The 101,213-nt window shown below is 39.8% G+C and overlaps 4 protein-coding genes and 1 long non-coding RNA gene across 12 annotated transcripts; 1 reads left to right on the forward strand and 4 right to left on the reverse strand.

Moving 5' to 3' along the window:
* Positions 1-1,602: 1,602 nt before the first annotated feature.
* On the forward strand, positions 1,603-22,088 carry LOC133972835 (tropomyosin alpha-3 chain-like). The gene is made up of 10 exons (XM_062410420.1): positions 1,603-1,841; positions 3,030-3,155; positions 5,062-5,195; positions 15,610-15,727; positions 16,046-16,116; positions 16,973-17,048; positions 18,021-18,083; positions 20,448-20,517; positions 21,227-21,305; positions 21,837-22,088. The coding sequence occupies exons 1-10, from the start codon at positions 1,728-1,730 to the stop codon at positions 21,838-21,840; spliced, it is 855 nt and encodes a 284-aa protein (XP_062266404.1). The 5' UTR covers positions 1,603-1,727; the 3' UTR covers positions 21,841-22,088.
* Positions 22,089-22,145: 57 nt separating this feature from the next.
* si:dkey-240h12.4 (death-associated protein kinase 2) lies at positions 22,146-72,664 on the reverse strand. Of its 6 annotated transcripts, XR_009924482.1 has the most exons (14): positions 72,532-72,664; positions 47,248-47,404; positions 40,941-41,072; positions 39,940-40,161; positions 39,209-39,347; positions 38,949-39,078; positions 36,108-36,156; positions 35,716-35,742; positions 31,442-31,594; positions 30,787-30,832; positions 30,577-30,666; positions 29,129-29,215; positions 24,406-24,694; positions 22,146-23,226 (listed from the first exon to the last, which is right to left on the reverse strand). XR_009924482.1 is itself a non-coding variant. In XM_062410417.1 (13 exons), the coding sequence occupies exons 2-13, from the start codon at positions 47,307-47,309 to the stop codon at positions 24,653-24,655; spliced, it is 1,179 nt and encodes a 392-aa protein (XP_062266401.1). In that variant the 5' UTR covers positions 47,310-47,404; positions 72,532-72,664; the 3' UTR covers positions 22,146-24,652. The 6 variants fall into 6 exon arrangements, 5 of the variants coding, with proteins under 5 accessions (XP_062266401.1, XP_062266402.1, XP_062266399.1 ...); XM_062410417.1 differs by having other exon boundaries at positions 22,146-24,694; XM_062410418.1 differs by lacking the exons at positions 22,146-23,226; positions 24,406-24,694; positions 40,941-41,072 and adding exons at positions 25,822-28,102; positions 40,247-40,277.
* On the reverse strand, positions 64,986-66,705 carry LOC133972740 (uncharacterized). Its single transcript, XR_009924475.1, has 3 exons — positions 66,271-66,705; positions 65,938-66,057; positions 64,986-65,220 (listed from the first exon to the last, which is right to left on the reverse strand). It is a non-coding gene; the product is annotated as an uncharacterized LOC133972740 (long non-coding RNA).
* Positions 72,665-76,035: 3,371 nt separating the features above from the next.
* On the reverse strand, positions 76,036-82,623 carry ssr2 (signal sequence receptor, beta). The gene is made up of 6 exons (XM_062409753.1): positions 82,507-82,623; positions 81,879-82,039; positions 81,256-81,354; positions 80,147-80,255; positions 79,983-80,060; positions 76,036-76,559 (listed from the first exon to the last, which is right to left on the reverse strand). The coding sequence occupies exons 2-6, from the start codon at positions 82,028-82,030 to the stop codon at positions 76,449-76,451; spliced, it is 549 nt and encodes a 182-aa protein (XP_062265737.1). The 5' UTR covers positions 82,031-82,039; positions 82,507-82,623; the 3' UTR covers positions 76,036-76,448.
* An 8,913-nt stretch (positions 82,624-91,536) lies between these two features.
* On the reverse strand, positions 91,537-95,926 carry agr2 (anterior gradient 2). 3 transcript variants are annotated; one of them, XM_062410632.1, is made up of 9 exons: positions 95,828-95,924; positions 95,509-95,603; positions 93,789-93,908; positions 93,607-93,670; positions 93,456-93,508; positions 93,190-93,263; positions 92,859-92,922; positions 91,941-92,024; positions 91,537-91,816 (listed from the first exon to the last, which is right to left on the reverse strand). In XM_062410632.1, exons 3-9 carry the CDS (start codon positions 93,895-93,897, stop codon positions 91,767-91,769), a joined length of 498 nt encoding a protein of 165 aa, XP_062266616.1. In that variant the 5' UTR covers positions 93,898-93,908; positions 95,509-95,603; positions 95,828-95,924; the 3' UTR covers positions 91,537-91,766. The 3 variants fall into 3 exon arrangements, with proteins under 3 accessions (XP_062266616.1, XP_062266617.1, XP_062266618.1); XM_062410633.1 differs by having other exon boundaries at positions 95,509-95,600; positions 95,828-95,851; XM_062410634.1 differs by lacking the exon at positions 95,509-95,603 and having other exon boundaries at positions 95,828-95,926.
* Positions 95,927-101,213: the final 5,287 nt, after the last annotated feature.

Raw genomic sequence — 101,213 nt, forward strand, 5'->3', positions numbered from 1 at the left:
CAGCCAAATGATGTTTATTAATAACCCAACTGAAGCATATGGAGCGAAATAACTGACATCATCACCCTGCTGGCACTGTATCATTTCCAACCCCAGGAGAAATCCAATTATAGGCATTGGAGGCCAGGTGATGGAATAGGGTTACAGCACATGGATTCCTTGCCAGTGTCACTTTGTTTTGTGTCTGTTCTATCACACAACTTCTCAGCCCATCACCAAAACAGTTCATAGAAAATCTATTATTAAAATACGATGGAAAAACAGAGCAAGAGCATCATGACAGATATTTCTTACATTATTCACAAAATTTGGTTTGAGTAATATATTCCAGCAAATTTCCTAAATTTTACCCATTTGCCTTCCAAGGCAATAAAATAAGTAAAGTGGACTTTAATTTACTGTCAATAGTAGAAAAGATTGACTTGTACTGTATAAAATAAGCAGCTTACGTCAGTCTGTGGTTTTGAACTAGCTTTAAAATCTATTTTTATATGAACTCTGGATCAAATGACCATGAATAATATGACAATTCCATACATACATGCAGTTTCTTCACTTTAAGGACCTGGAAATTATGATAAGGTGATAAAAGGTTACTGTTAATACCACAAACCAAATTCCACCAAACACAGCAAAAAATACTGATAAAGATATTTTTATGAAGAAAACAAAGCTTAAAGGCACAGGGTTGAAAAACAATCTTGCACACTGGAACAGACAACAGGAGTCTAAATTGAAGATACACAATGGAGCATTATTGGCAACAACAGCCGATGATCTGATGAAATCTTGGGCAAAGGGCTGGAAATAAGATGTGCAACTCTCGTTGGGATTGAGGAGCATGGGCAAGGCAGACAGTTTCATGGAAACAGAGAGAAAAGGAGATTAGCAGAAGGAGGCAGGGAAAAGTAGAAGAAAGACTAGATTTGTTTATTAAATAGATGAATCCATTATATGAACACATACTGAGATCAAAATTGTAATTGAAAAACCTTGCCTCTATTAACAGGGATCAACAGCAATAGTGCTTTAATGTATGTTACTCTTAATTTAAATAGTTATGAGTCACTGAATGGCAGCAAACTTTATAAGTTATTCATGAGTTCATAATAAAATTAATAAATATAGAAAGATGTTATAGTATATTACAAGTATATTAGATTACAAGGATTACTGAATTTCTGTGAGATATTTATAGGAATCAAATGCTTCTGGAAGATGAAGACAGAACATCAACTGAAATCTGATAATTACACTTAAGGTATGACCAACAACCTATGTATGATTTGTTATTTGAGCAGTTTCTATCTGTTAGAAAAAGACAAAATACTTTATTTTCATAAAAGATAAACCATGTTGATCCATGCAGGGAAATGCAAGTTATCAGTCTTCTTTACATTGTCATTATTCACTTTAAACCAAAATCAGAAGGAAAAATCTTAGACTGTTACAGTAGATCTGCGGTAACATCCCTAAGAATAGAACCACACAAAGAAACATATTTTTTGTAGCATGCAGGCTCATTTGTGTGTGTGGGGGGGGGGCTAGGGGCTCCAAAGTGGGAGTGTCCACTCCTCTGTCATATAAATGGTCTTCCTCTATCTTTTACAGAGTTTGGCATCTCTACCAGCTTGCTAGCCTATACGGCCATTTGTCCTGCTCCTATTTGCCTCCCCCTCTCTTCTAATTGTGTGAGTCTGCAGAAACCCCTCTAAACAACAGCCAAAATGGAGGCCATCAAAAAGAAGATGCTTATGCTAAAGTTGGACAAGGAGAATGCACTGGACCAGGCTGAACAAGCTGAGGCAGACAAGAAAGCAGCTGAAGAGAGAAGCAAACAGGTTGGTTATGAACACAAGTGCAAATCACATGTCAATGAACCTAGAAGAGCATCTTTTATCAACAGGCTTATCAAACTGGGGTAATTCGGTATATGAGTTTTGGAAGCTGCAGACAGTGATGTTATTTTTTGCCATTCATACTAATGATGACTTCAAGTGAGGCTTTTTCTTTAATTTTCAAATTAAAACTCCTGCACTGTATAGATTACACAGTTTGTCAGATAATTTATTTAGGCATTAATTTTTGGAGAACTATCTAAAAATAGCGTAGATTAATGTTCCTATATAATCTGGAAAGTATCTTCAAACTATTTTACATTATCGCTTTGGATGATGACATCAGATGATTCGGAAAAAAACATTTTCCACAGTTCACATCTGAGACCTGAACCGAGTCTGTGTTTGTGTCTCTATGACCGATCTTTTCTGAATCCAACCGGTACCTCTGTATTTGAGATAGATTGTTTTATACTGAATATATACAATCAAAACATGCACAAGGTTCAGCTTTAACTGTGTGAGCATTTGTTGTTGCAAAGTGGCAGGAAGTGGTTTCATGCACTTTCTTTTAAATCATTTATATAAAATATTTGGTGATATTTTTACAGCTGGCTTTACAGCTTTTGCGCAACACAAAAGTGTAAAAGCTACTTTTCAAAAAGTGTGTTCTCAGAGTTAAATTATGGTATTATTTTATTAATTTTGCTTGGAATTTATTTAATGTTTACAAATATTTGCAAGGTGGTCATGACGCTTGATTTATATTATTTCACTAGTTTATACCTATTGAACTTTACTTGCTCTAGAAAGTGTTCCATTCAGATAACAATAAGTTGCATGTTATTATAGGCAGAGGAAAACCAAAGCAGGTACCAAGAAGCAGTCATTTCGGTACTAAATTCATTGTTCAAACAGAACAAGGACTGTGGAGTGTGTCCCCTGGCTGTGTGACGGGCAGCATGTCAGTAGAGAATAGTGTATAATGGTCAATATGAAAACAATCAATAATTTCAGCAATCATAAACTGCCTAATTGGCTATGGTATTGAGTTGAATAACTTCTTACCATGTCTTTACCTTGCACACATCTACATTATTATAATAGAACACTACAATCACTGCATTAGGTATTTAAAAATCTTCGTATTGCAGGTGTGCAAATTTTGTTTTTGATCTTCCCCACAATCAGCATGAAGATGAAATTCTGCAAATGCAAAAGAAGCTGAAGGGGACGGAGGACGAGCTTGACAAATATTCTGAGGCCCTGAAGGATGCCCAGGAGAAGCTTGAGGTTGCCGATAAGAAGGCTGCTGACGTAAGTGACAATTCTAAAAGTGCAATATGCAGTAACTTAGGTTAATTTAGAGACTTTGACTTCATATTGTCAATTCTTGATCAGTAATAAAGGAGAATAAAGCATACTTTGCATACAACAGGCCCAAATATACTGTAAAAGGTACATGACAGAGGGGATACAGTAGTTGGTACCTTTATTTTTTCTTACTATGATTTTAAGATAAATTATTATAACTGCAGCACATGGTAAACCTCTAAATATCCCAGACTCAGTGTCTTCTTATACTAGCATACAGTATGAGGCTTGGACTGAGGCTCTGTTCAAAGCTGTGATAATGCCAGTGTAAACCAATCCTGGCTGATTCATCACATCTCCATTGCATTCCATTCATGCCCTGCATGGACCTCTCAGCTGTCGTGGGGATTCAGAGCCCTATTTTGGCCATGATGTTTGCCATTCAACCTTGACTGTGAGCTTAACAATGGTCCAAGTCCATTTTAGGTATCATCCATTCCTCATAGGTCAACTTACCCCCTTTTGTTGAGTGACTCAATTAATAAATAATTTCCATTTGTTTGTTTTTATTCTTAAACACTGAGTAAATTCTTGGTCATCTTTCCTTGCTGAAAAATGTACGTTAGGATTTACACTCTTCTATCATGTACGGCAGTAGGCATATAGGTCACAGTTCTGCCCCCTCGAGAATATGTATACTTCCATACAAATAAAGCACAGGAATATGTCCAGGGCAAACAAGCTTACAACTAGTAAATGAAAGACTCACCCACATACTAACTTATTACGATAGCACAACTAGAACTTAAGATTTTCTTAAAATCATGTACCAAGAAGAAAAAGAAACAGGAAATCAACAGAGCCAAACAGTACCCCTACTGTTTGGCTCTGTTTGGGATCACCCCTGCTGGAGGACTAGGTACTAAACTCTAACATAAAAAAGATCCTTACTGATCATGTATTGTTTTTGGTTGGATGCTAATTTGAATGAAGAATGATTACCCTAATAATAACGCTCTGTAAAGCATGCAGGTTTTATTACAGGAACATACGTAGATATGTGACCCTATCATTTTATTCCCTGATATTACCATGGATGTTTCTAAAAGCTTATCTTATTTATTGTCCTACTATAGCCTAGATATTTTTAACTAATACACTTAAAGAAATAATTGCACTGAATACCTTAACTGCTTTTGGCTCCATCCAAGTCAAACAGCTGACTGTATTTACTGTGGAGCTACAAAGACTCACTTTCTTAAAGTTGCATTGTGTAGAATTCAGTCACATAAAGTGGTGAAGTTGCATGTTGCAGCTGAATACACCTCACCTCATCCTCCCCTTCCAAACATGAAATAGAACCTGTGGTAACCTTCAGTATTCATAAAAAGGGTTTTAGTTTATCCAATCTGGGCTACTACAAGAAACATAGAGAGCCCCCCCCACCCCATTATAGGGTAGATAAAACAACAAGTTGTATTATAAAGATCAAACACACTCATGAAAATATCACTAGGATTATTTTATATAAAATTTCTGTCAATAGATCCCTTTCACCTAAATCGTGGACCTTTAACGTTCTCAGTTTTGCTGTTGTATTTTTTATGTGGAGTTTTTATGATGTCTATATGTCTGTGTAAGTATTGCACAGACCTGGTATCCCAGGCGTATAACCACAGTCCACAGACATCTACAAAGGGGTTGGTTTAAATGGAAAATCGAAATTGACGATCAAAGTGTGAATGTGAGCATGACTGATTGTATACTTCTCTGTTGATCTGTCCAGGGTGTACCCTGCCTTTTGCCCAATATCAGATTGGCAGCTGAAATTCTACCTATACGTTACTTATATTTTCTTACCTATACTTTACTTAATCAGTCAGACAGCACCATGTTTATCTGTGTTCAGGCTGAAGCAGAAGTAGCTTCCTTAAACAGACGTATCCAACTTGTGGAGGAAGAGTTGGACCGAGCTCAGGAGAGACTGGCAACGGCCCTGCAGAAGCTTGAGGAGGCTGAGAAGGCTGCTGATGAGAGCGAGAGGTGATATTTGCTTTAATATAGAAAATATTACAATTTTTAACACATCAGCATAGTAAGACAAGAGGTTAATGTACCCTAAGGAACAATCACATGGTATGTATATTCCATTAATCTGAAATTTTTGCTCGAGTAGTTTTTATTTATTTTATTTTTATTTTACTTATTTCTGTCTCTTGCACATCTCAGTATCTGAATGTACATCATCTATCTAGATCAGGGGTGCCCACACTTTATAGGCTTGTGAGCTACTTTTGAAATGACCAGCTCAACATGATCAGGGCCACCCCGCCATGGGCGACACATCGCTGGTGAGGCGCACTGACAGCAGTCCGCCCCGGTCGACGGTCGCAACACAGTCAAGGGTGGTGGGACGTGGCGGAGTTGAAAAGAAAAAAAGAGGGGGTACGTAGCTGGAGATTGAATGTCTGCACGGGTAAGGGACTATAGTCGGCAAGTGTGGTTTTAAGGGCGGGTACGTCAATGAGCGAGTCCACGTGACTGCCTCTTGTCCAATCGTGCATGCATGATGCGATCTACCCATAAAATCTTTGCGATCGACCGGTAGATCGCGATCAACATATTGGCACTCCTGTTTTAAATAAAGAACGCCTGAAAATACTGTTTCGGAGTTTACTGGAAACAGAGAACTGAAAGAAAAGCCACTGGATTCATCCAAAGTCCATTGAATGTATGTCCGAATAGTGTTCGTACATACTAAAGAAAATTGGTTAAAGGACCCATCGTATGCCCATTTTACCACAGTTGATATGGTTCCTTGGGGTCTATATGAAATGTCTGTAACATATTTTGGTCATAACATATCATTTAAAACAGCAACCTTTTCACCCTGCCTAAAACAGGCCTCCTCAGATTGACCTGTTTTGAGTGCCCCGCCCCCCTCCCCCCCCCTCTCACCCCCTCACCCCTCCTCCCTCCTTCACGAGATACAAGCACCCAGATTTTTAGCCATCCATTGCTTCTGTAGAAATATGGCTACTGGAGACGAAGATACAATCTTGCAACCATATCGATTTGAACCAGAGTCAGGTAGGCCGAAGCCTGGCTACGAGAGACCCGGCACCCCAGCTCCCCAGCGCAGCCCCGCAGTGGAAGAAGTGGGAGCTGGAGCTGGCGAAGCAGCACCATCCTTCCACACTGTTGAGTCAACGTTTAGAGGTGTCCCAGGGTCTCCGTCTCCACGATCGGCCACTGAGATGTCTGATGGGTAGCAGCAGCGAGCTTACGCTAACCCAAGCTAATGCCTACACCGTCTCCCCGGGGAGAGGGTGGAGCGCATTAGCTCGTGAGCTAACGCTAGCCGGGGAGCCGGGCCGACGGGACGATGGTGGGGGGTGGTCCAAGGCCCTGTAGCGAAACTCCCTACATTCACATGGTTTGAAAATGACGTAGTTTTCGGTCGTAATCCCATTCGACGCACCCTAGCGTACCGTTTCTGACATAGAGGAACCACAAGAAAATCGCGGAAGTTGTTTTTTTCCAGAGTTTACGGATGGTAGACATGCCAGAAACCCAAATTAATGTGTAGAAGCACTACAAAAGTGGAATTTTCATAATATGTCCCCTTTACAACTAGGGCTGTTAAACAATTCTATTTTTTTATCAGATTAATCACAGGGTAGCTGTTATTAATCACGATTAGTCACCATTTCATAATGCCCCCAAAATAAACATTTTCTCTGCATATTGTTGTGGGAACGGAATAATAAGTGTCACAAGGCGGATATATACATTTAACATTTGTTTTTTTATTGATGACAAGTCCAAATGATACTTATTAAGATTAAAAAAAAATGTATAAAATCAAGGTAAAACATACCACACCATAATTAAATATCTCTTTGCCATGCCTCTGAGCAAACATGGGATGATGTTATTTAGACAATTAGGGCATCTTAGTCTTAGCTCTTTTTTTTGCAAATAAAGTGTGGTCTTTTTTAAATCAAACAAACTACCAAACCTTTACGCACTTATTTGAATCGATGGGTTCTGATCATGTCTGCGTGTCCTCACTGTGAGTGTCACGTCTCGTGTTGTACTGAGCACAAGATGTTGATGAATCATTTTCATGATGTTTAAATGAAGCCTCATAAACTCTGGAGCGAATCAAACAAGCACTAAGTTACTTCATGTACTGATCAGGTCATGATAACTAGTGATGAGTGATTATTAGTTCAAGTGAGAGCAGAGTGAAGGAGGACACAGAAACTCCAGCTCGGTACAAACCAACTGCAGCTTCTGCTCTGATCATCGTATATCACTGTTCTTCTACAAAGTCACTGACCGGCTGCTTCATTAGAAAGAGCTCTGATCTCACTGTATGTGTTTCTCTGAGCGAGTGAGTGGGGTATATGGAGCGGGTCATTCTGCGCATGCGCTAAAAAAATGTACACGTTAATTCCACAAATTAATCATCCCACAGGTTAGGGTTAGTTAATTTTGACACTCCTAGTTTGATACAGTGGGACTCGTGAGGGAATCTTTTCTCAGGTGTTCTCTCCTGCTCGGTTTTTGGAAATCTGAAAGGTTCTTGTGGAGACCGACATAAGGTCACACTGCTGAGACAAAGAACTGGTATAATGTTACACTGCTGGGATGGGTCTAGTAGGTTTATATTTTAGATCCTGTGGATCAATTAACTAAACTTCGAACATGTCTCAAGGACATAAAAACCTGGATGACCCGCAATTTTCTCTTATTAAACTCAGACAAAACAGAGGTTATAATACTTGGCCCCAAACACCTTAGAGATGCATTATCTAATGATATAGCTGCGCTAGACGACATTGCCCTTGCTTCCAATGAAACAGTCAGGAACTTGGGAGTGATCTTCGATCCTGATTTATCCTTTAATAGTCACTTAAAACAAATTTCTAGGACCGCTTTTTTCCACTTGCGTAATATTTCAAAAATTAGACATGTCCTTTCACAAAAAGATGCAGAAAAACTAGTCCACGCCTTTGTTACATCGAGACTGGACTATTGTAATTCATTATTATCAGGCTCCAGCAGGAAGTCGTTAAAGACTCTACAGCTTGTCCAAAATGCTGCAGCACGTGTCCTGACGAGATCAAAGAGAAGAGAGCACATTTCTCCAATATTAGCATCGCTACACTGGCTTCCAGTTAAATCTAGAATAGAATTTAAAATTCTCCTCCTCACCTTCAAGGCCCTTAATAATATAGCGCCTTTATACCTTAAAGAGCTGTTAATACCTTATAAACCCACTAGAGCACTCCGCTCCCAGAATTCAAGCCTACTTGTCGTCCCTAAATTCTCTAAAAGTAGAGTAGGAGCCAGAGCTTTTAGCCATCAAGCCCCTCGGCTGTGGAATAATCTACCACTTTCAGTTCGGGAGGCAGTCACCATCTGTTCGTTTAAAAGTAGGCTCAAAACCTTCCTTTTTGATAAAGCTTATAGTTAGAGCTAATTAGTGCGCCAGAACGTTACTTGTTCTATTTTATGACACATGACACACGGAGCTTCTCTTTCCAGCTTCTCCTTCCTCTTCTCCATCCCTATCCCCCTTCCCCGGAATCCCTTTGCTTTATCACCCGCAGATCCAGGGCCTCTGTGGCCGCACCATGGATTACGGTTTGTGGATCGCGCACCGGGGGTCGCGGTGTTGGATCCAGTGTGGCGGATTCTGAGTCATGTGGGCTGATCGTGGTGCTGGTGGCGGACCCTGTGTCGCGTTGGCATTGGGCACGGGCGGTGGACCAGGACCGCAGTGGTGGCTTGTGATGGGTCCTCCTGGTGGGCGGCGGTGGACGGTGACTGAGGACTGAAGTGGCGTCTGGTCTGGATGGTGGATCGTGGTCTAGATGGTTGCTGAGCATGGACTGTGCTTCATCAATACTGCTAGAGACTTTGATTATTGATGATGTTCTCCTGCACGTGGCATCTATTGCACTTCTGTCCGTCCTGGGAGAGGGATCCCTCACATGTGGCTCTCTCTGAGGTTTCTACATATTTTTACCCTGTTAAAAGGGTTTTTTGTAGTTTTTCCTTACTCTTGCTGAGGGTTAAGGACAGAGGATGTCACACCCTGTTAAAGCCCTATGAGATGAATTGTAATTTGTGAATATGGGCTATACAAATAAAATTTGATTGATTGATTGATTGTTTGAGAAAGCGGAGACCATTACGTGGCACCAAGAGCATAGGGCCTCTGTAGAGCACACAACTCAGATGAGTCCCAAGGCCGTGCCACCTCTGTAGATACATATTACACGCCTACGCATTGGAGACACAGAAGAGGCGCATCATCCGAAGTACATACAGTGCTGTGAAAAGTATTTGCCCCCTTCCAGATTTTTTAGTTTTTTGCATATTTGTCACACTTAAATGATTAAGATTATCAAACAAATTTTAATATTAGACAAAGACAACCTAAGTAAATACAAAACGCAGTTTTTAAATGATGATTTCATTTATTAAGGAAAAAAAGCTATCCAAACCTACCTGGTCCTTCCTGAAAAAGTAATTGCCCCCTAAACCTAATAACTGGTTTTTCTACCCTTGGCAGCTACAACTGCAATCAAGCATTTGCGATAACTGGCAATGAGTCTTTCACATCGCTGTGGAGGATTTTTTTTTTTTTGTATAAACGGCTTGTTTAAGGTCATGCCGCAGCATCTCAACTGGATTTAAATCCAGACTTTGACTTGGCCACTCCAAAACCTTCATTTTTTTTTTTTTTAGCCATTCAGAGGTGAACAGTTAGTGTGTTTCGGATCATTGTCCTGCAGAATAACCCAAGAGAGCTTGAGGTCACAAATTGATGGCCAGACATTCTCCGTTGGGATTTTCTGGTAGAGAGCAGAATTCATGGTTCCATCAATTATGGCAAGTCGTCCAGGTCCTGAATGCTGTGGCTCACGCCTTGGAACTCTCCCATAGATGCCATTTTTGCCCAGTCTCTTTCTTATTGATGAATCAAGGACACTGACCGTAACTGAGGCAAGTCAGGCCTGCAGTTCTTTAGATGTTATTCTGGGGTCTTTTATGATCTCCTGGATGAGTCGTCGATGTGCTCTTGGAGTTAGTTTGGTAGGCTGGCCACTCCTGGGAAGGTTCACCACTGTTCCAAGCCTTCTCCATATGTGGATAATTGCTCTCACCGTGGTTCACTGAAGTCCCAAAGCCTTAGAAATGGCTTCTTAACCCTTTCCAGACTGATACATGTCAATTACTTTGTGTCCCATCTGTTTTTGAATTTCTTTAGATCACGGTATTATGTGTTGCTTTTTGAGATCTTTTAGCCTACTTCCCTTTGTCAGACAGGTTCTGTTTAAGTGCTTTCTTTATTCAACAGGTCTGGAAGTAATCAGGCCTGGGTGTGGCTAGTGAAATTTAATTCAGCTTTCCAAAAAATTTTGTTAATCACAATTCATTCATGATTTACAGGAGAGCGGGGTAATGTGAGACATCTGGTAATGTGAGACATCCCCAGTATCTAGGCAACGGTAAACATTTGTGGTCATGTCACCATTATGTTTTCAAGCCCCTCCCATTCCTCCCTTGCCATGAAGGAGAAGTTGGTGCTGGTGCTGTGGTAATTATGTTTTTTCACAAAAATGTGTTTTTTGCATGTAAAAGTATTTATTTTTTTTTAATTAATCAAGTGTTGTGTCAAAACAAATTGATTCAGGTAGAAAAACTTTTACCTGAATCTTCCAACATATGAAACCATGTGATTGATGCTAGCTAAAGATTAGCCTGAATTGCTATGAGATGTTTTTTCTAAAATGTTGGCTGTGGGGTAAAGTGAGACATGAAGCTTAAGTTAAGTTTAGTCTTAAACACATTTTAGCGTAATATTATATTACATATGTTTTATTTGTAATGTCATAAACATTAGAAAAGCCAAGAAACTACACCAGGAAGACAACCTGGGGCCAAACACCCCTTGCAGAGATGGATAGTGCAGCCGCTGAGGTCATGCAAGGAAAGAAGTCCTTAAGAAAAGCTGGAAGGGATAGAAATATTGACAAGACAACCCTCAAAAGATTCATGAAGAAAAAAGAGAAAGGGGAAGTAAAATCAGTAGCGTGGGGTGTAGTAGCTGAGGCAAAGAGAAAATTCACAGAGGAGCAGCTTGCCAAACACTTGAAATAACTAGCTGACCAGTTCCATGGCCTTGCTCCAGTTAAGTGCCGTGAACTGGCATTTCAATACGCAGAGAAAAACTATATCCCTGTCCCTGCCAATTGGACAGAGAAACAATGAGATCACATGAATCATAATCATAATCATAAATGTGCTTAATTGACCAATCCCCATGATTCTGTTACTAGTCCGATATTAGTTTTGGAATGTGTGGTTGTCAATCTAGCTGTCAGGATTTTAACTATTACATTATGTGTTCTTATGGTAGTTTTAAAATGGAAAAAGTAAGTGTATCACTTTACCCCCTTGATATCTCTGGTCTGTACCCCTTAGCTGGGGTAAAGTGAGACACAAGACCACGTTTTAAAAAACAATCATATTTTCACTGCCCTTTGTCCTGAAGACATTCTGATCATTTCCATTGCTAGGAAACATCCTGAATTATTGGGAAATGTGTACATTTTACTGATATATCATTTTAGCTCACCTAGAGGGGAGCTAATGTAAAAAATGTCTCACATTAATCCGCTCTCCCCTATCATGGGGGGCAATTATTTTTCCACATAGGGCCAGGTAGATTTGGATAGCTTTTTTCCCTTAATAAATTAAATCATTTAAAAAAACAAATTTTATATTTACTCAGGTTATCTTGGTCTAATATAAAAATTTGTTTAATGATCTGAAACATTTAAGTGTGACAAATATGCAAAAACATAAGAAACCAGATAGGGGGCAAATACTTTTTCACAGCACTGTAGCTTGAGGAGCACCAGATGCTTGAGGAGGCATCTGGTCACCCCTGTGAAGTACACACCTAGGGGACGTCGATCGAACACATGCCTGTGCAGCATGTAGCACTCCTGAGGATGCCCATTATAGAGGGCCCTCACAAATGTCTTAGAGACTCCAGCAGAGCACACGCAGTCTCTGCAGTAACTTTTTAGAACCGAGAGCAGACAATAAAGTAAATGTATAGTATAATGAGGTTTTATTACACAGTGACTGATGATGTAAGTTTGTATGTAATGACATATAGTATAATGGTGTAAGTAAAGAAAATAGACCAGTAATGGCTGTGGAGGATGTGAATGAGTTATAATGCAAAAATTATCACAACAATAACTGCAGTTCAACTGGCTGCCTCAAGGATCGCTGTCTGTTATTGTTATTCAGAGACTAGTTTCGATTCATGGATTGCCAACTCTGAAACAGAAGTTTTATTCTTGGAGAAAATCTTTGCTATTTGGCAGGTTTTGTATGCCGGTCAGTTTTGGATACCAAAACAGTTTTCAAAGTGCACTAGTTCACTTCAGTACATTTGAAGCGACTTCAGTATCATCTAAAAGTATCCTTTAATAAAAGGCAAGGTTCTTAAAAAACAAACAAAGTCTAAAAAACTGAAAAAACACTGGTAACTAGAAAAGACTCAAACAAAAAGCCTAAACAGAAAAACACTGGGATTAAAAGGAACCACGAGGCACGACGAAGATGTGTGAAGGGGAACGATGACGAAAGGGTGAAAGATGAAAGGGAAGCACAGAGACTTACAGTATATACACAGGGGAGGCTGGGATTAATTGAACACAGGCGAAACACAGTCAAGCAGTAAAAACAGTTAAGAATGCTAGAGAGTAAAAACATCAAAATAAAGCAGACTCCGATTTCAAATCAAATCAAATCAAATCAAAGTTTTTGGTCACATGCACTAATGACAGCGTCATCGGAGCAGTGAAATTCTTGTGACATTGCAGGCAACATCTACGCAGTAGACAACTTTACAAATTAGAAAAATAACATACTATGTAACATAACATATAACATAACATCGTAACATATAACATAGTCAAGTGAAGCAGCACTTTACAGGGTGAAGGATGGGGGAATATTAAATTAAATAATATTTATATATGTATAACATATAACATAGTCAAATCAAAGTCAAATGAAGCAGCAGTTTACAGGGTGAAGAACTGGGGAATATTAAATAAATGAATAAATGTGAAGTAAGTGTATTTGTATGAGTGGGGGAGCAGAATGTACATGGTGACTGTTCAGAGGGTCAGTGTATATTGTTCAGAAGCCTAATGGCCTGAGAAGAAGCTGTTTGTGAGTCTGGTAGTCCGTGCTCGGATGCTCCGGTAACGTCTGCCAGACGGCAGCAGTGTGAAAAGTCCACAGCCTGGGTGGCTGTGGTCCTTGATGATCTTCAATGCTTTTCTAAGGCATCTTGTGCTGTAGATACCCTGCACGGAACGGAGATGGCAGCCAATGATGCGCTCCGCTGTCTTCACCACCCTATACAGGGCCTTGCGATCAGCAGCGGAGCAGCTACCATACCAGGCAGTGATGCAGCTTGTGAGGATGCTCTCAATGGTGCACCTGTAAAAGTTTGTTAAAGGTTTTGCAGCCATGCCAAACTTCTTGAGTCTCCTCAGGAAGTATAAGCTCTTTTGTGCAGTTTTGACCACAGAGTCCGCTTGTTTGGACCAGGTAAGGTCTTCTTTGATGAACACACCGAGGAACTTGAACTCGGAGTTACTCTCCACTAAAGCTCCATCGATGTGTAACGGACCGTGACCCCCCCTCTGCAGCTTCCTGAAGTCCACGATCATCTCCTTGTACTTGCAGACGTTGAGAGACAGGTTGTTCTCTTGGCACCATGTTTCCAAGCCTCTGACCTCATCTCTATAGGCGGTCTCGTCGTTGTTGGAGATGAGGCCCAGGATGGTGGTGTCGTCTGCAAATTTGAGGATGATGTTGGAACTGTGTGTTGCCACACAGTCCTGCGTGTACAGAGAGTACAGGAGGGGGCTGAGTACGCTACCCTGAGGGGCCCCGATACTCAGAGTCAGTGAGGAGGAGGTGTGGTTGCCCATTCTCACCACCTGGGGTCTGCTCGTCAGGAAGTCCAAGATCCAGTTACACAGGGGGGTTTTAAGACCCAGGCTCCTGAGCTTTGGGACGAGTTTGGCAGGCACAATTGTGTTGAACGCGGAGCTGTAGTCCACGAACAGGATCCTCACATATGTGTTGGCCTTTTCCAGGTGGGAGAGGGTGGTGTGTGTTGCCAGGGCGATTGCATCGTCCGTGGATCGGTGTTGGCGGTATGCAAGGGTGTTCGGAAGGGTCGAGCATATGTGGGTTTTGACCAGCCGCTCGAAGCGGTAGTCATTTAAACAGGTGATGGATGATTTCTTGGGTATGGGGTTGATGGTGGCCTGCTTGAAGAAGGTGGGGACTGAGAACTGAGAACGCAGGGAGAACCAGCTTAACACAAACCTTAACGAAAGGACACAAGTAAAAGTCCATCCACCAGACACGTCCACAAAATGTCCACGAAGAACAAAAACCCGAAACTGTTTATATTAGAGTTGTGACATTCCAATTGTGCAGATGCACAGGAAATATCTTTAAGATTGAAAGAAAAGATTTAAGTTACTATAGTTCTCCAATTTGCTCATTTTCCCTCAAGATCTTTTCCATACTCACGGAGCACTAGATCAGAAACACTTGCTTACTTCCAATCATCTAATAAGCAAATCATGTGGCAGCAGTGCCACTGTTTTTTTAGTTTATTCAGAATGGGGAAAAATACTAAAACAAAACATAAAAAACCTATAGTGAGCAGCAGTTCTGTGGAAGGAACAGAATCTCTGACAGACTCTCAGAAGGACTAACACACTCAACATTGAGGGACGATCTACAACAGCAGAGACCACAAAAGGTTCCACTGCCAAAAATATAAATCTTAGGCAACACTGGACACAGACATTGGACAGTTGAAGACTGAAAAACAAGCCTGAATGTGGATTTCTACTGAGGCTGCAGATGTTACGCTTAGGATATATGAATCGATACATTCTGCCAACCGCCTCTATCTAGGTGAACTTCTCCTGATTGAAAAATTGTTTACAGATTGTTATTCATGGCATTTTTAAAGCGATTTCAATTTAAATTAATTCATTATCTACTCACCACTATGCCGACGAAGAGTTAGGTGAAGTGTTGAGTTCACAAAACATTTTTGGAGTCGCAGGGGTAAACAGCGTTGAGGCTATATAAAGTTTTACCATTCATCATCCATTCCTACCTATCTCCAAGAACACTTCGGCACGTGGAATTGGGGATTAGCCAGCTGACCTTCTGGATAGTGGACAATCCGCTCTCTTACTGATCCTCGGACAAAATGAGCTCAAAATGACTGAAAAAATGTTTTGCCTCTCGTTTTTCCTGTTTCCTGGGATTTAAAAAAAAGTTTCAACACCTATTATGATTGTGTGTTTAGAGGCATGAAGGTGATTGAGAACAGGGCTTTGAAAGATGAGGAGAAGATGGAGCTCCAGGAGATCCAGCTGAAGGAGGCTAAACACATTGCAGAAGAGGCTGACCGCAAGTATGAGGAGGTGAGCTTATTGGCCTCTGGAATCTGCAGTATCATTCTTTCTCAAGGTGCTGAATGGGAAGCTATAACAACCCAGTCTCAGAAAGGAGCTTTTTTCTGCACATGCAGCTGTAGTGCTCCCAGTATTGACAAAATTATAGCCATATAGGCCTAACTGGTATTACAAATCTACTCCACATGCCTCAAATAATTGCCATAGCTAATTGTTAAGTAATATTGATATCTGCCCACATAAAACCTTGGTGGAGTCCAGAGTGAGTGAAGATGTTTTAATATGTTATGTATGAAATATAATAATATACATCATGCCTTTGCCCAGGTGGCTCGTAAGCTGGTGATTGTAGAAGGAGAGCTGGAGCGTACAGAGGAGAGGGCAGAGCTGGCTGAGGCGTGAGTATATCAAGCCGCTTGATAGCTATCGACAGCTGCTTTTGACACTTCAAGTCTTAAAACATGAGTATAGTAGGTCACAATAATACACAGACATTTTTTTATTTATATATTTATGTTGCTGTTTGCTTCTCAGTCACAGGTCAGGCTGTTAGTCTTCACTTGACAAAGGAAAATGCTTATTTTCTGCTCACTTGGAATATCTCATTGAAGATGCATTCAATTATTTGTTTAGTATTTTTTTTTATTTTGTAACATTTTCAACCTGGGTATCATTTCCCAGTTTAGATTGCTCACCAATCCAGTGATTTGGAAGTGTTTGTGGGTGGGCTCATGAAGGTACATACCTCTGTCCCAGCAACATGTAACTCCTAGTGCTTGATGTATGCATTTTTTCAGCAGTGGATGAATTGAGATCTAGTAAATACACTGGCAAAACATGTATTTGCATTTATCATCGTAGTAAGCATTTATTTTATTAAGCATTCAAGGTTAAGCACTTGGAGTTGACTTTGGACTTGGTAATCCTTGACTTGGGACTACTCCATCTTTACTTATTACTTGACTCAGGACTTTAATATTACCTTACTTGTTACTTGACAAACAATGACTTGTGTCCCACCTCAGTTAATAATTATGATCATTCATTGCTACAAGCTGCATAACGTGTAAATCTAGTTTTAAGGATCCAGTAGAGTACAGTATTTATTTAGATGTTGTTTTTCTGTTAAGTAACACTTTGAAAGCAGGATTCTTACACGATCACATCTGATTTTACAGTGGTCACTTAAACTCTACACTGTTTTAAATATTTTCCAAACTAATAAGATGTTCTTTCTTCTACATGCACATCAAGTAAATGTGCTGAACTGGAGGAGGAATTGAAGAATGTCACCAATAATCTGAAGTCGCTGGAGGCCCAGGCTGAGAAGGTAGGACAAGGAAACCAGCATGGTCCACAATGCTTTTATTATTCTGTGTATACTCGTGAGGAACAAATTAAACGGTAAATAAGTATATTCAATTTTAATTGAATTACCTGAATGTAATTTTAGCTGCAGTTATTTAGTACACATAACATATCATTCAGCTGATGTTTTTATCCAAAGCGACTTACATTCAACCATGAGGGTACAAACCCAGAACCCAGAACAGCAAGAAATCATGTAAATACACTAGCTTCAAAAAAGCCATATCACAAAGTGCTACATGTAAGTGCAACTTACTCTATTTCTACTTTTTTGTTCAAAATCATTAGACGTAACCCAGAGAAAATATGAATCACTATGGTTGTATATTAGCCTTACTTGGCTGGTTGGTCGCATCAAGTGTTTTTGTACCAAATTTTTATGTTGGTTAAAGAATCCAAGGAGACATGTTTAAATTATAAAAAATATACTGTACACAGATAAATGTCCTGTGACTAGCAACAAAGTATATATTAAGGATCTGCACAGTGCCAGTTTAACAATTTTATAAATTAAATACAAATAATATGTTTCTTTAAAAATAATTAACAAAGAGTTACAAGTTTATATATAAAATGAAAAGATGAATATTAACGGCGCTAAGAATCACGTTCAAATTGAATGCTGCACATGATTCGTGTCAAGTGCCAGTGTTCTATTTATCAACAGAGAGTTGGTCTCAATGTCAGTATGTAGTGAATTGACCTGAATTTGTCAGACCAGAGTTCATGTCGGATTTGCTGTTTGGAACCAGAAACCTTGATCCCTCTCTTACCTTAAACTCCTTGTCATATTTCAGGGCTTTTCAGAATCATATGACATGAATAGAGGTTACAGAGATGTAAATGTGTGTTTAATATAGAAATTGATATGGAGACTAGTGTGGAATTGGTTTGACATAGATTTGGATGTAAAAACTGTTGTGTCTCACCACAGTACTCTCAAAAGGAGGACAAATATGAGGAAGAGATCAAGATCCTGACTGACAAGCTGAAAGAGGTGAGTTGAGCCGGCACAAAATGTTGAGCCGGGCAACGAGACGAGTTCTCCCGAGTCTGTTCCTCGCCAACTCGTGGTCCGTGCTGCCAGGATTTGCTTTCTCACTTTGCATTTGGAGATGAGAGAGACTGTGGTGTGAGAAGATGTAAAATAATGCAGTCCTTGTTTTGTGTAATATCATTCTATAGTCTTTATGGTTTTGCAAACTATATAGAAGACTATAAAAGACAGTATATGGCGGTAATGCATCTTGATGTTGATTTCCACCTGCCAATATACCAAATAAGTACATTACGGCAAAAACAATCCAAAGTGAGCTGCAGTGTCACAGTGTTTTCTTGGTGTGTGTCTTGAGCCCGCTACATGTTTGTCTTTTTTTCTCTCCTTCCAAAATAACAGACAGTGGAAACACTATCGCGTCATCAAAAAATGAATCTGAAAAAAAACAGTTAGAGGAAAAATGGAGAAGAAATGCAAAGGATGCGCAGTAAAAAAAAAAGAAGGCCCCTCAGGCAGGGGCCACTGTATACTGTGCTGCCATATGTGTTAAACTTACTGATATGTTTGCTACAGCAGGAACATTTGGCTGATGGTGGTGGCGGCGTGTTAGTGAGGAGAAAAGGAAAAAGGACAAGGGATGGAGGGTAGAAGATGAGGGGGGAACTGACTTGCTGTAAGTTGTGTAACTTTCTCTTTGATGAAGGGAGCAGCAATCACAAATTATTCAAGGAGTATTATTGTCAGTAATGTAAGATAACTAAACCTTTTTCCATGGTAAAACAATATGCATTGATAGTCCCTACATTTACATTTAACCAGACTGCATCTTGTATGAAGTTTTAAATCTTGAATCTACACTGGGCTACATCAGTACATGCAGCTGCGTCTTCCAATGCACATGTAAGGCAGGAGGTATAACCACAATTAAAATGACCATAACTCAGTGAATTCTGAATGGATTTTCAAGCCGTTTGGCCACAGAGCAGACCATGACAGTTCGCAGGCAATTACTCTCATAGAGGCCATTCTTTTCTCTGATTTAAGGCTAATGTAGCAGGGATTTAGAACAATTATTTTGCATATTCAAATGTAATGTTGCGCTGTAGATAAGTAAAAACATAATTCACTGCAGGGTGGACAGCTTTCTTATTAAATTTGTTTATGCAGTAGAAGGGTATAAAAAGACAAAATTTGTGCAATATAAGAAACGAGAAAAGGGACTGTACTTTAGGTATTTTTTCAAATGCTAGTGGCAGACAAAGGGTCCATATACAGCTCGTAGAAGGAAGAAGAAGTGAGTTGTCAACATCATTAAATCATTGTTTTTCGCAATGGTTCCAGTTCATTGTTCCCAAGTGAAGAAGCTGAAGAGGAAAGGACCTGCAACCTATCATCGGTTTCTAGTAAAGTACTTTGATGAGAAATGGCTATGCACAGCTATCAGGGGAATTTGTGGTTCAGTATCTTTAATACGCAGAGTGGTCCACAACCTCCCACTTTGAACAGAACAGAGAAGACAGCGGAGTTCACTTCAGCACTGATTAAAAAACAACTTAGAAGCACTTTTTTAGAAAGTTAACCATTGTGTCATCGTAGGGTTGTTGTTGGCGGGTTTAGGCAGAAAGGTGATGTTCTGCATACTAGCACTTAAACATTAGGTGCCACCCCTCTCTCGTTCTGGCTGTATGTTAGAACTGCAAAACGTGCACTTTGCAGTTCTAACATTGCCAGAAAGCAACCAAATGTCCGCCAGTTATGCAAAGTCATCATCCGGCAGACTTTGGGCAACAGAAGAAAAGGTATATTTTGGTCCAGGCAACACAGAGGGAAATTACACACAATGCTTAATGTGATATACTTTTCGATATTGGCTAATTACAAAGTGGGTTAAAAATACATAAAAGTGATCGAAAACCAGTCTTATCTTCAGTATTTAGCAAGAAAACATTAAAAATACCTACAATTACAAACAGAGTTTGGTGTGTTTGTCATACTGACAACATGTCCGTTTTCAGAAGTCAGGGATTGTGTGAAATAAATCCACTGTTTGTCTTCAGAGTTAGTGAGTAGTCATTGTAGGAGTTGTAGTCAAATACTTAATCATTCAGTGGATTCATTCCTTGAACACTTATTAATGACTTCAGTCTAGTGATTGAGGACACTAAAAATAACTGATCCTAAACCAATTCTATTTACGCATTGGATAGTGAAAAAAAAACAATAACTTAATGGGTGTAAAGTATACAATGTAAACCCTCAATTCATATTATGTGTTCTTAATATAAATCCATCTTAAACTCCAAATTTACCCACTTGTGCATATTTTGTTTGTATGATAAATTAGCATGTCCTGTGTTATTTCAGGCTGAGACTCGAGCTGAGTTTGCTGAGAGATCTGTGGCCAAGCTGGAGAAGACTATTGATGATCTGGAAGGTACAGCATTGATTTGGATAGTTGTGTACCTGTACATGACATAATCTATAGCAACACAACTATATATCAGAATGTTAGATTTGTTGTAGATTGGTTGAGAGTGCAAGAAAGTTATGTTGATAAATTAAAAACATGCTGTTCAATGGCAGTTTAGTAAAATTCCTTTTTGCTAGTGAATGTAAATGTGTTCACCTGACTCACGTAGAAAATTATAATTATATTGATAACATAATTTGAAGCAGTGGTTAGTATGTTTTCGGTTCAAATCAAAGCTTTCTTTGTGTAGTTTGCATGTGAATTAATATAAAATAATAACTAGAATTTATATAGCACCTTTCATGTTTCATGCTTTCCTTTTTCTATTTGTTAACGGTTTTCTCCTGCTTCCTCCCAGTGTCCAAAAACATGCAGGACAGTGTTATTTTTTAGACTCTAAATTTTCTGTAGTTGTAAACGGGTATGATTTATGGTATTTTGTCTCTTTATGTTAGCACTGGGATACACTGGTGATTTGTCCAGGGTGTACCCTGCCTTTCCCAAAGTCAGCTGGGATTGATAACAGTTTCTGCTGCGACCCTGAAAATATGACTGATGATTGATTGATATAGATCATTAGATAATTGGATATAGATAGATGGATGGATGGATTAATGGATTGATGTAATTGATTATTTTTACATCTTCCCTTGGTCTCTGTGTGAACCAACAGATGAGCTTTATGCGCAGAAGCTAAAGTACAAAGCCATCAGTGAGGAACTGGACCACGCCCTCAATGACATGACCTCTATGTAAGTAGTGATTACATTAATTAAATGTCATTTGTAAGTGGGTAACAGGCCTATTGAGCCATACATCACAATACCAACAATTTATGCACATTTGAAGATGAACTTAAACAAAGGTTAAAGATCTCTCTCTGGTCATATGTTGTGTTTTATTTCCACGCTCTGACCACAGACACACCAACTGATGTCACAGAGGGTGTCAGTACACATCCTCGGAAAGAAAAGTGTCTCCAGTCAAAAAATGTCAAGTCAATCAATCAAAAAAAGTGGATTAAAGTTCATTGACTGGACTTTATTGAACTGCTATATCTAAAAACCTAGAGTAAAACAGGACCCATGCATCTGATCTGATTTGTAAAGAAGAAAAAATCAAAATTTGTAGTTTTCAACTAAATCAGTACATCCAGTGAATTAGAGGCAGAAGGGTTGATCAGAAATGTCCCTGTGCTTTTACAGTGTGATGTAAAGGTGTTATGAGTCATGATTAGTTGAGACATAATCCTCAAAGTCACCTTTTCCTTCTTGTGTTTCCAGCTAAAAGTCCTGACGCTCTACCATTCTGCCAGGTTTAGCTCAAAGACTCATCCTTTTACTGCTGAATGCCATCTCTTGGCTAATTTTGTTCTCAGTCTTTCAATGTCTGCCCACCACCCCCTACCTTTTTGTTTCATTTATGTTGTGTTATTCCTCAACATTTATATGTGCCTGTTGTAATGTTTAAAATACTTTTTCAATGTCTCTGCTGACCTTGCTCCTTCTCTGATCAAATAAATGCTGTCATTCTGAGTATTTCTCTTCCCTGTTCTGTACCAGTATTAAAAAACAGAGAAAATAAATATTTCAGTTAAGGAATCTCCATGGCTGTATTTTTTTACAATTATAACAGTAATATATGAAGGAGTATTGGGGCCATATTTAAAATTTAAAAAAAGGATATTTCGTGAATATTTTAAGTTGGCAAAAGTAAAGTTGTAATATTATAAGAATAATGTGATATAGTGGGGAAAAAATACATTATATTATATATTGTAGATAAAAGATAATTTAGTTTAGCAAATAATCACCACGCAGGCTGAAACTCCAGATTCAAATCTTGATTACAAATCTAATTGTTTTCTTTTTTAGGGCATTTTGCCTTTATTGACTCGACAGTTAGCTTGAAATGGGGAGAGACTTAAACCTCTCAAATGTATTCTTACAACATTGACTTTATTCTTAAATTTGTAATATTGGAATCATTATCAGAATTATTTTATTTGCCAAGTATATTTGCACATATAGGAAATTGCCTTGTTGCACTGTACATAAAACATAAAACAACAATTGGACATTAAAAAAGGGGCCTAGGGGGTAGAGTGGGCGTTCTCCAACAAGAAAGTTGCCGGTTCAATCCCGACTCTTCCCCATCTGCATGCCGAAGTGTCCTTGGCAAGATACTGAACCCCTAAATGGCCCCTCATAAATGTTGAGTGTACTAAAAATGTAAGTCGCTTTGGACAAAAGCGTCAGCTAAATGACATGTAATGTAACAACAATATATACAGAAAGAAACAATATGTTATGGGAACGTGCGGTGCTAAGGTTCAGTGATTGCTTCGGATAAACTATGTGCGAGGAATATTTTTCCGGATGGAAGTCTCTGAAATAGGGGGTGACCGGGTTGGGAAGGATCAGCAATGATCTTGCCTGCTCTCTTACTGGTCCTGGAGTGAAACAGGTCTAAGAGAGCTTGACCGAATGATCCGCTGCAGTCTGCCCTTGTCCTTGGCAGTGGAGGCAGCGAACCAGACGGTAACTGATGTGGTGAGGATGGCTGTGTAGAACTCAACCATCACTTTCCAAGGCCCAGCCTTTGACTTCAACGTTCTGCATTCCATGATTTTTCATTCAGTCTGGCACAGGGCTTGCACATGGATTCTGCATCCTTTCTCAAAAAGATATAGAAAAACAAGTCCACGCATTTGTTATATCTAGACTTGATTATTGTAATTCTTTATTATCAGGCTCCAGCAGTAAGGCGTTAAAGACTCTGCAGCTTGTCCAAAATGCCGCAGCACGTGTCCTGACAAGGACCATGAAAATAGACCACATTTCTCCTGTATTTGTGTACACTGGGTTCCGGTTATATCTAGTATAGAATTTAAAATTATCCTCCTCACATTCAAGGCCCTTAATAATATGGCACCATTATACCTCAAAGAGCTGATCGTACCATATCAACACACTAGAGCAGGGGTCTTCAACCTTTTTCAGGCCAAGGACCCCCAAATGGTGGAAAGATGGAGCGGGGACCCCTACTATATATATATTGTATAAAATTGTGATTTATATTAAACTGGGCCTAGTGCCATGTATAAACATAGCTACCCTGTTATTGTGCATTCAGTACTAAGCTATTCAAATATTACACGGGTTCATATGTTCATGTTTTTAATTTAAACATGTGCAAGGGTGGCCATGCCACTGCCATTTATAAACATATACATCTTGCATACAACACTGAGCTATTAAAGTAATTCACAGATTCATGTTTTTATTTTAAACATGCATGTAGAAGAGAAAATGAATCCTCAAGCCATCTTTGGATGGCACACATACTCCTACATTAGTGAGATGTCGGACCCTGATGGATAGCAAACAACTTATCTAACCTTGGACGGATGGATGTTGTCAGGCAGAGGGTCAAATCAACCTCACAATATGTTGGATGCATGTTAATGTGTATTTAAAGACATTTAAATTTGTGGGGAAAAAATTGGCTCGAAAATAAATAACAAATTATAACAAATTTAAAAAATTGTCTAATCAACCAAAGAATTTGCGACCCCCCCTGCAGTACCTCCGCGGACCCCCTAGGGGTCACGGACCCCCTGTTGAAGACCTCTGCACTAGAGCACTGTGCTCCCAGAATTCAGGCTTACTTGAGCCAAAGCTTTCAGCTATCAAGCTCCTGTCCTGTGGAATCATCTCCCACTTCAGTTCACGAGGCAGACACTCCAAAGCACCAGGTAAATATCAACCAGTTTCACTTTATCAACACAATTGATTGCTCTTTAATGGCACTGTGCGGTAATAAAATAGGTCGGGAAGGGGAGTGTTTTACTTAGGTCATGGTTGGCGACCACTGCGGGTTATTGCCCCGTTTCCTCAGTCCTTGATCTTCTGGGTCTCGTCATCGGTCAAACCGCTGGGGAGAAGGAAGCAGCCTGAGTCCCCGTCCCACACAACCACACACGCACACATTCACACGTTTCCTCTTTTACTTTACTTCACTTAGCTTTTATCAAGTGTTGAAGTCTTTCAGCCTCTGTGTCACGTCTGACTCAGTAGTCCTCGTCTGGAACCTCGTCTCAGATTTGGAAAACTTTGCCATCCCGTTTCAGGTGAAAAACCTTGCAAATATAAGTTTTTCCAGTCTTTTAATTTCTTTTTACCTCTCTCTGACAATTCTGACACAGATTTGAGACCACCCTGGTAATTTTTCCCAATACCTTTCTCTGTCTTTTCAGAGGAATTCCTTGTATTAAAGTGTATCTGATTAAATCCTTTCTCGATATATTTTGACCTCTCTGCTGTCTTTGTTGACATCCTAAAGACATTTAAAATTCATATTTAATTATGACCTGAGCAACAACTGCTGGGATTGCTCCGATTATTATTGGGGCCCGAGCAGCTGCCACTTTTACCAAAATTCAGATGTGCGAGAGATTTACATGGGAAATGTATTTTGCACCTTGGCATGCCCAATTGCCTCGATAGCATTCCCTAAAGTGCAGCCTCTGCAGGAATTTTTAACAAAATGCATTTAAATAGTTATGGATATATATCCTGACCAGATGTACAAACAAGTTGGATGGAAGCCGTCAAGACCCATATGCCAAACCCAACAGGCGGTCAGTCGTTTTGGATTAAGTGTTTACTTTTGGTGATTCATGATCATATTAGCTAGAGAATTAATTTGGTTAGTCCAATATAAACAACTTAATCATGAAAAGTTGTGCTCTTCCTGAGTTTTTGTCAGAGGGCATGTCTGTGGTATGGCTTTGAATTTCAACATGTATGATAACCGGTAGGGTTAGGTTTTACATGTACAGCCTTACAAAAAAGCCTCTTGGACCCATATCATAAACTTAAACGGAGGTTGGCCATTTTTAATGAAATCTTTTTTGCCATTTCCATGCATTGTACTTTATTGAACTCAAAGAGGATTAATCAGATAGACTTTGAGTTTGTGAGTTTATGTCAGAGGCCATGTCCTTAGCGTGGCATCATATTACAATGTTTTGCTGTGAAACAGGAAATTGTTTTCCTTTTAGTGTAAATCATCCAATACGCAACAATCTTCATTTCTGTGATAAGGTCCCGTCTTGAACTAGTCTTTATAACAATATAATAGTCACAGCTTAAAGACCTGTGACAGGAATCACCATGTTTTAAAGTTGGACATGCTGCGCTTAGCTTTTGCATTTGAGTTTGTGGTGGAAATTTGATGTGTTGAGACTTCAGAAATAAAGAGATCTGAGAATAATAATCTTTTATGTATAATTCATTCCTTGCAAGGAAGGTCAGACAATCATAAAGCATGCGAAGAGAAACCTGCAGAGGGAATTACAAAGAAACATTCCCAGGCATGTGCTTTTATGCAGATTTGGTGAAGGGGTGAGATGTATGTATATATAAATCATAACTACTACTAATACAAATCTACAGTATAATATAATATACTAAACATTTACATATATATGGGATACATGTATTGGATTTAATAAACATAAAAATCGAAAATATAATTAATAATACAATATATACAGTGCCTTGCATAAGTATTCACCCCCCTTGGACTTTTTCCCATTATATACTGTTACTAACTGGAATTAAACAAACTTTTTCCCGTTTGATCAACAAAACATGCATAGTACTTTTGAGGTGCAAAATACCTTTTATTGTGACACAAACAATAATGAGAACAAAAAAGTGGACATCTGTTGGGTGCATAAGTATTCACCCCCCTGTGTCAATACTTGGTAGAACCCCCTTTCGCTGCAATTACAGCTGCAAGTCTTTTGGGGTATGTCTCTACCAGCTTTTCACATTGAGAGAAGGTTTGTCCATTCTTCTTGGCAAAAAAGATGAAGCTCAGTCAGATTGGATGGAGACCGTCTGTGAACCGCAATCTTCAAGTCTTGCCATAGATTCTCTTTTGGATTGAGGTCTGGGCTTTGACTGGGCCATTTTAAGACATTAACATTCTTTAATCCAAACCATTCCTTTGTAGCTCTGGCTGTATGTTTAGGGTCATTGTCCTGCTGGAAGATGAACCTCCGCCCCAGTCTCAAGTCTTTTGCAGACTGCATCAGATTTTCTTCAAGGATTTCCCTGTATTTAGCTCCATCCATCTTACCCTCAGTTCTGACCAGTTTCCCTGTACCTGCTGAAGAGAAGCATCCCCACAGCATGATGCTACCACCACCATGTTTCACTGTTGGGATGGTGTGCTCAGGGTGATGGGCAGTGTTGGGTTTTCGCCACACATAGCGTTTTGCATTGAGGCCAAAAAGTTCAATTTTGGTCTCATCTGACCAGAGCACCTTCTTCCACATGTTTGCTGTGTCTCCCACATGGCTTCTGGCAAACTCCAAACAGGATTTTTTATGGATCCCTTTCAACAATGCTTTCTTCTTGCCACTCTTCCATAAAGGCCAGATTTGTGGAGTAGACGACTAATAGTTGTCCTGTGGACAGATTCTCCCACCTCAGCTGTGGATCTCTGCAACTTCTCCAGAGTAACCATGGGCCTCCTGGTTGCTCCTCTGATTAATTTTCTCCTTGTCCGACTCTTCAGTTTGGGTGGACGGCCTCCTCTTGGTAGGTTTGCGGTTGTGCCATATTCTTTCCATTTTCTTATGATGGATTTTATGGTGCTCAGAGAGATGTTCAAAGCTCTGGATATTTTTTTATAACCTAACCCTGTTTCATATTTCTCCACAACTTTATCCCTGACCTGTTTGGTGAGCTCCTTGGTCTTCATGATGCTGTTTGTTCAGAAATGATCTTCAACAAACTCTGAGTCCGTCACAGAACAGGTGTATTTATACTGAGATTAAATTGCAGACAGGTGGACCCTATTTACTAACTATGTGACTTGCAAATGTGACTTGTGAATGCAATTGGTCGCACCAGATCTTTGTTAGGGGTTTCACAGTAAAGAGGGTGAATACATATGCACTTTTCAGATTTTTATTTGTAAATAATTGTGAAATCCATGTAATATTTCCCCCCACTTCCAAATGATGCACTATTTTGTGTTGGTCCATTACATAAAGTCACGATGAAATAAATTTTAATCTGTGGTTATACCATGACAAAATGTAGAAAAGTCCAAAGGGGGTGAATACTTATGCAAGGCACTGTATATATATATAGCCATAGCTTTTTCGTGCAGAGTGTTTAATCAAAGAGTTTCCCAAAATAAGTAACAATCCAAATACACCCTTAAACAAGCATCATTAAAACCACATATTAACAGTGTTTACACCAGTCTATTTTCCTAAAGGTCTTTCACAAGGAAATATTTGCCAGAAAAGTTCTTGCTCACTTCTAGAAAAGTGTTTAATGTTAGGAAACATGCAATTGTCCATTTAACTATAACAGAGTAAGAGAAAAACGTTTTCTTCCATCCTTAACCTCTATGCTGATCTGCTGTCTCTCTTTGCTCAGCTCTATGAGCTGCTGCTGAGTCTTCGACGCAGCAAAGAGGCAGGCTTGCTCTCTGTGTCTTCCGTGTCGCTTTCACATTGTCGCTGAAAAAATGTATCATACTCATTACAGTACTCAGTCACATATGTATGTGAATGGGTTAATAGCAAAAAACTGCACTGTAAAGCGCTTTGAGGGTCATCAAGATGAGAAAAGCAGGATATAAATACAGACCATTTACAGTGGGATTTTGATCTGATGCGTGCTTACAAAGGGGATGAGGGCAATGTGTGTATTGCCACTAGTCCTCCTGCTTATGGGCTAGTAGAAGTATAACATATGTTTTACTAGTTGGGGTCTGTGCCACATTCTGTGTTGGTTCTGTTGCCATTGACAGAATAGTTTTCAATTATTTGTGAGGAAGTTTTTTCAAAGTTGTATCTTAACTTTTGAGAGGAAATAACAGAAGTAAGCCTCAAATGTAGCAGTACCCAGCAGTTGTGGCCGGGTCACAGTGCAAGTATTTGACTTGCATTTGCCCCCCAAAAAAGATGTGTGCAAAAATAATTTTGGAGCACAGTGTGTGAGTACGGATTACAACCATAAGATTATCGCCGCGGACGAGGACCTCCCCTCCCCAAAAACTTTGAGGCAGGCCGCACACCGAGCCTCCAGCGGCGTGGAGAGGAGGGCAACGGGGTGGCTGCTCCCCCAGCCGTGGCACGTGCCCAGCGGTTTAACCACAAATACCAATGAACATCGGCCAATGATATCGGTGAAAGTCAAGATTATTACGGATGCGCAGATAAACAAGGCGAATATCGGCCGCTACTGCTACCGATGTTCGGCCGATACATCGGTGCAACACTAGATATTAGATAATTTCCCAGGGCACACCTGACGATCTCTGGCACACTGGTTGAAAATCACTGCCTTAGGTACACAGTTATGTTACGAAGCCTTGAAAATATTATTGAGTGTTTAATAGTTTGAATGCACTAAGATTGTTAACCTGATGAAGATCTATTTAAAATTCAGATTACAATTTTTTGCCATGTTTTAGGAAATATAAAAAAAACATATCACATGTGGATTTTAGTTTTTATCTTAGTTGAGTGAAGTGATTTTACCTGTAGTGGATCTGGATCCGAGCTGCCCTTACACTGCAGTTTAAGCTGGTTGAGCCGGTTACACATTAGAACAATGTTATAGGACATCTAGAGTGGCGAAGGGGGGTAAGGAGAGAATGTCAATACAGCTTGTCAACTACTCGTACAACCAACCAGAATGCTTTACTGTTCAAGGAAAGTACTTGGGTGGAGCTAACAAAGATCAACTTTGTGATATATAACGTTTATTTTAACTTTTTTTCTAAATAGGACAAGAAGCTGGTTAAATATTCTGTAATGTAAAATTCATATGTACATGTGCAATGCGTGTTCTCAAGCTGTCTTTCTAAAACTGTAAAAGTGCCCTACAATAATTAAGCCATGGCAGGTAAAGAAAGGCTGCCGGGCTGACTCAGCAGACACCTGAAGTTGTGCGCTAAAGTTCACCTGTTAACTCAAATTTTTGTTAACCTCAACCCAGCACGCAGATCCCCGAACTCGAGAATCAGGTTTTTCCCTTGTCATGGACGTGCCATTGTGAACACGCAATAGTTTTGATCGACAACATAACTTATATTGATGAGGCCCAGCCAGCACTGCTATATATTGCTGTTCGCCTGTTTCTTAAAAAATGAATGTGTAGCAGCCGGTCAGTGACTTACCGGCTGCATCCTAACTGTGGAAAAAGTGAAAATACTGAGTTTCTCTGGTCACAGCTTCTCAGAGATCAGCGCCGCCACCAGTCTGACCTGCTCTCACTTATCGCGGGCCCAATATAATTGTACCACAGACCAGAAGTGGCCCCCAAGCCTTGAGTTTGACAGGTCTTGCTTAAATGTATGGTTGAATTGTGTTAAAAGCAGATGAAAAATCAATAAATAAAAGCAGAGCATGAAGCATCCTCCACTCCTCTGTGAGGTCTGTAGGCAAACTGAAGTGGGTCAAGTCACAGGTCTGAAATAGTTAAGGTTTTTGGAGTTTTTATTTTTAGTACAGGGACCACAACAGCATATTTCCAGACCATACATGGAACATGCTGTGTCTCTTCAAATTTATTAAAAACGAAATTCAAAATTTGGCTGATCCCTTTTGCACAATATTTTAAATTGTGACCGCAGATATTGTCTAGCCCATGGCTCTTGTTCAACTTTGTAGAGGTTTGTTTTTGGTGTATAATGAAATGCTGATTTTAAAGTTTAAGACTCAGTTTCATTTCTAAAATCAAATATGTCAAAACAATCATAAAAGCATTTATGAGCATTGGCAAAATAAAAGTCTCAAATTACTTCTTACTCTCCGACGATGATCCCTCCCTCAACATCCTTATCATCCCTGACCTAAGTGCTACCTTTGAAACCATCAACAACTCCATCCTCCTAATCTGCCTTGAGTCCTCCCACCACAGCACTGGCTCACCCTCTTCAAATCATACAGAATAATTTGTCAGCCATTTACATGACCACACTCACCTTCCATTTCCTTTTAGCATTGAACTTTTTGAAGTTTTTCATATTGATTGAAGATCGATTCCTATTGGCCACCTGTTTACGTGTGATGGGCTGAAACAGACAACAGTATTTGGACTCATTATAAGCAACATGCAGTGACGCTCAGCAGCATGATACCAGAGAAAAAGGGGCAGGTTTTGGGTCTGAAAATAGTACACTAATTGTAGTAACCTTGATCCATGGATGAAGCAGACACTCCTCAGCTGTCATTCTATCACTGCAACACACATCAACATATAACTAATGACAACAGGACATAAGTGTAGTATTGATCAATGCTAAATACTAATTATCATTGCTTATGTTAATACATGTGCATATATACAGTATATATAAGGATGGAAAACAGGAGCATTAAAATCACACATCAGTAAGCAACTTGTTGGAAGAAAAAACATCAGTAACTGCAGCATGATAAGGTCTACGTTTTAATCTTCAATTGAATTATCAAATAGAATTATGAATGTTAATTTACATCTATAAAACAATGTATTGGCCTGACACTTGGAATAGGAATACAAGCAGATTTTTTTTAACTTTATGGTTGCCATGTGACCATTTTGGTTGCTCTTTATCTTTTAGTCCATTTTGTGCAGGATACACAAATTAATCGATCGATCGACATGGTTCAATGGATAATATAAACAACAATAGGACAATCGAAACAAATAATTGTTCACAAGAGATAATTCTAGTGACCTATTTCATTTAGCATGTCATTATCAGTGGCATGAAGCACCAGGGGTTACTCAAACAAGTTCTCGATTCAAATGAGTTAATTCATGTTCTGTTTTATAAACCTTCGACACTGATCAATAGTACTTACTTTGGATTTTTTATCAAGAGTTTCTGGATAAAGTCTTTGGCTATGGAGCTGGTCGTGCTGAAATATTGTGAAAAGAACTCATACTTCATGGCAATGATATTCTTCAGAGTACCTTCATCAGTCTCACTTTGGAATGGTGACAAACCGCTTAATCTGAGGATAGAGTTCACAGAGAATGTATCATGCCCACATTTAAATCCATACATACATACAAAGCAGTTTTTACAGTAGTGTGACATCAGAGTAAACAAGGTAAGCAGTGCTTGACTTGTTAAGCATAAACATACATTTTAGACAATAGCAATGTGAAAGCATATCTATCCCAACAGTTTATGTGGTTTAAGTGATAGGTCAGTGTGTAATTTGTGTTGGTAGCCATGGGCGTCGCATGGCTTGGGCATCGGGGGCTGTACCCCGGATGTTTTTTCTTTAGCCCTGAACAATTTGCCACTCGCCACTTTCACTCGTACATCACTTCGCAACTGAACATCATCAACCACACTGGCTGAGTATCCAAACTGCCTGCAAGATTAGAGTGGCTCAGTCCAGGCACGGACTGGCCATCAGGACCACCGGGTAAGTTTTTCGGTGGCCTGACGTTAAATCTGGCCTACCAATTTGCACCGCGCAACCGCTGAGCTGAGCCCTGCGTTCATCACAGCAGGGCGCTGTGATGACATTTAACTCTGGATAAATCCCAGTGTTCAGAGCACTTCGGAGCAAAAAGGATTAAAAAATATAACATTCGAAGTTTTAAAAAAGCCCAATCTTAGCACATGACAAGCTAACACAATCATTTAGAGATGGAGATACAATATATTTCTAGACCCAAAATATGACCAGGAATTCGGATTTGTGCTGTATGTTGGGTCTTAGAATACCCTAAACTATAATATCAATGTTTTTTTCTGTTGTAAAAATAGGAATTGGGTAAATTTGAATAGCAGGCTAGCAGGCTCAGTATTCAGATAGATACTTGTTGGTACGTCACATTTTTTGGGGTATTTTGTAATCTGGATAAATTTCGTCCCAGATGAACATAGAGGCCAAATTCATAACTAGTCTGGTACCAGTTACATCAACATATATGTTTAGTTTTGGGATTTTAAATTTTGCTGCTCTGTGTATCTGTGTCTGTGAAGATGGCATTAGAACTGAAACTCTAAACAAATGAAAGGACGGTTGTGGCAGGAGGAGTTTGGGCCAGATACACGGCCTTCACACAAATCACTTTTAATAACCGTTGCTGCTTGGTGTTAATCATGAATCTTTTACTTGTTCTCATTTCTAACTTTTATATTAAAGCATAACTCCCTTAGCTTCATTCGACATCACACAGAGTTCAAGCAGCTGTCCCAGGTTCTGGGGGACATACAGAGTGGCGTTGTTTTGTTTAGTTAGGAGTTGGGAGTGGCTCCTGTTCACTTCCTGATTCCAATGCCAAGAGGGTGGACTTAATGTTGCACAATCAGAGCACACTCACTTTTCCGCTCCCTGTCGCGCTGCCTGCATTCATTGACTGCAAGGGGCGGGGCTGCCCAGCTTTCACATATGCAACAGGCAGCCCTCACTCACAGCAAGTGATCTCAGGGGACACATGGCCTCATGCGTAAGAGCTCTTGCTGACCATCCTCGGCTTGTTGAAAAAAAAGATGCCAGAAGTGAGATCTGGAAGTACTTCGGATACGAAACAGACTTTGAAGTAAAGCCTATCGACACACAGAGACCCGTCTGTAAACATGCTTCAAATCCATCCAGGCAAAGGGAGGCAACACGTCAAGTATGACAAAGCACCTCTCAGACAGACACCCGAACTTTTCAGAGTTCAAGGACGACAGGTAAACATGAACACCCCCAAGCTCACTGTGACGGGTTAGCCGGAAGTGAACCTGCGAAGGGTTTTATTTTGTTAATGCTGTTATTTTATTAGTTGGCTATGCCTTTTTGGAGCGATTGTACACTAAATATTATATATGTATATAATAAGTATTTTTCTAGTGGTAAAGAATTTGTTGTATAAGCTGTAAAAGCTTAGGGGATTATCTTACCTGGGCACCCCTGTGAATGTTAGAATGTTGGTTTGTTCCAATTGTTGTGGCGGGGTTAGGGCGCATTTAAGCCTGTCTGTTCATTCAGTAAGGGGGGGCTGCTGATGGAAGGACGTAAGTCTTAGAGCTCTCCTGTGAAGCATTGCCTGAGAAGTATATTGTTACTGTATTTATTTGATTGGGCCCACGTGCCTATTTATTTTCTTATTTCCAAGTGTTTGGTTAATTCTGCCTTGTCGGCCTTACATTGGGACAAATAAAATTCCCATCCTACACCTTCACCTCCAAGTCCTCCTGAGAGTTATTTTTCCACCAAGCTCAGCCACTCGTATACATCCCACCTTCAACACTCACCCATATACAGCCTAACACGAGTAGCCTTAGCCTAGTTTAGCAACAAGCGATTTTCCCCATCACAGAATTTTGAAGATGCGTTGTACAATAATCATAATGCAGTTTGGTTAAAGGAGTGATTCTCAAACTGTGTGGCGCGACCGGCGTGGAGACATAACAGGTGGTGCTTGACCGGGAGGGGGAAATGTGAGGCGGAACTAATGTTATAGCGGAACTAATGTTTTGACGTCCGCATCTCTTTAACGGCGGAACACTAAAACAAGTCGTACTTTTGCCGTAGCCAGGGGTCGGTAACCCGCGGTTACAGTGCACACACACACACAGGCCCTGGGGCCCTACCCCAACTCACTCGCTCAGGTGGCATGTTTTTTACTTCTTTTTCACCTCAAACACACATCTGTAAAATGATATATCACTCATACTTATGGAAATAATCATGTACTCATATAGTCAGATACAGACATTGGGCCTACATAGCCGTGTATAATCAATGCTATGATGTCATGATGTCGTTTTCATTAATATCTTGCTGTTGGCTAATACTAATATGAATGCCAATTGTTAAGTGTTCAAAAAGCTGGGGAGAAACAAGCTGGTGAAAAAGGGAACCTTACAGTTGCTTTATTTATTATTATCATATATAAATATACCAGTATCGTATCATATTTGTGGTATTGTATCATATTTGCGGTATTGTATCGTATTTGTGGTGTCGTATCGTAAGTATCGTGATATTTTGACAGGTATAGTATCTAAGTCATAATTTTGGTATCGTGACTGCGCACTATCGAGGAAGACTTCCCCTCGATATTTACCAATCCCGTTCTACCTACTTTTATAAAATATTACAACCAGCTTCTGTGCGACTCGTTACTCGTGACTGCCCGGTGCTGTTAGAGGGCCGGGTAGAGTGTTTGGTGTTTTTCTGACCTTTCCATTGCTTCTTAAATAAATACTTGATTGAACCAAACCGAGACCGGCTCTTCTCATATTTAGGATAAACAAACATGCAACGACATTAGCCTGTATGATAAGTGGTCGGCCTGAATTATTGTTTCAGTCCACCACTGGCTCAGTCTGTGTTGTTGTGGTTGTTAACCTGTTTGAGCAGAGTATGTCCTACCGCGTTGTTTAAAGGGGACATATTATGAAAATTCCACTTTTGTACTGCTTCTACACGTTAATTTGGGTATCTGGCATGTCTACCGTCCCCAAAACTCTAGAAAAAAACACCTCCCGCGATTTGTTCCTCTATTTCAGAAACGATATACGCTAGAGCGCATCGAATGGGATTACGACCGAAATAAACGTCATAGTCACACCATGCCCATGTAGGGAGTCTCGCTACATGGCCTTGGACGAGCGAGCTAACGCTAGCCGGGCTCCACCGGCCCGGTTAGCTTGCGAGCTAACGCTAGCCGGGGAGCTCCCTAGGGGCTCCCCCCGGTAACTTTAATCAATTAAAGGTATTATTTAATATTAACGTTTTTAAAGTTAACATTCATTATATATCTTTCTGATAACCAACTTTATTGAATGCCCAAAGCCACACCATTTAATGGTGTCACACTTAAGGGATTAATAATCAAACAATGTTCCTACATGATCTTTGAAACTCTGCTTGGAAACTTAAAAAAAATCACTGCAGACTGCTAGTTTAATGATTACAGGTAATTTCAATAGAAAGCAAATGAGACCTTCTTGTTAAAGCTGAGGGCCATGATAAACATAACGGAAAAGAGTTCAAACTAGTAGTATACACTGCTGTGGTTGATTTACCCTATGTGATCCCTTTGCTTATTAAATGAGTGCAACAGCATATCTAAGGCCTACAAGTATTTTCATATCACATAACATATATTTACAACTTACAGTATGTAGGTAATAACTCCGATGCTCCTGGAGGAGAAGAAAACAAGGCACAAATTAAGTCATGTGGTGTGATATTAAGCTTTTTACAATTGTAAGACAGATGTAAGACTTATATAGTATTTAACTGTCTGCCTATGTTGAATTATTGTTTTGATTCAAAAAGTGTCCCGATAGCTAAAGAAGTGCACTGAATGGAAAGGATGCTCCAACATGCCACTAAGTGAAAAATGTACCCTCCGTTATACAGAGAAGGAACAGTGAAGAGATAGTTGCGAAATTTCAAATTTATGTGTGCGCTATCATGAATTCTAACAGTTACTCTTTTAGATGTGTAAATGTGCAGTCCACTGCAGAATAGACTGTGTGAATAGACACTCAGTAGGGAATCTTACCACATATCTGCTGCCATGCCGAGAGGTTCATTGTTTATCACCTCAGGAGCTGAAAATGAGAAACAAGAGTATAATGAAGGAGTGGTGGTCTGTAAAGCTACTGTGAGCATGGTATATTATATTACCCTCTTTTATGTAATGTGGATATGCTCCATATCCAGCATGAAAAAATAAAGTTGATTAAAATGGCAAATGGTTTGATTAATATAGTCTTAACGACTACTCAAAGTGCTTTACACTACAATTCACTTTCGTCAATTAACACAGCTCTTCCTTATATGGCACAGCCGTCAGGGGCAGTTTGGGGTTCAGTATCTCACCCAAGGACACTTTAACATGCAGACTGAAGAAGCCAGGGATCAAACCGACAACCTTCCAATACTGTTTTGGACTGTAACAACGTTGGTTGGCTCTTAGTGGTGTCCTGTTTCCTTAGGGAAAGATTGTCTACGCCTACTCCTTATGGCTCAGTTTTGAGGGACACTACCCAGTGAGGGCCACTTCATGTCCAGTGGTAGGGCAAAGGGAGAGGAATTGCCCTACCTTTCCCATTTTATTCCTTGTCAACAGGGGTTATTTTTGGTAGTTGTGCAGGTGGATCAGAGAAGACCTCCATCTGTAGGGGAGTAATTAAGCGTTAATTATAGTGACTGCTCTGTTTGGGATACCACAGTGGCGTCCAACGTGAGGGCCAACAAAGCCAGTAAAACGTTGATAAAATGGGCTTGTGTCCAGCCGTTGCTCGCTCCTGTTCCTTCCATATGGAACCACAATATTTTTGTTGGATTATATATAAATTAATATTGTTTAATGTGCAATAAAGCTATCAGCTAACTAGCTAGCTTGCTAAGCTTCCTAATTCACATTTACTGGGAGAGTAACTAGCATTCTAACAGTGTCCTCTTCTCGGATCAGAACATTTAGAAGCACAAAGTAATTTTTGCAGAACACATATAACAAATGTGAAGATTTTAATAAATACTGACCTGTGAAGATGATAATAAAGGCACAGACATGGAGGAGCTGGGATCTCCGGTTTGTTCGTTGAGTATTTATTAACATCTTCACATGTGCTCTACATGTTCCCCAAAAGTAACTGTGTGTTTCTGTTACTGAAGAACAAGCCTTTAAACTGGTGAACCCCAAACTAATCACCAAAGCTGAAGCAACAGGGTCCTTGCACGGTGCTCAGGCCCTAATAAAGAAAAAAAACAGCAACTGATACTGACAGAATCACAGTCAATGTGAGAGAAGTGAGTGAGCATGGTTTAAGTACACAGTCTGTGTGTCAGTCAAGGAGCCACTCCTCAATAATTAACAAATTTTGAACTTTAATATCTAATTAATTACAAAAAAAAATTCACATGGACCACCAGATCTGGTATAAGACATGGAATATCTAGCAATTGAGTCCATAATCATCACAATTCTTGTGATGGAGTATTTCATGGGAAAAATGCAGCCTATGGAGACAAAGTTTTTTTGGAGCCAACTGAACCAGCCCCACCTGGATCCCTGATGACATCACACTTTAAGCACTTCGGCATTGGCATAGTTTATATTTGAAAAGCATCTTCTTGTGCAATGCTGTTTTCATATGTAGTACAGTCGCAACTAATTTCATATTCAGATATCTACATTTTAACCACATGTTTCCTTTGTTCTGAAGACAAAGGAGAGCCTCGGGAAGTCACTCTCCCAGGATGCTGCAACTTACCACCTAGAGGTTAAACCTGCCCCTGGACACAACTTACAACCACCTATTCGTCATGACCCATGATGTCACCAGACCTATAAAGCCCACTACCCCCTATTTTATTTTTCTTTCTACTTGAACCTCACACAAACACACACACATACATCTGTATGAAGTTGGTACACCTTTAGTTAGTTTTTGTGTTTGTACTTTTATAACTTTCATATATAAATATAATAAACCTTAACACAAATGTTGTCTTCATTAAAGTTAAATAAGTCTGAGTTTTGCCATCCTCTAAACTGTAAAGAACTCCATACTTTGCTAACTACATATGTGGTAATTTTGTTTATAGATATACATTTAATTATTAATCAGAGTTCCGAATTTGTAATTCATGAGACTTAGCCAATTTATTGGTTATCTTTTCCCTTCCTTTTAAGGGTGGTGCCCCAAGGTAGCTTTAATCAATTTAAGTTATTATTTAATATTAATATTTATAATATGAATATACAATATGGGGCTCCATGCAGCCAGAGACACGTACTGGCAATCGGAGAGCAAATGGTGCCTGAATGCTCTCCAGAGGAAGGCAGAGAGGAAGACGGTGATGATGGAGCATTTGTCTGGCCCAGTTGGTGCCCTGCTCCTGCCTGCCGCACCGCGTTGAAGCCGACAGCGAGCGCAGATATGATTATGCATCGTCTCGTGGCAATGCTGCTCTGACTCTCTGTACTCGGCTTTGGCCTTTTTTTTCTTCCTCACTAACGCTGGCTGCAAGCTTCTGGTATTCTTGCCATACATTGTCATCGCAATGATGAACTCTAAGGTGACTAATGCGATTAGTAGTATTAAAATTATCCCCCTTTCGGAACCTTTGCACATTTGTTGCAAATTGAAATCCAACACTCTCAGATAGTGTGAAAAACGTCCACAACGGCTACACATGTAAAACTTGATTTGATTAGACAAAATTGTTGATTTATTTGCTACTCCCTGCTGTGGATCAAAATATAAGTTATTGCTCTTTTATTTGGTAATATTAAAAATGCTATTTTGAATGTCACATGTACCGTACCTGCCTCACTTAACCCAGGTAACTTAGTACCGACAGAACAGTGTCAAATGAAAGACTTCATCCTCACCAATGTACTGTGGGGTGCCACTTGTGCTCCTGTACTCCTTGCTTTGTTGAAAACGGTGAGCCAAGCCAAAGTCTATTAGCTTGATGTTAGGGTCTGCTGATACTTTGTTTGACAGCATGATGTTTTCTGGCTAAATGGAGAGAAACATTTTATTATGGTGCAGCAACAATGTAATGTAAAAAAAGCTAAATTCCAAACTTCCTAAACATCAACAGCAAACAGAGCCATGTAAAGCCAAAAACCCATGTATGTCAATTTACCTTGAGGTCAAAGTGGGCAATTTTCTTGCTGTGCATGAATCCCAATCCCTCCAAGATCTGCTTCATGAACTCAATTGCCTCACTCTCCAACAGGTTCTCCTTCTCAGCAATGAAGTCAAACAACTCCCCTCCACTAACCCTGAAATTTCAAACAAACATCAGCTATTTATTTGGAAAGTCCAATGTTATTATAACTGAGAGTGAAGGACAAAAAAAACCACATCTTTGGAGGCTGTCACCTTAATGCATTCAAGCAAAAGACATATTCCCCGACCAAAATGTACTAGGCCCAGTATCAATGCAATAATTATTATATAATTTCTCAACCCAACCCAAATGTAGACATCTATAATCAGATGAATGAAAGATAACATGTTGACATAAATCTGTTTGGCACCTAAGGATATTATCAATTATGAATATAGACTCTTAATTTAGAGGCAATAAGAGCACATGCTGTCCTTCACTCCTCCTCATTTAATTTACATACTATATATCATTTCGCACATAAAACTAAATCACTTTGTGCATTGAAGAACGTACTGGTGGCAGTGTAAGGACATAGACTCTGAATTTGTGTTAAGATATATGTTAGTGCACCACTTGGCTCAGTGGAGCTGCTGCTCCAGAGCATGCTTGTTTGAAATGCATGATTATGTTTATATATTATGAACAATGAGACTCTTAAGTTTCTAGATCATCAGGTCTTAATTAAAAACACATCAACTCACAGCTCCAGAATGAGCACCACTTCTGCCCGGCTCTCAAAAACATCTTTGAGGATCACAATGTTTGGATGGTGAAGAGCCTGGAGGATCTCCACCTCATGCTCCACAATACTTCTGTCCACGCCCAGACGGCTGCCGGCCATCTTTCTTATCTTCAGGAACTTGCCTGCCCAACAAGTCCCAGTGGCCTGCTCACGAACTTGTCGAACCTGACCAAAGTGCCCACTGGAAGGAAAAGGACATACTTCACAGTGAACACTACACATGAGACATGTATACAAAATTTGCAAAAATGTCTTCTTTTCTTTACTTGAGATACGGCCAGCTGCTGCTCCAAGAATCTAGAGACGTGACCACATAATGAATCAGTGCATGCTCAGCGATGTTTTCTGCCTGTTTCCTCTTCAATTCTCTTTTTTTTTTCCAGATTCGATTAAATCGCTTGACCATGTGGTGGCATGCTCTCACAGCAGATTCCACACTCTAGACTTTGAGGACTTTTGAAATTGCTTGCTTTAAATTGGGGCCAAAACAAGAAAACCAAACACAAGGGACTTTTTCAAAGGCTTTCTTCATGATTTTATTTTTGTCTTTTCTAATTCCTGAGAGACATTCTGTCTTGATCTTCCAGGCGTGGAGCATGTTTTTCCACCATTTCAGCAATATTCTCTGCTGTTTAGTCATCTGGGAAAAACAGCCTCTCAATGCAGTGATATTTCACCATCACACTGGCCTCACCTCCCTGTACATCCTTGGGATTTCTTTTGTGGAAAAGTAGCTTCTTACTGGAACTTTAGTTTTGTGGTGCTAACTTTTTCATCAGATGAAGAAATCCGGGTTTTCACCCAATCTGAAATGGCATAATGCCCTAGAGATGAAACATGGGGGGGAGGGAAGTGTGTGTCTAAGCATGTCAGCCGCTCCTTAGGAACTGATCAGAAGCTGAAAGTAAACAAGGATTTCTCCTCTCTCTGTGAACTCCTAGCTAGTTTTTTATTTCTTACGTTGATTTGGGCATACAGGGATGGATGTTGATCTCGGAGATGTGGCAACAAGTTTGAAGTGTTGGAACCTTTGGCAGACACTTTTCACCGACACATTTTGCAGATTGGATATCCATTTTATTCAGTGGTGCCCTGGTAATTTTTTAGATACAAAATGCTTCGTTAAGTCACTCGCGAGATATTTCATCGTAGAAGATGCCGTAGTTTTTTACAATCTTACAATTATGAAACCATGACTTTATCAATCGCGGTTCAAATAAAAACGTTTAATCATGAAGTCCCTATTGAATACAAATGCCTCTAACATATTTTCCCCTGTTATCATTTACGCAAATTATTTTTAGTATATCACCCAAAAAAGGCCCACTAACCAAACCTGCAATCTGTTATAATGCAGGAGTCGATAGGATGAAATAGTCGGGAGATTTCTCGTTTCCTGCACCTCTCGATGCGTTTATTTACAAACTTGTCTGGTTAAAGAAAACTTCTGGGTGTCATCAAAACATCAATTTTAACCCATCCCTTGTTGCCATGGTAACCCCACAGCTCATTACAGGAGTGAGTAACAGTGCGAATCAGCTAGTGCAAATCAAATACAGTGTAAACCACATCAACAGTCTATGTTGAACTCTGTCTATCATATCTGTCCATTACACACACACAATTAAGCAGTCTTTATTTGGGATCTTAGTATATCAGGCCCTTATACAATGCAGGAAGATAATGACAATACAATTCCTGTATAGCTGATGCTGTCTTGGTGTTACAAGGCCTGGTGCTATTCTGGCAACAATAACACCTTCAGAATGCACATCTGAAGACAGAAGTCGATGCACACATACAGTGCCTTGCATAAGTATTCACCCCCCTTGGACTTTTTCCCATTATGTACTGTTACTAACTGGATTTCAAATAGACTTAAATAAACTTTTTCCCGTTTGATCAACAAAACATGCATAGTACTTTGGAGGTGCAAAATTCTGTTGGGTGCATAAGTATTCAACCCCCTGTGTCAATACTTGGTAGAACCCCCTTTCGCTGCAATTACAGCTGCAAATCTTTTGGGGTATGTCTCTACAAGCTTTGCACATCTAGAGATGGAAAGGTTTGTCCATTCTTCTTGGCAAAAAAGATGAAGCTCAGTCAGATTGGATGGAGACCGTCTCTGAACCGCAATCTTCAAGTCTTGCCATAGATTCTCTATTGGATTGAGGTCTGGGCTTTGACTGGGCCATTTTAAGACATTAACATTCTTTAATCCAAACCATTCCTTTGTAGCTCTGGCTTTATGTTTAGGGTCATTGTCCTGCTGGAAGATGAACCTCCGCCCCAGTCTCAAGTCTTTTGCAGACTGCATCAGATTTTTTTCAAGGATTTCCCTGTATTTGGCTCCATCCATCTTTCCCTCTATTCTGACCAGTTTCCCTGCACCTGCTGAAGAGAAGCATCCCCACAGCATGATGCTACCACCACCATGTTTCACTGTTGGGATGGTGTGCTCAGGGTGATGGGCAGTGTTGGGTTTTCGCCACACATAGCATTTTGCATTGAGGCCAAAAAGTTCAATTTTGGTCTCATCTGACCAGAGCACCTTCTTCCACATGTATGCTGTGTCTCCCATATGGCTTCTGGCAAACTCCAAACGGGATTTTTTATGGATCCCTTTCAACAATGGCTTTCTTCTTGCCACTCTTCCATAAAGGCCAGATTTGTGGAGTAGACGACTAATAGTTGTCCTGTGGACAGATTCTCCCACCTCAGCTGTGGATCTCTGCAACTCCTCCAGAGTAACCATGGGCCTCCTGGTTGCTTCTCTGATTAATTTTCTCCTTGTCCGACTCTTCAGTTTGGGTGGACAGCCTCCTCTTGGTAGGTTTGCGGTTGTGCCATATTCTTTCCATTTTCTTATGATGGATTTTATGGTGCTCAGAGAGATGTTCAAAGCTCTGGATATTTTTTTATAACCTAACCCTGCTTCATATTTCTCCACAACTTTATCCCTGACCTGTTTGGTGAGCTCCTTGGTCTTCATGATGCTGTTTGTTCAGTAATGATCTCCAACAAACTCTGAGTCCGTCACAGAACAGGTGTATTTATACTGAGATTAAATTGCAGACAGGTGGACCCCATTTACTAATTATGTGACTTGCAAATGTGACTTGTGAATGCAATTGGTCGCACCAGATCTAGGGGTTTCACAGTAAAGGGGGTGAATACATATGCACTAAACACTTTTCAGATTTTTATTTGCAAATAATTGTGAAATCCATGTAATATTTCCCCCCACTTCCAAATGATGCACTATTTTGTGTTGGTCCATTACATAAACTCACGATGAAATAAATTTTAATCTGTGGTTATACCATGACAAAATGTAGAAAAGTCCAAAGGGGGTGAATACTTATGCAAGGCACTGTACAAACTGGCATTTATAAAAGTCTGAATTTGTGGTGATAATGTCAATGTTAAGACTAGTGTGGTCAACATGGACCACATTGTTTTTCAACAGTGAGCGGTGGGATATGATAAGGGAGTATTTAATAAAAATAAAGTGACCAACAGGCTAAGTTTTTGTTTGATGAAAGCTTTTATCCCTCTGTTATTTACACTGAAATCATTACATTTCCCTAAGCTTCACATGTGTAAATCATTTTGAAGTACTTTAATTTGAAAGAATGTTCAGTCAGGACCAAAAATTTTAATTAATAAAGAAAACTTTTTAATTTCAATAAATCATATTTCAGCATCAAATTGACCAAAACCACGTTCATTTTCATCTTTCTGATGTTTTGTAGTATATGTAAAGATTGTCTAATATTGTCCTGTGTTTGGCATCCTCGAACAAAGCCAGTTTGGTCATTATCAATTAGATCAGGAGAAAAGGAGTCTAGTCTCCTAGACGTAATAGATTTTTAGATAAAATTGAGACTGTTCTATAAGAGTTACGTAATATTTTGTTCTTGCCTTCTTTGTAGATGACTGAAATGATTGCTTCGTTCCACAAAGGTGGAACTGACAGTTTCGCACGTGTCAAGTGCACTGCTGGGCATGCAGCGGTGCTAAAACAGACAGCGTAGGGGTATTTTCTTCGGACATTACAAGTGTTGCTACTTTTAGCGGCTATAGGGCCTTAGCCTCATCTTCAACAAAGGACAGGTCCGCTTCGGTTAAGGTCCACAGCTCCTTGGAATTCTTCAACAACTCAGTGGCGAGTAAGTAAGAAACAGTGGGCGTCTCAAGTGCACGTTGAGCGGCCAAATTCAGACTGCGGGCAAAGCATTTCAGGTGCAATAACTCCGCCAGTTTTTCTGGTGTTTCTTCCTTGTTTGTTCTGAATTGAGACGTGTGCTGTTTTTGCCTATGCTGCCACCTTTTGGCATTATCGTGCACTGCACCATTGGTGAAGTTTCGTTTTCAAGACGGCCATCAAAGCATTTGATGCCGTATTGATACAGTAAGATTAAGATACATTTATTTATCCCAAACACATGCACAGAAATGCAATTGTAGGAAAATGTAACCTCTGCTTTTAACCCATCTGGTGCAGGACACACAGAGCAGTGAGCGACCATGTACGGCGCCCGGGGAGCAGATGTTGGGGGAGTAAGGTGCCTTGCTCAGGGGCACTAGACAGGGTAGGGAGACTCCTCTTGGATTTTTGGACAGATCAATAAAGGTTCGTCTTTTTGTTTTTTCTCCGTGGAGTCGAACCAGAGACGAACCAGAGACCTTTTCTGCCCATAGTCCAAGTTTCTGCCACTAGTCCACCGCCTATTCCAAGCATCTACATCGATGCGCGCATCGGCATGACGACGTCACGATATAACGCCATATCGATTTTTTGAGCACCCCATCCCATCTCACATTTTCTGTGAGCAACTTCACACTGCTAGAGCAGCCTCTCTCTCCTCTGTCCTTATCCTTCTAGACCTTTCTGCTGTATTTTACACATTGCACCCCCAGATCCTTATTTCCTACCCTTCAGGACCTGGATGACTCAGGCTCTGTACTCTCCCTGCTCCCATCCTACCTGAACAGCCGCACTTACCGGGTAACTTGGAGAGGATCTGTGTCTGAATCTTGTCCTCTCTATACATCTTCCGAAAAACACATCTCTTCTGACCATACCTTGAATAAAAAGTTAAATAATGGGAGAGCGTGGCCTAGGGGATAGAGCGGGTGTTCTGCAACAAGAAGGTTGCCGGTTCGAATCCCACTCTTTCCCATCTGCATGCCTAGGTGTCCTTGGCAAGATACTGAACCCCTAAATGGCCCCTCATAAATGCTGAGTGTTCTAAAAATGTAAGTCACTTTGGACAAAAGCGTCAGCTAAATGACATGTAATGTAATGTAAATAAAAAAAATTGTAGCAATTAAATGGCACTTACTTACAGCACTTTGTAGTTTGGCTTTCTTGAAGAAATTGTACTTCTTGATTATTTTTGTTCTGGGTTGGTATATATTTGTGTGTATATATTTTATTTGTAAGCAAACTTGTACTAAGCCTCAAAGCATTTTTTTTAGGGTCTGCTGTCCAGGTGTCATATCAAAGAGATTGGTGAGTGATCAGAAATATCCCTGGTTCCAATATAAAAGTTCAGGATCCTGTGTCTATCATTTTGAAACATAATAAAGTAGTATATTCTCGAGTATTCAGAATGAGGAGCAGAATAAAAAGAATAACATTTGTCAAATGGGTGTACATCCCTCCAAACATCCAGCAACCCCATATCATCAAGGGTCGAGGATGTCACACCTTGTTAAATGACTGTGAGACAAATTGTGATTTGTGAATATGGTCTATGCAAATCAAATTTGATTGATTTGATTGATTGATCGTCTAGTCCCTTTTTCAACATCTTTGTCTGGAGAGATTATTTCCTTTTTTTATTTGATGTGTCCCATTTGTTGTTTAAAACTGTGTTGAAGTCTCTTTGCACAGATTAATATGCCTTGGGTTTCAGTAGAAATATGGACAAGAATCGTTTTCACAATATTTTGGTCACCTTGTCCAAATAAGTGTGGTCATCTTATTTTCTATTTTCCCTTCTACAAGAATATATCTACCATCCCTATCCCTGATCTCCTTTCCCAACTCAAAATTCACAGAGCTATGTAGCTATATTGCTGCGATGTAAAACGTATTGTGATATCCAAATTTTCAGATGTCTTGTTGTTGCTGTTGTTGCAGAGACCAGGTCAGCTTTCCCAGTGTATCCTCATCTTGGCTGGGTATGCGTTATCTGTTCCCTCAAGGATTTTCTTTATGTCTTTATACTGTCTGAGTTTGTTGTTTACTTCAGTAGGCAAGTCATGTGCAAAAGCCACCTTTCCTTAACATGTGATCTTCTTTGTCCAGGCTTTACATAGTATGTTGTCTATGGTATCTCTGGAAGTTAACCACAATGGATCTTGAGACGGTTTCATCTGGAGGTTTAGGACTAACAGATCGGTAGGCTTGTTGAATTTGTAGGTCTTCCTTGCTGTCGAGTGATAGCTCCGTCTTTAGAAAGTTGGCATGTTTGGAATGTTTACATTAAGCTTTCTTCTGCCCCTTCCTTAATGCCGTATATACGGATGTTATGACAGAGCAATCTTCCTTCTTGGTCTGTGACATTTGCTTGAAGAAGTTTCTCTTGTTTTTAGAGAATGAAGCAGAGCATCCCTCTGTGTTAGCTGTTGTTTTCTTATACTCACTGCTCCGACCACTCTTTGCAGCTTCTGATTTCTTTCCGTCTTGAAGGTACTGAAGTCCTCCTTGAAGTCCATTAAGTCTTGTTTCAGCTCCATTTTGAGGTTTTGGCTGTCTCCGCCCAATTTTTGGGTGGCTACAGCGGTGTTTTTTTCTTCATCGTACTCTTTGTACTTCCCCTAAGCTTTCTTGTTTCTAGCCCCAGTTATTCTAGATCATTTAGACTCCTGTAATGTAATATTCTCGTTTGCGTGGGTGTTCTTTTGTTTAGCTGACCAGGAGAGTTTTCCGTTTATTTTGCCATCTTGAATCGCAAGCCGGAAGTTCCTCCATGACCTTGACCTTTAATATTTGGTTACCAAAATTGAATCCAAGTTCAAGTGAATGTGTGTGCCAAATATGCAAGGATATTCTCAATGCGTTTCGGAGATATCGTATTGACAAGGCATATGTCACACCGACCTTGACCTTGGACCAGCAAATTTTATTTGTGTCATTCTTGAGTCCAAATGAATGTTTGAGCCAGATATAATAGAATTCCTTTGTTGTGTGTTATAATTTGGTACTATACAGATACAATTGAATTGATTTGAATTATAACACTCATATCCATACCTTCCCAGAACGTCCCCAATCTCATAGAAGTCCTCCACATTTTCAGGCTTGAAGACTGCCATGTTGACTGGATTTGATCCCCCTGGTCTTTTGGTAGATCACTCCTGGCTATCTAACAACCAACATTAAGTCGTTTATGATCCTCAGAACTCCGTACCTAAGTCAGAGTAACAGATGGCAGAGTGGGTATATCATAGCAAAATGTGTTTTTTTAATAAAACATAGCAACATATAACATACTTAAACAAAGGTTATTAGATAGATAAACAGATGATTGACAAATAGAGATAAAAAAAGACGAATAAAGAAGAAGATTTTGACACTCCAATCGAGAAAGCTTGATATTCAGAAGATAAAATGTACCTAAACTGTGACGCTTGCATAGTGTTTAAAAATATAGCTGCCAGACCTCCCCCTTTTTTCCCTCGTGTATTGTTTGTATATAGCTAATGTTTGGGATGGACGCTTCGTTTAAGAGAGCAGCTCCAAGTCGAATCAAGTACTCGACAACGCCAGGACATTACAGTATGAATGCATGCATCTTCTGGTCTTGCGATAACAATCAAAGCCTTGTGTAAAACAAATGAATGGATTCAGTCAACAGAAAAACTGCATTGCTTTTATTTAGAAATGGGTGCAGGGAGAATATGTTTATGTTTGTGACATATTCGACAGATACACATTGCTCGCCAAATTAAGGCCAAATCCCATTTCACCCCTTGGCCCTACCCCTTGGCTCTACCCCTTGGCCCTTCCCCTTCGTTTTGCGCTTACACGTGTAGGGGTAGGGTGTCCCAGTACCTGTTGGGACGGAGGGTTACGGCTTTATACCCCTCCAAAAGGAGGGGTACCCAGAATGCCTTGGGAATCACTGGCAAGCTGGGATAGAGAACCACAAAGGTAGTATTTCTCCATTAGTACGGATTTAAAATTATGATAATGATTCTAATATCTTGGTTTAATATGATTTAAATGTATTATGGTCACTTTTTTCATAACAACCTTAGAATAAAAGGTTGCGACTGAGATTGTCCCCTATTTTCACGTAATCTTAATTTGTATGTGCGTACAAACATTTTGGAGACTTGAAAATGACGATGCAGACGTGAAATAAGGATATAAGGAATAAGAAAAATGGTCTTGTGTGAAAATCTAATGTTTTTACCTCTTCAGCGTTTTTTTCATCAGTCCGCTTTTTGACTCAGATTTATTTCACAAAATAGGCCATTATGTGTTTGTGTGTAGTTGTTTGGTATATACTCCATTCTCATATATACAGTAGTGCTCAGTGGACACATGCCCTCAATCACTTCTTAGCTATCCGTATGTTTTCTTTGATCATTAAAATCATGAAATTAATACTTTATTATTTTTTTTTTTTTTTTAATGTTGCGGCTTCTTCGGTTGGTGATTTAGGAAGGATCATGAGGCATTCATTTCTGCACAATGGGCCACGCTTAGCTGGCCTAAGTTTTTCAAATGATAAAAACAAATTGATATTTCCCTGAAAGTTGGGATGCAAGATGTTAAAAAATGTCATGCATCAATTTGATCATAATCAAATATAAAAGTTAATAAAGCATTGTATTGGAAAATAAGTGTGGTGGAAAACTATTTTGTAATGTTTGTGACCTGAAACCTGTATGACCTTTCTAATACCTTTATGATCTTTCTATTACTTATAGTAGCGGCAGTGGACAATGACTGTGGACTATAGTGGCATCCGACCTGGATGGCGGATCATGATCTTGCTGGCTGCTGACCATAGACTTTGATTACAGCAGGACTGCTTGACATATAGTATTGAAGTTATCCTTCAAAATGTTTACCCTCATCAATGCTGCTAAAAACTTTAATCTTGATGATGTTTTCCTACACCTGACATCTTTTGCAATTCTGTCTGTCCTGGGACAGGAATCCCTCACATGTGGCTCTCTCTGAGGTTTCTACGTATTTTGACCCTGTTAAAAAGGTTTTTAGTAGTTTTTCCTTACTCTTGTTGAGGGTTAAGGACAGAGGATGTCACACCATGTTAAAGCCCTATGAGACGAATTTGATTGATTGATTGATTGATTGGTTGATTGATTGATTGATATTGACTGTCCCACGACTTAATTTTCCATCTGCTTTATCTTAGATAAATGAATGCAAATCAGTTTCCTGTGTCTTAATTCTTCTCTCATGCTGCATCTAAAGAACCAGTCTGCACTGGCTCAAAACAGCCCTTGTTCTCCTAAATAAGATCCTTCCATTAGACTGTTCCCCAACAATATTCTGAGATCCCTGAAACTCTCTGTGTTGACCTTTCTGCAGAAAGCCCCTATTATAATACACACAGACAAATTTGGTTTGATCTTTGTGTTAAAATACACAAAGACAAATTTGGTGTTCCAGCCTCAGATTTTCCGATCACAGCATTTTGTCCATTGAAATGTCAGACAAGTATATTTACACACACACATGTTGTCATATAGCTGGAGGGGACAAAAACATTTTTAAGCTGTTCTCAGTTTTTGGTGGATTTGAGGTCATTTCACGAACAAGCAGGCAGGTGAAGCAGCTAAGAAAAGGCCTCAAGGAGACCACCCTAGTTTGGCCCCTCCTGAACGAGAGAGAAGACTTACTTTTGTACCAAGGAATTCCGAGGCAGCTCTCAATTCACATGTAAACATGACATCCACACTTGTGACGTCAAAATTGGATCATCTGTCTATATCTACTCTGTCTATATCTACTCTGTTTTCTCTTAAACATATGTACATTTATGACTTGTTTTGCAGTAGGTAATACAAAGGATCATGTGGCCAGTCTTGGAGGAAGAGGATGAGGAGGATTGTGCCTTGGAGGATAAATATAGATTGGCAGGATACCTGCGGCTCTTCATTGAAAATGTTAAAGATAGTTAAGTCTTTTTCTGAAATATAAAATGCATAGTATTACTATTTTGTTCACAAATGGGCCAAAATACTTTAAACACATTTTGTCTAATATGTCAAGTTGAGTATTAAGTAGGGATGAGCGAGTACAGCATTATCTGTATCTGTATCTGTATCTGTTAACATATGAATTATCTGTATCCGTATCCGTACTCGGAGTGGACGGGGCCTAACCAGGAAGTGGGTGTGATTTAACCCGGGAGTGTGTGTGTGTGTGTGTGTGTGTGTGTGAGTGTGTGTTTGAGTGAGTAAGAGAGAGACATAGAGAGAGAGGGGGAGTGTGTGTGTGTGTGTGTAGCTTAATTTGTAATATTTTTTATACCACTACTACCTAGAATGTGTCAGACACTCAGTGCGTGAAGTAAAATAAAACTGGTTAGAGCCAACTGACGGTTTAAAAAAAAAAAAAAAACTCCAACGACTGGCAGAGAGAGGGAGAGAGAGAGAGAGAGTGAGAGAGCGTAGCCAGACGCTAGAGAGTAGTCAGACACTTAATGCGTGAAGTAAAAAAAAAAAACTGTTTAAAAAAAAAAAAAAAAAAATCTCCGACAGACAGAGACGCAACGCAAGTCGCTTTCTACCAGCACCACGTCTGAACGAACCCACGTTTAACAGAACTCTACTGGTTAATAAGTACACAGTGATGCTGTGTGAGGATTTTCATTCAGTCCGAGCACAGATAATGACTCGTATAATACTCGTGCTCGGCAAAAGTGCTTTATCCGTACCGGATACTCGTTTCAGCCGAGTATCCGGCTCATCTCTAGTATTAAGCATTAAGTGTAGTTCACAAAAAAATTCTGATTGCATGATAGGTTCATAGGTAATATGTTCTAACTACATCCTAGCCTGTGGATAACAAACCTTTATATCCTCCAAACAGTAAATTGTTTTAGTTTTTTTTTTTTTAAGTGAACTTCCAATGCGACAAAGGACCATGAGTTTAAACTGGGCCTGAAGCATACGTACGCCACATCTCATGCATATACTGGGATCTATAAAAACAAACCTGATGAAAAACTGTGTGCGTTTCCACGCAAATTCTTACCCATGCGTTCAAACAGTGGTGATACAGACGTCAAGTGGTGAACTGAAGCCAGATTATTGATCCAGTTCATCATTAAAACCAACAGCTTTAGTTGTGCTCGCGCGACATATCTGTTTGACACAAACCTTTAAATTGAAAACTAGGGCTACGTTGTAGAACTTGCGGGCCCGAGCACCCGCACGTTGAAGCCTGTAGCGGTCGGTGGAGAGAGCGATCGATGACCAAGCGCACGTCTCCGCGTTGCATGCGTTTTGCACACTGCAGAAAGATAAACACTTCACTATCTTCGTCCGTCAAGCGACGCCGATCATTGCCTGCTAATTGCTCATTACGATCCACGCTATCAATTGCACGTCACACTCTGAAAATTACATGTGAATCGAATGATAGTTGAAAAACAAAATTTACTTCCTGTTGCCAGTAGGTGGCGCGATCACTATTATTACACACAGACCTGATCTGTTCAAGTAGGCGCTCTGATGTAGCGTGAGCAATTTTGTGTCAATTGGACAATTTTACCACAACGTTATTTTCACACTGATCAGTAGGTGGCGCTATGACCCTAACCCTAATATTCAGATATGGAGCTGTTCAGGTCACGATTGTGATCAGAGGTCAGTAGTTTGGAGCCTGTTGGATAATGCAGAGTGGAATAACAAAGTACTTCCTGTTTCATTGATAATCAATAGGTGGCGCTATGACACTGAGGAAATATTGACACATAGGGCTGTTCAGGCTTGTACTCTAATCTTTTGACAGAAGTTTGGTAGTGATAGGACAATGCACAGTGGACTTATGAAAACATTGTCTCGTCTGGCGAAGGATGATCCTTCGCCAAACATCAATGTTTACATGGTTTGAGGAAATGTCACAATTCTGACCTTGATCCAATGACCTGACTAAGCTCATTTGAGCTGTATATTGTAAAGCAGCCAGGAGCAGTTCATCAAAATATAAAACATGTCACTTCCTGTTACCACCAGGGGGCGCTGTGATTTCAAGTCATAATTTCTGTGTAGATGTCATCAGGCTGGGACTCTTGTCTTACATGTCTAGTTTGGACTCGATTGGACCATGTATGTCCGCGATACAGATGCTCATGTTTTGATGGCGTTTAATCAAACTTTGACGCCACGCCACGGTAACACGGTTTGCCAAAAAATAAATCCCTTAATCAATTTTTATCTCAATCTTGTTGTGATGACACTCAACTGAATTTTAAGTTGATCTGATGAAAGCTCTACGACAAGTACATCAAAATATTAATGTGGAATATGGCTAAAATGGCCACTAAATTCAAAATGGCGGGCTTCCTGTTTGGTCTAGCATATCTATCCAAGAGACTTATTTGTTTGTTATGAAAAGACACATTCCCAAATCGATTTTTGTACATGTCGGCCAATCGTAGTGCCGGGGCTGCCCGTTAGGGGGCGCTAGTCAGTTGTTTTGCCACGCCCATTCCTTAAAACCATCTGAATAGCTTCGGGGGAGGGGGGCTGTTGATACACACATGTAGTTTGAGGGAGATGGACCCATGAACACTGAAGATAAAGCGTTTTCGTGTGTCATGGCGAGCTGATTTGACGCCCTGCCACAGTCAGACGGTGTGACGAAAAGTTGATTTTTTTTAATAACTTTAGATCTTCATTTTGTTGTGATGACAGTCGTCTAAATTTTAAGTTGATTTGATGAAAACTCTACGACAAGTGCATTCAAATAAAAAATTATTGAATATGACCAAAATGGTCACCAAATCGAAAATGGCGGGCTTCCTGTTGCGTTTTTCATAATGCAACAGGAAGTTTTTTTTTGCATCTGGTGATGATACACAGCTGTCTTCAATTTCGTGAGGATCAGTGAATGCTAAATGAGGTGCTTCTCCGTAAATGAGGGGCTCTCCGTTGGTGGCGCTGTTGAGCCATTTTGCCACGCCCATTTCCAAATACCCCAGAATACGTAAATGTTCACGACTTTCTAACTTACTGCAAACTTTTACAACTTTTTGAGCATTTAAAGCCCTCAAAAAGCGAATTCACTAGCGGAAGAAATAATAATAACTAGGGCTACGTTGTAGCACTAACGGGCCCGAGCACAGGCAATAGCAAGTCTGTTGCGGTCAGGGGAAGAGAGAATGATCGATGACCAAGCGCATGTCTCTGCCTTGCGTGCGTTTTAAGCTCTGCAGCAAGAATAAACGCTTCACTTCCTGTAGCCAGCAGGTGGCGCTATGATTTTAAGTCTTGGTGTCTTTGTAGATGTCATCAGGTTGCGACTCTTGTCTTACATTATGTCGTAATGACGGAATCCATTACGTCATTACGGTAAGCGTGCTGCGTCATTTCCTGTTTTCTTGCCACTGGTGGTGGTCGCTCTGCGAATTAGCTCCGCTGCTAAACACAACTGTTTCTCTGTAGCACTACGGCTAAAATCACCGGTCTGTAGTTAAACACTCGCACATACCAACCATTTTTCTATCGTGCTTAGTGTTTCTGTGTTCTGTCTGAGCTCACCCTCGTAGCTCTATAGCAGCAATGTCTTCTCTCTCTCCCTGTTGCTCTACTGCTCTCTCTTGCTCCGAGTGTCTAATGTTTACCTACTCCTCTGCCTCCCTTAACAGTAGTGGTACATGTAATAAATGTAGTGTGTTGATAGCGATGGAGGCTCGGCTTAATGACTTAGAAGCTCGGCTCAGCAGCTTAGAAACTCCGTTAGCTGTAGTTAGCCACCTCCCGCTAGCCGCGGAGCCACCTAGCTTAGCACGTAGCTTAGCCTTAACGAGCAGTCCCCAGACTAGTCCCGTGCAGCCGGGAGCCCAGGGCAGATGGGTGACGTTCCAGAGGGGGCATAGTGCTAGACTTAGAAAGCCCACGATTAAAGAGCCACCAGCTCACGTTTCAAATAGATTCTCTCCACTCAGCGAGGCACCCGCTGATAAACAAACTCTGATTATTGGCGACTCGGTTCTGAGAAACGTCAGGTTAGCGACACCAGCGACCATAGTTAATTGTATCCCAGGGGCCAGAGCCGGCGACATCGAATCTAAACTTAAGTTAATGGCTAAAACTAAAAAAGGTAAATACAATAAAATCGTAATTCACGTCGGCAGCAACGACCCCCGGCCTCGTATGTCGGAGGTCACTAAATTGAATGTTGAGTCGGTGTGTGCTTTTGCTAAAACGATGTCGGACACAGTAGTTTTCTCTGGCCCGCTCCCTAATACAACAGGTGACGACATGTTTAGCCGCATGTTGTCTTTTAACCGCTGGCTGTCGAGGTGGTGTCCTGTAAACGGCGTGGGCTTTATAGATAATTGGCTAACTTTTTTGAGAAAACCTGGTCTTGTTAGGAGAGACGGCTTAGGAGAGACAGCTGCTCCATCCCACTTGGGATGGAGCAGCTCTCTTATCTAGGAATATTACTAAATCTATAACATGACAACCCATAGTTGGGACCAGGAAGCAGAGCTGCAGTGCTAAACACTTCTCTGCGCTCCCTCTGGATCAGTCACAAAACCCCATAGAGATTGTGTCTGTTCACCGTCCGATTAAATTATTGAAATTAAACAATAACAGAGCGAGAACTCCACAGAAAAATGTAATACAAATTAAAACAACCTCTGAAACAATACAGGAAACCCAGACTTTTAAATGTGGTCTTTTAAACATTAGATCACTGGAAAAAAAGGCTCTTTTAGTTAATGAAATAGTCTCTGATTACAACATAGATTTATTTTCCCTCACTGAGACGTGGCTGCATCCTGATGATTATGTCAGTCTAAATGAATCTACTCCCCCCAGTCATATCAATTCACAGGTTCCTAGAGAAATTGGGCGAGGAGGTGGAGTTGCTGCTATTTTTAACTCCAGTCTATCAATTAATCCTAAACCTAAACTCAGCTACCAGTCATTTGAATGTCTGGTTCTTAGTCTTCCACGCCAATCCAGGAACCACCAACAGCCAATCATATTTGCCGTAGTTTACCGTGCTCCCAGGGCTTATACTGAATTTTTTTAAGGAATTCCCTGAGTTTTTATCAAACTTAGTCCTAAAGACCGATAAAATTATTATTGTTGGTGACTTTAATATTCATGTTGATAATAATAAAGATTGCCTTAGCGTAGCATTTATTTCAATACTAGACTCTATTGGTTTCAGTCAGTGTGTGCACAAACCTACTCATTGAGGTAACTACACACTTGACCTTGTATTATCGTACGGTGTCGCAATTGAAAATTTAACAGTACTTCCGCGCAATCCAGTTCTATCAGACCATAACTTAATAACCTTGGATTTTTCAATAACTGAATATATGCCACTAATAAAAAATTCATTTTCTAGATGTCTACCTGATAGTGCTGAAGCTAAATTTAAGGAAATAATCCCAATTACATTTAAACCCGTATTAGCAGTAGATATAAACAACAAATTCTTTAAAACCCTGAGCTCCATTGAGATCGACCACCTCGTCGATAGCTCTGCAGACTCATTACGATTAACATTAGACTCAATAGCGCCTCTAAAAAAGAAAAATGTCAAACATAGTAAATTAGCTCCGTGGTATAATTCCCAGACAAATGAGTTAAAACAATTATCAAGAAAACTAGAAAGGAAGTGGCGCTCCAGCAACAATGTTGAAAACCTCATAGAATGGAAGAATAGTGTTAAAGAATATAAAAAGGCTCTCCACAAAGCAAGAGCCGCCTACTATTCAAAACTAATAGAAGAGAATAAAAACAACCCCAGGTTTCTCTTCAGCACTGTAGCCAGGCTGACAGAGAGTCACACCTCCACAGAACCCAGTATTCCTCGATCCCTAAATAGCAATATCTTTATGACCTTTTTTAATGATAAAATTCAAACTATTAGAAATAAAATCAACCATCTCCTGCCCTCAATTGGCACTAATACCCTCCCAACAACAGAGATCTCAGAAACGGCTGAGAATCCTACCCATTACTTAGACAGCTTCTCTCTGATCACCCGTGATCAGTTTACCAAATTAATCTCAGGTGCTAAACCAACAACCTGTATCTTAGATCCCATTCCTACCAAATTACTTAAAGAAATTCTGCCCCTAATTGATAGTTCATTACTTAACATTATCAATCTGTCATTATCATCAGGTTATGTACCACAGTCTTTTAAAATAGCTGTCATCAAACCCCTACTCAAAAAACCCACCCTAGACCCAGAGGTTTTAGCCAATTACAGACCAATATCTAACCTCCCCTTCATTTCTAAAATCTTAGAAAAAGTGGTAGCCAATCAGCTGTGTGAGTTTCTCCAGGAAAATAATATATATGAAGACTTTCAATCGGGGTTTAGAGCCAATCACAGTACGGAGACAGCCTTGGCAAAAGTCACTAATGACCTTTTAATAGCCTCAGATCAGGGACTTGTGTCTGTCCTCGTTCTGTTAGATCTCAGTGCAGCATTCGACACAATTGACCATCAAATTTTATTACAAAGACTAAAACAGTTAATTAACATTAATGGAACCGCCCTTAACTGGTTTAAATCGTATTTTTCTGATCGCTCCCAATTTGTTTCAAATTAATGATGAGTCATCTGTGCGCACCAAAGTTAATCATGGTGTTCCACAGGGCTCTGTGCTCGGCCCAATTTTATTCTCATTATATATGCTTCCACTAGGAAACATTATCAGGACACACTCGGTAAATTTCCACTGCTATGCGGATGACACCCAGTTATATTTGTCAATAAAACCTGAACAAAGTAATCAATTAACTAAACTTCGAACATGTCTCAAGGACATAAAAACCTGGATGACCCGCAATTTTCTCTTATTAAACTCAGACAAAACAGAGGTTATAATACTTGGCCCCAAACACCTTAGAGATGCATTATCTAATGATATAGCTGCGCTAGACGACATTGCCCTTGCTTCCAATGAAACAGTCAGGAACTTGGGAGTGATCTTCGATCCTGATTTATCCTTTAATAGTCACTTAAAACAAATTTCTAGGACCGCTTTTTTCCACTTGCGTAATGTTTCAAAAATTAGACATGTCCTTTCACAAAAAGATGCAGAAAAACTAGTCCACGCCTTTGTTACATCGAGACTGGACTATTGTAATTCATTATTATCAGGCTCCAGCAGGAAGTCGTTAAAGACTCTACAGCTTGTCCAAAATGCCGCAGCACGTGTCCTGACGAGAACAAAGAGAAGAGAGCACATTTCTCCAATATTAGCATCGCTACACTGGCTTCCAGTTAAATCTAGAATAGACTTTACAATTCTCCTCCTCACCTTCAAGGCCCTTAATAATATAGCGCCTTTATACCTTAAAGAGCTGTTAATACCTTATAAACCCACTAGAGCACTCCGCTCCCAGAATTCAAGCCTACTTGTCGTCCCTAAATTCTCTAAAAGTAGAGTAGGAGCCAGAGCTTTTAGCCATCAAGCCCCTCGGCTGTGGAATAATCTACCAACTTCAGTTCGGGAGGCAGTCACCATCTTTTCGTTTAAAAGTAGGCTCAAAACCTTCCTTTTTGATAAAGCTTATAGTTAGAGCTAATTAGTGCGCCAGAACGTTACTTGTTCTATTTTGTGACACATGACACACAGAGCTTCTCTTTCCAGCTTCTCCTTCCTCTTCTCCATCCCTATCCCCCTTCCCCGGAATCCCTTTGCTTTATCACCCGCAGATCCAGGGCCTCTGTGGCCGCACCATGGATTACGGTTTGTGGATCGCGCACCGGGGGTCGCGGTGTTGGATCCAGTGTGGCGGATTCTGAGTCATGTGGGCTGATCGTGGTGCTGGTGGCGGACCCTGTGTCGCGTTGGCATTGAGCAATGGCGGTGGACCAGGACCGCGGTGGTGGCTTGTGATGGGTCCTCCTGGTGGGCGGCGATGGACGGTGACTGAGGACTGGAGTGGCGTCTGGTCTGGATGGTGGATCGTGGTCTAGATGGTTGCTGAGCATGGACTGTGCTTGCAGCGGGACTGCTTGGCATGTCATGTTGGGGTTGTCCTTCGGGATGTCTACCCTCATCAATGCTGCTAGAGACTTTAATTATTGATGATGTTGTCCTGCACGTGGCATCTATTGCACTTCTGTCCGTCCTGGGAGAGGGATCCCTCACATGTGGCTCTCTCTGAGGTTTCTACATATTTTTACCCTGTTAAAAGGTTTTTTTTGTAGTTTTTCCTTACTCTTGCTGAGGTTTAAGGACAGAGGATGTCACACCCTGTTAAAGCCCTATGAGATGAATTGTAATTTGTGAATATGGGCTATACAAATAAAATTTGATTGATTGATTGATTGATTGATTACATGTCTAGTTTGGAGTCGATTGGACCAAATATGTCCAAGATACAGACGCTCGTGTTTTGATGGCGTGTGATCAGACTTTGACTCCACGCCATCGTCAGACGGTGTGACGAAATGTTGATTTTTTTGATAACTTGATGTCTTCTACTAAATCATGCTCTTGTTGGCATCTGTTCCTTGTTCCAAGTGGTTGGGGGCAATCAGTTTCATTTGCAGGCAGCTAATTTTCGTATGCAATAGACAAATGACAGTAACATTTAAAGCTGAATTTGTGTGACAAGCTGTATCATGTGATTTTTTTAATCGTTCAATAAATACAGTGTTTTAAGCAGTGATGTATTACAGCAGTGTTGTTGCGCTCATATTCATCATATGGCATCGTTCGTGATGGTGAGTCCTAATGTTGTTGATAGATGTAACATAGGCTACGGAGCCGCATGCAGCTCTTCAGCCCCTCTGCAGTGGCTACCTGTACAGTGTGTGTTGCGCATATTGTTCTCGAACGGTGAACTTAACGAATCAGTTCTTTCACATGATGAATGTGAGTGATTGTAGAGTTCACGTTCATTTTTTAAATAATCATCGTATCAGGCCATCATGGAGTACCAGGAGCGGGTGAATGTGTGTGTGTGTGGGTGCGCGTGATAACTTTAGATCATCATCTTGTTTTGCAGACATATATCTAATTTTTACGTTGATGTGATGAAGGCCCTACGACTAGTGAATCAAACTGCAACACTAACAAAAACAACACATTTCCTGTTGTTACCAGGGGGCGCTGTGATTGTAAGTCACAATTTCTGCACAGATGTCTTCAGATCGCAACTCTTGTCTTACATGTCTAGTTTGGAGTCGATGGGACCAAATATGTCAGAGATATAGAAGCTTGTGTTTTGATGGTGTTTTGTCACACTTTAATGCCACGCCACGGTCAGACGGTGTGTCAGAAAGTTGTTTCTTTGATAAGTTTTTATCTCCATCTTGTTGTGATGGCACTCATCTAAATTTTTAGTTGATCTGATGAAAGCTCTCCGAGAAGTAAATAAAAATATAAAACGTACCAAAAACAAGACATTTCCTGTTGCCACCAGGGGGCGCTGTGATTGTAAGTCACAATTTCTGCACCGATGTCTTCTGGTCGCGACTCTTGTCGTATGTGTCTAGTTTGGACTCGATTGTACAATATATGTCTGAGATACAGAAGCTCGTGTTTTGATGGCGTTTTCATCACACTTTGCCGCCACGCCACAGGCACACGGTATGACGAAAAGTTGATTTTTTTGATAAATTTCAATCTTCACATTGTTATGATGACAGTCATTTACAATTTAAGCTGATCTGATGAAAGCTGTACGACAAGTACATCAAAGAAAAAATTATGGAATATGACTAAAATAAGCACTAAATCCAAAATGGCTTCCTGTTGCGTTTTTCACATAGATCCGAGCACGTTTTTTGTGCATCTGGTGATGATACACAACCGTCTTCAATTTCGTGAGGATCCGTGAATGCTAAATGAGGTGCTTCCCCGTAAATGTGGGGATGCTCCGTTGGTGGCGCTGTTGAGCCATTTTGCCACGCCCATTTCCAAATACCCCAGAATACGTAAATTTTCACGACTTTCTAACCAACTGCAAACTTTTACAACTTTTTGAGCATGATAAAGCCCTCAAAAAGCCAATTCACTGTCGGAAGAAATAATAATAATAACAATCCTTTCAATTTCAATAGGGCCTCTCACCATTCGGTGCTCGGGCCCTAATAATCATTTCAATTTCAATAGGGCTTCCCACCGATTTCGGTGCTCGGGCCCTAACTAGGGCTACGTTGTAGCACTAACGGGCCCGAGCACAGGCAATTTCAAGTCTGTTGCGGTCGGGGAAGAGAGAGCGATCGATGACCAAGCGCAAGTCTCTGCCTTGCGTGCGTTTTAAGCTCTGCAGCAAGAATAAACGCTTCACTTCCTGTAGCCAGCAGGTGGCGCTATGATTTTAAGTCTTGGTGTCTTTGTAGATGTCATCAGGTCGCGACTCTTGTCTTACATGTCTAGTTTGGAGTCGATTGGACCAAACATGTCCAAGATACAGACGCTCGTGTTTTGATGGCGTGTCATCAGACTTTGACTCCACGCCATGGTCAGAGTTTGGTGTTTTCCTATTTTGTAACAGATAAAAATAGCAGTTAAATGTCAATAGTTGTCTTTATTGTCGTTCTATTATTTAATAAATGCAACAAACTATAGTTTTTATATATATTGTATGACTATACATATATATATATATATATAACTTTATAACCTGTGTTATCAAATATGTTGTGCGGCACCAGACAGCTTTAAATTGGGGGAAGAGTGGTCGAGCACAGGCAATGTCAAGTCTCTTGCGGTCGGGGAAGAGAGAACGATCGATGACCAAGCGCATGTCTCTGCCTTGCGTGCGTTTTAAGATCTGCAGCAACAATAAACGCTTCACTTCCTGTAGCCAGCAGATGGCGCTAGGATTTTAAGTCATGGTGTCTTTGTAGATGTCATCAGGTCGCGACTCTTGTCTTACATGTCTAGTTTGGAGTTGATTGGACCAACTATGTCCAAGATACAGACGCTCGTGTTTTGATGGCGTGTGATCAGACTTTGACTCCACGCCATGGTCAGAGTTTGGTGTTTTCCTATTTTGTAACAGGTAAAAATAGCAGTTAAATGTCAACAGTTTTTTATATTGTCGTTCTATTATTTAATAAATACAACAAACTATAGTTTTTAAATATATTGTATATATATATATATATATATATATATATGTATATATATATAACTTTATAACCTGTGTTATCAAATATGTTGTGCAGCTCCAGACAGATTTAAATTGGGGGAAGAGGGGACGAAATGGCTCTTTAAGGAGTCACAATTTGAGCCTTGATCAAACTATGGTCTTACGATGCCCTCTGGTGCCTTAATAGTGGCACTGCAGGTGAAATTCAAAATTAAGTCACTAGAGAGCAGTGTACGACCATGAACTACAGACATGGTGTTTTCATTTTGTTTATCAAACTTATAACCCTCACCACGGTCACACAGATTGATGAAAAGTTTAAATTTTGATAACTTTAGATCTTCATCTGGTTTTGTACACATGCATCAAATTTTTACGTTGATTTGATGAAGGCCCTACGAGAAGTGAGTCAAACTGTAACACTAACAAAAACAACACATTTCCTATTGCCACCAGGGGGCGCTTTGATTGTAAGTCACAATTTCTGCACCGATGTCTTCAGGTCGCGACTCTTGTCGTATGTGTGTAGTTTGGACTCGATTGGACAAAATATGTCCGAGATACAGAAGCTTGTGTTTTGATGGCGTTTCATCAAACTTTAACGCCACACCACGGTCAGACGGTTTTGCTAAAACTCAATCTTTCAATAACTTTAGATCTCCATTTTGTTGTGATGACGATCGTCTAAATTGTAAATTGATTTGATGAAAGCTGTACGAGAAGTACTTAAAAGAATAAATATGGAATATGACCAAAATGGCCACTAAAGTCAAACTAGTGACTTAATATTGCGGTACAAGTAGGTCTGCCGGCAATATAAAGCCACTAGAGGTCAGTATAAGACCATGAAACACAGACATGGTTGAAATGAAAACAAGTCTTTTCATTTTGCACATCAAGCTTTTAAGCCACACCACGGTCACACAGTATGACGGAAAGTTACAATTTTGATAACTTTAGATCTTCATCTTGTTTTGAAGACACGCATCTAAATATTACGTTGATTTGATGAAGGCCCTACGACAACTGAATCAAACTGTAACACATACCAAAAAGAAGACATTTCCTGTTGCCACCAGGGGGCGCTGTGATTGTAAGTCACAATTTCTGCACAGATGTCTTCAAATCGCAACTCTTGTCTTACATGTCTAGTTTGGAGTCGATGGGACCAAATATGTCAGAGATATAGAAGCTTGTGTTTTGATGGCGTTTCGTCACACTTTAATGCCACGCCACGGTCAGACGGTGTCTCAGAAAGTTGTTTCTTTGATAACTTTTTATCTCCATCTTGTTGTGATATAACTCATCTAAATTTTAATTTGATCTGATGAAAGCTGTACGAGCACCGAAATCGGTCGGAGGGCCTATTGAAAATGAAATGATTATTAGGGCCCGAGCACCGAAATCGGTGGGAGGCCCTATTGAAATTGAAATGATTATTAGGGCCCGAGCACCGAAATGGGTGGAAGGCCCTATTGAAATTGAAATGATTATTAGGGCCCGAGCACCGAAGGGTGAGAGGCCCTATTGAAATTGAAAGGATTATTAGGGCCCGAGCATCGAAATCGGTGGGAGGCCCTATTGAAATTGAAATTTGAGGGCTTTAACATGCTCAAAAAGTTTTAAAAGTTTGCAGTAAGTTAGAAAGTCGTGAAAATTTAAGTATTCTGGGGTATTTGGAAGTGGGCGTGCCAAAATGGCTCAACAGCGCCACCAACGGAGCTACAAGATGAAGATCTAAAGTTATCAAAATTTAAACTTTTCATCATACCGTGTGACCGTGGTGTGGTCTCAAAGTTCGACTAAATGCCAATATAAGCGAGCTTCTGTAACTTAGAGACATATTTTGTCCAATCGACTCCAAACTACACATATAAGACAAGAGTCGCGACCGGAAGACATCTACCTAGAAATCATGACTTAAAAGGACAGCGCCCCCTGGGGGCATTAGGAAATTTCTTGTTTTGGTCATCTTACTCTTTGATGTATTTCTCCCAAGCCACTTTGCTAAACCATGTCAAACTGTGTGAAATGGGTCTCAAGATATTGATAATGTAGGCATAACATTACTGTGAATTTTCATCATGCGGATTATTATTGGCGTGGCATCAAAGTTCATCAGCTCACCATGACAAACGAAATCCATTTTAACAGAGTTACCATGAACGCATCATGAGACCGCTTTCGTTTTGTTACGTCTCACACTTGGATGTATTTCTCCTCATTCACTTTGCTAAACCATGTCAAACTGTGTCACATGGGTCTCAAGATATTGATAATGTAGGCATAACATTACTGTGAATTTTCATCATGCGGATTATTATTGGCGTGGCATCAAAGTTCATCAGCTCACCATGACAAACGAAATCCATTTTAACGGAGTTACCATGAACGCATCATGAGACCGCTTTCGTTTTGTTACGTCTCACACTTGGATGTATTTCTCCTCATTCACTTTGCTAAACCATGTCAAACTGTGTCAAATGGGTCTCAAGATATTGATAATGTAGGCATAACATTGCTGTGAGTTTTCATCATGCGGATTATTCATGGCTTTGCAGCAGACTTCTTCAACTCGCCATGACAAACGAAACGCAATTTAACATAGCTGCAAGTGAACGCATCATGAGAATCCTTCAGTTAATACAAGCTGAGTGGTGGTGAAAGTTTACTCATACATGGATCAGTAGCACAGTTTGATGTTCCGCTTGTTCATCTGACGGACACGTTAACGGCGATTGCGCTCCCGCTTCTGTGGTAAGTGAAGTTAACTATTTTATTTCGATGTGTTAGAAGTGATTAGCAACTTGTTAGCAAAGCTGCGCTAGCCCCGAGGCTAAACAATATCTTCGCATGGGTGCAGTAACTGTCCTTCGATTCGATTGGGGTTTTTACCGACAAACACCGACATGAAACGACATGAGCGGGTCCACCCAGCAGATATAAGCGATACTTTATGAGGATGACTCTGAGACAGGAGACTGTGTGTCGGCTTGTAAGCTAGCTTCGCTAGCGGGCTAGCTAAGCTAACTGAAACCTGAGTGTTAAGCTCTTTCTTCAGAGTAGTGTTGTAACGTGTTACAGTGAAAAATAACCGTATCTCCCACCTTCAGTATTTAAATCGTTAATCTCTTTCTTCAGAGTAGTGTTGTAACGTGTTACAGTGCAAAATAACCGTGTCTCCCACCTTCAGTATTTAAATCGTTAATCTCAGAAATACTTCACTGAATTCTTAAGTTAAATATGAGTAAATCATAGCCTTGTAACTTTACTAGAACAGACAGTGTCATACAGAGTTGTAGGCTTATATGCACTACCTATTTCCTAAGCTGAAATGATTATGATCTGATTAACTTTGAATTAATATTTTATTTTTACCATGTAAAAGTCTGTTAATTAGTTAACCTGGCCCATGTATGACTTTACATATCTGTGTATTGGTTTTATGTTCCTCTAGAAGGTCCAACTTGACACACAACTTGAATCCAACCAGACTGAACACTGACTCCAGGTACAGACCTGTTTTCATTACTTAAAAACAATCAAAGTATTGCACATAATACATAATGTATTAAATTATAACGCAATACTTTTAATGTGAAATAGCTCCATACTAAACATTCATTGTCATGGTAGTGCACGTTTTAATCCAAAAGCATATTCAAATACATAGTTGAATATCCACAGAAAATAAGAATACACACTTTGTTCATATGTAACTCTTCCTCTACAATAATGACGATCACTTTCATGTTTCCTATCATTTTATTAGGGACGGACGAGCCTGAAGGACACAGCTGTGATGACCATGTTCTGTCTCTTATGGCAAAGCAGAAATATAAAACACTGGGTTCCTATCTAAAGTGTATCAAATCAGATCTCCACCATGTTGCTGCTGAAGACATCAGGTGCTGCAGTTCTTCATCTATGAAGAGAAAAAACGCACTGTTAAAGAATGTTTTGTGTTGTGTATAAAGCACGACAGATTTCAGATAGAACCGTTGTAGTGTGGTCTTGGTTTGTATCCTCATGGTTAAATGTACATATTTTAAGTCCCTTCTGATAAAAGTACTGAAAGAAATACAACATTGTACAAATAGATAAAATGTCTTTCTACCTCATCAGTAATATTCAAGGTGATAATCTCCCACAGAGCTATTGATAACAGTCCACATCAAGTCTTTCCACTTCTCTCAGTGTCAAAACATAATTCTATAATGAATTTGAGAACTGTTTACAACACTGATGTGTGGAGATTAAAATCATACCTAAACTGTCTAATTCACTGTAAAACTCCATGTTATTCGCAGGCCATCTGTAGTTAAGGGAGCAACGCATGGAGTGATTTGTAGATTACTAGTTTGATGATGCATGAGGAGAGGCGGTGGTCGAGTGGCAGAAACTTGGACTATGGGCAGAGAAGGTCTCTGGTTCGTCTTTGGTTCGACTCCATGGAGAGACAACAAAAGTCGAACCTGGATTGATCTGTCCAAAAATCCAAGAGTCTCCCTAACCTCTCTAGTGCCCATGAGCAAGGCACCTCACTCCCCCAACATCTGCTCCCCGAGCGCCGTACATGGTCGCTCACTGCTCTGTGTGTCCTGCACCAGATGGGTAAAAAGCAGAGATTAAATTTCCCTACCTGCATGAGTGTGCCTTTGCATGTCTGTGCATGTGTTTGGGATGAATAAATGGATCTTAATCTTAATCAGTTGTCTTCCAGTTGACCAGCATGAAGCTGCAGATCTCCACCATGTTGTTGCTGGGGACATCAGGAGCAGCATTAATGAGGAGCAGAAGCGTACTGTTATGAATGTTTTGTGTTTTTTATGAAGCACCACATATTTCAGCTAGAACCGATGTACTAGGGTCTGGGTTTGTATCCTAATGGTTAAATGCACATACTTTAAATCGCTTTTGATAAAACGTGAGAAAGAAATACAACATTGTACACATAGATAAAATGTCTTTCTACCTCATCTGTAATATTCAAGGTGATGATCTCCCACAGAGCTGTTGATAACAGTCCACATCAAGTCTCTCCACTTCCCTCAGTGTGAAAACATAATTATATAATTAATTGGAGAAGTGTTTACAACACTGATGTGTGGACATTATAATCTTATCTATACTGTCTAATTCACTCTACAACTCCATGACACACTAAATAAACAATGTGAAAATAGTAATGGTGGATATACCATCCTGTATCAGAATATTGGTGAAACATAGTTACTATCACATGAAACGTACACGTGAAGCGTATTGATAGTAACTTATTAAAAAAATAAATAAAGTCACATCCAAAACAAGACTGTGGAGTCGTGATAAATAAACGGTAACTTTTATAACAATTACATATTACAAAAAACTTGAGGCATATAAGCATATGATGATAGATAAAGCAATAGGTTATGTTGTATAGTTTGAAGGTTACTTACCTCTAGTTCAGCACCAGCGGCTGGCCAGAAGAAGTGGAGCGATCATCCTTGCCGCACAGGGCAAACGCAGGCAATTTGGAGACGAGCGCTTGGTCATCGAACGTTCTCTCTTCCCCGACCACAACAGACTTGGAATTGCCTGTGCTCGGGCCCGTTAGTGCTACAATGTAGCCCTAGTTATTATTATTTTTCTCCGCTTAAACTAATTGGCTTTTTGAGTTTGCAGTAAATTTGAAGGCGGCGTAAATTTACGTATTCTGGAGTATTTTGAAAAGGGCGTGGCAAAATGGCTCAAGAGCGCCACCTACGGAAAAGCCCCTCATTTAGCATTCACCGATCCTCAAAAAAAACAAAGACTATTGTGTATCATGACTAGATGCACAAAAAAGTCCATCAGTGCATTATGAATAACGCAACAGGAAGCCCGCCAGTTTGACTTTAGTGGCCATTTTGGTCATATTCCATATTTTTTCTTTTATGTACTTGTCGTACAGCTTTCATCAGATCAACTTCAAATTTAGACGATCGTCATCACAACAAAATGGAGATCTAAAGTTATTGAAGGATTTAGTTTTTACAAAACCGTCTGATCGTGGTGTGGCGTTAAAATTTGATGAAACGCCATGAAAACACAAGCTTCCATATTTCATTGTCCAATTGAGTCCAAACTAGACACATATGACAAGAGTCGCGACCAGAAGACATCGGTGCAGAAATTGTGACTTACAATCACAGCACCCCCTGGTGGCAACAGGAAATGTCTTGTTTTTGGTACGTGTTATATTTTTATGTACTAGTCGGAGAGCTTTCATCAGATCAACTTAAAAATTAGATGAGACTCTACAAAACAAGATGAAGATCTAAAGTTATCAAAATTTAAACTTATCATCAATCCGTGTGACCGTGGTGAGGCTTAAACCTAGGTAGGCAACCTTTACTATTTCCTCCACTCTTCCCCCAATTTAAAGCTGTCTGGTGCCGCACAACATATTTGATAACACAGGTTATAAAGTTATATATATATATATATATATATATATATATATATATATAGTCATACAATACATATAAAAAATATAGTTTGTTGCATTTATTAAATAATAGAACGACAATAAAGACAACTGTTGACATTTAACTGCTATTTTTACCTGTTACAAAATAGGAAAACACCAAACTCTGACCATAGCGTGGAGTCAAAGTCTGATCACACGCCATCAAAACACGAGCGTCTGTATCTTGGACATATTTGGTCCAATCAACTTCAAACTAGACATGTAAGACAAGAGTCGCGACCTGATGACATCTACAAAGACACCATGACTTAAAATCCTAGCGCCACCTGCTGGCTACAGGAAGTGAAGCGTTTATTGTTGCTGCAGAGCTTAAAATGCACGCAAGGCAGAGACGTATTTTAGTATTCTGGAGTAATTTGACTTGGGCGGGGCAAAATGGCTCGACAGCGCCCCCTGGAACCAGCCCCTAGGTTTCCCCTTCATCGATCTTCACCAAAATCGGGACATAGGTGTATCGTGACCAGTCATAAAAAAAAAGTCTCAAGGAGCGTTATGAAAAAAGCAACAGGAAGTCCGCCATTTTGAATTTAGTGGCCATTTGAGCCAAATTCCACATTTTTACTTTGATGTACTTGTCGTAGAGCTTTCATCTGATCAACTTCAAATTCAGATGAGTGTCATCACAACAAGTTTGAGAAAAACATGATTAAGGGATTTATTTTTCGTCACACCGTGTGACCGTTGCGTGGCGTCAAAGTTTGATTAAACGCCATCAAAACACGAGTATCTGTATCGCGGACATACATGGTCCAATCGAGTCCAAACTAGACTTGTAAGACAAGAGTCCCGGCCTGATGACATCTACACAGAAATCATGACTTGAAATCACAGCGCCCCCTGGTGGCAACAGGAAATGTCTTTTTTTTTGCAGGTCTTACACTTGGATGTATTTCTCCTCATCCATTGACCTCAACCATGTCAAACTTTATCAAATGGGTCTCAAGACATTGATAATGAAGGCATAAATTAACTGTAACTTTTCATCAAACGCAATATTAATGGCGTGGCATCAAATTTCATCAACTCGCCGTGAAACACAAAATTGCTGTAACTTCAGTGTTATTGGTTCTATCTCACTCAAACTACATGTGTTTAGCAAAATCCCCCCCCCCCCTGAAGATATTCAAATGGTTTTAAGGAATGGGCGTGGCAAAATAACTGACTAGCGCCCTCTAACGGGCAGCCCGGGCACTACGAATGGCCGTCATGTACAAAAATCGATTTGGGCATGTGTCTGTTCATAACAAACAAATAAGTCTCTTGAATAGATATGCTAGACCAAACAGGAAGCCCGCCATTTTGAATTTAGTGGCCATTTTAGACATATTCCACATTTTTATTTTGATGTACTTGTCGTAGAGCTTTCATCAGATCAACTTAAATTCAGATGAGTGTCATCACAACAAGATTGAGATAAAAACTGATTAAGGGATTTATTTTTCGTCACACCGTGTGACTGTGGCGTGGCGTAAAAATTTGATTAAACACGAGCATCTGTATCGCGGACATACATGGTCCAATCGAGTCCAAACTAGACATGTAAGACAAGAGTCCCAGCCTGATGACATCTACACAGAAATTATGACTTGAAATCACAGCGCCCCCTGGTGGCTACAGGAAGTGACATGTTTTATATTTTGATGAACTGCTCCTGGCTGCTTTACAATATACAGCTCAAATGAGCTTAGTCAGGTCATTGGATCAAGGTCAGAGTTGTGACATTTCCTCAAACCATGTAAACATTGATGTTTGGCGAAGGATCATCCTTCGCCAGACGAGACGATGTTTTCATAAGTCCACTGTGCATTGTCCTATCACTACCAAACTTCTGTCAAAAGATTAGAGTACAAGCCTGAACAGCACTATGTGTCAATATTTCCTCAGTGTCATAGCGCCACCTATTGATTATCCATGAAACAGGAAGTACTTTGTTATTCCACTCTGCATTATCCAACAGGCTCCAAACTACTGACCTCTGATCACAATCGTGATCTGAACAGCTCCATATCTGAATATTAGGGCTAGGGTCATAGCGCCACCTACTGATCAGTGTGAAAATTACGTTGTGGTAAAATTGTCCAATTGACACAAAATTGCTCATGCTACATCAGAGCGCCTACTTGAACAGATCAGGTCTGTGCGTAATAATAATGATGGCGCCACCTCCTGGCAACAGGAAGTAAACTTTGTTTTTCAACTATCATTCGATTTACATAAAATTTTCAGTTTGCTGTGCAATTGATAGCGTGGACCGTAGTGAGCAATTAGCAGGCAAGGATCGACATCACATGACGGAAGCAGGAAGTGAAGTGTTTATCTTTCCGCAGTGCGCAAAACGCATGCAACGCGGAGACGTGCGCTTGGTCATCGATCGCTCTCTCCACCGACCTCTACAGGCTTCAACGTGCGGATGCTCTGGCCTGCAAGTGCTACAACGTAGCCCTAGTTAACATTAGATATCTTATGTGGTGGAGCTTATATTCCAAACACACTCATTCTCATCAACGCTTTTCCCTGCTGGCTGGACCGGATCATGTCGGATCATGTCAGGGCGATAACTTTGTACTGTTCCATTAGCATCGCCATTACTGATGGTATATTGCCTGCAGGCTAGCGGAGCTAAGGTAAAAGGTGAGGTACAGAGACACCGATACCTGCTCATCACTGCCAACACAGAAATACAATACTAATCTTGTCTTACCACAGAAACGGGAGCGCAGACGTCTCTAGCTTCTCTGACACGATAACAAACCGAAGATCAAACCATATTATTCATCCGATATGTGAGAGAGTGAAACCTCTCCACAGACTCGGGGAGTGTTCACAAGGATTAGCCTATTAGCCTGTTAGCCTGTTAGCTCAGGTGAAGCCGAGCAGGCAACAGGCTCGGAGTTGGAGTAGCGTTACGCATTGTTTGAGTCGAGTTGCTCGGCAGATTTCATGGGACACATCTGAAAGCGCCCCAGCTCCGCCCCCCCACCCAATGTTAACTTCGGCCTGTGTGGTTCACGCTCATTGGGTTTCCATGGCAACGATCTTAAGCTTGGGCAGCTGCGCCCAGAGCAGAGACGGACGGCAAGAGAGAAGCTCAGTTCACAGAGCAAGCACACAGACAGAAACACACACGAAGCAATTGACTCAAAAACAAGACTATAATGCTTGTATGTCCAGTTTATCCACACACACATTCACGCTACTGTGCATATAAAATAAAATAAAATATATTTAGCCACAAAGTACAGATGTATTGAGCTTTCTGCCCAACAGCGCCATCTGGCTCTGGTGGGGCAGTGCCCCACGTGGCCCTAATTGAGAAACGCTACTGAACTGCTTCAAGAGTATCGTTGTCTACACAGATACTGTTGAAATACCTGTCCATTAAATGCAACCATTGAGACAAATGAGATGGTTATTTTGATGTTTGTAAATATAATGTGATAATATATTAATATCCTACCACTAACTAATGTGAGAAGCAGTGTAAACAAAGTCTTCCTCTTCTCATTGCTTGATGCCGTGACTCTGTCATGAGACACCGTGGAAACCCATTGGTCAGCAGCATAATTTAATATTCATGACGTGCTTTGCATTGATCATTTATGGTTGAAAAGGGGCGTGTAAACGAGTATGAGGCAGATCCACATACTAATGTTGCCGGCTGGACTGTGATATATGAAGTGACGTTGCGTTCCGGTGTGCGTGCGCATGGTTTTATAATTCCAAATTTTCTTTTGCGTATGCCATATCTGGCTTTTGTGCGCACATACACTTTTAGTATGAATCCCACGCACCGGATGGGAACTCCTTCCAAGGGAACTCACTGTCAAAGTGACTTTGGCCTAGACTCAGGAAGAGCCAGCAGAGCCCTGTCGGAGAATATGAGGCTTTGCTCTGACTCATAGGGGATTTTTTATAATTGAGCAGCGTCTGGGGGATGAACCATGAAGTTAATTTTTGGTGATCAGTAAAATCTATTGTAAAACAGACTTGTATGAATGTTAGATTTTCCTGCTGACCAATGGGTTTCCATGGTGAATCATGGCATCAAGTGATGAAGAGAAGAAACACAGCTCTCTGATATCGACATTGAGGTGTGTGTTAGTGAGGTGGAGGTGAAGAATGACAGATTGTTTGGTGGCCACAGCAATGATTTCATCAATAAAAGAAAATGCGCTGAGATGGAGGCCAAAAAACGCTCCTCATAATTGTTTAAATTCAGAGACAAATGCAATATCCTCATCTATGAAGTTATATATAATATATATATTAAAATCATCAAAATAGCTTTAACATAGAACGATAAATATTATACAGTGTGTTCGTTCAAAGATGTTTCAATACCATTGGTCAGTCTGTGTAATACTGGCCTCAGTTCCTTTAGCCGACAACACAAAATCATTTTATGGAAAAATTCCCACAAAAATCACCCCGGGGCACCTTAGCGTACTACTGGTTTCAGTCATTAATATGATTTATCTTTTTTAATGTATTTTAGATTCGCATCATCTGTTCCACATTTGACACTACAAGTAGTCCACAGCGCTATGTCACATCCATCAGTTTAACAGAGTGACACAGTGCAGGCTGAATGCTTGGAAATTCCAGTGTTTCATAAAATATAAATACGGAAGCACCGACACATATTGTTTGCACAGAGTCCATCGAAACAAACACACACAGAGGTCGCATTAACTTGTCGCATGTGGAATGTGACGTACTCACACTTGCCCCGAAACGGACAGATGTCCGCATAACTACCGTCTTGTCAAAAGACGTGAACCGCTCCTGCTCCGGGAAAATGTCCAGATGTGTAAAGGCTGCTGGGGGAACTCACTTCGACTCTGAAATGCGGAAAACACCCACATAGACAGATTGATGTCACTTCCGATTTACCGTTAAAACGAGTAGCAACCTGTAGAGGCGTTCGTGGCACTTCCTAGAGACATTGAAACATGACTTTTTTTAAATGTTGTCCCTTTTATTCCAAATAACTCCCAGCAGGCTATCACTGTACGTGTTATTCAACACGACTTCTGAGTGCACCGATCAAGTAATTTAGGGGCGGCTGGTTTGAATACGGAAATATAAATGTTAGGATATCCATCAGTTCCAGACCGGATCAGTCGCAAGAATTAAACAGCTGACCTGTTTTTATGTATTTAAAGTAATCTCCCCAGGTGCAGCTACAATGTTGCATCACTTTAAATGTAACAATAAACTGTGAGATGGCATTTCCTCCTTTCCTTTCAACAAAAAAGCTGGTCTGGTGTTTATATGCTAAAGGGGATAAGATAGAAAACATTTAAACGCCTCATGATAATTTAGATGATTAGAAAAGCTCTTATTATTGTGAAAAATGAACTAGTTACAGTTCCTTTTACTATGAATTGAGAAAATCTTCCAACAGAATTCCTCACAGCTTCTATGCTGTACACTTAGTTTATCATTGCAGCCCAGATTAACAAACAAACAAATGCTGGCTTCTCTGTGACGCCAAGAACTATTTGCTTGTGTTTGCTTTTTAATATACCTAATTCTTGACTATTTCAATATTTCCCATCACTTGATGTCATTTGGGTATCTAAATCTGAAAAGCTCACTAATTCACATGGTTGCACCCCCTTGTGATATTTTGGCCTTCCTGCATTTGCAGGCATGCCAGAGAACCAAATAAATTGCTGCTTATAGATGGACTGTATGAATGTGGGTGATTGACAAACTGTAATGTAAAGAGCCTTGCATTTTTTATGCTGTTGTGTGCTGGGGAGGCAGTATAAAGAAGAGGGATGCAGGGCGACTGGAAAGGCTGGTGAGGAAGGCGGGAACTGTAGTTGGCTCTGAACTGGACTGCCTAAATACAGTGGCAGAGAGCAGGACCCTGAGTAGGTTGCGGTCTATCTTGGACAATGAGCACCACCCACTTCACAAAACTCTCATAGGTCAGAGGAGCGTTTTCAGTGGCAGACTCCTGTCATCGTCATGCTCATCGGAAAGGCTGAGGAGGTCCTTTGTCCCCAGAGCCATTCGGCTTCATAACGCCACACAGAGGGAGAGTGGGGGGGAGAGATCTTCCCGGCATGAGTCGACCATATTCGTGGCACCTATTGCACTTCTGTCCGTCCTGGGAGAGGGATCCCTCACATGTGGCTCTCTCTGAGGTTTCTATGTATTTTTACCCTGTTAAAGGGTTTTTTTCGTAGTTTTTCCTTACTCTTGTTGAGGGTTAAGGACAGAGGGTGTCACGCCCTGTTATAGCCCATGAGAAGAATTGTAACTTGTGAATATGAGCTATACAGGTAAAATTTGATTGATTGATTGATTGATTGATATTCTTATATATTTTTATATATATATATATATATTTCTGCTGTTTTATAATACAAATACAGTTTATATTTTGCTGTACTATCCACTCCAGCACAAAATCACTTAATACTTGACACTGACACAATCACATCATTGCATTCCATACCTGTATCTGTATATATGCTCTCCATATGTGATATATGTGATGTATGTGATTTATGTATATATGTCAGTGATGTGTTAAGTGTACAAGCTACTGGATGATCTGAATTTCCCTCGGGATTAATAAAGTATCCATCTATCCATCTATCTATCTATCTTTGAGTGTTCATCAAGACTAGAAAAGCGCTATATAAATACAAACCATTTTAACAATTTACCATTTACTGGTGTGCATGTTTCTGACCAAACAGTCTCCATCAGGGTTGCATGAGGGCCCAACGACCACTAGTGGGACCTGTACTCACAGCCCAGCACCGTGCAGCTCGATTGGCATTTGCCACAGGACACCAGAATTGGCAGGTCTGCCTTTGGCACCCCTTTCTCTTCACTGATGAAAGCCGGTTTACACTAAGCACATGTGACAAGCGTGAAAGTCTGGAGAAGGTGTGGTGAACGTTATGCTGCTTGTAACTTGTAACAACTGGTTTGTCGGTGGGTCAGTGATGGTCTGGGGAGGCATAACCTTGGAGGGTCGCAAAGACCTCCATGTCATAGCCAATGGTACCTTGACTGCTGTTAGGTTCCGGGAGGAAATCCTCAGAGATTGCTGTAGTGGGCCCCGGCGGGTTCCAGCTGGTGCAGGACAATGCAGAGCCTCATGTGACCAGAGGGTGTCAGCAGTTCCTTGATTTCGAAGGCATTTATGCCACTGAATGGCCCTCTCGTTCCCCTGACATAAATCCAATTGAGAATCTATGGGACATTATGTATTGGTGCATCTGACGCCACCAAGTACCACCACAGGTACAGGAGGTCCCTGATGCCCTGATCCAGGTTTGGGAGGAGATCCCCCAGGATGCCATCCGACAACTCATCAGGAGCATGCCCAGACGTTGTTGTTGTGCATACAGGCACGTGGGGGCCATACACAGTATTGGGTAACGTGAGTTGCTGTGATACAAGTCACACAACTTGGATCACCAATGAACAATGAGCAATGTATATTAAAATGTTTTATACATATTTACGTGTATGGTTTATATATCACTCTATATAACTTTGAATGATTTACTTAACTGCTGTTATTTTCACGTACATAACATTTTCAGACCAAAATTCACAACTTTTCTAAATATAAGAACAGCAATTCATTTCAATTCAAAGCATTGTAGCAACAAAACAATCATATGCTTTTACTTTGATGACTAATTGCCAAACAGTAAGTAAGTTTGTGTGAATCTTGGAGCAGTAATGGAAATCAGCACCTGATGCACCCTTTACTGTCTGTTTTGTCTCTAGTCTGGTGGGGTATTTGACCTGGGGCGTGACCCAGTAGCCGAATGCTACCGTAACCAAACAAAGGGCGTAGAGGAAAGTCCAACTATGTCCACGGACTAACTGTTGACGTCACAATAAACAGAAAACTGATTCCACTTATCTATAAAAATATGTTGCTCTCTTATTTCTATTGCTTAATATGGTAAAGGTTAGCGGTTGTTTTCTTTTTTATTTACATGAATTCAAATGAAAGAATGATTATGCGTCTGGCAGTGGATATCATCGGTGTGATTGAATTGCAAAGCATCTTTTACTTTCACTATTTAAGACATTTCATTTCTTCTTCCCACTGACAAATAAAACAATACATTTTAGTTCTATATGACAATTCTTTGCAAACAGAATGCTTTCTTGTTTGGTAAAAGTAGTTTAATCATCCGTCAAATATAAAATGTTGCAAAAACTAAGTCTGAAATCAGACAGCTTTAAAAAAACAAAAGTTTGTTTTTATTCATTATTTTACAGTTCAAGAATTGGTTATGAATCCGAAACCTGAATTGAGTTCCTTACATACACAATTACAAAACTGTAAAAAAAAAAATATTACAGGTGAACCCAATGCACTTCAAATTAATTACAAGCAGTTGATTGAGCTCATACCATTAGCTGTAGATGAGTACAGAATGTTTATGTACATGTCCATCGTATGGTAACTGAAACATTTCACCAGATCCCAAGTTCATTCTCACACCGTTTCTTTAATTAAATCATGTTTCATGGTCACTGTACTTGTCTTACAACTTTCACCCCCAATATGGGTTAAGTTATTCTGAGATTCTGTGCCCCATAAACCCTTTGACTTCCATTTCCACCCCGTCCCCAGCACTGCCTTTTCAGTTCTTCTTGGCTTTTGGTGAGTCGTACTTTCTTTTGCTGGAGTACCATAGGAGCAGCGGAATGCCGATGGAGGGCAGAGTCATTACACCAAATGCAGCCCAGTCCAGCTAGAAAGGGTCAAAAAAGGGGAAGTGAGGATTCAAGGGACAGTCCAAAAAGGGGGAAAAAGTATTGTCCTAATGAATATCAGAGGTGCTATATTAAATCAATCTGCATTTATCATTCCTAGGTATAAAAAAATAAGATATTGAAGCATTACGAACGATCGGGTGAAACAGTGGTTGTATATCAATTCTACACCACACTGTCTGCACTTACACCCATTTAGAGTGGACCCATTGTAATCAAGGACGTTTCTTTACTGCACAGCATTGAAAAGTAAAGAGTTGTAGCAAGTAGTGTTGTCACGATACCAAAATTATGACTTTAATACTATACCTGCCAAAATATCACGATACCCGATACGATACCACAAATACGATACTATACCACAAATACGATACTGGTTTATCTGATATAAATAAAATATCTGTAAGGTTCCCTTTTTTACCAGCTTGTTCATGCCCAGCTTTTTGGACACTTAACAAATGGCATTCATATTAATATTAGCCTACAGGCCCACATAAGTGAAAGTATAGGTTATTTTTTATGTATAGCGTTTTCTGATTTTTTTTCTTAATTATTAATTGAGTTTAATTTTGACAATGAACTGAGCTACGTTCTTGCAGCCAAATTGAAAGCTTGATCAACGTCTTAAACGAGAATACATGCAATAGGGCAAGAACACATTCAAGTGACTGGGGTGTAATGTTTCGAAGTGCGCAAAAACTAACAAGCGTAACATGAGGGAACGTCACGTTAATTTGTCAAATCAGCATTGTATCAGGCCAGCATGATAAAACCAGGAGCCGTGACAAATTAACTTGTCGTTCCCTAACGTTACCGTTCAACATATGTACACTGTACAGGGAACTGCTGCAGAGGGGCTGAAGAGCCGCTTGTTAGGGCCCCTGGCTCCGGAGAAAGAATTACTTTTTTTACTGCTCCGCCATTAAAGAGATGCGGACGTCAAAGCATTAGTTGCGCCGCACATTCACCCTCCCGTTCGCGGAGTGGAGCTCTCTCCATCACAATCAGACTGACCATTAGCAGTGTCACTGCGCACACTTTCACTTTGCATGTTAACACAACAAGCAAACAGTTGTTAACAGACAGACCTACAGCTGCTCTGTACAGCAGCTGTCAGACATGTACCATACTCTGGAAAATCTGAGCTGTGGATGGGCTTTATATGAGAATAAACATTTCCTAGTGAGAGCCTTCAGACATTCTCCAGAGTTTCTCCTGCCTGTAAAAACTTGGACAATGTCCAATGATCCCATGAAAGAAAACAACAGGAAATCCTCCCGATATTCACCATGAGTGAGTGGGCATGTCACTGAAGAACGCATGAGATGGCAAACTTAGAAAGAATAAATAAATTAAGTGGTGCCCACACATGAAGGAGACACTAGAATCGATCAGTTTAAAAAATATGTGATCCCCGCAGCAGAATTTATACATTACGTCCTGTCTCTGCATGCTGCACAATCCCTCGCCTGAACAGAGATTTATTTTTGTTGTGAATCTCTCTGACCAGAAATTATCCTGCTGGGTTCTTCATCTGTGAAACTGGACTGGTCCACCAACACAGAGTGGACTGGTCCACCAACACAGAGGCCGTCTACAAGAAGGGCCTGAGCCGGCTTTATTTCCTGAGGAGGCTCAGGTCCTTCAACATCTGCAACAAGATGCTGCAGATGTTTTATAAGTCTGTTGTGGCGAGCACCATCTTCTTTGCTGTGGTGTCCTGGGGTGCGGGCATCAAGGCTAAGGACGCCAACAAACTGAAAAAACTGATTAGGAAGGCAGAGTCTGTGGTCGGCTCTAAGCTTGTCACCCTGGAGGAGGTGGTGGAGGACAGGATGCTGGCAAAACTGCTGGCAATCATGGACAATCCGTCTCACCCCCTCCACAAAACACTGGACAAGCTAAGGAGCAGCTTCAGCCACAGACTCATTCAACCCCGCTGCTCTAAGGAACGATACAGGAAGTCGTTCCTCCCAACCGCAATAAGACTGTACAACGCATCTACCTCTGTCGGAGCCACCATCACAGAACTGCACTAAATATACCTGTCTCAATTCATCATTTTATACAACAATATTGTCTTTTGCACACTCTGTTTACATATTCTCACACTCATAGTATATTATATTATCTATTGTATCGCCAAATACTTATACATTTATACCCATACTATATATCATATATTATATCATACTCTTTGTATATTCTTTGTATATATAAGTCTATATACACATATTTATACATGTGTACATGTTATTATTACTATTATTATATTTTTCTATTATTATATATACTGTTGCTGCTATTATTACTATATACTGCTATTATATTGGTATAATTACTATCATATATAAATATACATTACATAGTATATATACTGTACTATTTTTTATATACTGTCTAACAATAACATTTACCATCATATCATCAGTACTATTACCATCATCTGCCACTGCACCTTATCTACCTATTTATCTTGTGTTTCTGTTCTTATTCTTTCTACTGCAATATTTTATTCTATTGTATTGTATTTTATTGTATTCAAATGTACCGACTGCTATGACTACTTAATTTCCCTTCGGGGATGAATAAAGTAATCTATCCATCTATCTATCTATCTATCTATCCATCTATCTAAACTCTGAAGAAACTCCAGACCCCATTGGTATAGTGGTGAGTAGATAATGTGAATCCTTGAATTTTCGTTTTTGAGTGAACTCTCTCTTTAAGCAAATAATGTTTTTTATGATGTTTCTTGGTGACTGGGTTTGAACTCCGGACATAAACCAAATCAATAAACCCAATAAAGAAGGCAGGATCCATTACTGGTTAGACATGGAGAAAAGAACAGGTTGGTTGCTCATGAGTGTTATCCTACATCGAGTCCATCAAATGTACCAATATGTTTTTAGTGAGCTGGAGAGCTCTTTTAGTGACATTTATTATGCCGTACTTGTTATGCTGGCGTGCTCATTGAGAGATTTAGATAGTGCTTTGTACCAGCTGCAGTTAGTTTTTGATGAGCATTATCATTGACTGTCACTGATGATATTTTAATTAGGAAGATGTTTTTACTGAGGATTGTTGATATTTATAATACGTCAAATAGATGGGTACCTAGATGATGTGCTTTCCACTTATCTTCTCGCACTGCCTTGAGACGTGTAGGATTTTCTCTTGCCTGTCCCATCTCTAAAGTGACATTCAGTTTCCCATTTAAAGGGATTAATATAGTAGATCACATCATCATTTTACCTTTAAATATTGATCAGTTAATGGTCATGTTTAAAGCAGAAAAGTTTGGGACTGAGTTTCAGATTTTTGCTTCAACGTGGATCACCACAATTGAGTCCACTCAAAAACCTGACAAAGGCAAAAACCTTTTATAATGCCATACTTACATAATGAGGAGAGAAGCGGCGGTCAAACTCCCTCTGAGCCAGGATGCCTCCCTGGCCTGGGGCACTAGTGAAGCCAACCTGGTGGATGGATAAACAATTCAGCTTCCTTCATTTCACTTTACCAAGAACGACTGTGATCCATGATGATAATAAACTGATTTTACCACGACTTGTCCTCCCTCCTGGGCCAGGTAGCTAACAGACGCAGAGGTGAAATTAAAGTAACCAGCCTTCAGCGGGCGCAACACCACTGTGTGAGAGACATTGCTGGCTCTGACAGGTCTATGGTTAAGGTTAAACTTGAATAAGATAATGAGTCAAGCTATCATACTAGAAATCAATAAAAAGTATAACCCATATTGTGGCTGAGGGGTCAGCTGTGGCTGAGGGGTAGAGTGGTCGTCGTCCAACCCGAAGGTTGGCAGCTCGGTCCGAGTCTTCCCCATCCCCATCTGCATGCCGAAGTGACTTTAGGCAAGAAGCTGAACCCCTAATTACCCCTATTCGACAAAATAAGTCCTGCTAATAGATGCACTGTATGAATGTGTTTGTCAATGGGTGAATGAAAAACTGAACAGTTAAGTGCTTTGAGTTGTTATCAAGACTAGAAAAACGCTATATAAATACAGTCCATTTTTTCTATTTATCTAATCAGACTTGCTCTAAGGTTTTTCTCAGCTGTATTTAAATAGAGGCCTTAACTTGTACAGGCTGCTTATGCACTGATCTCTGCTCCAGAAAACTGTACTTTTTAACACTATTAGTTAACCTTCTATTATAACCGTCTCAGTTTTATTGTTTGGTAGCTTAAGCGGTCTGTGATAAACATGCTCATGCTCAATTTCAACAGGGCTTACCAAAGGTTTGAAAGTGGAGGAAATCGGTCCAGGATGAAAGTCAGTGATAGTAAATTTAAATACAGAGGTCAGTTTGATGAGCTGTCTGGGAATGTTACTTTTTTAAACTACCACTAAGTAGATCGTCTTATAGCACAAAAAACCACTGCTGTGTAAGCATGGTAAATGGTCTGTATTTATAAAGTGCTTTTCTAGTTGATGACCACTCAAAGTTCTTGCAGTACAATTATTTGCCATTCTCGCAGTACATCTATGAGAACAGCACTGCTTTCAGGGGCTTGGGATTAAGTACACAATTCAGCATAGGGAATGGGAACGAACAGCTGATCTTCTGGTTAAGTGACGACACCCTCTACCCACTGAGCTACAGCCGCCAGAAGGGGACAGAAAAGATTACATTTAAGTTAAAAGGATACGGTGCAATCCTGTCCCATTTGACATTCAACATTCCTGAAACAATTCCAAAGTCTTCAGGGGGAAAAGAATCGTCTGAAAGCTCCACCTCCAGAGCAACACTGTAGAGATAGTCAAGACTGGTTAAACAGACTACAATTATTCAGACTACAGCACTTCTTACTAGTCCACTAGACACTCTTTACACTACAAGACACAAATTTACAAGCACAATTATACATAATGTTTATCAAAAACAATTTCTTTATTGCCTGTCACTGTTAAGACCCCCTTTTTCGCAGAAAACACTTATCTTACAAACCTATTAACCACACTAAAACTAAAGATAGGAGATTAATTTTAATAATACATGGTGTTGAACCTAATTATAATCTTCAAACAGCTCAAGAAATTAAGGATGTGTTTCACCATAGTTTGCTGAATTTGTTTTATCTTTACTGCCATGTTTATGATTGATCAGCATTTTCAAATTGTGAATTTTATCACTGACATCAAATTGTAATGTGATATATGCATGTGATACATACAATTACATACGTAAATTATATTATGTCCAGTTTGCTCTGAAATGTATAAATAGAACAAGTTTGAATAATCTCAAATGTATGTTTGGAAGAGTCCTGACCTGGAGCCAACATTGTAGATGTTGTACTGTAGGGTGAGATCACGGCCCTCCACAGCATATCGGTTCAGCAGGGATTTAGAGGCAAGCAAACGGGCCCCCTCTTCACTTGAGACCAGACTGACCAGGGCCAGGACCACAATCAGGTGCAGCATCTTCCTTACCTAAAAAGAAGAAAAAAAAATTGGTTTGGAAGACATTAAAAAAGAAAAAGACTCGATTCTAACACACTTGGATTAACCCTGACTAAGACTACATTACATCAACCCAACAATCAAAAGACAATGTTTAGAAAAGCATTTATGTGTAGAAACAAGAGTTGAAAATGTTTTCTTCGCCGAGAAGGGGGAAATTAGTCGATAGCTGGCTTTAACTCAAAGGTTAAAAGGTAAGAACATTCATGAAATGGTGGGGAAGAAACGTTTACATTTTTGCTGTGCTCAACTGACTGCTACCGACGCTTACGTGGACCAGATCAGAGCATCTGTTAACTTTCAGCAACCGAATGGAACTAAACCATGGCCCTCTCCATCTTTATCTACAGTCAGTGCTAAGCTGTTTGGGACTAAAACAGTAAATTTACATATGAGTACCGTGTGTGTACGTGAAAGAAGGAGAAACAATTACTTACCGTTCGCTTGTCTTCCGAACCGTAGATGAGGAAAAGAACTTAATGCGCATGCCCAGACACTATGAACTGCTGTTAGATGACGTGTACCGACAAAACTGGACGGAAGCCGTCGCCTGATATAGCGCCCCTTGTGCTTGGGAGAAGCTAATTATCATTTGACAGTTGAATATGGCTGCGTTCGGGAAGTCCTAATAATCTCCTTTCCTAACCACTTTGCATTTACCCAAATAGAATATCTCACGGGGGGGGGATATGTAAAGTAGAAGCCGAACGGGGTTAGGAAAGGAGATCCACTAGGCCGAGAAAATCTGACTCCACTTACTCTCTGCGTAAATATTATTGTTTTTATTTATAACAAAAGATACGCTCAAAATGCACGGTGCCACATTAATAATAGTTTCCTGTCTAAAATAGAATACATCTTAAGAGAGGTTTATTCAGAGGGAACGTTCAATCATTACTTATTCACAGGAAATAACAACAAAATAGATTTAGTTGAAAATGTAAGTAGATCAATAGTTGCAGTCTCAACTAAATGCCACATCAATAAAACTGATGTGAATATCACTCATTTCAATCAATTGATTATAGAATTTTGATTAATTTGCACTTTTTATGAAAAAGGGTCACCAAACAGAGCAATTTTATGTAATTTAATTAATAATCATTATTTTATTATAAAGTCATGTATTCTTAATTCAATTGATCTCTGGTAAGGCCAGATGTTTTTACGTACCTTTTTTGTTTGATTTATGCTGAGATGTTTTCATCTCTGGTTCTTGTCTCATATCCTATTCAGATGATTATTAAGAATATGTAAATTGTGGGGCGCAATAGTATATTGTTTACTTTACAGTGTGTAGCTCAGCTCCGACACACACAGACTCTGCGCCAGGAGTGAAGCTTGCCTAGAGCGCCAAATATGCTAGGGCCGGCCCTGTTTGCATATCTATCCTGGAGCCTGTGACGTTGTTTTCTTTAAGTGTCAAAAGAATTGTGATTTTCCCACAGATCTGATGGTAACTTCCGTCATGGTCAGTGGTGCAATGCTTTTACTCAGTTTAAGTGTTGCTTTGCCATTTACCAGATCAAGGTGGTCTTGAGTTGCCACAGCTCTGGTAAGTTTGCGGGGGCAGGGACTGTTTTTGCCTCTTCCCAGACCGACGATGTTTGGCAAAGTGAATGACAGGACTCTGTGGTCCATGTCCAGGAGCTCCTTCTAGTTCAATGGCAAAGGATTCTGCACTGATGGTCAAGATGGTAGCAGGTTCCGTCTGCTTGAAATGGAATTGTCTTTGTTTTGCGAAACCCAGGGAGGCAAGTTCACATAATTGTTGGCTGGTAGATGCGTGGGGTTAGCCATTACACCTAATTGATAATTGGTTTGGAGGTATTGGACAATGAGAGATTCTAAGTTCAAGTCAGTGTTTGCTGCTCCACAGCAGCTGTTAGCCAGTTTGAGAAGTGCAGTCAGAAAGTCTCTTTGCCAATGCCTGGCAAAGCAGGTTGCAGTTACTTTCGAGATGGTCAGGTTAATGTTGATAAATTTGCTAAGACTAAGACCTAAATTAAGGAATTTAGGAGGCCTAAATTAAGACCGGAGGCTAATTTGATAAAATGTATCTTGCCTTCAATTATAGGATTTAGGAACTTACATAGGTAATGTTTATCTCCCTTTTCATTGAGATTTATTTGTCTTCTTTGACCTATCTTAAGTGAATGTCTCATTTATCTTTTCCTTCTGGTGCTTAGCCTGTTTAACTTTGCCAAACGCATCTGTTAAGCCATTTTTAGACATGACCTGCGAATAGAGAATTGATTCCGGACATTTACCCACAGTTGGCTTTTCACACATGCATAAAGCAGCAGAAGGTCTCTGCACAGACATGTTCACATCAGCAGCAAATCCTCCGCATCCGTGGCATGTTAGAAGTCATCAACCCTTTATAGCATTTAATTGTTTTTTAGGAGTTTTTTTTGACTCTTTAGTTCTTTCTTTACGCTGAGTTGTTAATTCTTCGATAAATCAGTTTGAGCTGAAGATCGTTCATATCGTTCAAATTGGATAAGACAGTTGTTTTGTTCTTGTATCTGTGACAGGAGTCCCCCGCCCAAGTAGTACCACACAAGCAGTACCTCCAGGTTTTCCTATTTATTTATTTTCGACTAAATTATTGAAAATCGGCACTCGTATAACATGCCCAGACATACAAAAAATGATCTTGACACTTTTCGCCACACCCAACAAGACGACAGCCATTTTGCATTGAACTGAAATTTGCCGTGATTTTCGGTGAGCCCTGCTACAAATTCGTACTTATCCTACAGATTTCATGCGATCGACTTCACATTTTACGTTATGATTTGTTGTGGCAATTTCTACAATCCCACCTTTAGCAAGGAGGAAACGAAACACAATTCTCTTACAGTATTGTCACACACTTAATGCTCGAGCATGGTACATACAACAGAGTTGAGTTTGTCATATGCACCCAGACAGAAGACAGTGGTTGGTATTTATACATTTGGCTAACCCACCCATTCGGGAGGGGGTGGTTAAACAGTTAATGACATGCAAGAAAAGGAGCACTTCAAACATCTTACAGCTCCTCCTAGAGAGGAACAAAACTTATCGATCAGCCTCTTTAATATTCAGGAAATAGGTGAAAGTATATCCTGTCCCCTGCTTTATCTCAGACCCCTGGAGTGTAACATCTGTCTTAATGTCTACTACCACCATAAATCCCCCGTGCTTTAAAGTCTTTGTAAGGTGAATTTGTGGGTGAGAAAATCACATGACATCAAAGTAGTTCTTTACATCCAGACTAATTAGATTACTGTGACTGGAGTATTCAGGCTAACACTCATTCAGTTCAACAGGAAATAGCAACATCAAAGTGACATTTGTTAGAGATTCAATATTGATCAATCAAAGTATACCACATGTTACATTTCCCTTACAGTTTAACATGTATACACTATTATATTTCATCAGAAAACTCTAAGTTTCATCAGGGGGCATGTCCTTGGCATTGCAGCAAATCTCAATGTATCACCAAGAACCTTCAAGTAGCTGTAACTTCCATGTTTTATCTCCAATTACTGTCAAACTGTATATGTTTGATAAAGAACCCGCCCAAAAGAGTTCTATATGCAAATACACTTTAATAGTCAGAGCGCCTCCTAGCTGTGACAGGACGTATCATGTTTAATACTTCAACATGCTACACCTAGATTTTTCATTTAATCAACCAAAATCTAGGTGCAACATGCTACATCTAGATTTCTCATTTAATCAACCAAAAAATAGGTGCATTTGCAGTTACGTCACTGCAAATGCTCCAATCTGCCCCAAAATGGACATGTACAATAAGAGTCAATATGTAAGGTTTTGTACTAGAACTGGGACCCAATAACAAAACTTGCAGACAGAGTTCAGTTTTCAAAGTGTTAAAAGCGTTCGGTGCACAGGGAGTCAAAATCATTAGGCAAAGGTATCTGAAACGTGAGGCAAAAACAAGATCAAATAATCCAGGCAAACGTGATCAAGAAAACATGAGATGAGACAAGACTTGGTGAGATCACTGGAACGCTGTGTGCAATATCAGCTAAACTACACACAGGTGAAACACATTAGGGAGGGGATGCCAATCTGTGAGATATTAAATGCATCAAAAATAAATTCATACCAGGTAAATCAGTCATGGAAGTCTTTGATCAGTTGTGGATCCATAATGTTGCTGGTCCATGTCTATGACCTCTCCTCTGGTCCTGCAAAGACTAAGATAGGACAATGAAAATGTTAAGAGCTGATTGAAGTTGTGAGAGTGTGATGGGAGATTTTATATTTAGATATGTTTCATGCAAGGAATGACAGAGTTATAGATGGAAATATTATTCTGATGTGTTCCTGTGTGTTTAAGACTGAAAATATGTGGGGGTCAGCTTGACAGACTCAGATGTGTATTCATTGGAGATTCCTCTGTGCCTCTGTTGAGACAAAAGGTATTCACACCTAGTCTTTTATGGATCATCCAGCAGAGACGGGGGTTCACTGAGTCTAAGCAGAGCCTGATGTTATTGTAACTTTCGAAGGGGTCCTCATTCAGATTGGAGGTGACCAAATCTAAGCTTGAAGACAACAAGCAGAGAGCTGATTGGATAAACATTCTACCTCTCTGAAAGGAGGGGCTTATTTAGTATAAATCAAATGTGATTCCATTGTTCTGTGTCATTGCCCCTAGTCTGACTAAGTGACAGGGTGCTCTGGTCCCTAGCCGCAGCTAGGTAGAATTGTATGAACCAGAATTGATAATTGTCTTTGCTGTGAAGTGTAATTAAATATTCCATTACAGAGAGCTAAGCAATCAACACTAACGTCATACCAATGTTTACATTTTCTAAAGTTCAACATTTTGCGTGCACGTTAGGCTACCACCCAACACTATACGTGTACAGCGAGGACAGTGTTGAAGGTATCGGAATGATAACCAGCAACATCGATCGATTAATACTAAACAAATGTGATTTCCAATTCTCCTCCTCAACTACAAAGCCCTTAATAATATGGCAACATCCTACCTTAAAGAGCTCATAGCACCATATCCCCCCACTAGAGCAATTGGCTCCAAGAATTCAGGCTTACTTGTTGTCCCTAAAGTCTCTAAAAGTACAGTAGGAGCCAGAGTTTTTAGCTATCAAGCTCCTCTCCTGTGGATTATTTTCCCAATTTCAGTTTGGGGGTCTGACACCCTCTCTACGTTTAAGAGTAGGCTTAAAACCTTCCTGTATGATAAAGCTTACAGTAAGAGCTGGTCACGGCTCATCTTGGACCTACTCCTCGTTATACTGTTATAGGCTGTAATGGAAAACGTTACCATTATACCACACTGTATATTATCTCTGCTTATGCATACTATTTCTGCTTGTTTCACTGCCAAAATGACATCAGAGCCACAAATCTTAGACTGTGTTTCCCCCCCCCCCCCCCACCACGGAGGCCTAAAGCATGTGTTAGTATCTTATCTTCTGGCATTTTAATATTAATTTAGTTCACAAACATAGTTTTCTTCCACACTCTCACAAACACTCACGCACACACACACACATGCACCCTTACACACGCACATACACACACTTCAACTCTTCACACACGCATATAAAGCCAGATATGTTGCAAAGGGGTATAGTCAAGTGGTAGGGATAGACTACAGGAAGACTTTTTCGCCAACTGCAAATATGACATCAGTACGGTGCTTGATGCAACTGGCGGCTCTGTATGACCTTTACGTACATCAGATGTCCGCTTATTTAGATAGTCCAATTGATTGTGAGTTATACACGGAGCAGACTGAAGGATTTCAGGAGCTATGCTACAAAAGTCATGAACAAAAGTTAAAACTGGTAGCATACACTGATGCTGATTGGGCAGCAGATCAAAGTGACACATGTAGTTTTCTATTGTTTTAGTCTGATTAATGATGGACCTATTATTTCATGGAAGTCCAAGAAGCAACAAACTGTAGCTTTATCCACATGTGAAGCAGAATACATGACCCTAGCTGCAACTACTCAAGAAAGATTGTATTTTGTACAGCTAATGCAAGGTATGGATGGTGAGTGCCAATATGCACCAGTAACATTTTTCAAAGATAACCAGGGTGCAATTGCATTATCAAAGAACCCAATTTTTTCATCAGAGATGTAAACATGTCGACATCAAGTACCATTTCATTAGATATGCATTGAATGTCAATAAGATAACCATTGAGTATTGTCCAGCAATTGAAATGGTTGCCGAAGGCCTGCAACAACGGTCAAGGGGGAGAAGTTTAGGAGTTACATTTTTGTAATGTGAAGAACCCCATTGTTTATTTGTTTTGAATGTAACTTGTACAATATGAGAGCAAGTGTGGGTGTTAGGTTTCTGTTAATATGTGCCCTTATACTGAAGTCTATGCTTTATTGTGAAATGACTTGAGCGTGCGCAATAAAGGGAATCACTTTCAGTTCAGGTAAACACCGATAACGGCTTTGTGTGTTATTCCTCCGTGAAACAAGGATATCGGTACCCGGTTATTAATCCCTTAATGATGGCAACCCTAACAGGAATGAAGTAAAATGGCCACGACAAGCTCTTTGATATATAAAGGGGCTTGATTGTTAAGGGATTTGTATTTGAGGAGCAGGATCTTGAATTCTATTCTAAATTTGACAGGGAGCCATAGCAGAGAGTAATATCATCTCTCCCACTAGTACCTGTCAGCACTCATGCCACATCATTTTGTACCAGCTGGAGGCTTTTCACAGACTTACTAGGTCATCCTGATAATAAAGAATTACAACAATTCGGTCTAGAGGTAAAAAATGCATGGACTGATTTCTCAGCATACTTCTGAGACTGGTTGTTCCTAATTTTCATAACATTGCGCAGGTAGGAAGCAAGAAGAAAGCTTTCCTTGAGACTTGTTTCATAACTGGGTCAAATGACATGTACTGGTCAAACATAACTCCAAGGTTCCTCACAGTGGAGCTGGGGGCCAAACTAATACCATCCAAGTTTACTATCTGGTCAGACAGTGTTTCTCTAACATGTTAAATTACTTAGTTTTGACTTAATATAAAAGTAAGAAGTTTTGGGTCATCCAGGCCTTGATGTTCTTGAGTCATTACTGAAGAGAAGTTGAACTAAGTGATTAGATTCATCAGGCTTCATAGATATGTACCGCTGAGTGTCGTCTGCATAACAATGGAAGTGTATGTGTTGCTTTCTGATGATGCTGCCTAAATGGAGCATAAATAAGGTGAATTTTTTTTCTTCAAGCCATGCAGCCAGAGAGGAGAGAAGCGGATGTGAAAAAATGATAACAGGTAATGATTGACAAAGCTGGTGATTGACAAACTTTGGATACATATTGACCAAAATTCTTCAAAACATACACACTAATAGATCTGTTCAGGTTGGGTTTCTGATGAAGTGTGAGTACTTGGGGCCGATGCTCAACTCCTTTTCACACTGATCAGTAGGTGGTGCTCACTGCTCACTTCATGTGACTTCATGTGTTTCCACCTCCAAGGTCTCTCATTTCTGCTGTTGGACTCTATTGAATAATTATAACACCGCTGCTCAAGGATCAGACGCACATTAAAGGTCCAGTCGTCCTGTGTCAGAGTCTCTGTAAGAGTGTGTTTCCTCCTCACTCCTCTGACCTTCGCTCACTTTACACTTTGACATTAAACACCATGGCTGATCACAAGTTAATAGGACATGTACAGGACTGACATTTTCTTAGTCATTAAACCTGCTACACAACACGAGACGTAACGTCAGGACGTCAGGGTTAAAGTAAGGTGAACGATCCAGAGTCATGATCTGAAATCATCGATTAATAACTAATACATGTGATTATCAGTTTGTGTGTGAAGAGGGACAGAGACTAACACACACACACACACACACTCCTGCAGACAGAAGAGTTCATCCCACAGATTACAATTTACTGCAATGTTTTGAATTCATTGTTGCAGAAGAAGCGATGCCCCGTTTATCAAGAAACATAAATATGAATTCAGCAGGATTTTATGGATGATGAGGTGGAAAGGGCATCAATTTCATAGTTAATAGTTAATACATTTGGTCAATGCATGGGTAAACTTAATAAATCAAGTTTTAATATACTTTGCATTTAGATAAAAGGGTGTGTGTTTCCATTTTCTAAGACAGCCAGGCCTTCATCATTTGTGCGTACGTATGATCTGAGGAAGTTCTAAATGTGTGCACAGAGCACAAAAAAATGTAGGTACAAACATTTTAATGAATCCAAGATTTGTGCATCAATTAAGATTCAATGGGCCTCATTTACTCATTACGCACAAATCTTTTCTAAAATCGTGCGTTTGCACTGTTAGGCCCACTGAATCTCAATACCGTCACTGTAGGAACAATCATTTGTGTGTAGATAAAGTAAAGCTGGTTGTTATCTACCGGGATACATTTTAATGATTTTAGACACTTTAATATTTGTTTTTTTAAACCTTTGTGATTCAACCCTTGAGTTTTTAATTGTTTTTAAGTGGCTGTATTTGACTTGTTTTAGCTTAACAACTTTTAGTTTTTATTCTGGATATTTTATTGGCCTTCAATAAATAGTTTTAAAGGACCTGTGGTGCTTCATTTCTTTAACAGTGGAATTCACTTTTGTTGCCGGTATCGCATAAAGAGAACCTCCCACACTTGAGACAATAGCATGGGGACATGTGTCAGTATCTGTTGTGGCCTGCTTCGGTTTCTTGTGTCAGGTTTGCTTGGCCCCTCCCACCTCAATTAAAAGATTGGCTACACCTGTTTTGAGCTTTAGGAGACGTGGGATTTCGAGACAGCTCTAGGAAAACGTATTTGCTTGTAGTGATGAACTGAAAGAATTATCATCTCACCAGGTTTCCCCCCAGATCTTCTCTTTTCACTTTCACAGTTCTCAAAGCAGCTTTGAAATATCCAGATTTTTGGTGGAGACCAAAACAGTGCAGAGACAATGCTGAAATCAGTATTACATTAACACTTGGATGTTTTTTTCAATTTAATGTTAAGTATTTACCATTTATAAAGAGTAAACAGACTCTTGTGCGAATCTTCTGCAAATCTCACCCGCTTCTTAAGAGGTTAATAGTCATCTGCTATAATTTGGATAACCTTGATAAACCAGTTGTAGAGTGCAGTCTGCATTCTGATATAATAATTAACAACAATAACTAACTGACAATATGTATAGGCAGGCTAACCAGATACATCACCACATTAGAGCTCCCATACTTACAATAGCCTGCTCTATACAGAAGCTTAAACATTTGTATCCAGTTATTTATTGTTCCAATTAATTATTATGCTTTATCACTACCAGTATTTCTGATAACAGCAGCGGCATGAGTGGTTTAACACTGAAAGATTACTCTTTTTTATGTACATTTGTAATGGGTTTTCTGTATTTTGATTCCCTGTAATCTCCTAGCTAATAAAGAGGCATTATATCCATTGTTTATATATGAACAGTTCCACATTTATTTAAAAGACATTCTGGATGTAGATCAACAATGAAAAAAGTAAGAATCCGACACAAACAGAAACATGTAAAATGAATGTGATTTGAGGAAAACTTTACAGTGCAGAGTTTCTATGTAAACTGTAGTGACAGCATGAAATGTGAATCTGAAATGATAAAGTGTGGATCAGGGTTAGAAGTTAAGCATGCGTCTTGTCCTTGTGTTCACAGCTCAGACTTCAGGAGTTTCTTAGCTTTCTGCATGTTGCTCAGCACTGAGGAAAAGGCAGGAGAAATTCATAATTAATAATCAGTATGTGTTGGGTGGACACAAAAAGACACTGCTGCCAGAAGATAAGATTTGTGTTAACATCAGTGTGTGTTAGCTGAAGCACTTACAGAGTTTGAGGTCATTTGGTTCATAGGCATACATGCGATTGGCATAGGGACCAATAATATCACCTCTCACTGTCATTGTTGGGTCTGTGGAGACATTTAAGGTACGGGGTGATTACAAATATTAAAATCAGGTGTAACAAAATGTGTGTTATTCATAGAAATGTCCTTAATTCATATCAACATTAAAGGTGTAGTACATATTTTTTATCTCTGAAAATTCAATCAACAGCAATCAAAAATAACAGTTTATTGATTCTGCAATTCACCATTTCTATTGGGGCTACTCAGGGAACAAACAATCCTTGCAGGTGCAAGACCCATCATCATCGATCACCAGATTGTCTTTCTGTCCTAGAGAGCTAACTGTTTTTTACATTACATTAAATTTGTAATTTGGCAGACGCTGTTATCCAAAGCGTATTACAATTAGTGCATTCAACATCTATGAGGGGACATTTAGGGGTTCAGTATCTTGCCCAAGGACACTTCGGCATGCTGATGACATTGAAGAGTGAGGATTGAACCACCAACCTTCATGTTGGTACCCCTAGGCCACACTGCCTATGCGCTAGTTATCAGTTTAAACAGACAGCAACTGACTGTATTTACCATAACTCCTGTCTATAAACTCCAGACAATATGCTCAGTGTAATTATTTTATCTTTTTTTTTTTTCTACTTCAGTAAGTAGCAAAATGCATATTTCCCCCATTAAGAGTACTTCAATGACTGGTGTCCAAAGTTATCAAGCATGTTTCATAAACTGGGAAAACTAAAAATGCTTGAATACATCATTAACATATTCCAGAGCCTCTTTGGTGTGAGGTGACAGTGCTAATCACTTTTTCCATTGACGGTAAGTAATGTAATCTATGAGAGGGACTAGTGACAGGCCTATAGGAACTGCTGTGGGACTTACCAACAAAGATGATTCTGGGAACGTACTGTCCATCCTGGGAGAGATGTTTGTCGGTGGTTTCATACTGTGAAAAGAAAATTGTATCCTTTTTGTTAAACATATAAAACAAATATTTAGTTTCAAATAATAATAATAAAACCTATTTATTACTTTGAGGTCCTAAATAAACACAACATTCGCTGTCAAATGTAGCCAATTGCTGGTTTTAATTTGGTGAATCTGGATAAGGTCAAATAATTCTGTACACAGAACAATATTTAATATATAAAAGGAATCAATGAGTGAAATGAATTAAGAATTTTTCAAGCCATTAGTTTTGAAACTAACTTACAACCAGATTGAGGACGATGAAGTCTTCGTCAAGAGTTTTCTGGATCTCGTTGTCTGAGAAGACCTTCTTCAGTGCTGCAGGAGAAACAGTTTTTTAACTGTGTAACTCAGTTCAGTGTTTTTTATTACATGATAATATTGTGAGGTGAGATCACACTTGAAAAAACACACGCTCTTCAAATAGGTTTCTCTCTTTATTCAACAGAAAATGTTTTCTCTGCGTCAGTAACTCAACAACTCAAACGTCAGGTTTTTTTTCAGACTTACCCTGGCTGTGTGGGCAGTCCTCAAGGTGAAAGAGTACCATCAGAGGCTTATTCCTAAAATACAAATCAGCCTCATTTAAATTTAATCATGAACTACAATATCGGTCACTGTTAAGGTTTTATGGATTGGTGTGTTAAAACTTTTTTCTTACCTTGACCTTGACCAGTAGAGAGCCTCCTCATAAGTCTGAGCCCAGATCAGCTGATCACCCCAACCTGGACAGACATGGACTCCATTAAAACGCGAAGGCATACTCTGCTTTATCTCAGTGTTAATAACAAAAACATTTAGGTCAATCATTCAGCCTTAGAGGTGCAATCGATTGTCACAGACCTCGAGACAGAGTCTGGGGGATCCTCTTTCCAGTCTTTGGGATGTATTTCCCAAAGGTTGAGGACATGGCCACTAGGACCAAGATTAACAACAACATAGCTTTGATCATCTTCGGGCTTACTGGAAAGGGAGGAAGAGACAAAGGCAGGGTAAGAAAAATCACAAACCTTAATATATTCCAAATTTATGACATTAGGACAAATATGGAAGAAACTTTAACTCAAATAATTCCCTTTCTTTTCAGAAGGAAAAGCTTTGACCTACATCATCTAGTGGTACTTACCACAGAAAAATCTGAAATTAACTAGTTTTGCTACTTAATTAGCATTTTCACTGATGGGTAATATTGAAGTAAGAGAGGGTATGACATGTACACAGATCCCTGGGTGTAATGTAACCATGCACTCTGGCTATATATGCATCTCCAAGGTTGTTAAGATTAATTATAGCATAGAAAGAGTAATAATCCAACTTAAATTTTTGGTTAGGAACTACATTCAGCAGTGACCTCTAAAGGGGACCTATTGTGCTTTTTCAGCCTTTCCCAGTCTTCCAGTGCAGGGGTTTTCAACCAGGGGTCTGTGATATTTTCAAAAAAATTCCAGATTACTCTTGAATATCGTGAAAAAATATCTAAAATATGTCTAAAATAAAATAAAGGCGTAACCTTGAAACCGGCTTGGGGCTAGAAACTGCCAGTAGTTTTCCCCCAGGAGGTCTTGGAGATGTTATTTGTATGATGGGAATTTTTATTTTCCCAAAAAGATGGCCAAAAAGGGCAAGATAATAATGAAATATTAAATAAAACCAAAGAGTGAAAAACAAATATTTTGTAATAAGAAAAATAAATTGGCACAATAGCAATAACAGTCAACTTTACCACGTTCACTGGTTGAGAAACAATTTCTTAGGGGAGCTCCAAGACACACACACAGACAGAAATACTTCTTCCCCCCCTTTAGGTTTTGTATGTTGTTTGTTTGTGAATGTATACACAGTGTGGATGGTTCAAAATCCCAAAGTCAGCAGCAGAGGGAGCTCTTCTCTTAAACACTTTTCCAGAGGTTGGTGAAACGCATCCTAGCGGATTTTGTTATACTTCCGCCCCAGCTCTACTTCAAGATGGTGATCAATAACATAATTCACGCCCGGCGGCTCGCCGGACATGCCCCAAACTAAGACGGCAAAACGCAATTCAAACTTAGCCGAGCGGAGGAGGAAGCGACTTTTAGACAAGAGTCCAATGTGTTTTTTTGGTGCTCCATTCAGGTGCTGTCGGAAAATCTAACGCTATCCAGAGTACAACAAAGTTAAAGTCTCCTAGTGTACACAGTTCGCCTATTTACTAAAGAATACCGGGCTTTAGAAAAATCACAAACCTTAATATATTCCAAATTTATGACATTAGGACAAATATGGAAGAAACTTTAACTCAAATAATTCCCTTTCTTTTCAGAAGGAAAAGCTTTGACCTACATCATCTAGTGGTACTTACCACAGAAAAATCTGAAATTATCTAGTTTTGCTACTTAATTAGCTGTCGGAAAATCTAACGCTATCCAGAGTACAACAAAGTTAAAGTCTCCTAGTGTACACAGTTCGCCTATTTACTAAAGAATACCGGGCTTTAGAACATATTTTAATTAATTACTTCTGCATAATTAAAAATAATCGACGTTGTTGTGTTTCATTTGCAGCTAATCATTTCGTTCTGACGTACCTGAACTCAACACCAACTGGCCAATCACAGCAGACTTGACTTTCTAGCAAGGGGGCGTTGGATCTCAATCCGGCTGTGATAGTATCCTGCTGCTGCTGCAATGAAAAGAATAAAGAAACTAAAGCGTTTTCTGATGATTGGAGCCTTTAAACCCTTTCACGTAGAGCTATAAATTAAAATTATGAACCCAATAAACACCATAATAGGTCTCCTTTGAACAAAAAAAATATTTTAACTGTGTAGAGGCGTGTTTAATTTTCCCCGTGGTAACGATGTGTCATATGATGAGTACGCCTAGGAGGGTAGACCCGTATCTTACCTGTTCCGGCCTGGTCAGCTGAGAAGGTAGATGTACCGCAGTTCCAGCAACACCTGTAACTCCTCTCTCACCTATCCCGTATTTATGTGCATGCTCCTGTGCGGTCCGCCCTCTCCCCACCCTCTTCCCACCCTCCCACGCACCTTTTCTGTCCTGGAATGCTTGTAACAAACCTCTTCGTTAAAGTTTATGTTTGCTAAGTCCCTTAAGAAAATGCTTATTTTAGGTTGCGTTTGTTTTTCTAAAGATATCCTGGAGATATCCATGAATGTATACTTTTTACATTGTGATAGAAATTACTATCATATGCAGCATTAATCATAGAGCTATCATTAATATAACTTTTGTTGAGCCCTTTATTGTTATGTTTCTCAGTGAAGTTTGTGTATTTTTTCATTCAGTTCTCTTCAAATCTGAAAGAATTGCAACATTTTCACACAAATATTACTTTGCATGTCCTTGAATGGGTTTAAATTCTAGCCCATATCAGTATTGAATTTGTGCAATGTGGACACATGATACAAAATAATGTATTATTATTATAATAATTCATATTTTATGTTGATTAGTGAGATACGTTCGGCTTCAAGAACAGTCTTTATGAGTGATAAATACAATCAGAGGCTGAATGGCTGAATGGTGATTAGTCTTTATGTGATTGGCTCAAGACAGAAGTGAATGAATGAATGAGCCTTTCCTACAAGGTAAACATATTGATTCAGTCATTAACATGAAGAATGAATTGTGTTTGCGATCCACGTTTTATAACCACAGCCCAGGAGTGGGCACAGACACTTCTAGGTGATATGACCCTAACATTTATAGAGATATCATTGAAATTGCTGAAATCCTGTATTATTTTAGTTATTTCAGCCTTAGAGATACAAAACCAATTATTTTAACTAGATTTTAAAATCGGCCATTGACGTATCCAGTTTGGAAGGTTATGTTTTATTTCCTGAGGCATCTCAACAGTGTCCCGGGTCCTGCAGCAAGGATTTTGGCCTGCACCTCCTAACAATCTATCTGCTTCTCTGTAACTGAATCGGCCCTTTCAGTGCTTCCTGCATCCTGAAACCGCTACTTCTTAAACAGTCCACACCTCAACCTCTCCTCCACACACACTCAACCTGAACTGCTGCTTACAAAAGTGCAAAATATAATCTGATCTCTGACACTGACAGCCTATTGTGTTCTTCTTGTTTTTGCCTTCAACAATGGATTGCATTTTAATAGAGCTACACTTTACCCCGAAAATATATTGTAAAAATGAAAGGTAATCAGACGCTAGAAACAAAACCATCTAACAAAATATATAATACAAGAGAATAACCCAAATACTAATAAACACCCAATTATGTTTATGCATGTTTACAGTTATGTGACATAAATTTAGATTTGTGTAAAAAAAATAATTGGGGGAAGAAACTGGTCATAATAATATCAGTATGACCAGAAGTTGTGTTTCCTCCCAAAACCTTTTTGTGATTTAACTCATGATTTTGAAATTTTGATAGGGCACCGGTTAAAACGGTTTGTGTCAGAGATAGTCAAGAGAAATTCCCCTTTCCTATGATAAAAGTGTTGACCTACATCATGTGGTGGTTTAAAGAAGAATATGCAGGTAATTGTTTTGCTTTTTAATTGGCATTTTCACTGACAGGAAACAAATGAAGGAATAGAATGGCATGGAATGTAACGCAGATTGCTGTGTGTAATGTTTAATAAAAATGTAACAATATGTTTACAGTCGGTTAAATCAAAGTAATAAAGTCATATTTAATGTGGCTACTACATCGTCAGTAAATACTTCGTCAAATCTTCATTTACTTTTGATATAATTATATTTCTGTTTTCTTCATCTATCAACCCTATTTGCTCATACTGTTTCTGTATTACTTGCATTAAAATTGTTCAGATAACGTGTTTGACAAGCCAAATGTCACAATTGTTTTTGAAGCTATGTTTGAAGTACTGCTGGTTTGTAACCAGGATATGGAAACAGTTTAGTGCTGATGTGTCCTTAACCCCTCGCTCTTGCTGTAACGACTCTCACTACAAGACTTCCTCTCTCCGAAACTGTGTTGTCACAGCACCTTGGTCAATATTTAAACAAAAGGGTAGGGTTAAAGGCTATTACCACTTTACATTCAGCAGCTGCGATCAGCCCCGCCCTGATAACACGGATCTGTTGGCGACTGGTTGGCCACTTGAATAGGATGCCTGGTGTTAAGAGAAACACAATGCTGCATCTCATGAACACCTGAACCCACCTCAGATAAAGCTGAGAAATACTAACACTCATATTGAGTTGACTAACTCCACAGTCTTTGTCAGACACACCAATTCACTGCTTCACTTTTCATCACTTTTGTCTTTTAAGGCAAACTTTTCTCTTTTGCATCTATCACTACTATTGTGATATTGCAACATCTGTTTTCAGAAAAGATAGTACTTTTAATGTTTTACTTATTTGAAAACTGCATTAACTACTTCATTTTGGTTCCTTGTAACTTAATCATTTTATAATGTCAGCGACTCGAGTGATTTTAGTGAATAAGGGGACTTAATGTCACCGGCTGTATTCCTGGGGCCAAAATAGGTTGCACAGAATCATATTTGAAATTGCTGAGGATAATATTTAGATGGCCTTTAATAAAACTGTTAATTATGTTGGCAGACAAGATTGCCTAAGTCAGTCGGATGTCACCAAAAAAACATTTATTATTATGTTCATTTTGTAATACTTTCATCTTACTGCAGAATAAGTGTACTTATTCTTGACTTTTTTTATTCTTATGCTCTTGTGTTTGACTGTTTTGTGTGCTACTGGATGCCTACCTTTTTCTCAGGATCAATAAAGTATCTATCTATCTATCTATCTATCTATCTATCTATCTATCTATCAATCAATCAATCAATCAATCAATCAATCAATCAATCAATCAATCAATCAATCAATCAATCAATCTATCTATCTATCTATCTATCTATCTATCTATCTATCTATCTATCTATCTATCTATCTATCTATCTATCTATCTATCTATCTATCTATCTATCTATCTATCTATCTATCTATCTATCTATCTATCTATCTATCTATCTATCTATCTATCTATCTATCTATCTATCTATCTATAAGTTAAAGAGTAGTCTTAAAACCTTCCTTTTTGATACAGCTCATAGTTAGAGCTTGTTCAGGTCTGTCCTAGGTCTGCTCTTAGTTATTCTGCTATTGGCCTAGATGGCCAGGGGACCTATGACACACAGCAGTGGATCATGATAATTATGGCAGCTTATTATGGACTATGATTACAACAAGACTGCTTGATATACAATATGGACCCCTCACATTTGGCTCTATCTGAGGTTTCTACTTCTACAGCTTTGCCATAATTTTCCTCTGTCCCACCACCTCCACTTGGTCAAGGGGGTTTCCCAGGACCAAGCTTTCGCTCCTAATCAGTCAATCAAGTCGAGTCCAGTCAGCAGTTGAAATACTGCTACCGCAGAAAACCACTTCAAAGAAGATGGCCGAAGTGACAACAAAGTTATAAACGTTATACTGGAGCACCCCTGTACAGCTGATCCCTACTCTAAATATAGAGGCCATGGCTCCACACAGGATCTACAGACATGGCCGAAAGTGCCTGTCACCAGGGGATGCCATCTTTTATAATATATTTTCAACATCAACATTTTATTGTATTGCATTGCAATGACTAGCCCTGAAGGTTTATTGACTTTTTTTTCTATGTATGGGATATAGGTTGAGTGGGGTGTAGACTGCATCCTACTTCCAGTAGCGGGTAGAACGTTTTGTGCCACTCTCTTTCCACGTCATCTCTCTGGGGATACTTTTTAAGTTGGAGTGTTATAGCGAATGTTATGTTTTTCCTATCTTAAATTTTCAGTGGGGGTTGTCGAGACAGGGTTAGAAATAACCTCTATTATAGACATCTCAAAAATTGATGGCCTTGTCACTTGCTGTTTGAATGGCTTTAGAGCCATCTAGTGGGTAAATGGCGCAACTGCATCTGCAGTGTTCCTCTCCAGCACCTGTACGTGCTCAGCGAAGAAGAACAATTCTGAGCTGGAGGTAAGTGCTTCTGAGCAAGGCATCCGTCAGTATTCCTATGTTTAATGTTTTAAAAATCCTTTTTGCGAGGGGCAGTAGCCTGTATTTTTACCATGAGTATTGCTAGCATGTGTTCTGAGGGTTGCTGACTCTTGTGTGCAAATATAGTAACTTATAGTTTATATATAGTGTTTCTAGGCATTACTTTAGATAGTAATTCGTCTACTCTCTGTTTGTATGTAGATTGCTTGTTTGCAGGTGAATAACACTATGGTTGCTGACTCTGTGCCGCTGGTTTTTCCACCAGGTAAGCTTTAATAAATGTGGTTCTCACACATACACATATATTGAAAAGTTAGAGGATAAATACACTGTCACAGTCTTGTAAGAAGATTAATTAAAACATTTCTCACCAAACACAAAAGAGTCCCCACTAAGATACAAACTTACTTAGAGAAGTTGTGAGCTACAGCAAATAGCAATGTTGGATGAGATAACAACCCTTATTTTTAAAGCCTTTGCAGCACAACTTGGTTAATGACAATGAGTTTTAAACCTTGTGGCATTACAAAGGAATATTGTACAACAACTCTGTAACCCTTTTTAGTTTTTTCCTTTGCACGACTGAAAAAAACTTAACATAGGCTGAGAGTAGCAAGTTAACATGAACTGTGAGGGCTGCTAACATTACTCTGCTTTTATAGTGTGGCAGAAAATTTGGCTTGGCATGACTTCTGAAATGAAAAGAATTGAGTATAATGTTCTTTTATGTGCACGTTTATTCTCTGTCAAAGAAGGTCAAACAGATCTTACAGCATGCGGACATGTGAACATTTGAAAGACACATCTTCATGCATGCTCTTTCATGCAGATTTGCTTAAGAGGTGATGTGGGTGTGCAAGTCATAGACACCGCTAGGGCCTCTCCAAAGTCACTATGGAGGAGATGATTAAAGTGAGTCCCGGTGGCTCTGTGACGTCCTGACCTCTGCAGCGACCAATACCTAGTAAATCTTGTAACTAAAGGTCATCTTAAATCTTCCATAAGTTAGGTCACCTATAGTCATCTTAGCAGGTCACACATACGCATATGAACATAAGCTAGGTAATAATCAGGAGAGGTACACATAAGCAGGTAATAGTATGGAATTTAGATTCTGATTGAATGATCTTAATACTTAACAAAGCTGAGGATGAATCAGAAGCAAATACTATACTTTTAGGTCTGTTACCTTCAATATATATTATTGCCAACCATATCACAACTATTTCTGCTGTATGCACAGGTAAATTGTTATTAAGTTTA

This window comes from Platichthys flesus, chromosome 17 (assembly GCF_949316205.1).
Source record: "Platichthys flesus chromosome 17, fPlaFle2.1, whole genome shotgun sequence".
Taxonomy (NCBI): Eukaryota; Metazoa; Chordata; class Actinopteri; order Pleuronectiformes; family Pleuronectidae; genus Platichthys; species Platichthys flesus.

Coding starts and splice junctions, on each gene's coding strand:
- LOC133972835 (XM_062410420.1), top strand. CDS start 1,728: ATGGAGGCCATCAAAAAGAAGATGCTTATGCTAAAGTTGGACAAGGAG. Junction 3,156..5,061: donor CCGATAAGAAGGCTGCTGAC/GTAAGTGACAAT, acceptor ATCTGTGTTCAG/GCTGAAGCAGAAGTAGCTTC. Junction 18,084..20,447: donor TGACTGACAAGCTGAAAGAG/GTGAGTTGAGCC, acceptor GTGTTATTTCAG/GCTGAGACTCGAGCTGAGTT.
- si:dkey-240h12.4 (XM_062410415.1), bottom strand. CDS start 47,309: ATGGCAGTCTTCAAGCCTGAAAATGTGGAGGACTTCTATGAGATTGGG. Junction 41,073..47,247: donor ATTGGGGACGTTCTGGGAAG/GTATGGATATGA, acceptor AAAAATTACCAG/GGCACCACTGAATAAAATGG. Junction 28,103..29,128: donor CGGATCCAGATCCACTACAG/GTAAAATCACTT, acceptor ACATTTTTTCAG/CGACAATGTGAAAGCGACAC.
- ssr2 (XM_062409753.1), bottom strand. CDS start 82,030: ATGCTGCACCTGATTGTGGTCCTGGCCCTGGTCAGTCTGGTCTCAAGT. Junction 80,256..81,255: donor AAATGGGACAGGATTGCACC/GTATCCTTTTAA, acceptor TAGACCTGTCAG/AGCCAGCAATGTCTCTCACA. Junction 80,061..80,146: donor AGGAGGGAGGACAAGTCGTG/GTAAAATCAGTT, acceptor TCCATCCACCAG/GTTGGCTTCACTAGTGCCCC.
- agr2 (XM_062410634.1), bottom strand. CDS start 93,897: ATGATCAAAGCTATGTTGTTGTTAATCTTGGTCCTAGTGGCCATGTCC. Junction 93,671..93,788: donor CCCCCAGACTCTGTCTCGAG/GTCTGTGACAAT, acceptor ATGTCTGTCCAG/GTTGGGGTGATCAGCTGATC. Junction 92,025..92,858: donor TCCCAGAATCATCTTTGTTG/GTAAGTCCCACA, acceptor ATGTCTCCACAG/ACCCAACAATGACAGTGAGA.